The sequence below is a fragment of the Nycticebus coucang genome, chromosome X (genome assembly GCF_027406575.1).
Source record: "Nycticebus coucang isolate mNycCou1 chromosome X, mNycCou1.pri, whole genome shotgun sequence".
Classification (NCBI taxonomy): domain Eukaryota; kingdom Metazoa; phylum Chordata; class Mammalia; order Primates; family Lorisidae; genus Nycticebus; species Nycticebus coucang.
This window is the reverse complement of record NC_069804.1, coordinates 164,997,085-165,118,980: the sequence shown is the minus strand read 5'-3', so window position 1 is coordinate 165,118,980 and position 121,896 is coordinate 164,997,085. Positions and strand designations below refer to the sequence as shown.

At 38.9% G+C, this 121,896-nt stretch overlaps 1 protein-coding gene across 7 annotated transcripts; it reads right to left on the bottom strand.

Moving 5' to 3' along the window:
- Positions 1-19,919: 19,919 nt before the first annotated feature.
- On the bottom strand, positions 19,920-83,940 carry LOC128577147 (integrator complex subunit 6-like). 7 transcript variants are annotated; one of them, XM_053579206.1, is made up of 19 exons: positions 83,875-83,940; positions 83,453-83,538; positions 83,238-83,315; positions 59,919-60,068; positions 59,031-59,120; positions 58,617-58,800; positions 58,233-58,361; positions 55,718-55,881; positions 52,678-52,830; positions 48,183-48,315; positions 34,664-34,758; positions 33,537-33,647; positions 31,078-31,296; positions 30,115-30,238; positions 28,418-28,560; positions 25,236-25,470; positions 22,336-22,680; positions 21,272-21,365; positions 19,920-20,905 (listed from the first exon to the last, which is right to left on the bottom strand). In XM_053579206.1, exons 2-19 carry the CDS (start codon positions 83,522-83,524, stop codon positions 20,797-20,799), a joined length of 2,628 nt encoding a protein of 875 aa, XP_053435181.1. In that variant the 5' UTR covers positions 83,525-83,538; positions 83,875-83,940; the 3' UTR covers positions 19,920-20,796. The 7 variants fall into 7 exon arrangements, 6 of the variants coding, with proteins under 6 accessions (XP_053435181.1, XP_053435180.1, XP_053435183.1 ...); XM_053579205.1 differs by having other exon boundaries at positions 83,453-83,923; XM_053579208.1 differs by having other exon boundaries at positions 25,368-25,470; positions 83,453-83,923.
- Positions 83,941-121,896: the final 37,956 nt, after the last annotated feature.

Below are 121,896 nucleotides of genomic sequence, written 5' to 3'. Positions count from 1 at the left end.
ATTCCTTTTATTGTCTTTATCATCCATATTTTAAATTCCCTTTCTGTAAAGTCAACTAATTCTTTATAGGTGGAGTCTTCTGCTGTAGCTGCCTCATGGTCCCTTGGGGGAGTCCTCTGTATTGGCTTTTCATGTTGCCTGAATTTTTCTGTTGGTTCCTCCTCCTGTGTCCTTTCTTCTTGTTCACCTCCTTGTCCTCTTTTTTACTTCTTGCTGTCTTCTTTGTTTCAAACAGAAGTGCTTGCTCTTGATGACAGCATGTTGCTAAATGTCTCCAGACACCAGGTGGTGCTGCGGTTTTTCTTAGGAGAGAGAGCTCGGCCATTCAACTCTATGGTCCTTATTCCTAACTTAGTTGTCTTTGGTGATTGCCTGTTTTCTCAGCATTCAGACTCTGCCAGGTTTGGGGTCTTAATGCTCAAAAGAATGCTTCAAGGGCAGGTCTCACAGTGCCCCCTGACTCCATTACCCGTGGGGTACAGATGTCCCTCAGCCCGTCCCAAGAGTGGAGTTCTGATCCCGGCTGGCAGAATTAAGACGGCCATGCTTTAGGCCCCTGCTATGACCTTCTCATGACCTCCCCACAATGGCAGCCCCCTGGCCACTGAGACCTTCTCAGTATGGCTGCCTCACCAGCCACCAAATCTTTGGCAAATCCGCTACAATCAGCATTCAAATCTGGTTGCTGTATACTGTTTGAGTCTGCCAAGTCTTCCAAGCTTTCCACTCAATGTGCAGCTTCCCTCAACAACTGAAAACTTTGGAAAGGTTGCCTCCTGTCCCTGAACTCTGTGGGAGGTCAGCTGATCTCAGCCATTTCCGATCACTTGCCTAATTCATCAGATCTCCACCACTCTAGCTCATATACTGTATCCAGTTCATTGCCTCCTCACTGTGTTCCCTGAGCTATGACTCTGGCACCCTGTGCCAGTTACCACTGGTTTTCTCTTTTACCTCAGTCATTCTAGGACAGCTCACCTGAATAATCCTTCTGGTCCCCCATCTTTCTCTGCCTCTCTCCCACCTTCTCGATTCCATTAACTCTCAATTATTAGCTAGTACATGTGGTGTTTTTCCATTTCTGAGATACTCCACTTAGGATAATAGTTTCCAGTTCCATCCAAGTTGCTGCAAAAGACTTTAGTTAATCCCTTTTTATGGCTGAGTAGTACTCCACGGTGTGTATGTGTATACACATATCACATTTTCTTCATCCACTCATTTATTGGTGGACATTTAGATTGATTCCACAGCTCTGCAATTGTGAATTGTGCTGTGATAAACATTTGACTGCAGGTGTCTTTTTGATAATATGACTTCTTGTCCTTTGGATAGATACCCAGTAGTTGGATTGCTGGATCAATCTGCTTTTTCTTAGATGAAGGACTCTGGAGTTCCCTGGGTCATTTAAATTTGTTTTCAGTTCTTACCGCTACCTTCTCTGCTTCCTCAGTCATCACTTCCTGAAAACATCAATGAACATATTCCATTTATGACAAAAATCCAACAATCACAAAATTGCAAATTATCTACACATGTGCATACAACCAAAAATGCGAATTGTTAATCTGAGTTTAAATTGTGGGCCAAGATTTACCATATCCCAATAAACTCTGTACTCAGGAAATGCCACTAAGTAAAAAAACAAAGGAAGTTAACAAACAAGGTGTTGTCCAAAGCCAAAGATTAGGTATAGCCAAAATTAATCAGAATCCTTGGGGGATAGGCAGGTCTTATCAACCAAAAATGGATAAAAATATGATTACCTCTTTGAACAAGTATAAACCAATCTGTGTCAACTCCTGTTGGGAGAAAGAATTTATTTTCTTTGTCTTCATTTTAGGAGATCAAAGTAAATCTGATAACAGTATCTGACAAATGCATTAAAAGAAAGGAAAACTACAAGCCAAGGTTTCTCCTAAACTTTGACATAAAAATATTAAACAAAGGTTGGAAGATATAAAATGCAATAATACTTAAAAAGGATATATATGTAAGTCATGGTGGAGTATATTGCAGGAAGGCAAGATCGATTTAACATTCAAGAATCATTTACCACTTTGCACTAGACTGTTTATTGCAGCTCAATTTACAATCACGAAATTGTGAAAACAACCTAAATTCCCACCAATCCAGGAATGGATTAATAAGCTGTTGTATATGTATACCATGGAATGCTATTCAGCCACTAAAAAGGATGGTGACTTTACATCTTTTGTATTAACTTGGATGGAATTGAAATACATTCTTATTAGTAAAGCATCACAAGAATGGAGAAGCAAAAATCCAATGTACTCAATTCTGATATGAGGACAATTGATGCTAGTACGTGGTGGGAGAAGGGGAATGGGGGAACAGAGAAAGGGAAGGAGGGAGGAGGGAGGGAGGACCACCATGTGTGCCACACTTCTTGGGGACATGACACTATTATTAGAGAGACTTTACCCAGCAAATGCAATTAGTGTAATCTGGCTCTTTGTATCCTCAATGATACCCCAACAATAAAAAAAAATTATTTACCACATTAACAACACTAAATACAGAAATAAAAGACCTATATTATTACTTTATAGATGGCTCAATGTTTGAAACCTATTCATGATTAAAAAAAAACACTGCCAGCAACTTAGACATCAACTTCCTTGATCTGATAAAGTGTATCTAACCCCCCAAAAGAGAAAATGTCCTACTCAATAATGAAATATAAAGCATTTCCCCCCAGAATTTGGAAATAAGAGGCTATCCAGTATTCATTCAACAATTTACTAGTAGTTATAAAAAGGGCAGCAGCACCAGGAAAATATAATAGGTATAAAATTTGGAAAGAAAAATAAAACTGTCATTTTTCGTAGATGACACTGTTCTGCAAATAGAATATGAAAAAGAATATGAAGTCATTAGAGTTAATAAGTAAATTTAGTGAAGTTGGTAGATATAATAAAACCACTTGTACTGCTATATAATAGCAACAAATAATTAGAATATGAATTTTTAAATATTGAAAATAGCATCAAAAACATCAAATACTTAGGAATAAATCTGATGAAGATGTGCTAGAGTACTGCATGAAAATTATAAAACATCACTGAGAACCCTTAATGAATCCCCAACAATAAAAACAAAACAAAACAAAACAAAAAAAACATCACTGAGAGAAATTAAAGACCTCCGTAAATGGAGAGACATGAATTGGAAGACTTGTTATAAGAGTCATTATTATTGGCCAGCACAGTGGCTCATGCCTGTAATCCTAGCACTCTGGGAGGCCGACGCAGGTGGATCACTTGAGCTCATGATTCAAGACCAGCCTGTGAAAAACATGGGACCTCGTTTCTACTAAAAATAGAAAAACTGAGGCAAGAGGATCACTTGAGCTCAAGAGTTGGAGGTTGCTGTGAGCTATGATGCCACTGCACTCTACCCAGGGCAACAGCTTGAGACTCTGTCTCAAAAAAGAAAAAGAAAATGAAAAAGAAAAAAAAAAAAAAAGAAAGAGTCATTATTGTCAATTCTCCCAGAATGATTATAGCACTCTTCTTTAAAATTCCACTATGTTAAAACAAAGTTTGTGAAAATTGGCAAGCTGATAATAAAAAAGCATATGGAAATTAAATGTTTGGAAAAGCCAAGACTTTAAGAAAAATTGAGAAGTTGGTAGACACACTAGCAAATATGAGATTTACTATAAAAGCAATTAAAACAGTGCAATGATAGGCAAATACAACAATGGAAGAGGACAGAGAGTCCAGAAACAAATCTAACAAATCTGAAAATACAAAATAGCTAGTTTTATTAAATAAGGTCTTGCAAATCATTGTGGAAAGGACAGTATTTTTTTGGGGGGGTGGATAACAAAGAGTTTATTTAGGAAGAACAAAGAGGAAGTTTAGAGCATTTCCAAAGAGAGTTGGAAATGGGTCCCTCTCATGGAAAAGAAAAGGTGAGAGAGGGACATGCAAAGACCTGCAGGGATATCAATACTGTCTCCATTTGAAATTGGTTGCAAGTCTTTCATTGGCCTCTCTACAAGTCCAGGCAGTATTATTCTTTTCTATTGGTCATTGACGGTCTCTTTCTATTGGTTATTGGTTACCTAGGTTACTTCATGCCCACATTTTTAAGGGCCCTTCAGACTTCCTGGTTCAGCAGTCCAGCCTTTCCTACAATCTTCCTTGAATCCTCTTTCTTAGTGTCCTTTCTCATTCCTCCCTGAGTAGATATGGTCATGAAATCTTGAAGGGAAAATGGACAATGACCACTCTTAGTTACTTCCTGCTGTCAAAAAGAGGCGTTGGCCTACCTATTAGGGACCCTCCTCAGGTTCCCTAACCTAAAAGGGCTTGGGGGTTGGAAGTTTATGGCCACTTGGTCAAAAGGCTCCATCAGTATTTGCTGAACACTTGCATCAGTATCATCTTAACGTGGAACTGCTGGAGTTGTCTGGAATACACAAACTTAAAACGTGAACAGGCAGAGTCCAAACATTAAGAAAAGGATGATTATAATTATAGGCCCAAGAAAAGTACATAGAAAGGACAGTACCTTTACAGTCAAGGATAAACCTTGACTCTGACTTCATCCCATTGCACAAAACTTTATTAGAGATGGATAGACAATCTAGTAAAAAAAAATTAGAATATTATCTTATGGCTTTAGGGTAGGCAAAAATGTTTTTAATAAAGATGAAAAAGTACTGACCAGAAGTACTGACCAAAAATTACTGACTAGTCCCAGGGCATCGGGAGGCTGAGGTGGGGATTACTTGAAACCATGAGTTTGACAGCAGCCTTGGCAACATAGTGAGACCATATCTCTCTCTAAAAAATAAAAAAAAAAATTGTTGAGGCTGGAAGATTTCTTGAGCCCAGAAGTTGGAGGCTGCAGTGAGCTATACAATTGTACCACTGCTCTCCAGATGGGTGATAGAGTGAGACCCTGTCTTTAAAAGAAAAAAAAAAACAGGCTGAGAGGCACCTGTGGCTCAAGGAGTAGGGTGCTGGCCCCATATACCAGAGGTGGTGGGTTCAAACCCAGCCCCTGCCAAAAATTGCGAAACAAAAAAAGAAAGAAAGAAAAAGAAAAAAAACAGGGCGGTGCCCTTAGCCCAGTGGGTAGGGAGCCGGCCACATACACCAAGGCTGGGGGGTTTGAAACTGGCCTGGGCCAGCTAAAACAACAATGATAACTGAAACAAAAAAAGTAGCTGGGCATTGTGGTGGGCACCTGTAGCCCCAGCTACTTGGAAGGCTGAGGCAAGAGAATTGCTTAAGCCCAAGAGATTGAGTTTGCTGTGAGCTGCGATGCCTCGGAACTCTACCCAGGGTGACAGCTTGAGACTCTTGTCTCAAAAAAAAGAAAATAAAAGAAAAGAAAAAAAAAAGACAAACGTAAGAATCAAGGCACTAACTATAAATAATGGGTTATCGAATTAGACATAATTAAATTTAAAAACTTCTGTCTATAGAAAAGACACTATTCAGAGAGCAAAAAGGTGGATTTATAGAAGATACTCAAAATTACATATATATATATTTTTTTCCAAAAATGAATGTAATATATAGAGAATCATGAATCAATTTTTTTTTTTTTTTTTGCTGTTTTTGGCCAGGGCTGGATTTGAACCTGCCACCTCTGGCATATGGGGCCTGTGCCCTACTCCTTTGAGCCACAGGCACTGTGCCATGAATCAATTTTTTAAAAATACAAACATACCAATAAAATTTGAGGAAGAAATCCTGAAAATGAACTTTGCAAAAGACATGCTCAAATGGCCAATAAACACATAAAATATACCCAGACTCTGACTTTACTCCATTTCACAAAAATTTATTATGAATGAATGGAAGATCTAGAAGAAAACTTTGTATACAAAGTATGTATGTGTGTGTATGTATGTATGTTATATAACCTGGAATATATGTAAACTACAAATCAATTTTTAAAATCAAGCATCCTTAAATGAATAAAAAATAATAAAATGAAAATTAAAAAATTAATAAAAATTAAAAAATTATTTTTTTTTAAATTAAAAAATATAAGCATATTAATACAATTTTGGGAAAAGCCTGGAAAGTAATTTCATAGAAGACATACCCCAATGGCCCATAAACACATTAAAAAGATACTCAACCTCATTAATCAGTAGAGGAATGCAAGTATATACATAATGAGAGATCATTACACACCCACCAGAGTGGCTGAAATTAAAGACTATACAGCAGGTGTTTGTATGTGGCACAACTGGAACTTCCACGAATTGTTGGACCTAGAATCACATACAGATGCTCAAAGCCTTAGCTGAAAGGTTACACAGAGTATCCAGGAAAGAGCTCCCTCAAGGCTGAGAAAGAGCATCCCAGTAACCCTATCCCCCAAAGTCTGTGAGAGTACCCAACTAAGACATTCCCCAAAGGCTGAAAAAGACCACACAAGGAGAAGCCACCTGTTAAGTCAGAGACACAGCTCCAAAGAAGAGTCCCCATGGGTGGCTGGGGAAGAAGACTCAAGAAAAAGCAGCCACCCCTACATAACTGAGATGGAGTGCTGGAGACCACATCCTGTACTAGGGCTAAGAAGCACACTAAGGAAAGAATCCCCCTCTTTGCAAAGATCCAAACTTTGGGGAATAGTCCCAACTGCTTCAGATCTCAGACGGAGTCCTGAAAAAGAGAACAAACAGCCAGTGCAGAGAAAGAGCACCCAAGGTACAGCCTCTTCCTCCATGACTGAGATAGAGCTCCCAGAGTCCGACCCTAAGCTTAAGAGTAGCCACAGAAGAGCACCCATCCCCCTCCCAGTGCGATAGAGCACAGAAGCAGAAATATCCCTGAGCCCTAAGAAAGACCACCTAGTAAGAATCCCTGCCAAGGATCAACAGAATGAAAGGAAAGCCATCAAATCACAGCTGAGATGGAGAATCCAAGGAAAAATGCTCCCCCAGCGCTGACATAAGCACGCAAGGAAGAGTGACAGCTGAGAGAAAGTGCACAAGGGAGAGTAACACCACAGGGCAGAGACAGTGCATTTGAGAAAGAGCCACCACCCCAGAACAGATAGAAAGCACCCAAGGAAGAATTCCCCCTAGAGCTTAGAGCGCCAAGAAACACTGCCACCCCAGGACCGAGATAAGCAACCGAGTCTCCTAGTGCCGAGGTAATTACACCAGGAAAAGTTCCTCACACTACTTAGAGCACCCAAGGAAGCCCATCCCCCAACATAGCTGAGATACAGTGCCCAAGGAAAAGTCCTTCCCCAGTGCTGAGATAAGCAGTCAGGAGGGTTTCATCATAGAACTGAAATAGAACATCGAAGGGACAGTACCAGAAACTGGGCTGAGAATATCTAGGAAGAGAGACATCCTCAGGGGCCACATTAGGGCACCCAGGAAAAAATATCCCCCAATACAACCCTGAAGTCTTGACCTTGTTTAACACCTCACAAAATAATAGTAAAGTTGGCGTTGTGCACCATCACTGGTGGAACTGCCTAGAAATCTGCCCTCTGGGAGTAGTGGGAAATGCACCCTCTAGAGCACTGATTTCCTTTTTTTTTTTGGCCGGGGCTAGGTTTGAACCTGCCACCTGCGGCATATGGGACTGGCGCCCTACTCCTTGAGCCACAGGAGCCACCCTAGAGCACTGATTTTCAACCTGCGTGCCACAGCACACTCATGTGCCATGAGAGGCTCTTAGGTGTGCTGTGAACATTTTTAAAGATCATAAATTAAGTTATTTTCAACAGAAGTTCAAAGCACAGTAAGGTACCTATCAAAAGTTAAAACCTGTTTAAATTGATTAAACGAGTATATCATTGTGATGATAAATAAATGTTTTATTGTTCTAATAAATACACACCAGCTTATTTCTAAAGTGGATGGGGTGTAGTCTTGAAAAATAAGGTTTCACGACAAGTCCATAGATGGCAAGATTTGAGAAGGATTTGCCACTGAATACCAATATATGTTGGAATCATCTGAAGTGAGTGAAGCCAGGTGACTCAGCTATCTCTGAGTCTCAGGTAGTAAGGAGGTGTAGCTGGTACTGAGCATGTCAAACAGTTCTGTCTAGATTCGAAATAGTGAAGTCATTGAACACAATTACCTTGAAAATCCTAGCTTTGAAAAATTTCCAAGTGTGTTTAATTAATATCTATATTTCTTTTTTAAAGTATGAGTTGTTTACTTACTTATTTTTATTACTTGTATTATTTTTGACATGGCATTTAAAATTTTTATTAGTGTTCAATGAAAATTCTTTTAATAAAGAAACAAAAATTAGAGGATGATGCTACTAAATTAAAAACAATTAGTCAGTCTAACTGGGCAAGGTGACTCACTCCTATAATCCTAGAACTCTGGGAGGCTGAGGCGGGTGGATTGCCTGAGCTCACAGGTTCGAGACCAGTGACACCTCATCTCTAAAAATAGCCAGGTGTTGTGGTGGGCACCTGTAGTCCCAGCTACTTGGGAGGCTGAGGCAAGAGAATCGCTTAAGCCCAAGAGTTTGAGGTTGCAGTCAGCTGTGATGCCACGGCACTCTACCAAGGGGGACAAAGTAAGACTCTGTTTAAAAAAAAAACAAAACAATTAGTCATCGATATAATGAAGATTATTTATCATTAATTTTCAAATGTAGTAAAGGAAATCAACCACGTCTCACAAGCATAATTTGTGGCAAAACATTAGCAAATGAAGCCATGAGTTCCTAGCAAATTAAAGAGAAATTTACAATCCAGACACTGTCCACTTGTCTGAAAAGCCAGAGGAATATGTCAAACGACTTGCACTCAGTAATACTAAACAAGCAAAAATATGGACCGAATATGTAATGATATCAGACAAAGCACAAGAATTTAGTTACGCAGTGTCAGAAATTGTAGCTAGGAAAATGAAATCTCATACAATTGCAGAATCCATTATTTTACTGGCCTGCTGTGCAATTTTTTTTTTTATTACATTGCCAATAGCATTTAATGTACATTTTTTAAATCATCAGAAAACTAATATATATTCCATCCAAATGTTCTCATAGACAGTAGGTACAATTGTAAAAACAATGTTTGGAGAAGAACACTAAAAGGAAATTTTTAAAATTCCGCTTTCAGATAATAAAATTTCTCAGCATGTTAAGGATTTATCTGAAAATATAGAATTTCATGTAATATCTCACCCCAAGAAGTAAACATGTTTGCAATTCAGTTGGATGAATCAACTGATATCAGTGGTAAATCCCAACTTTTAGCATTCAGTAGAGTTGTCTATAAAGAAGAAATCAAAGAATAGTTTTTATTTTGTTGACCTCTCCAAATAACAACAAAGGGCCAAGATCTTTTTGATTTGATTGATAATTACTTTAATTCTAATAACTTGTCTTGGGACTCCTGTATAAGTATTTGTATGGATGGAGCCCCCCTCTATGTCCAGAGATGTAAAAGGATTTGTTACACTTATGCAAAAAATTATTATTATTATTATTATTATTCTTGAGACAGAGTCTCACTCAGTCATCCTGATGTTGAGTGCTGTAGTGTCATAGCTCACAGCAACCTCAAACTCTTGGGCTCAAGCAATTCTCTTGCCTCAGCCTCCTGAGTGGTGAGGACTACAGGCACCCCCCCCCCAACATCAGGCTATTTATTTTAGAGAGGAGTCTCCTTCTTGCTCTGGCTGATTGTGAACTCCTGAGATCAAGCAATCCACCAGGCTCCGCCTCCCAGAGTGTTAGGATTACAGGCATGAGTCACAGCACCTGGCTGCCAAAAATTATTTTACACCACCCAAATTATCTTTACACACTGTTTTCTACACAGGGAAGTGCTAGCATCAAAATCATGAATGCCTGAATTATAAAAGATCCTAGATGACACTATTTTTTTTTTTTGAAGACAGAGTCTATGTCGCCCTCAGTAGAGTGCCTTGGTGTCCCAGCTCACAGCAACCTCAGACTCTTGGGCTTAAGCGGTTTTCTTGCCTCAGCCTCCCAAGTAGCTGGGACTACAGGCGCCTGCCACATGCCTGGCTATTTTTTGGTTGCAGTTGTCATTGTTGTTTAGCTGGTCTGGGCCGGGTGTGAACCCGCCAGCCTCGGTGTGTGTGGCTGGAGCTGTAACCACTGTGCTACGGGCACCGAGCCTTTTTTTTTTTTTTTCTGAGACCGAGTCCCACTTTGTCCCCCTTGGTAGAATGCCGGGACGTACGTGATAGTTCACAGCAACGTCAAACTCTTGGACTAAAGCGATTCTCTTGCTTCAGCCTCTCGAGTAGCTGGGACTACAGGCACCTGCCACAATGCTTGGCTATTTATAGAGACAGGGATCTCGCTTTTGATCAGGCTGGCCTTGAACCCATGATCTCAGTCAATCCACCTGCCTGGGCTTCCAAGAGTGCTGGGATTACAGGCTTGAGCCACCGCGCCCGCTAAGTATTTTAATTGTTACTTTTTATTCAAGTTGTAATTGTTTTTTAACGTAATAGTGCATTTTGTGTTAATAAATAAATCAAAAATGACATATTCTTTTCTTTACTCTTTTTATTTTGGTCAACATAATTTAAGTGTGCTGTGGGAGTTTAACTACAGGTTCAAGTGTGCTGTCAGATAATAAAGGTTGAAAAAGGGAATAATGTATAAGGGGGACGGGCATCTCACCAGAAACGCTCTAATATGTCACTGCCCAAGGGGATGTTAGGGAAGCTGCTGGCTCCGAGTGCCGCTGGCCACCGTGCCCTGCCCCGACTGGGCACTGGGGAGCCGCGTGTGGCGTCAGAGCCCCGCGTGGAGCATCCTGGTGCCTGCAGCCCACCAGACCAGGCCAGGCAGCAGTTTTCCCTTTCGGTGTCTCTGGCGCCCTCTACAGACAATCCTCGGTGACAACTGCCACAGCAAAAGTGATGGAAGGAACTCACCACCTTTCCACAGGGCAGGACAAAAGGGCGAGTTGACAGTTGACAGGGGCGGTATAACCCGCACACCGGCACGTTAAAGGAGGAAAGTCACGTGGTCGTCCCAATCAATGAGAAAAATGCGTGTTAAAATACAACATCCCCCAAAATAAAAAGATAATGCAACACCCACTCTTGAGGGAAAATTAAAAGGATTTAAGAAAGGTCTCTGTCGGAAATCCACAGCACACATTATTCCCACAGGGAGCAACATTAAAAGCATTCTCTGTCCAATGATAACAGGACAGGGTTGCCCACTGTCATCGCTTCTGTCCAACGCTGCACCGCAGAGGTTGCTGGCTTGCACCTAAAGTGGTAGAGGGGGCTGTTCACACACAGCCAGCTCTCACAGTTGAACTGAGCACAAGCTCTGAGAATGGTGCTTTTCAGGGGGTTTGGGGGCATGCCAAATAGTGACAATTGTCTGGAAATAGGGATTCCAGGGAGTTCCAACCAGTAATCGCCTCCAGTGGCTGATGGCTGGCGCTCAGAGCCACCACTGTGGTGAGGTTGTTGGTTTCGAGGTGACCTCGGAGCTGAGGACAGGAGCCTGGGAATAGGGAAAAGTTAAACACCACAGAGAAAGCTGTTCTTACTCTGTAATTTAGCCTTTTTCTTTTTTTGAATAGACATTCTCCAGAACGTTGTATGTTTTGGTTAAGTTTCAGAGTTCTGAAAATGTTGATATTGACAATATTTGCCCCAGTTTTATAGACCAGTGGATTTTCACAGGGCTTTCCTCATGATTCCAGAGCTGTCTTTTCCTATGTGTTACATTTGAAACTAAGTATAAATCCAACAAACAAGATAAGTAATTATATATATTTACATATATATATATATATATATAGAGAGAGAGAGAGAGAGAGAGAGACATTTTCACTATGTCGCCCTTGGTAAAGTGCTGTGGTGTCACAGCTCACAGCAACTTCAAACTCTTGGGCTGAAGTGATTGTCTTGCCTCAGCCTCCCAAGTAGCTGGGACTACAGGCGCCCACCACAATGCCTGGCTATTTTTTTGTAGTTGTCATTGTTGCATTGTTGTTTAGCAGCAAACCCGCCAGCCCTGGTATATGCAGCTGGCGCCCTAACCACTGAGCATAGAAGCCAAGCATATATATATATATATATATATATATATATATTTTTTTTTTTTTTTGTAAGAAAGGTGGTGTCTGCGTATTGTTCACCTCCTCTGTGGGTAAACCAGTGCTGAGGCATCGCCTCTTCAGTCAACTGCTTATGGTGTACTCCCCAACGGGACATAGGTACAGACTGAGTGGATGTATTTGCTTTATTGCCATGTAACAGATTGCTTCACACTTAATGGCTTAGAGCAACACCCACTTACTATTTATTATCTCACAGTTTTGGGCCAGTCTTAACTTGGTTTTTTACTTTGAGTCTTTCTTAAAAGGCTAAAATGAAAAATTGGGGCAAGTTGCATTCTAATTTGGAAATCCTGAGGTGGAATTTGGAGTGGAGTTCCAAATTCATTCAGATTGTTGGCAGAATCCAATTCCTTGCCTTGTAGGAGTCCTTGATTCTTGGTGTCTGTGAGCTGGGGCCCACTCTCAACTCAGTGAGGCCACTAGCAGAACTTTTCATGTGGCCCCCATCCCATCTTCAAGCCAGCAGCAGTACATGAAATTCTTCTTGTGTTTCATAACTATCTTGTCATCTTGTGCTACCAGTTGGAGAAAAAGTTCTGCTTTTAAAGGGCTCAAATGTGTAGGCTGGGCCCATCCACAGAATCGCCTAGGTTAACAGATGGTATATTTAATTGCATCTGCAAAGTCAGTTTTGTCATATTATGTAACATAATCAAGGCGTGTAGTTCATGAGGACCATTTTAGGATTGTGCTCAACACAGGGGGTAAAGTTATGTAGCAGGAGTAGGATCCATGGCATTTTGGCCACTCCTTCATGGAACTTACTTTCACCTTGAGAACATGCTTGAGTCCGGTCTTGTGTATACCACTTCCTTTGGCTAATGGGGTGCTTCTGTGCATACATACCACTATGACATGGTGAATCAGAAAACAACCAGGTTAGGATGGGCAGTTCGTGTGGCATGGTAATGTGTTGTCCTATGGCCAACAGTTCAATCTCTACTTAGTAATTCAAATGTTTCCCAAAATGATCTGAATGGCCTGTCTCTAGGAAATTAGTGCCAGTTCAAAGCTGGGTTCTGCAATAAATTCAATCATTTCTCTTTCTCAGTGTACCATCACCGTAGTAAAGGGCTTCAAGCCACTTTAAGTGAGAATGTGAGAATAATTAACAGTATAAACCTTTTCAGTGTAGAAGGATCCTTCTTTGAGAAATCTCTCCTTCATACATAAGGGATTTGGATCTTTACCTAAATCAAGTCTGAGGTTTGATTTCTTCAGGGACCCTTAATGATAATGGGGATAAGGAGGGTATGTAGAGATGCAGAAGATCCTATGGAGCACCTCTCAGTACTTAGTACTCCTGTGTCCAGTGATTAATGTCAATGGAAACTACAGCACCTGTTCACCCAGGACCACTAACGGCCAGGAACCTCAGGAATGAAGAACCAGCACTAGTGGAGGTGCTTGCTGAAGACAAAGGGAGTATGGAAGGAGTAATGCAAGAAGGGACCACATGACCATGTGGAGAAACAAGGACTATAATAATGAGGAATGTTACTTCTTTATGTTGATATGAATTCATTCAAATATAAATTAACCAACCAAATATTTTCGGTTTTGAACCCTCTCATTCCCTCAACTGGCAACATAAAATGTTACCAGGAGTTAACTTTATTTCTAAGTATTTAAAATACAGCATATGAAAGGCAGGGTGTAAATCAGGTAGCAGAAGAATGAACAAGACCTTAAAGACAAAAATTGGATTTGGTTTTCTCTTTAAGAAAAAGTTTAACGCATTAGAATTTGTAAGCAGAAAACTTGTTTCATGTTAGAGAGATAAATAACTTTGCTATTGCCTTTATAGTATGGCTAAAGGAGATGTGCATAGGTATCAAGATGAGAAGAGATACCTTTGTCAGGTGTCACGGGGAGATTCTTCAGAGTGCAGAAAGCAGAGGATGAGGAAGAGCAGTCACTTTGTAGCTTACATCCATTGTTGCTGATCTGCTGATTCACCTTGTAGCAAGAAGCAGAAGCTAGGCATGCAATTCTTCTACCTTCACTGGCTTCTCCTTCAATTTCTATAACATTTGGACATGGTGTTTGTATTTTGCTCCAATAGACAGGGCCCTAGATGCTACTGAACATATCCTTGTCACCAAGGTTAGAGGCTACAAGAATGAAGACATGTTTATCTGTCCTTATGGGGTTCTAGATTTGTGGGTTTTAGCCCATTTTTCTCCCTATCTCAGTGGAGGTGTTTGTAGCCTTATACAGACTTCTTAACTGCATTCCACAATTATATAAAGGTCAATTGTCTGTAACAACAGAAACAGCAACAACAAACATAAATTCCTTAATTTTTCTGCTTCTTTAGTTGAACTCTGATAAAGGCAAGAAGATGACTAGTTTAGTTTATAAAGCTTTATTATGACAGCTGCTTCTAAATTTTGCCAGTTTCCCCCTTGCTGAAATCAACATAATAATACAGAGAGAGATTGGCACTTTTTGGAATTCTACCTTTTATAATCCCCTTTTTATTCAGGTCAACATTTCTGAATCAAGCATAAGAAATACAATTATTTATGGTAAGTGCTTAAAAAATCATCATTATATTTTGTGACTTTCTATGTCAGGAATTTGAACGGGGCTGGGATGGGCACCAACTGATATCGCTCAGCAGAATGCAGCTGGCAGCCGACCTGCTCTGGAGAACTTTGTTGTTGTAATAAAATCACACAACCTATAATGTATCACTCTCCATTTTCTCCCTCCCTAGCCCCTTGCAACCAATAACACTCTCTGTAGATTTTCCAATTGTTGGCATTTCATAAAAATGGAATCATAGTATGTGCCCTGTTCTCTGTCTGCTTTCATTTACCATAATGTTTTCAATGTTCACTATGGTATAATATGTTATCATTAGTTTGTTCCCTTTTATGGCTGAGTACTACTCCATGATATGTATACAGCAAAACCTCTATAAATTGAGGGACTGTAACAAACTGGTCAACATACAGGGGTGGTCAACATAAGAACTAGGCCTGCTGTACTGATTACGTCCATGTGGTGCATGGAAGGTCTATGAAAATTAGGTCAAGTTAAGGAGGTGGTTAATGTGGGGAGGTGGCCACATACGAAGCTTCTACCGTGTATCACACCCTCCTCACTCATGTATAGATGGACATTTGCACAGTTTTCACCTTTTTCTGTTGTGAATAGTGCTGCTGTGAATAATTATATACAAGCTTTTGAACACCTGTTTTTCATTCAATTTTTTGAGGGTACCTACCTAAGAATGGAATTACTGAGTAGTCCAATGTTTAATTTTTTGAACAAATGTTTTCCACAGTAGGCTTCACCATTTACTTTCTCAATAGTGGTGTATGAGGTTTTTACTTTCTCCACATCCTCATCAAGACTTGTTATTTTCCATTTTAAAAAATTATGGCCATCCTAGTAGACATGAATTGCTATCGCATTATGATTTTGATTTGTGTAATGAATGATGATGTTGACCATTTTTTCATGTACTTGTTGGTCAGATGTATATCTTTAATGAAGAAATGTCTATTCAACTTACTTGCCCATTATTTATCTTTTTGTTGTTGAGTTGAGTTTCTTTATATTATGGATACTAGACCCTCATAGACTCAAAGTAAAAGGGTAGAAAAAAAATTCCATAAAGATGGAAACCAAGGCTTGGCCCCCCTAGCACAGTGGTTATTGCACTGGCCACATACATTGAGGCAGGCGGGTTCGAACACGGCCTGGGCCTGCTAAACAACAATGACAACTAAACAATAGCTGGGCATTGTGACGGGCACCTGTAGTTCCAGCTACTTGGGAGGCTGAAGCAAGAGAATCGCTTAAGCCCAGGAGTTTGAGGTTGCTGTGAGCTGTGATGCCATGGCACTCTACTAAGGGCGACACAGTGAGACTCTGTCTCAAAAAAAAAAAAAAAAAAAAGGAAATAAAAAATGAGCAGGAACAGCTATTCTTATATCAGATTAAACAAACTTTAAGTCAACAATGGTTAAAAAAAGACAAAAGTAGTCATTTTATAATGATAAAGACAGCAATTCGACAAGAAGATATAAAAATCTTAAATACAAGGTGTCCATAAAGTTTGCATGCAATTTAAAATACCAACTATTTTACATGCACCTAATACAAGACCTCCTAGATTCATAAAACAAGTTCTAAATAAAAAATAAACAGCAACATCATAGTAGCCAGGGACTGCAACATTACATTGACAGAAATGGACAGATTACAGAGGCAGAAAATGAACAAGGGAACACCAGATCTAAATGGGATGGTAGCATAAATAGACCTAATAGACATTTACAGAATATTCTATCCCAAAACTGAAGAATCACATTCTTGTCAGTACATGAGGCATTTTTCAAGATAGATCACGTCAGGTCACAAAAAAGTCTCAGCAAATTGAAAATCATATCATGTATCTTCTCAGACCACAGTAGAATAAAACTACAAATCAACACCAAGAGGAATTCTCAAAACTACACAAATGCATGGAAATTAAAAAACCTGCTGCTGAATCATCCTTGGGTCAATGAAAATTTTTCAAATTGAATGACAAAGGTAACATAAGATCCCAAAATCTCTGGGATACAAAAAAAGTAGTATGAAGAGGGAAGTATATAGCAATAAATGCATATATCAAAAAGATAGAAAGATCACTAATTAACAACCTAATGTACATACTTCAAGGAACTAGCAAAAAAACAAAAACAAAAATAAAAACCAAACTAAACTGAAAGCTAGTACTAAAAAAAAAAAAAAAAAAATCCAGAAATAACAAAGAGTGGAACAGTACTAAATGGAAAGGAAATCAAAAAAGTAAAAATGAAAAATATATATATAAGGGATCAATGAAGCAAAAAGTTTTTGCCTTCAATACTGAGAGGCATAAAAAAAGGTTGGTTCTTTAAATAAACAAGTCAACAGACCACTAACTACATTAACTAGAAATCAAAGAGAAAGGACTCAAGTAAGCTCAATCAGAAATGAAAAACTTCTATGCACACAAACTAAAAAGTCTAGAGGAAATGGATAATTTTGGGAAACGCATAACCTTCTAAGGTTGAATCATAAAGAAATAGAAATCCTGAACAGACCAATAATAACAAGATTGAAACAGTAATAAAAAAATCCCCAGACAAAAAAATGCTCTAGATCAGTTGGATTCACAGCTGAATTCCACCAGATCTATGAAGAACTGGTGCCAACCCTATTGAAACTATCCATATAGCATTGAGAAGGAGGGAATCTTCCCTAACTCATTCTATGAAGCCAGTATCACCTTGATACTAAAGACAGGAAAAAGACACAACAAAAAAAGAAAACTACAGAACAATATCCTTATAAAAATAGATGCAAAAACATTCAACAAAATACTAGCAAGCCAAATTTAATAACACATTGAAAAGATAATTCCCACTTCCATCCAGGTTAATACGAAGGATGTAAAGTCTCCATTTTTGGAAGTGGAAGACATTATTCTTAGTAAAGCATCACAAGAATGGAGAAGCATGAATCCTATGTACTCAATTTTGATATGAGGACAATTAATGACAATTAAGGTTATGGGGGGGAAGCAGAAAGAGGGACGGAGGGAGGGGGGTGGGGCCTTGGTGTGTGTCGCATTTTATGGGGGCAAGACATGATTGCAGGAGGGACTTTACCTAACAGTTGCAATCAGTGTAACCTGGCTTATTGTACCCTCAATTGAATCCCCAACAATAAAAAAAAAAAAGAAAAGATAATTCCCCATGATCAAGCAGGTTCCATCCTAGCTATGCAAGGATGATTTAATTCTGTAAAGCAATAAATGTGATTCACCACATAAACAGAAATAAAGACAATATGATCATCTCAATAGATACAGAAAAAATATTTGATAAAATCTGTACCTGCTTATGATAAAAAAATGCTCAATAAACTAGGTATAGAAGGAACATAGTTCAAAATAATAAAAGCTATATATGGCAAACTCATTGCCAATATCATACTGAATGGGGAAAAGCTGAAAATACCTCCACTAAGAACTGGAACAAGACAAGGGTTCCCACTGTCACCACTTCTATTCAACATAGGACTGGAAGTACTAGCCAGAGCAATCAGGCAAGACAAAGAAATAAAGGGTTTAAAAATAGGGAAAGAGGAGGTCAAACTATTTTACATTTATAAAACCTAAAGATTCCACCCAAAGACTCCTAGAATTGGTAACTAAATTCAGTAAAGTTTCAGGTTACAAAATTAATGTATGCAAATTGGTAGCATTTCCATGGACTAATAACAGTCAAGCTGACAGACAAATCAAGGATTCAACACTATTTACAACAGCTGCAAAGAAAATAAAATACCTAGAAATAATACTTAACTGAGGAGGTGAAAGATCTCTAAAAGAAGAATTACTAAACACTAATGAAAGAAATGATTGATGACACAAACAAATGGAAAAATATCCACACTCATGTACTGGAAGAATCAACATTGTTAAAATGTCCATACTGCCTAAAGTAATTTATAGATTCAACACAATTCCCATTAAAATAGGCAATGTCAATTCTCATAGATATAGAAAAAATCTTATACTTTTTATGGAGCCAAGAAAGAGCCTGCATAGCCAAAACAATCCTAAACAAAGAATAAATATGGAGGCATCACATAATCTGACTTCAAATTCTACAACAAGGGTACAGTAACCAAAACAGTGTAGTACTGGTACAAAGGTAGAGATAGAAACCAATGGAACTAAATTGGTTTCTAGAACCTAGATAATAAAGCCATATAGTTATGACCAGCTGATTTTCGATAAAACAGACAACAATGCACACTCGGGAAAAGACACCCATTTATTAATGGTGTTGGGAAAACTAGATAGCCACATGCAGAAGAATGAAATAGGATCCCTATCTCTCACCATATGCAGACATGAATTTAAGATGGATTAAGGACTTACATGTAAGGCCTGAAACGATACAAATTATAGATGAAAACAGGAAAAATTCTTCTGGGCATTGGCCTAGGCAAAGAATTTATGACTATGAACCCAAAAACAAATACAGCAACAAGACAAATAAATGGGACTTTATTATTTTTTTGAGACATAATTTCACTATGTCACCCTTGGTAGAGTGCTGTGGCATCATAGCTCACAGCAAACTCTAACTCTTGGGCTTAAGCAATTCTCTTGCCTCAGTCTCCCAAGTAGCTGGGACTACAGGCGCCCTCCACAATGCCTGGCTATTTTGTTGTTGTTGTCATTGTTGTTTAGCAGGCCCTGGCTGGGTTCGAACCCACCAGCTCCAGTGCATTTGGTCGGCCCCCTAACTACTGAGCTACAGGCATCAAGCTGGGACTTAATTAAATTAACTAAAAAGTTTCTGCACAGCAAAGGAACTAATCAACAGAGTAAACAGACAACCTACAGAATGGGAGAAAATATTTGCATAGTATACATCCAGCAAATGGCTAATATCCAGAATCTACAAAGAATTCAAACAAATCTGCAAGAAAAAAAGAGGTAACTATCAAAAAGTGGGCAAAATGCACAAAAGTCTCCTATCATGTTTCAGTGACTTTTCCACTGATTTCAGCATTCACTTGGTTCCAGTAAACCTCCAACTGTATTCTAGATTTCAAATAAACTTGATTCTGCCAGTTTTTTTCCCAGTGTTTTCTGAAAGGGACCAGCCAGCCCCCAGAGTTCTGTGAGTGATGTTTTGAAGTTTAAAATCCTTACTTTATGGTTAATTTGTTTAATAGTGTGTTCTTTTTTTCCTGAAAAGAATAACAAATCACAAGAAACATATAGCTAGAAATTTCTCTAGCATTAATGAACTTTCAAAAATCAATAAAATGATTTATTTTATATATGCCAAGTCAAAATCTCTTTGTACACTTAAATTTCTGCAAAGTAATACAAACATAACAATACTGCTCCATATAAACTTTTGTATAAACATTAAAGGAAATATACACATTATTTTTTCTTTTAGTATTTCCAAAGCACAGAATGCCTAAGTCCTCCTGAAGACTTTCTTTCATCACATGCAAGGACAAATATCAGAGGTTGGGGCAGCCTCTAGTGCACATTGTAATGTCTCTAGACAAAATAAAAGAGAGTAGGAGGTAGATTGTTTGGTGACTCTCCCTGCCTCTTCTCACAGAGAAATAAGTTACTCAAATAGCAGCTTCTTACTCTTTGATTCAAACTATCCTGAATATTGCATGGTTTAAAAGGCACAACTAGGAATTGTTGAAAATTTTGTCCGGCACACACAAGAATACCACTTCAGTTCTATACAACTATTCTTTCTAAAGAATAAGAGCACCAAGTAGCGCTCCACTCACAGGTAGCCCCTAGTCACTCCGAAAATGCCTGGAATGGCAAAGTTCAATGAGTGAACCCTTATGATCTTGGGTAGGGCAATGGTGTTTATGGAATATAGCCTGCTAAATTAATAACATCACCTTCTTCAATTGGGAAAAGAAATAACAAAATAAAAAATGAATACTTTCAAAGAAGTTCTTTAGGCAAAAGCTTAGCTATTAGTGCCAGATAATCCTTAAAGAAAAAAGCTTCCATGCTTTCTCTGACAGTAGCATCTGGAAGGCAATTCCCTTGACTCAAACATTCTAGGAGGCTTCAACAATATCCTGTTCCATCCTACAGGACAGAAAACTTGCCATTTTTTCACATGGGTCTTTGCATTAACATGATGATCTGCCATTGATGTGATTTATGTTGTTCAGAAGGTGGTGGGAATCTATTTTTTCTAGTACCTTCTCAAGGTACTGAATTAAGACTCGTCTTTTAAACCTGAAAATAAAGAGACATTTTATTAACCAAGAGATGCTTAAAGCATGTATGATGTGTAAGGCACTGTGCTGGATACAAAGTGAAGTTCACGGTCTACACGGGAATGTAAAATTTGTCCTCATGGAAAGATACGGTTTAGTAGAAACCAATAGAGCCAACTGAGTATCCAAGCCTACCTCAGAATATGGTAAGCCTAGAAGGATGAATGAGTTGAATTCATAATATTCAGAAAGTATTAATCAGAATACTTTTGGAGATAGCCTGAACTATGATTGAGGGCCAGGATTTGTGAAAAGTAAGGCAGAGCCTATTCCTCTCTGTGCCCTGCATTAAGACCAAAATGGAAAAGTTCCTGTTTATACCCACCTTGCAGCTTCCTTGATGGTAAATTCAACAAACTGTTTCTTCATCTCCAGAGGTCCTTGCACTTCTTCAAGCAAAATGAAAATTCTTTCATACTCTGAAGACATTAACAAAAAGTTCAGTATTTTTAGAAACAAAAATTTAGGAAATAAAATTCAACTGTAGTACATCCTCAGTAATCATTCTTCATGGGTACAGAGTTAGATGTAGTTTGTATTTTTTTTTTGCAGTTTTTGGCTGGGGCTGGGCTTGAATCCGCCACCTCCGGCAGAGCCACAGGTGTCGCCCAACGTAGTTTGTATTTTAAACACACAAATCAAAATATTTGCACACATCTACTAAGGTCAGTCTTATCAACAGTAACCAAATGCAGTAGGCTGTACAATGGCTGTCCAAAGATGTCCATTGCCTAATCCCTGGAATCTCTGAATATGTTTCCTTGTATGGCAAAAGAGACTTTGCCCTGCAGATATACTTAAGTAAAGGCTCTTGAGATGGGGAGATTATACAGGTTTATGCCATGTAATTACAAGTGTCCTCATAAGATGGAACAGAGTTAAGGTCAGAGAGAAAAAAATTGTAAAGACAGGAGTGGGTCAGAGGAGAAACACTAATGCTGCTGATGTGAATAGGAAGGAAGGGACCAGGGGCCAAGGAATACAGGGGGCTTTTAGAAGCTGGAAAAAGCAAGGAGAAAGATTCCCTCTAGAGCCTACAGAAGGAGTGCTGGCCTGCCACCACTTTCATTTTAGCCTAGCAAAAAAATAATTTCAGATTTGTACCTTCCAGAACTGTAAGATAATAAATCTGTGTTGTTTTAAGCTACAAATTTTATAACTTGTTACAGCAGCAAAAAGAAACTATTATAAGGGGGGAAAAGAGAAAAGGTATATTGTAAAAGGGTGTGTTGTATCTTTTTACTTAAAATAAGAGAAATTGCTTTAAATTATGTGTGAACCTGATACTGCCCTAAAATGCACCATAAGAGGTAGCTTGAATCTATTCTGAATAATAGAATAAGAGGGACTTTCTGTTGCATTATGGATAGATGTTCTTTCACTACTTACTTCGCCCAAACTTTCGGACTTCCTTCATTAACTGATGTTTTATATCAGCATTGATTCCTTGTGCCATAGCAGGAGTTATCTGCAATGTATTTGGCATAGTTTGTTCATCTACAGACAGACTGCAGTTTTTAGCTCCTCTTCCAAGTGCATTATTACCAGGTTTGTGAATCAGCCCATCTTTGCTGAGACTAGTGAAGTCATCAGAGAGAGAATCTAACTGGTCGGGTGGAATACCATCTCCTGACATATTGATAAGCTCCAGTGGAGGAGATTTTGACAGGAAGCCATCAGATGGGGATTGACCATTTTCTATCTTGTCGTGGATGTCATGAATGACAGTAGCATCTGGAAACCAAATTAAGAAATTGAGCTGTGAGGTAGGTACGTTATGTCAACCCTACAGGTATATCCTCCTCCATGCTCCTCGGCTTCTAGGAACTCATTTATTTCATAAAGCAGGAGGATATACCAGGTAGAGATCTGAGATTCCCTCAAATTCAGCTCAAGAAAAATAATACAACAAACCCACCATTTCCCCCTCATAACACTATGAAAACATATGGAAACCAAGTAAGACAGTAAATCTAATAAACACACCTTCACAGATCCCCGGTACTCATGGTATAAGGTCAGCTTGTGGTGCTTTATAAGTTGAAAAGCAGCAAGTCTCAACTGATGTCAAAACTTTTATAATTTACATATAAATGAAATTTCCTGCCATGCTGTACTGTGCTGGAAATCAGATTTAGTGAGCCCCCTCAACCTGCCTCCTCTCTACTTCAAACATTCTGAGAAAACAGAGGCAGCCACTAGGGCTGAACACGATCTCCACCCCATCACCAAAAACCCCTGCCTGTACAATCCTCCCCATCCTTCCCTTCTGTTTCAGAAAACTGACTTTCTTTTTACTCCAAGTCTGACCTTCTGTGTCATTTATTCATCCTCTGTGCCAGGCACCATGCCAGGAACCAGGATCAGCAGTGACCAGCACAGAAGAGACTTCCCTGCCCTGTGGCACTTACACCTCATGGGGAAGTCAGGCAGGAAGTGCACAGTGAGCAAGGGAAAGCAGCAGGGCTGGTCTGGGCTTAGGGAAGGGACCCACAGGCCAGTGGGGGAGCAGCAGACGAAGCCTAGGGGCCTGGCAGGGCCATCTGAAGAGGTTCCTTGGGTAGGGTCTGGAGGTGGAGGGAGGGAGTACTCTAGGCTGTGGGTAGGGCAGGGTCAAGGACTGAAGTAGGGAGGGGCCAGGCACCATGGAGTGAAGGACAGAGGCAGAGGGAGCCAAGAGCAGCCCCATGGGATACGTATTAGAAAAGTATGGCAGGGGCCAGGTGGGGCAGAGCCTTGTAGACCAGAGTCGGGAGTTCAGTGTCTATGCTGAGTGTTTAGGAAGGTTGAAGACGGGTTTTTAGGAAGGAGATGGCATGATGTGACTCTTGTGCCAACACGATCACTCTGACTGCAGGATTAGAGTGTAGGTTAGATAAGGGAGAGAAATGAAATCAAACTGATGAAATAAGAAGCTATTGTAATAGTTTGGTGAGAGATCATAGCAGAGTGGAATACAAAGATAGAGAGATATGGTGGGATTTAGGGATTATACTAAATGTCAAGTTTCCTGGACTTGGTAAATGTAACCAAATGAGAGAAGAATAAAAAAATCATGATGACTCTAAGGTCTGTCACCTGAATCCCTGGGTGTGCAGGAGCCAGTGCTCTACTTCTCATGAGAGCGATCTGTACCCCATTCTTCCTGACTCTGGCTCAGTGACCACAGGGTGTTAGCTTGACATTGATAACATTAGCACGATAATATTAGCATTATTTACAGTAGGGAAATCTGCAAACGTTACAGTTCAGAGCTTCTCTACCCTCCCAACCTCTCTCAAGTGTTATAACTTTATTGCCACATTGCTGGATCACGTCACTAAGTGCAATGAGGAAGGCAATGAGTGGAGCTGTTGTGGCAAGGGTCAAGGTCAATTTTGAAAGACATGAAACCTACTGTGTTTGATATGCCATTAGACACCTAACAGAGAGGCCATGTCCATAGTTAAATCTGAGTATGGGGTTAAGGAGCAAGTTATAGTTTAGAAGTACAAATCGATATTGGAGTTGGTGAAATAGAAATCAAACTAAAAGCCCCAAGACTTCACAGGATCATCTAGGGAGAGAGTGCAGTAAAAAGCAGGTCCCAGAATTGAGTTTTGAGGCTCTACAATATTTAGAGGTGGAAAAGAAAGGGAGAAACCAGAAAGAGGATGCAAAGGAGTTGTTTGTAAAGCGAGGGAAAAAGCCCTAGCAGCTTATGACGTCTGGGAACCCAAGGTTTCCACCACGAGTGTGTCAAACGCTGCTGAGAAGGAATGGCAACGTAAGGCAGCGCTGGGAACCTTGATGAGAACTGTTTCAGGGGGGTCGCGGAGACAGACACCAGACTGCACCGGGTCAGAGCAGGAGCAGGACAGAGAACAAGTACACAGCCACCTCCTGCTGAGCCCCTTTGTCCCCACTGCCTCAGAAACCTGCTTTATCCACCTCCCTCTTGCAGCTGCTCCAAGTGGTTGGAGCAAACACACGTACATCTCTCCATTTCTTGAATAATTACTGTGTTATTTCCTTACTAAGTACTGTATTAATTACTGTTAATTACTATGTTAATTAACATGTGTTAATTACTATGTAATTATGGATCTTTCCCCTCTCATACAGATTGAGATCCCTGAAACAAGGGCTCTGCTCTGCATGGGACCTATTGTACCTATCACATAGTTTAGTAATAATTTACTTAATGAACAAAAACTGAACAGAAAAGAAAGGAATAGAAAGGAAAATAAGATTGTTTAGTGTCTTAGTCCTCTAGGAGCCAGAAGGAAATCACAACCACTACTCTATACCTGTATGTACAAGGGTGGGTTTTATGAGGTTTGGATAAGATGAGAACCACGAGGCTGAGGGTGGTCCCTTTCCGCCCACGTGGTTAGTTACAGTAGGTGGTGTTTGTGGTTTCCTCAACAGCAGGGACATACTCCGCCTTCTTTTAGATGACATAGGACTGTTGGGTTCTCCAGGACGTTTCACTTTGTTTTGTGGCCCTGCTACAAACTCATCTGCTTCATCAATCATCATTCCCTAGAAAAGATCAATGACATTCCATGAAAGACAAAAATTCAACTATTACGAAACTACAAGCACTCTTTTTTTTTTTTTTGAGAGAGAGTTTTACTATGTCACCCTCGGAAGGGTGCCATGGTATCACAGCTCACAGCAGCCTCGAACTCTTGGGTTTAAGCAATTCTCTTGCCTCAGCCTCCTGAGTAGCTGGGACTACAGGTGCCTGCCACAACGCCCGGCTATTTTTTTTTTTTTGTTGTTGTTGTTGTTATAGTTGTTTAGCTGGCCCAGGCCGGGTTTGAACCTGCCACCTTTGGTGTATGTGGTTGGCATCCTAACCACTGTGCTACAGGCGCTGAGCCTGCAAGCATTCTTAATATGCCTATATAATCAATCATGCATTAGATCACTAATGCAAATCTCAATCATGGGCCAAAGATTGACCACATCCCATACCAACTCTATTCTTAGAAAACGCAATTCAATTTTCATCCAGTCTAAGTGCAACAAGGAGGAAACTAACATACAGGTGTTGTCCAAGGCCAGACATACTATGATAATGATTGACCAGAAAGCTTAAGAATGGGCAGCTCTAATAAATCAGAATAGGTAAACCCAGTTACCTTTTTGAAGAACTACAAACTATTTTGCATCAACCCTTGGTAGAGAAAATAATTTCCTTTCCTTGGTGCCTTTGTGCTTTAAATTCATCATTAAGAAACACTGATTATCACTGTACAGAATGCTGCATGTAGATGATGAAAGACAGGTAGATGGAAAATGTCATTCTTCCAACTGCAACCTCACAAGGGTTCAGATATGTTCAACTTGATGCTGGACAGGAAGTGGGGAGGCTTTTCACTATTTTATTTTATTTTTTTGAGACAGAGAGTCACATTTGTCACCCTTGGTAGAGTGCTGTGGTGTCATAGCTCAAAGTACCCTCAAACTCTGGGGCTCAAGCAATCCTCCTGCCTCAGCCTCCCAAATAGCTGGGACTATAGGTGGCCACCACAACACCTGGCTATTTTTAGAGATGGGGGTCTCGCTCTTACTCAGGCTGGCCTCAAACTCCTGAGCTCAAGCAATTTGCCCGCCTCAGCCTCCCAGAGTGCTAGGATTACAGGTGTGAACCACTGCACCTGGCCAGCTTTTCACTCTTCGGGGTATGTAAAATATGAGAGCCAGCAGGACAGAAGGTTAACTAAAAGCTGTTCTCATCTAAGGATAACTGAAGAATATATGTCCACATCCTTTGACTAAAATCAGGATAAATGACATTTCCCAAGGAGTTTTTTACCCATAAGCAGTACGGACAGGGGAAAACATTTCATTGAGCATTTACTCACATGCCTGGTAATATTTTAAACAGCATAGATATACCAACTCACTTATTATCATGCAGCGTTCTATTAATTAGGTGTAATTATTATCCCTAGTGTTACAAATGAGGAAACCAAGAAAGATAAAGAAAACCTCCAAATAATTGAGGATTGGGGTGAGGTGAAATACCTTGAATCTAGTTTGGTTATAGAAGAGATTATTGCATGTTCTGAGCCTTAACACCAGTGGTCTCTTCCATGAATGCAGATATAGTCCCATCTATTTTCATGCTTTTACAGTAAAGTCAGTATCTCTCTTTCACACATGTACACACACACAAACAGACACATGCTCCACATTTATTTAATTATAAAGATGAGGTCTTGTTATGTTGTCCAGGCTGGTCTCAAAGTCCTAGGCTCTAGTGATCCTCCTCCCTTTGTGTCCCCCAAGTAGCTGGGAATATTGATGTGCATACCATGCCTGGCTCAGGCCCCACATTTAGCTCTAGTAGGACACTTCAAGTAAGGCAACATCACGCAGTACTGCATATTTCTTTTCTTTCTTTTTTTTTTGAGACAGAATCTTAAGCTGTCACCCTGGGTAGAGTGCCGTGGTGTCACAGCTCACAGCAACCTCAAACCCTTGGGCTTAAGCAATTCTCTTGCCACAGCCTCCCAAGGAGCTAGGTAGGATTATAGGTGCCTGCCACAACGCCTGGCTATTTTTTGTTGCAGTTGTCATTGTTGTTTAGCTGGCCTGGAACCCACCAGCTTCAGTGTGTGCAGCTGGCACTGTAACCACTTGTGCTATGGGTGCCAAGCCAGTACTGCATATTTCAAGGGGAATACCCATCATTGTCTAGATTGAGCACTACAGATATGAATCATAGAAACAGAAAAAATAAATAGCAATCTCAATATTTAAAAAACTAATTATGTGTTGGCTTGGTGCCCGTATCTCAGTGGTTAGGGCGCTGGCCACATACACTGGGGCTGGCAGGTGCGAACCTGGCCCAGGCCTGCTAAACAACAATGACAACTGCAACAAAATAATAGCTGGGCATTGTGGTGGGCTCCTGTAGTCCCAGTTACTTGGGAGGGTGAGGCAGGAGAATCGCTTAAGTTTGAGGTTCCCGTGAGCTGTGACACTGTGGCACTCTACTGAGGATGATGTAGTGAGACTCTTTCTCAAAAATAAATAAATAAATAAAAATAAAAAATAAAAAACTAGTATGTGGTGGTGGAAATGAATATACATTGGAGCCAGAAAGAAGTGGGTTGAAATCCTGGCTTTTTATCAGCTAAGTCACAGAATAAGCCTTTGACCACTGTGAGCCTTGATTTCTTCTTATTAAAGGGCAGAGAATAATGTTCACCTTGCAGAAAGGTTGTGAGCATTAAATGAGATTATTTAAAATTCTAGTTCCTACTAGATACTCAAAATGATAGCTATGATTTTATTCATCCAAAACACTCTGGCATCAGAATATTCCTTCTTTCCACCCACAAAGAGCTCTGTGGCATATTTTATCTTTTGTATCATATTTCATCTTTTAAGAAAACAAAAGAAAAGTCTCTGAAAGAAAAGGATTATAGTAACAATATCATAACTTAGGCAGACATAGAAATAGGTATACTACCTTCTTATCTTGTTTAAATGGATTTCCAAAAGTATGCAGTCTTTTTGGTTGATCTGGATCGATCTCTCGCAGGGGAGAAGGCAGCATCTTCAGATACTCCTGATAGTTACCCATTTGTGCAACTGGAACACTGTGAAGGGAATCTGCAAAATCACCAGAAAAGAAATTATTAATGCTATACAGCTGAAGTGTGAGATCCTTTGGAGAGGAGATAATCATAATTTGGTTTAATAATGTGTATTATCTTTAGATATTTAGAGTCTTGGTCTTTATATTTTAGAGTCTTTATATTTAGAGTCTTGGTATCAAAGACTCTAAAATCTCGAATTCTTCTTGGGGGTGGGACACAATTATAGGAGGGACTTTACCTGGCAAATACAAACAGTATAACCTGGTTCTTTGTATCCTCAATGATTCCCCAACATTAAAAATAAATAAATAAATACATACATAAAATCTTGAATCTTGTATTGTAGGATCTAGCATCATCTCTCTTCATCCCAATCATCCACTTAGTCCACCAATACTACTGCCTACAGGCTCATATCACTAGAATCACAACAACCCGTTACCTTCAAACCAGATTTGAGAGAGAATGGGATGATCTCCCATATACCACCATACAACTAAAAACACCATATATTGTCTGCATTTTGAAGAGCTGAGGCTCTGTGGTGTTCTCTTAGCATCCAGTGACCCTTGGTTTGTGGGTCTTAACATCTGAGAATTTAATTAAACCTGTAGGTTTGCTTCCTAGAAAACCCCCCATATATGCAAAACTTTGTGCATAATTTCAGGGGGTTGGCTATGCTAAAATGTCCTCATTTTAGTGGACAAGTGATCCTGCTGAAAATTAACAAAATGGAGTAAAGGGAAAGTCACAACTATCTTGGGTGATATCAGATTTTTTACTTTCATGTAAATGAGGTATACTTTATTGAATTCATCACAGTAGGCTGGGTGGGATATAGTGCTTGGGTGGGCAGGCTCAGAAATCTGACGGACCTAGGTTCTGCCATTTTCTGACCAGACAAATCTGAACAAACTACTACATTTTCCCATGTATTCACGGACTTTTTGCACAAATATTTGAGAGAAAAGTAAGGGTGCACATTATACATGGGCAGTACTAATTCCATATCTATTCAAATATTTTTAATTCTTTTAATTATGCTAATGCTTTAAAAGTCTAACTCTTTCTTGTACCTTTATATGTTAAAAAATGAATGCTAAAATTCCTTTATAATACAAAAGACAACTACCTAAATATAAACAAATAAAAATTTGTATTTTATAAAGGTCTTTTTTTTTCCTGTAAATTTGGACCGAAAATGTGGGTGTGCATTACACAGAGGAATGCATTATACACTGCAAAATATTGTATTAAAATGCTCACTCTTGGTTTCCATGTCCATAAAATGACCATACAAACAGTATTTATCTCCTGGGGCTGTTTGAAGTTTATAAGAGCTAAAGCACAGCAAGTTTATTGTATGTGCTGGGTTACTGCACTATTGGCCTTAAAATTGAGAAAAATAAACTTTTCCTGGGTAGATGTAGGCATTTAATGAAAACAGGCATTCTGAACATTAAAGTACTACAAAATAACCTACTCATTATGCAACAAACATTTTTGTGTAAGTCATGCCAGGGATTTTCCTAATCAATGAAAAGTACTTCATCATTCATTAATTTACCTTCATCTTGTCCAACAATAAACTTGTGCATTTTCAGCAGATTGGATCTCATTCTGGTCAACTGGTCTAAAAGACCTCTACGTGGAATATCATAAGCATTTCTGTATGTCTGAGGTTTTAAATCCTATTTGAAATGAAACATAATTTCATTAACTCCTAAGACTTTTAATACAGCAAGGTAATACTTAATCCTCTTAAAATCTTACTGAAGAAAGCTATACTCAATACAACTAACCAGAGTAGAATTTCCCCAGTGGAAAATTTTCATTTGTGTTCTGAATTCTACAACATCTACAAAGTATTAAAGTTACTGGGAATATCCCTTTTCAAGTATGTCATTTACAATACCAAATCTGAATATTTATACCTGTGGCAGCCTTGCAAGACCATTGCTTATAATCCTCAGACAGCCATAGAGATGAGCTGCGGGGATCTCCCTTCAGGAAATGGATGGCTGATCCTGCAAGGTGTGCAGTGAGCGCAGAGCCTCCCACGGCAGTGCCTTAGGGATCTGCCGCAACACTGAGCCGAGGCCGTGCTCTTCCCAGGCTGCCCATGGGCAGTGACTGAGAATGGCAGGAGCGTTAGCAACTGGCCATCTCTGCCCAACATGGCCCTTTTCTATGGAAAATTTTGGTGCCAGAGGTCCCTGTTGGGTTGGTCAAGACTTTCTCCAAGCTTCACCAATGTCTGAGCCTCTTCACACCTAGTCCTCCTTTCTTTTCTCCCTCCTCTCACAGGTGCTACATCAGCTTTGTGGCCTGAAGGCTCCCCTGCCGACTCCAGCTCCCTCTTACACATTTAATTCCATGTTGGCATATGCTGAGAGGGCACTGTTAAACTGGTCGATGAATAAATACTAACTCCAAATAGGATCGTTATTATTTCAAAACTAAAGGAATGTGAAAGACATAAATGTATCACATACATTTAAACAAATACAAGCTATTTGTCACAATTTACCTTGTTTAACAGCCCTACTTGGAAACCAGCAAATTCTTTGGTGTTCAATTCTGTCAGTCTTGGTATAGTCTCTCCTGTGATTTCTTTCAATAGTTTTCTAAAATTTTTATTGTGAATCAAGGACACACCACCTCCAGAATGATTTTTCACTTTGATTCCAATTTCCTGGGGAGGTTTCTTCCCCACTGATGCTAGTATGCGTTCTGATTCTAGTTTGGTCTAAAATGAAAGTATATAGCATGTTATAAAAATATCTATATTATCACTCTCAGTTTTACTACTTAAGAAAGATAATACTTTTAAGAACCCCACAGAATAATTTTCAATTGCAAATCACAGAAAAATGAATAATTAAACATTTTCCTGTGTGTCTCTGTATTACCACAGCAAACAGAGAAGGGGGGTTGGAAAGACAAATAACTCAATATTTTTTTCTCTTGTCTAGTGTCAAAATTATGATCTAATCATTGAGAGAATAAAAACTATGGATAAGAATTTAATTCATAGATGTGAATGAAAAAAGTCTACCCTGTTACTATCAAATTTACTCTATGTGAACATATTCATTCCAGACTCAGGTATAAAAGCTTAAGACTCTATATTACAGACATGTAAATTAATGCTAAAATTCAGATCACATAGATTGGGATTTTATCTAAAAAAAAGTTTATAATATAAGTCTATCCAAAAATGTCTTAGAAAGTAATGCTTAATTTAACAGATAGTACCAAATAAATATACTTTAAAAAAATCCTCTTAATAGACATTATTATATCATATTGGTTATTACTTCTTGAGTGTATTACAGCAATATCATTTGGCATATTTTGTGTTTTATATACATCTGAGATGGTTCAAGAAACACTGGTGACATAGTTATTAAATTAGTAATCACATTAGTGATTAGAGATGCTAAAGATTAATAATGGTCTTTTCTTTTTCTCCAAAAGATGGAATTCCACCAATGTCCAGTAAACCCCCCAAATTTTGGATTTCTTATGGTTTGGTCAGAGGTATTTATTAATTTTTTTACTTGTGGGAGTTAAGTCTATGTTTATGATCTCTAAAAATATTCTAAAGTCAGAAAACATAAGGTAAGAGTAAATGAAGGTCTGTTTCCTTAAATGGTCTTAAAAGCCTATTCATAAAATTATACAAGTAATGTGCCCCCAAAGGTCCCAGAACCTGTATTAATTTCACCTCTGTTCACTATTCTTCCTCTGGTTACACCCTGCTGTCACAGCCTTAAAGGCCCAAGGTAAACATCAAATAAAAACCAATAGATCAATAGATAGATAAATAAATAAATAACCAAACCAAAACATTTACAACAACAACAAAAAATCTATTAGCAAAGAGGAAAGGGGGTTAGGGGGACACTTGGTAGATGAGAAAATCTCAGTTTGCCTTTTGCATTTATGAGCTCACTGGACTGGCAGGAGCTGGTAAGCTCCTGACTGTACTCAAGTTGTTGCCAGTTCCTAGCAAGGTGGGTCAGCATCCCAGTTGTGGAGTCCCTTCAGTCCTATAATGAAATCTAACTCTTGGCTTCCTATTCTCCATTTTCTAACAGCTAAACTTCCTAATATATCCAACTTGAAGCATTGTAATCATTGCAAATGCTACTACTGTTCCCTACCTGGGAATACATTTGTGCATAAGATAGTTAAAATTGTGGCATTAATTTGTCATAGAACAGAACACATTCATATGGCAGTAAAGCTCTAACTCAGTAGTTCTCAAACATTGCCATCCTACAAGAATGGTCTAGGTAGAGGTGAGAAGTATGATAAGGAGGGGTGAGTGGAGGATGAGGTACTAATAGAGGGGCAGGCAAGGGACAAGGTGAATGATGGTAAATGAGGGACAGATGGAGGGCGAGAAGAGAGGAGGCTCAGCTCCTCTCTTCAGGTCCCCTTGGGGCCTATCACCCTCCAGTTTGAGGAAAACTAGTCTCATCTCCCCACTCTCCAGGGAAAATCATGTGGCTGTTATCCAAGGGCTAGCATGTGAGTGTAAGTCCTTCACGTTCCTTGAAAACTAATTTCAGGCAAGCCATTTAATCACACCACGCCTCAGTGTACTGACCTAAAAAGGGGAATGCTCTCGCCCAACGTGATCTGAGGAGAAACTAGGTTGAGGATAGACAAAAAAATGTGACCCATGAGGGAATTCTATTAAGCCTCTGCCCCTCTTAGGCCACAAAATATCAACCAGCTTGTGGGTAGGACAAACTGGCAGGCAAAAGGAGAAATGGCACAGCATCAAATGATACTGACAGACCCTTAACTACAGTTTAATGGTGAAGCTAGAAGCCATAGAGAATCACATTATTACTAATTCATAAAGTGTAGAGATATATACACATTTAATCTGAAAAATTACAATTATACTAAAGAATAAGGAAATGCACTTCTGAGGGCAAAGGATTTTTGTTTGTTTGTTTTTACCAATACTACCTGTTGGCTGAGTTTTTTAAGGTAAGAGATAACACTGTAACTAAGTCCACAATCTAAATTATCTGATATCAGATTTGGAGCTCCCATCATCCTTAGTGCTTTCTTTAATGGCTATAAGGAAACAAAATACACAACAGTAAGAATAGAATAAATCTTAAAATACTCAAAGTTCAGTTATAAGGGGCAAAGGGATATGATTCATTTCTTAGAAGTCAAGGTGCTGCACATAAAACCAAACATGGAACATTAAAAAGTGGCAATGAAAATAGCAGAGAAGTAAGGAGCAGAAAGTAAAAAAATCAGAAGAAAGTGGGACAAGAAGAGCAAGTAACAGCAAATTCAAACAGGTAAATTGCTTTCAGTCTTATTTCCCAATCATAAAATCATTTCACATTGCATTTTATTGCGTACCCCATTCCTGCCATGGTAAATATGAACACACCCCAATTTCTCCTCCCAGTGACACACACTGCATCATTTAAGATGCTGCCTTTTCACCTCTAGAAACTTGGCTTAATATTTACCACATCAAGCTCTGAAATGATTTTGATGATCTCAATTTAGATTGTATTACCAGTTCAAAATCATCATGAATACTTTCCTCTAATTATAAAAACCAAAATGAGGCCAAGTATTTTTTTTTTACTCTTTTTGGATCCCACCCACCACAGGTGCCCCACTTCATGCTGTGTCTAGGACACACTTAACAGCCAATAAGCAACTATAATGTCTTCAGATTTTTTTTTTCCAAAAGGAAACTCCATATTGAGAATTTCTAGAGTTAAAAAGGGAAGTTGATGTAATATATGAATATAGAACTATTTATTCTTAAATTCCAAAATTATAATTTCACAAGGTTACTTTTAATTAGAGAAACACAGATGTGTTTTATAAAAATAACCACGGCAGTTAAAGGAAATAAAATGGAGAAAACAGCTCTTTTTTTGTGCCGCCATGACATCTCCAAACTCTTACACATGGTTTGAGAGGGCAGTGATGACACAAATATCTGTAAAATAAAACATAACTATCTTATTGCAAGGGTAAAGATTTTGATTCATTGACGTTTCTTGTGACAAGAATTATCATTAATATATATACATATATATATATACATAAATACATACTAATAAATAGTATGGAGGCAGAGTTTTTAAGTAGCTGTCAAAAGCCTGTCGCCACTTCAGATTTGGCTTAAGCTTGTGAACTTTAAACAAGTCATCTGTAACAGAAAAACAAGTAAAATATTATATTATTCCATTCCTGAATTCCAAGATCTAAACAAGTAACACACATTTAGAAATCTTAGACTTTTCATTACAGTAGATGAACTTTTTCATTGAAGTTTATTTGATTACCTTTTTTGGTGGTTACAGTATTTACCAAAATTATACATAGTATTTCTCTAGAAAATTGAATAAATTCTCAAGTTAGCTGCCCCTCTTCTGTTTGCAATGCTACATGAAATAAGACATTAAAACATCAATTCTGATCTACTTGAAATATTTTCCTAATCTCTTACGTATTGATAACTTAACTGTAGTAATTTTCAATCAAGATGGAATCCATTGCCAATGGTTGATGGAATAACATTTCTTTCATTTTAACATAGAAGGTATTATACTTTTTGCTGAAAGGTCAAGATAAGAGACTTTACAAAGTATATGAGAACAAAGGCTAAGCCACAAATCACTAGGCAATGATGGGCAAACTCTATTTTGGATTCTCCTTAATCAGCCCATACTTTGGCCATATTTCCACCCCTCTTCATTTTTTTTGATTTCTGTGGTGAATAATTCTAAGCCAAACTTTAGGCCATTCAGATATTAGTTAACAATTGAGTGATAGTAAAAGCAAGAAGAGATGTTAGATTAAAGTTTAAAATTCTGTACAACTCAACGTGTTTCCTGAATACCATGCACAGCAATATAACTAAAAATATTTACTTCAAAGAGACATTCCCTATCTTTTCACACCTAATTTTAATTATTTTAATAACCTAAATACATTATATATACTGCATGAAAATGTCCTATGCATCTCATTATTTCAAGTAATTGAAAATCACTTGACAAACATCAACATGAACCTGCCATTCATACGGTAAAAATGCTATACCAAAGATACCATAAATTAATCCTCTATTTTCTTTTGTCAGATTTGATTCGTTCTTATTTAAAAAATGCTTTACTTCCAGGGACAAAACCACCCTATGCCACACATGCATAATTTCTCTACAAATTGTTTTCCTTTGAAATTTTGAGTTACTTTCGTAAAGAAAAGTGACTACATATTTCCTTCTTTTACTGCTATAATAAATGATTCACTCCTGCTGAAATGAATTTAAATGCATTTACAAAGTTATAAATGTAATTCTTTTGTTAAAGATCTGAAGAGATTTCTGGCTCATTGTAGCAAGCAGGTCTTTTAAAGACCATTCATATCTTGACAAAAGGAAAGACAGACTGCAGACATAGCCTGTTATACTGCCTTAACCATTGAGTCTGTTGAGAATTAGGCAGATTTTAAAAACCAACTGACAAATTAAATACTGGAGAGACTTTTCTATAAATGGATTAGATAATCTGAGTCAATAATACCCTCTGTATTTCTAACAATGCAAAGAGCAAGGACCCCATCCTGGAGCTGATTCAGTATAATTATTTCTTAACAGATTTTTTAAAATGGGGATCAGGAGAAGAAAGAAAATCTTCCACATCCTAGCGAGTGCTTAAGGTGACACTGCTTAAGTTACTACACCTCTGTAGCTCAAAAAATGATTCCTATGCCATTAGATGTCTATTCACACGGAGTGTCTACGATAGTACAGTAAAGATGTCATAAACAATCAACTCATCAATTTTTGAGAGAAGAGGATATGAGAATGAAAATGAAATTATATGATGTTTCAAACACCCCTCCCCCCAAACTATGCTGCTTTCTTTTTTAGTTCCTTTCTCTCCATTTTCTTCTTCAAAGAGAAGGAAGACCTGGGTTTGAGTTCAAGCTCAGCCACATCCTTAGCTCAGTAAGTTTAGAGAAATCTTATTTCTAAGCCCCCATTTCATCTATAAAGTGGGTTAAATGATAACTGCTTGCTACAGGGCTGTTCTGAGGAGCTAGATTATGTACATCTGAAAACACTGCATAAAATGAAAAACAAACCAGTGTAAGCTGTGAAGCGTTAGGTACACAGTGACTGATATACATCAAGCTATCCTGCTTTCTTTTGGGTAAATATTTAGTAGTGGGATTGCAGGATCAAGTGTTAAATCTACTTTTAGTCAAAAGAAAAAAGACTTTATTTTTTGTAACGGAATCTCATTCTGTTGCCCAGGCTAGAGTGCCACGGCATCAGCCTAGTTCAGAGCAACCTCAGACTCTTGGGTTTAAGTAATCCTCCTGCCTCAGTCTCCCAAGTAGCTAGGACTACAGATACCAGCCACAACACCCAGCTTATTTTTCTATTTTTAGTAGAGACAGGGTCTCACTGTTGCTTGGGCTGGTCTCAAACTCCTGAGCTCAAGTGATTCTCCTGCTTCGGCCTCCCAGTGTGCTAGGATTACAAGCCTGAGCCTCCACACTGGCTCGGCTGAAAATAAAACATTTCATCATAAACACATTTGAATTCAAATGTTTATAGCAGCACAATTCACAATCAAAAAGATGTGGAAACAACCCAAGTGTCTTTCAGTATATGAAAGGATTAATACATTATGGTATACATATATACCGTGGAATATTATTCAGCCATAAAAAGATGGAGATTTTGTATCTTTTCTAACAACCTGGATGGAATTGGAGACCATTCCAAGTATCTTAAGCAAAGTATCACAAGAATGAAAAAATAAACACCACATGTACTCAGGACTAAACTGGAACTAGTAGATTAACACTTACATGCTCACATAAGAGGAAAAAACTCAATGAAATTCAAGTACGGGGGAGTGAGAGAAGGGATGTGCAAATTCCCATCCAAAGGGTACATTGCACACATCCTGGGTGAAGGACACACCTACAACTTGGACTTTAACCCTAAAAAAAGCAAACTATATAACCTAATCATATATACTCCTATATTAATCTGAAATTTAAAAAAAGAATTAATTGTGGAAGGGCGGGAAAAAATTATCCTGCTTCTATTCTCTATTTTCATACCTCTCCCTTTCTTCCTTCTGATCATAACTGCTCTTACTATGGAGCTGAATTTTATTTTTTACACAAGTCTTTAGTTCTTAATTTTTTTTTTAAAGTGAATAGAATGTGGCACATTTAAGAAAAGGGGAAAAAAGAAAAGTTGTTACAAATGTTATAATATCTGCAGTTACTGGTAGTTATCAGCCTTAAATAGAGAAAATAATTTCCCATTTCCTGATTGACAGAGCTCTTTTGTTGACTACAACAATCTGATGACCTCCCTCTTGACATGATTCTTCTGGTAGCTCATTGATACAATTAAGTCTCATTTATCTATCCCAAAAAATAAGATATTATATTTTCATGTAAGTTTTAGCAGTTAAATTAACTTTTATTAACTACTTTGACAGAAATCTTATATTAATAAAGAGAAAATGGAGTCATGATTATGGACATTCATCCTATGTAGTAATATAGTGAACTGTCTCAGGTTTATGAAGTATGCATGATTTAACTTGCTTTTTTACTAACTATTCCTGCCCACTAAAACTGCAACACCATATAATAGCCTTATAGTATATTCTTAGTGTGGAATATCCTTCTAGAGTTACTAAGGTAATATAGATACTAACAATGACAATAGTAATAATCACAATTACTGAGTCCTTACTATTTGCCAGGCAAGTTCTAAATAATTTAATTCTATTAACTCATTTAATTTCAACTAAATTCCTTTGAGTTAGATTATTATCATTATCCCCATTTCCCAATGAAGAAACTGAAGCACAGAGAAATTAAGGATCTTGCCCAAGGTTACAAAACTAGCAAGTAGCAGAGGCTTAGTTCATACCTGGGCAGCTATGCCCTATAAGCCTATACTCTTAACTATTATGGATGTTACACTACCCAGAGAATGAAGTTATGGTGGAAATGTTGAGTTTGTATCTATTTCAGAACCTCAATAGAAAATGCAAAGTTTGAGATTCAGGGGCATAGAGACCTCCAGCCTCAATGGGTGTCAAAAACAATATCCTCCTCAGAAGATGGACATTAAAAAAAGCCTGGAGATGGATATTTGAAGCCAGGGAACAGAATGGGTAGTAAGTCAAGAGTAGAGTGGTCCTCCACTGGACGTGTGGGATTAGGGAAGGGGAAGGAGTCAAAGGGGCCTCTAGGGTTTATGGTTTGGCATGTCTGCAGAGAGATACTAATGCCACTAACTAAATTGTGGAGAGAAGAGGAAGAGCTAAGAAATTCTGCCTGGCTTGAAGTCACACTTGCAACATCCAGAAAGCTGTTGGGCAATCAGAATCATTAGGTCACCATGCTCCAGGCAGGGGTGGATTCTCAGTGTTATAGGCTAAGGAGGTCCAGGGCCAGATAGATGCCACGCCTGTTTCACTGGTGACAGAAAGCATTTCTGACAGAAAGAGAAGTTGGTATTTGAGGAATAGAATGAGTGGAAACAGACTAAAAGATCACCAGAGTGTCAGAATTTGACCTGGCATAGTAAGTACTACAGAGTCTGGAGATGGGCATCATGTGGCACTTAGGCACAGAAAGTTTTAGGTAAAGGAAGAACTGAATACTTAATCACACTATGCTTCTTGACCTCCAGTACCTGTAAGACTAGCAAACGCCAAGATTAGAGGGTGGGTCTTACTATTGTAAAGTGCTATACATCTTAATTTCTGGGGGAAGACCAGCTACTCTAGTTAGAGACATTTTCATGTAATAATTTGGAAGACAGGCTGAGTTTAGATCAAAGACGAGACCCTAGAGTTCAGTCCATAACAGTTCTAAAGGACTTTCGTCACTGCTCTGTAGTACTGGGGCCACCTCCACCCATGTGGTGTCAGTGAAGGTCAAGTGGAAAAGAGTAATGAAGCATTCCTATTTCTCCCAATAAGGAAGGATCTAGAACTCCCACCCACACACATAGTAATAACAAGGGACATCCTCTCTTTGAGTATCAATAAAAACCAAGTAGGGAACCTGGAGTTCTACCCTCACTAGCGTTAATGAGGCAGCATTAATCTCTGTCTGGGATGTGTGAGAGGAAGTAAGCTTAAATAGAAGGCTTAAATAAGATCCAAAAAATAGACATAGAAAATAAGAAGTGAAAGATATAATGAAGAATCAAATGAAAATTTCAGAAATGGAAAGTACAAAAACCAAAATAAAAATATTCATGGATGGGATCCACAACATACTGTAGGAAACAGAGGAAATAATCAGTCAGGTAGAAAATAAAACACTGAAAATTATCCAGCTTGAATAATAAACAGAAAATAGATTGGAAAACATGTAAAGAACCTCGGGAATCTGTGAGACTATAAGAAAAGATCTAACACTCATGTCATTGAAGAAGAAAGAAGGTAGGGCTACAAGACTAGTCAAGGTAATAATGGCTGAAAACTTCACAAATTTTGAAAGATACATAAACCCACAATTACTTATGGGTACAATGTATATTATTTGGGTGATGATGGATACACAAAATGCCCAGACTTCACTACTGTACAGTTCATCCATATAACAAAAAAAACCACTTGTACCCACTAAATCTATTGAAATAAAAACAACTAAAAGAAGCGCCTGTAGTCCTAGCTACTTGGGAGGCTGAGGCAAGAGAATCACCTAAGCCCAGAAGCTGGAGATTGCTGTGAGCTGTGTGACGCCATAGCACTCTACTGAGGGCGATAAAGTGAGACTCTGTCTCAAAAAAAAAACAAAAAAAAAAACTAAAAGAGAGACATGAACCTAAGATTCAAGATTTAGCTGAGTGAAGCCCTAAAGGAATAAATCCAGTAGTAGTTAAACTACTGAAAAGAAACCTAAAGCCAGAAATAGCAGAAAAAGCAGAGAAAGATAACACCTCTCCTATAGGGGACGAAACAGTTAGAAAGACAGTAGATTTGTTATTAGTAACCAAAAAGATCAGAAGGATGTGACAGAGCATATTTCAAGTGTTAAAATAAAGACTATCTATCAACCCAGAATCCCATGCTCAACAAAAAAGTCTTTCAGGAATGAAGGGGAAATCGAGACATTCTCAGATGAAGGGAAACTAATAAAATGTGTCACTAGCAGACCTATCCTAAAAAAAATGGTTAAAGGAAGTTCTCTAAACATAAATGAAATAATAAAAGAACAAATCTTGGAATATCAGGAAGGAAGAAAGAATACGATAAGCCCAAATATGGGTTAATACAACAGACTTTCCTTCTCCTCTTGGATTTTCTAAATCATATTTGACAGCCAAAGCAAAAGTTATAATACAGCCTCATGTGTTTCTAAATGTATATAAAACAGTTCAGATAATTTTACTATAAATGGAGGAGGAAAAAGGGGTATGAAGAGAGATAAGATTTCTGTATTTCACTCAAATAAAATAATGACGATGGGTAGACTGTAATAAGTTATGCATATATATCACACCTGGAGCAATACTAAAAAAACTATCCAAACAGATACACTCAAAAACACTATAGATAAATGAAGATGAAATCCTCAAAAATGTTAAAGCAATCCAAAAGCCAGGAAAATAAAAACAGAGAAAATAAAGAGGAAAAAAGTGTCATACTTAAGCCCTAAGGCAAACGTATATATCTATATATACATCTATATTAAATGTAGATGTTTAAATATACCAATTAAAAAATAGTGGCAGAATAGATTAAAAATATGACCCAAAATTGTGCTGTCCACAAGCAATTCACTTAAACATAACAGTTACAGGCATGTTAAAACTAAAATGAGGGGAAAAGCTACATCATGCAAACATCAAAGAAAAGCAGGAGCTTACATACTGATATCAGAAAAGGTAGATTTAAGAGCAAAGAAAATTAGGAATGATTTAACAATTATATAATACCCCACCCAACAATAGAAGATCCTACATTGAGAACAAGCAGCAATGGAATATATACCAAGACAGTCATCATTTTCTGTCATAAAACAAATGTTAACGTATTTATAATGAATATCATATACAAAATGTGTCCTCTACCCACAGTGGAATTCAACCTAGAAACCAGTGACAGAAAGTTAACAGGTAAATTTCAAAATACTTGGAAATCAAATAATACACTTCTAAATAATCTATGGATAAAAGAAAAGATATATTAAAGTGAATGAAAATGAAATACAATATTTAAAATTTGTGAGAAAAAGCAACTAAATTAGTGTTGAGACAGAAATGTATGTCATTATTTACTTACATTTACATTAGAAAAGAGAAATAGTCTCAAACAAAAAGCTAAGGTCCTATTCCAAAAAATCAAAAAACAAAAAAAGCAAACAAACCCAAAGCAGGGAGAAGAAATGACATATCCATAATAATAAATGAATCAATGAAATTGAAAAAAGAAAAACAACTGCTAAAATTAATGAAACAGCTGGGTTTTTTTTCTCAAGATTAATAAAAGTGACAAACCTCTAGGCTGACAAAGAAAAGAGAAGACATAAGACCCATATTATCAATATCAGGAATGACATAGAGCTTACATACATCAAAAGGATAGTAAGGAATCACTAAGAAAAACTCTAAGACACACAATTTGATAACTAAGATTAAAAACACATCCTCCAAAGCACAAATAGCCACAATTAACTCAATGAAATATACAATCTGAATAATTCTATAACTGAAAGAAATTGAATTAATATTTTTTTAACTCCCAAAAGGAAGGTCTAGATCCAGGTAGTTTCACTTAAGAATTCTATAAAGCTTTTAAAGAATAATTAACATCAATTATATACAATCTCTTCCAGAAAACAGGAGAAACACTTCTCAATTCATTTCATGAAGCTAGTATTAACTTAATACTTAAACTAAAGACAATACAAAAAAGGAGAAAAATACAGATCAATTATTTTTCATGAATACAAACACAAAAATACTCAACAAATTATTAGCACACAGAAGTCACTAATATATAAAAAGAATTATACACCATGACCAAATGAAGTGAGGTTGATTTCAGGGATGTAATGCTGGTTCAATACATGCAATTACTCTAAGATCCAGCAATTAGACACTCAGCGCAGAGAAATGAAGACCTGTCCTCATACACCGAAACCTGTACACAAAAATGTTACAGAGAATTTATTCAAGATAGCCAAAAAGCAAAAATAACACAATGTCCTTCCATAGGTGAATGGCTAAAGAAACTATCATTTATTCATGCCATGGTTTACAACCCAGCAGTAAAGAGGAAGAAACTACTGATATACATGACAACGCTGGATGAATCTCTGGAGCACAATGCTGAGTGAAAAAAAAAAAAGCCAATCCCAAAAGGTTACATATTGAATGATTCCATTTATCTAACATTCTTGATATGACAAAATTATAGAAATACAGATTAGTGGTTGCTGGGGGTATGGAGGGGATGACAGGAGGGAGGTGTGTATTGCCAGAAAAGGGCCACATGAGGGATCCCTGTGATGATGAAAATGTTCTGTAACTTCGTTGTATCAATGTCAATGTCATGGCTGTGATATTATACTATAGTATTCCAAAATATCATTTGGGAAAACTGGGTAATGAGTACACGAGATCATTCTGTATTCTCTCTTTTTTAAAAAATGGTTATTTTAGAAATTGTATTAAAAGAAACTTCTCCAAGGAAGACAGATGAATGGCCAACAAACACATCAAAAAATGCTTATCATTGGGCGGCGCCTGTGGTTCAAAGGAGTAGTGCGCCAGCCCCATATGCCGGAGGTGGCGGGTTCAAACCCAGCCCCGGCCAAAAACTGAAAAAAAAAAAAAAAAAAAAAAAGTGCTCATAATTCCTAATAATCAGAGAAATGCAAATCAAAAGCCACCTTCAGATATCACTTAACCCCAGTGATATTAGCCCACATTGCAAAGTCCCAAAGCTGCAGATGCTGGCATGGTTGTAGAGAAAGGGGAACACTTTTATACTATTGGTGGGATTGCAAACTAATACGGCCCTTTTGGAAAGAAGTGTGGAGAATCCTCAAAGAGCTAAAAGTAGAATCACATTCAATCCCACGATCCCATTACTAGGTATTTATTCAGAAGAAAAAAAATCATTTTACCATAATGATATTTACACTAGAATGTTTCTCGCAGCTCAATTCACAATTGCCAAGATGTAGAATCACCCCAAGTGTCCATAAATACATGAATGGATTAATAAACTGGTATATGTATAACATGGAATACTGTTCAGACATAAAAAAAGATGGAGACTTTACATTTTTTGTATTAACCTGGATGGAGTTGAAGAAGATTCTCCTTAGTAAAGTTATCACAAGAATGGAAAAGCAAGTATCCAATGTACTTGATACTGATAGGAGACCAATAGAGAAACAACTACATGCCTACATGAGAAAAAAAAAAAATTCAGGCGGGGGGAGGGGAGAGATGGGAAAGGGGAAAGTAAGGGGGGAGGGGGATTGGTAAACTTTTACCTAATGGGTACAATTGAAGGGTATACAGCACAAGCCCCTGGGTGAAGGGCTCAACTACAACTTGAGCTTTGCCTAACAAATGCAAACAATGTAACCTAACTAATTGTACCCTCATGTTAATCTGAAATAAAATAAAAAAAACATAATATTTACCATTTTAATTTTATTTTTTTTTTTGAGACAGAGTCTCACTATGTTGCCCTTGGTAGGGTGCTCTGGCGTCACAGCTTACAGCAACCTCAAACTCTTGGGCTTAAGTGATTCTTTTGCCTTAGTCTCCCAAGTAGCTGGGACTACAGGCAAGCGCCACAATGCCTGGTCATTTCTTGTTGTTGTTGCAGTTGTCATTGTCATTTTAGCTGGCCCAGGCCTCGGTGTATGTGGCTGGTGCCCTACCCACTGAGCTGCGGACACCACCCAACCATTTAAATTTTTTAAGTGTAAAGTTTAGTAGTGTTAACTATTTTCACATTGCTGTGCAACAGACCTCCAGAATATTTTCATCTTACAAAACTAAAACTCTATACCCATTGAACAACTCCACTAGCCCCTGTTTCTATGAGTTTGATTAGTTTTAATACCACACGTAAGTGGAATACAATATTTGTCTTTTTGTGATGGGCTTAATTCACTTGTCTTAGAACAATGTCCTCCAGCTTCTTCCTTCCATATTGTAGCATGTGACAGAATTTTTTTCTTTCTCGAGGCCAAATAATATTCCATTGCATGTATATGCCATATTTTCTTTATCCATTCATCCTACCAGCAGTGCACAAGGATGCCAATTTTTCCATATCCTCACCACACTTCTTATTTTCTGGTTGTTTATCATTTATTTATTTATTTAGACAGAGTCTCAAGCTGTCCCCCTGGGTAGAGTGCTGTGGTGTCACAGCTCACAGCAACCTCAAACTTGTGGGCTCAAGCAATCTCCTCTTGCCTCAGTTTTTATTAGAGATGCAGTCTCACTTTTTGCTCAGACAGGTCTTGAACTCCTGAGCTCAAGCAATCCACCCACCTCGGCCTCCCAGAGTGCTAGGATTACAGGCATGAGCCACTGCACCCCAGCCTATTTTCTATTTTTTTTTTGATAGTGACCATCATAATGGGTGTAAGGTGTTATCTCATTCTAGTTTTGATTTACATTTCTCTAATAATTAGTGATATTGAGAATATTTGGTATGCTTATTGGCTATTTGCATATCTTCTTTGGAGAAATGTCTATTCAAGAACTTTGCCCATTTTTTATTGCGTTGTTTTGTTGTTGAGTTCAGGTGCTCTTTATATATTACAGATATTAATTCTTTAACAGATATGATTAGTAAATATTTTCTCCCATTCCATAGCTTATCTTTTACTGTTATGTCTTTTCATTCCTTTTCAGTATGTAATTTGCATGTAGTATTTAGACTCAGTATGTAATCTGCATGTAGTATTTAGACTCTGTCTAAATAAATAAATAAATGATAAACTAAAATTCTTATATATATATATTTTTTTAATTGTTGGGGATTCATTGAGGGTACAAAGAACCAGGTTACATTGATTGCAATTGATAGATAAAGACCCTCTTATAATTGTGTCCCACCCCCAAAAAGTGTACCACACCGCATGATGCCCCACCCCCTCCCTACTTCCCTTTCTCTGCTCTCCCCTTCCCCCACCCCCACCATGTACTAGAGGTCATTAATTGTCCTCATATCAGAATTGAGTACATAGGATTCTTGCTTCTTCATTCTTATGAAGCTTTACTAAGAATAATGTGTTTCACTTCCATCTAGGTTAATACAAAAGATGTAAAGTCTCCATCATTTTTAGTGGCTGAATAGTATTCCATGGTATACATATACCACAGCTTGTTAATCCATTCCTGGGTTGGTAGGCATTTAGGCTGTTTCCACATTTTGGCGATTATAAATTGAGTTCCAATGAACAGTCTAGTGCAAGTATTCTTATGCTAAAAGGATTTGTTTTCTTCTGGTTAGATGCCCAGTAATGGATTGCAGAATCAAATGGGAGGTCTAGCTTGAGGTCTTTGATGATTCTCCATACTTCCTTCCAGAAAGGAAGGAAGTATTAGTTTGCAGTCTCCCCAGCAGTGTAAAAGTGTTACCTTCTCTCCACATCCACACCAGCATTCGCAGTTTTGAGATTTTGTGATGTGGGTTATTCTCACTGGGGTTGGACGATATCCCAGGGTGGTTTGGATTTGCATTTCTCTGATAATTAGGGACGATGAGCATTTTTTCATATGTTTGTTAGCCATTTGTCTATCTTAGTTAGAGAAGGTTCTATTCATCTCTCTTGCCCAGTGATATAAGGGATTGTTGGCTCTTTTTATGTTGGTTAATTTGAGTTCTCTGTAGATCCTAGTTATTAAGCTTTTGTGCATTGTTACAATGTCTATACTTCCCAAAGAAATCTACAGATTCAATGCCATCCCTATTAAAATACCAACATTACACTTTCAAGACTTGGAAGAAATAATTATTTGTTTTTTATGGAACAAGATAAAACCCCATATAGCCAAGGCAATTCTTAGTAATAAAGACAAAGCCAGGGGCATCAACCTGCCAGACTTTAGGCTGTACTACAAGGCCATACTGATCAAAACAGCATGGTATTGGCGCAAAAATAGAGACATAGACATCTGGAACCAAATAGAAAACCAGGAGATGAAGCTAACATCTTACAGTCACCTAATCTTTGACAAACCAAACAAGAACATCCACTGGGAGAAAGAATCCCTAGTCAATAAATGGTGCTAGGAAAACTGGATATCCAGATGTAAAAGACTGAACCTAGACCCGCACCTTTCCCCACTCACAAAAATTGATTCAAGATGGATGAAAGACCTAAATCTAAGGCACAAAACAATAAAAATCCTCGAAGAAAGTGTGGGGAAAAACACTGGAAGCTATCGGCCTGGGGAAGGACTTTATGAGGAAGACTTCTGTGGCAATTGCAACAACAACAAAAATAAATAAATGGGATTTAATTAAACTGAAAAGCTTCTGTACTGCTAAGGAGACAACAAGCACTAAAATTCTTATGCTTCTAACAATATTAGAAATTGGCAAGCATTTGATACTTTTTGCAACAATTAACAAACCTCCCCAGATAAAAACACTTACAATTTTACAACTAGAAAGATACCATTCAGTATTGTATGTAGGGCTCTAAATAGGTAAGACTCTGCAAATGAGAAAAAAACAAATCTCTGCACACATTTTCAGTAGTATCTGAGTAACAGCTTCTTGAGTTGTTCCTCGTAGAATTTTGCCATGGAAACCACACCTTCTACAACCACAGTTATTCCAGAATTTACTCTTGCATGCACCTATTTCCTTAACTCAATGCTCTGCTTAAAACAGATGCTTCAAGAGCATTTAACCTTCTGGGTAGAAAGGAGTACAAGCCAATACCCCTATGGAAGCTCTATTTTCTGAAAAAAACCATCCGATTCCTAGAATGTTAACCCCAATTAATGGTACTTTTTGCAAAAATTTGTCTACAAAAAACTCAAGTGCACTTCAAATTTGGGGGTAGGGAGATGTGGATTGAAGCTTGTAACCTAAACAGTGGTGCAAGAACCACACATCAAAAATCAAGTATCTTTTCTTCTGTTTGATGCAAAAAACAATAAAAAGAAAACAAAACAGAAAACAGTAGGCCAATTATACACTTTCAAATTGGCTTTTAGACTTTCACCTATCCTGATATCAATATTCTTTGACTACATTTAAAATGCTTTAGTCCATTACCTAGTTTTCATTTTGTCTTTTTTTTTTTTTTTCTTCTCGGTAAAGTGCTGTGGCATCACAGCTCACAGCAACCTCTAGCTCTTGGGCTTAGGCAATTCTCTTGCCTCAGCCTCCCGAGTAGCTGGGACTATAGGTGCCCGCCACAATGCCCAGCTATTTTTTTGTTGCAGTTTGGCTGGGGCTGGGTTCAAACCTGCCACCCTCAGTATATGGGGCTAGCGTCCTACTCACTGAGCCACATGCACTGCCCCATTTTGTCATATTTTAAAGATGATTAAATGGCACATATTTTACTTACCTAAAAGAGGAAGTAAAACTGGATAGTTGTAAGGCATCACAAAGAGGTTTACACAAGTTAAAGTCGTACTGGCTTTTAAATAACCAAATGGATATCCAAGCTCATTGTATTTGCCACTGCTAGTAACAAACACCTGATAAGAATGTGAAGCGTTGACAATAAGAATTTTACATCAAGCCAAACTCACAGCAACATTCCATAGCAGCATCTATGGCACAATGTTGTAATTTAAAAATAGGAATTGTACTTTTTACTCTATCATCATGTCAAAATAGAAAATATGAATGTCCAGACTGTAATTCTATAAATTACATTAAGTGAAACTATACAGTGCAACAACCATACAGAGACCAGGGGCCACATCAAAAATACCAAAACATTCAGTTGTTTAATAGAATAAAAAATAAGGCTGAAATACCACTAAGTAATACCAGCCATTAAAACAAATTAACTTTTTCTTTTTTGAGACAGACTTTCACTCCATTGGCCAGACTATAGTGTCATGGCCTCAGCCTAGCTCACAGCAACCTCTAACTCCTGGGTTCAAGTGATCCTCCTGCCTCAGCCTCCTGAATAGCTGGGTCTACAGGTATGAGCCACCACACCTGACTTATTTTTCTATTTTTCTTAGTCCATTATCTAGTTTTCATTTTGTCATATTTTAAAGATGATTAAGTGGCACATATTTTACTTACCTAAAAGAGGAAGTTACTTACTGGGTAACTTGGGAAGTTACTTACTTACCTAAAGTAGAGAAGGGTCTCATTTTGCTCAGGCTGGCCTCAAACTCCTAAACTCAAGTGATCCTCCCTCCTTGGCCTCCCATGTAGTGCCTGACTGACTCCATTTTGTACTGGCTGACTCCATCTTGTACATAGTTTAAAACTTTGCAGACCCCCACTGCCCTTCCCCTCACATATTGTTATAGGCCCCTGAGCACGTACACCCTGCAGAAACAGAAAGATAAGTTTAGAGTCGAAGGACCTTGAAAACCCCCACCTCCTATCTAACACTTGCTCTTCTTCAAGGCCTTTTGTGACCACTTACCCCCTCCCTATGTAGACTCTAATTTTGTAACTTTTGCTTCTGTAATAGCTCCAGTCTTAGAAAACCCCTTTCCAACTGAAAGCACAAGTTAAAAACCCTGCTCCTCTGCCTCTCTGGGCTGATTTTTTTAATGAGTATGAACCCTCTCTCAGTGCCGGATAAATAAAAGGGCCCTAAAACTTAATTAGACTCAATGTGCTGGCATAATTCTCTATAATTCCACTCAAATTTGGGTATAACAACCAGACTGCTAGCATTACAGGCATGAGGCACTGCTCCCAGCAACAAATAAACTTCTTTTTTTTTTTTTTTTTGAGACAGAGTCTCACTTTGTTGTCCTCAGTAGAGTGCTGTGGCATCACAGCTCATGGCAACCTCAAACTCTTGGGCTCAAGTGATTCTCTTGCCTCAGCCTCCCAAGAAGCTGGGAACTACAGGTGCTCACCACAACACCCAGCTACTTTTAGACACAGGTTCTCACTGTGGCTCAGGCTGGTCTCCAACTCCTGAGCTCAGACAATCCACCTGCCTTAGCCTCCCAGAGTGCTAGGATTAAGGTGTGAGCCACCACGTCTGGCCTTAACAAATTAACTTATTAAAAGAAGTTAAGAAGTGGTGACTAGAATACAGACTTTTAGGAAAATGGAACATGGTTCCATGCCTAAAGCACAAAACTACAAAAAACAAAGCCCACTTAAAGGATTATGTAAACAGTCCTCACATATACTGATTTTTTTTTTTGAGACACAGTCTCAAGCTGTTGCCCTGGGTGGAGTGCCATGGTGTCACAGCTCACAGCAACCTCAGACTCTTGGGCTTAAGTGATTTTCTTGTCTCAGCCTCCCAAGTAGCTGGGACTACAGGCGCCCGCCACAACGCCCGGCTATTTTTTTGTTGTTGTTGCAGTTGTCATTGTTGCTTTAGCTGGCCCGGGCCTAGTTCAAACCTGCCAGCCTCAGTGTATGTGGCTGGCGCCCTACCCACTGAGCTACGGATGCACCCCCCCTCATATATATTATTAAGTCTCTGCTCTATTTCCTTTTGTGGCCCTATTCCCTACCCATTTGTTCCTTTTCTTTCAATATTTACTGAGCAACCTATTATAAGCCAGGCACTAGTGCTAATTATTTTGGGGCACCAAGAAGATGTTTTGTTTCAATTTGGAAGCCATTTTCTCTTGTAAGTTATACAAGTAGTACAAACATTCAGTAAGATTAAGCCGTTTATCTCTATCTTCTTATTCCTTTTTGAGATTCTTGATTTGATATATATACTGTTAGCCCCCATACACTTGATATGCTGTGTCAGAGTCCTTCAGCTACCATGTTTTCTCTGTGTTCCATGTTCAGACTCTTTGGTCCAAATTAGGACACCAGTATCACCAGTACCAGGACACCAGATCAGGACACTAGATTTTTACTTTTCCAAAATCCTTTGGCAGGATCACTTACGATAAAAAGTCATACCCTGGTGCTGAACAGAATTCATTTACCTTGCTAGTTTTTGGTACCAACAATACCACCTACCAAGTCACTAAATACTTGTTACATTTAGTTACCACTGAAAATAAATATTTCCTATGTAATTCATGATTCCACAAAACACGAATTCTGCTAAAAATATGACTCTACTACATTTTGTACCATAATTTAAACCCTAATAAAAACAGATAAATATAATAAAACATGCTAGATTTTTTTCTCTTCATTGAAGAAATGCTTTTAAACTTATAAGTTCAAATTTCATATTTATTTTAAGTTATCAATTTATTATTCACATCTCTACCTTTCTGGCACTTTCTGAGCAAATTATAAGTACAGTAGAACCTCTATCATTGACTGCCTCCCCACATGGACCACCTCCTTAAGCTGACTTAGTTTTCATAGACTGGACATGCACCACATGTACCAAAGCCAAGTTCTTATGTTTACCACCTCCATATGTTGAACAGTTTGTTATAGTCCCTTGGGTGGTCAATTTACAGAGGTTCTACTGTATATAGTTCAATAAATGTTCACAAAGTGAAAATACATGTGTAAATAGCACCCACTTTAAGAAACACGATATCAGGCCAGATGCAGTGGCTCATACCTGTAATCCTAGCTCTTTGGGAGGCTGAGACAAGAGCACTGCTTGAGCTAAGGAGTTTGAGACCAGCCTGAGCAAGAACGAGACCCTATCTCTACTAAAGATAGAAAAACTAGTTGGGTGTTGTGGCAGGTGCCTATAGTCCCAGCTACTCAGAAGGCTGAGGCAGGAAAATGGTTTGAGTCCAGGAGTTTGAGGTTGCTATAAGCTAGTTACTCTAGCTTGGGGCAACAGAGTGAAATTATGTCTTCAAAACAAACAAACAAACAAACAAACAAAAAAGTAAAGAAACACATCACCAGAAAAAACCCCCTTGTGTCTCCTCTCACTATTCTGCACCCCCAAAAATAAATCTCTGTCTTGACTTCTAAAAAAGTTAGTTTTACCTCTCTTTGAACGTATATAAAATGGAATATATGTGATCTTTTGTGTCTGTCTTCTATTGTTGAGTGTTATGTTTGTGCGATTATTCTGTTTCTTGTGTTTTTACATCCTTGCTTTAAGCCTGCTCCTTTTTTTATGTCTGGTTTTAGCATCTTGTGAGAATTCAAGTAGTTTGCAGACATTGAATTATTGTAGCAATAATCTCACATTTTAAGATAAAACAGATGGCAGTCTCCAAGTGTTCTTAGTGTAAATAGAGCCTAACTACTACTGATTGCTACACGGTCCTAGAGTTTAGAAATAGAACAAACATCTTTGCAGTGTAGGTCTTTTTTGTTGCATCTAAATAAAAAGGCTATGACTGCCATGTCTGGATTTTTACAAATTAATCTCATAGGTGACTCCATTAACCAATCAGTGAGTCCTTCTGGCTGAAGAGCAGCACTTAGAAGAGCCAGTGTATATCTCTGTGCATTTATCTCATCCAAGTAGTAAAATCCACACTACACACACCAATGTGATTTGTATTACAGAAACAAGTACACTAATTCAGATATTAGTTTCAGAGCTTATGGTTCTTTGCCCAAACTATTCTGTACTTCCAATGTGTCAAGTTCAAACTAAGGGCTAAGAACTTTGCTTCATCTGCAAAAGCCATACCTGAATAAAACTACATTCTTTAGGTTAGGGATTTTTAACCTGGGGTCAATGGACAGGCTTGGAGGGATCTCTTAAATCTTCAAATACATAGTTTCATCAGACTTTATTGCCTTATATGGCAATATACAGTAGACTAATGCTTCATATCACTCTGAAATTATTTGCTTGGCTCTGTTGCTTATTTGATAGCATTTGTGAGACATATTATTAACAGAGTCCATCTAATTATTTGCAGGTTAACCTTTGAAACCTCTTAAAACAATTTCCAGATCCCAAAGTGGTTAGAGACATTTGGCTAATAGTTAAGGATAAGTACCTGCCAGCAGGTATGGGGAGACTTTCGTTCCAAGATGTACTGAGTTAAGGGTGAAGGCTCAAGTTCATATTTGTCAAAGGGAAGTTTGTCAATTACCATTGGCTCACAATCTACACAGGAGAACCTTACAATAGGATGAGATGTCCGTGGAGGCTGAAAAAGAAAAAAAAATATGGTTAGGTATCAAGCAAGCTTATGTTTTTGACAATTTTGCAAGCCCTTTTGGACTCTGTAAACCATCAGTGAGATACAGACTAGTGCTTTGAGAAAGGGGTTTACTAGATCTCAAGGAGTCACCAATGGCTTTCATGAGAGAGGGAACTCAGATTCTTTCCCTCTATCATCTACTTGGTACTGGAAGAGGACAAGTAAATTACAAAACTCATAACAAGAGTTTCAGTGGGCTGGGTGCAGTGGTTCACACCCATAATCCTAGCACTCTGGGAGGTTGAGGCAGGAGTATCTCCTGAGCTCAAGAGTTTGAGACCAGGCTGAGCACAACTGAGACCCCGTCTCTACTAAATACAAAAAAATTAGCCAGACATTGTGGAAGGTGCCTGTAGTCCCACCTACTTGGGAGGTGAGGCAGAAAGATCTCTTGAGCCCAGGAGTTTGAGGTTGCTGTGAGCTAGGCTGAGGCCACGGCACTCCAGCTTGGGCAACTAACTGAGTGAGACTCTGTCTCCAAAAATAAGTAAGTATATAAATGAATAAATAAATAAATAAAATAGAGTTTCAGTGAAGTTAAAAAAAAAAACTTTGAATATGTTTAAGAAGTCATTATAATCTATAGGATGAACCCTGAATTTCTAATCTATTTTGCAACCTTCAGGAATTGCCTATCTTTCATTTCTTTAGACCAACCATGAGGTTATAAATAGTTCATATACTGCGGGGGAAAAGAAATTCATGCAACTTTCAAATGAAGTTAACAACAGAGCTCAAGCCACTAACAAGCAAGATGACAAACTGTAAAGGCCTGGAACAGGCAAGATAGAGACCGATAATGAGCCAACCACAATCGCAGGGCCAGATGGATTTTTATAGCACTGCTAACACCCACACGCTTGCCTTGAATAGCTGGAGCTAAGGATGCTTTTGTCTGGGCTGCAAAGGCCTATATACCTGGGTTACCAGAGCAGATTAGTTGAGGAGTCATTTTATTAACATGGGTAGCTTGTGTTAATGGAGAGCACTAAAGAGAGAAAGGGGGACAGCAAGGGCAATAGGAGAGACAGGGAGATAGGACAAGTCCCAGGGACAAGGGTGAAAAGTAGGTCAGCCTATTCTTGCTGAGAGATCTGTAAGGCTAATAATGAGTATGATAAAATATCTTTGCTTCCTTTATAAAAAGTAGAAACAAACTCATTTGCCTTTATAATTCACAAACTTATAAGATGTTTGGGGTTGAGAAAAATAGCCCTCAAATGAGCTTTGTAAGATGGAGAAATGATAACATGAGCTATGTGTAGATTACTTGGAATTTCCCTTTTCCTAGTTTTTTTGTAATTTCAGTTCTAATTAGTCTTGTGAAATATTTCTAACTTCTTGGAATTGAACATGTAAAAAAGTAATAAATGTACGAGTAAAGCCCCTTCACTAGCAATAATGAAATAAATTCACTATAAAACCTATATATAATCTGTGGTTGGAAGGGGCTGAGATTTGACAGGTGTGCCACCTTGGAGCCCTGTGGGGAGGAGTGGGACATCTACCCTCACCCACAGAAGGGGCTGATGGGCTCCTTAGTTTTACATTCAGGCCTTTCATGGCCACTCCTGAAAAAAATGTAGGGGGCTAAAAACAGTAATCTGGTGTCACTGCACTATAGCCTGGGCATCAGAGCGAGACTCTGTCTCAAAAAACAAACAAAAAAACAATACTCTAGGAGAAAATGCAGTTCACTTTCAGAAATTTCTAAAACTTAGAATACAAATTAGCAAAAACAGGAAGGTGTTTAAACTAGGGAAGAAATGATCTATTTGCACAACCTTCCTCCTCAGCCCACACAAGAGAAATTACTCAGAATTTCTTACAGTGGGAAGGAGAGGAAGAAGTGGAACCCAAATAAAAGTGGGTTTCAGGGCCGGGTGCAATGGCTCACACCTGTAATCCCAGCCCTCTGGGAGGCTGAGGCGGGTGGATCACCTGAGCTCACAAGTTGGAGATCAGCCTGAGCAAGAGTGAGACCCTACCTCTAAAAATAGCTGGGCGTTGTGGTGGGTGCCCGTAATCCCAGCTACTGGGGAGGCTGAGGCAAGAGAATCGCTTAAGCCCAAGAGTTTGAGGTTGCTGTGAACTATGATGCCATGGCTCTCTACCAGGGGTGACAAAGTGAGACTCTGTCTCGAAAAATTTTTTTTTAAAAAGTAGGTTTCATACAGTCTACCTTATCACTAGGCACTGTCTTCCCACAAAAAAGGCCAACTGATCTGGTATTAGGAGCAAGTATAATCTTAAACCCTCTTCTACCAAATGCAGTGATCAAAAAGACAAGTCTTTGCTTAGAGAGCATTAAAAAAATATTATTGAAAGGTACATTGCTACGAAGTCCACTGATTACAAAAAAAGATGAAAGTAGGAAGAAGGAGAATTTTGAGTATGTTCTGAACATGTTCCTAAAGCCATTTAAGGTCTGAACTAGATATGAGCCTCCTGAGGCTGTGCATGAAGATCAATGCCAGTATTCTTTAGATTTTGTGTTTATTACATAAAAGAAGTCAGTTGCTCTGACATGAAACTCAAGTCACAAATCACAATAGCATCAGAAATTACAATGTTTTAACATCCAAAGGGGGAGTTTGAGTGGCAAAGGCAACTGAAAGAAAGAATGAAAAGTGCCAGAAAATGAAGCATGTCCTCACTTGGTTTTACATGGCAGACGCAAGTTAGATTTTCAGTAAGAGACAGAAGGCAAAGGAGGGAAGACCTTCTTGTCTGTGGCTTGGCTTAAAAGCCTCAAAGCTATATAAAAGGTTCACTGTAATCAGCAAATTGAAAATCTAGAATGATGTTTACCTTTTTGTTTTATGACACTTACTAGTGAAGGTAAATTCTGATCTGGCCAGAAAGATTCTGGAATTGGCCAATGTCCAACAGGAACACCAGTTTTAGAGTTAGGTCGTACATAAATGAGTTTATGACAACTATGCCATGGTTGAGCAGCAAATGAATTGCTTGGCCTAGATGAATCCATAAGTCCATCTAAAAGTTAAACAAAAGACAAACTAAGGCAAGAATTTATTTTTATAGCTCTTTATCTTCTTATACAAATTTTCCAAGTGAAAGCAAAGTCCAAAATGAAATAGAAACAATGATTCATGAAAAAGAGGGAAAAATGACTACTAGGATTTCTAAATGTTCTCTTTAGCAACTCTTTTCATCGAATCCATCCCTTCTAATCCAACACCTCCTACCATCTTAACCTGCTATGAGGATATGTAGTTATGTGAAAAACTGTTGTAAAACTACTTTTAAATTTTCTGACACTTGGACACATAAATTAAACACACCAAAACACTACAGTTATTTTTTAAGAATTCAATTGCTGAATTGGGCACATGAAGTTGTTCATTTTCGTGTGTAATTTTTACATTTGGGGAATTTGGCATAATAGATCATAAATTCAAAGTAGATGGAAAAAAATATTCCTTATTAAAGAGTTAGACCCAATGACCACAAAGGCAAAATAAAAACTATACAAATTCATTTAAAGATAGAAGAAATGCTGGCAATAAAATCTATATATATGGTTGTGCGGGAGTAGGGAGTACAAAGCAAATATATCAAGTTTATTATGTTTTAATTCACTATGGTTTCCCCATCCACCATTAAAATTCCATGGAAACTGGACATTGTATGATGTTGAATTACATATCTTTGAGTTCACTTTAATGATATAAACTAGCATATTTCATTTGCCCTCCCCCAAGAAAAAACAGAGCAGGGCAGAGTTACATAACTTTTTATGCAATGATTTGTTAGTCTAAATAATATTTGTAAAAGATATGTTTTAATGATTTGAGTCTCATTTTTCTTAAATTACAGGTCATTTGATTTACTTATTTAAGCCTTACTTTAAACAAGTAATTACTTTAGACCACATTTACTGGGTCTTTTAAGCTCTAGGGAAAACATGTAATGGCTTTGGAGGGCCCCCTGAAGTTGAGCTCACAATTCCCAGAAAGTACATTTTTCTGAGAAAAGGCTTCTTAGCTTTCATCAGAATCTGAAAAGTTAAGAACTCTGAACTGGGGATAAAAAGAAAAGGGGAACTGGAGATAGAAAATCTGAGCTATTTACATGATACCAAATCCCAGTAGGATTTCAACTTGAAAGTTTCCAGTTTATGCTAAGGTAGTGAGCACAAAATTATGGACTAAGCAGTCGATAGCTAGCAATATAACACGCCCTTCCTATAAAATTAATTTAAATAGGCTGTGGGGCCTCAGTCTTCTATAGCAGGTATTCTTAAGGTGGGATTCCAAGAAACCCCTGAAATTATATATAAAATTGTATGTGTGGCCTATGTCCATTTTTTTAGGGTCAGAGGTCTACATTTTTCTAACAGCTTCCCAAAGGGATCGGGAAACTAAAGAGCAAAAGAATAACAACATAAAAGGTCAGGAACCATGGGATCTGCAGCTTCAGATAGAAATGTGTTGCTTTCTGCCCTGTGCACTTGGCTCCTTTGTCCTTGGTCAAGGCAATGAAAATGTATGGATGAGATCAGACAAGCACTGTGGTAATAACAGAGTCTATCTATATACATGCACATATGAGAGGAAGTAATAACCTAAAACAAAACTCCAAGTAGTTTTAATAACCTAGAACAAAACTCTAAACTCTTAGAATGCATTATCATGGTCCTGTTTAGTTTCCTGATCCCTTTGAAATCCATGTGCATTCATTCAAGTGGTTGCAAAAGTCCATTCACAAAATATCTGGAGATTCACTATGGTTTAACTTCTTCTATTCAAAAGTAACTCTGTTTCTATCTATTTTTAGATGTTGAACTTTCTGTAAAATCTCATTTAGAGATAAAAGATTCTGTAGCTACAAAGTAACCAGGAAAGTACTAGTACAGCATCTTACAGAACACAGCACTGGATAAACACTCACAATTTCTTGTGGATGGGCAGTAACTGACACAGATTTCATAAAGATAGTTCAGCATATTTGGCACTTGGCAAGACCAAAAGCAGATTGCTACTTAAGTGGCACACGATACTGAATCTCCAGATATTTTGTGAATAGAGAAGGAAATGAGTCAGTGTCATCCCAAGACTGGGACCAAGGAATATAAATTCCTTGGGCCAGGAAAAGCAGAAAGCTTCCTAGGAATGTTGGACATGAAATTAAAGTTGTTAAGTTTGGCCACCTGACACATATACATAGGCAATGAACGTATGGCAGTGGCTCAAAGAGATGTTTGTAACCACTCAAATGCATGTAGACAGTGAGGTCTGTGTCTATTACAATTTGTTTCATGTCTTCTCAATCTCAGATCATTCTCCTATACAACATTTTAGGGTTAAAAAAATTTTCTACTATACCTTCTCCAACAGGAAGTGGATCTGGTCCCGTTTTTTCAAAATTAATAACTACACCACTCTGAACTTTTTGAACTAGAGATTCTAAACATTGATTCAACATTCTTTGTGTTCTCACACAGTAGGAGCGACCTATACCAGAAGGAAAAACAAATAGCACAAGTTTGAACAAAGAAAATACCATTTCATAATATAAGCAATTACAATCCTAAAATTACCTTCAAATAATCAGAACTACATTGGCAGCAAGTATCATACCAATGATGAACTTAAGCAACAGAGTTAAAAGATGGTGAAGGAAAACAAGCAAAGACCAGATATGGCATTTAATGAAAACTACTCTGCTGCCCTGAATTTTTCCTTTGAAGTATGAAATATTGCCAATACCTCCCGTGACTTCACACATCTGTGTGATGGCAGATTCATCAGTTGGTACGCTCCCTAGCTGCTCTGGTTCCGTAGATGCTATGCCAGGTAATCGCAACACCAGGGCAAATAACCGTTGATCCCAACGAAAAGGTTCTTTGGTTAGCTCACTTCCAGGCAGAGGGGAATTTAAAGGAAGATGAAGCTGATGAGGCAAAATTTGAAAAGGTTCATCATAATCACCCATAAAAAAAACAAATAAATAACAAGTAAAAGGGTTCACTTTTCTTCCATGTAACTCTACAAAAATAAGCAATCTTTCAGGGATTACCAAAATGGGAGATTTGACCAAATTTATGCTTAACTGGAACTGCCTCCCACAGAAATAGCTGCATGTTCTCTGCCATTTGAACAAAATTAAAAAAAAAATCTCACCTCTTCTTGAACACCAGCAGTACTTGTTAACTTGTTTCCATCTGTGATGGTAATTAAAATAGATGGTTCTAAAAAAAATGGATTTCTCCCCTAAAATACATGTAAAAAGCATTAGAGCCATGTACAGTAACAAAATTGTATTTCAACTTTTACATTTGCCTTGCCAATGATCTCTCAGGTATATGACAAAATTTGTCTGGATAAATAAGAAGGAAAAAAATTAGGGAACAAATGGTGGGAATCAAAATAACAATCCCTGAAGAGGTAACATTCAGCATCAACTGAGAAATTCTTACAATTCAGGAACTCCCCAAACTAGTGACATTAACATACCTCTCTCCCTGCTTTCCAAGTAATCCTGAAATAGTGATAGCTAAGAGATTATAAGGGGGGTATCATCCACACTCATGATTCCATTCACCTGAGTCAAGATCCTGGCACAGGTAGGATAATTAGTCTCTGCAGCCTGAAGAGCAACTCTGGGTACTGTGAACAGAGGTTTTAGGAGAGGAAAGGACAGTGTAGCAGCACCCAATGCTCTCCTGCCTTTCCTCTTATCCTAGAGCTTTTTCATCGAATTGGGAGGGGCAGGGGAGTTAGAACACTGAACGTTTTCCTCTAATTGTCTTCTTCTAATACTTCTCAGCAATTTATTCATCCCATTGTCAGATATCTGATGATCTGATGGTAGGCAATTTTAACTATTTTATAATCAAGACACATACAAGAAACAAAAAAGAGGATGTTTTTTAAGTATGTGAAAAGGCATATGAATCTCTTTTGGGAGGTTATGAAAAATAGCAGAAAACTTAGTAACCATGCTCAATTTTAAATTCTTACCCCAAGTCACCAAAATAAATTAGCTGTACTCACTTAATTTTTTTTTACCTGTCCATAATTGTCTATTCCAGATATTAATCTATTGAGATTTAACAAATCAAATGAGGATCTTAGAGCCTGACCAAGAGTAGTCAGTCCAGAAGCCTGAAGATTTTTTAGTTCGCTCATGAATGTTGCGTGATTTTCCTTCCAACCAGCCTGAAAACCAAACATTTACAAAAGAAATTCCCGATTATACAATGAACAAATGTAAAGTGCAAACAACCACTAAATAGCAAGTATCCAACCTCTAAAAAATCGATTGTTCTTTAACCTAATTCTATTCTATATCTTGACTGATCAAGTAGAATTAAAGCAAACAGCTTCTGCCACCTTTAATGATCAGAGCAAAGAACTCAACACAGTAGTCTATTAAGGCTGGAAGGCTTTGGCTCAAGAGGTCCAGTTTTCTATTTGAGCTCAACCAAACCTACCAAAATACCTCAGGTATTTTATTTAGCTTGTCACTGATGATGAGTGTGGATAAGGATGAGAGGACGTTTAGAAACTTTCTAAATGCATTATCCTCAGTAGAGACAATTAACTATATTGAGTGATCTACATGAATTTTTCTAATCAAAATTCTTCCATACAAGCAGTATTTTCACATTTAAACAAGAGTAAAGGAGGATTTATACAAACAGAGCTGCACTTGTTTGCAAATAACCCTTCTGGCATCTTTAAACATTCAGAAAGCCTAAAATCTACCGTTAAGTTTAGGAAAAAAAAAAGAAACAAAACATTTTTGTAAAGAAGCAGTATCCTCTAGGCACCCCCAGCAGCTATGAACAGCAGCAAAAAAAACAAAGACCCAAGGTCAACAGACAACATGCTGTGATTGATTGGTTTGTAGAGTAGAAGGAAGAAAAGGGTTGTGCTGACTGGCCAGGGAAGGCTATAAAAATAAAGCAGCACAAAATGCCAAGAAGAGAAGCCAAAAGAAGAAGATGGCAGCTCACAGTAAGTCACAGAGGAATGGACCAGCAAGGGAGGGAGCAGATTGCACAGCCTGGCAACACAGTGGAACATCCAACCACCTGAGCCTTGGCAATCATGAAGGCAGCTGTGTGATATGCTGAACGCTGAAGTTATGCCAACCAGACCAGTGCCGCTGGAGGTAGAAAGCAAGAGCAAACAATACAGATGAATTTCATGTTCAACTAAGGGCATAATGCTCATTATCCATATGGCTACAGAAAATACTCTCTTCTAGTTTTATAGTCTCCCAAAGCAAGTTGGATTGGCAGAATGCTTGAGAAGTAGAAAGGGGGGCAGACTACTGCCTATGGATCCTATCAAGAAATATGTATCACGTTGAGCAAACCTGTTGGCTTCTTAGGAATTAAGTTTTATTATATGAAAAGGAGGAGAATTAGATAAGCAGGGAAACTGTGTAAGGTTGAGGTTGCCAATGATACCATTCTGGGGGAGAGTGTCATTCACACTGTAATTTATGAGAATGGTACCCCCTTAGGGTTAAACAGTTCACAACCATGATCACACAAGGTGAAGGAAGTCTTGGTTAAGATTCATTCTTTGTCCAATAGTCAAGGATCCTGTGAAATTAAAGATGTGCTTAGCCTGTTTTTTGTTTTAATAATCCTATAGGTTGGGGGATCTAGATGTAAAAGCTTTCCACATGCTCCTTTGGCCAAACTGTATATTTGACTTGTAGCACCTAGGGGGAAGTAAAGAGAATACCTTTTTACGGCCCAAGAAAATCCTACTGTACCAAACAAACTAGACTTTAGTGAAAAGACAGAATTAGGATTCAAAATGTCTTGTCAAATATCTAGAACTATCAGTAGGTGATTATAAATCACATTGAACTTGGAAATTAGATTCCTTCTTTAGGGTAGAAAAGTAGGAAAAAGACCACGTGAATTCTTTATTTATTCAACACATTTTTACTGACCAATTATGCTATATCGGGTGGGATGCTACATGCTGGGGATATGGAGAGAAATTAGCCCTTTGGGGGGTTCTTGCCACAACGGAAAAAGGAATGTACTTATGGAGACAGAAGAACAAGTGACAACAGAGTGAGAGAAGGCTTCTCACAGAAGATGTGACATCTGATAAAGGCTGATGGGATAAAGAGAAGATCGTGAGGGACTCACTGATGTGAGGGATAGAGTGGACAGACTAAGGTAAGGGAACAGAGTTCACGAAGGGATAGGACTTACTAGAGAAACATAGTAATCTGATTATCAATGCCCTGGGCACATAGCAGGAGGCAAGAGTAGTGAGATAAGTGGGGCTCTAACCATAAACTGCCTTGTACACCATGCTCCATAGTTTGAATGTTATCTGTCAGCCTTGGGAAGAACTCAAAAGTTTTTAATTCCAGGAGTGGCAGGATTATATCTGTGTTTTAGCAAGGTCATTCTGCTAGCAGTTGAAGAATAAATTGTGGGGTGGAGGGGAGGCTGAAGCTAGAGGAAGCAGGAAAACTGGTTTGGAGACTGTTGCAAGATCTTATGAGAAGTGATGAAAGCCTGGCAGTGGCAACGGAGAGGAGGTTGCAGAAGTGTTTCAGAGGTGGAGTCCTAGAGATTTAGTAGCTAGATTTATGCATTAGGGCAAGGCAGAAAAGGATTATGCATTAATTAGGTTGAAGTTTCTGGCTTTGGCAAAGTTGTGAATGATGGGGTTTTTTACCCCAAAGCCACTATATAAAGCTGACTTTTTTTGGAGTTATTTCATTTAGCAATCTTCTTTTCACACTGTAAACTTATGGTTGGTTATATGTATATTAAATGCTGATCTCCTAAAAGATCACATGGTAGTGCAAGGTATGACTAAAGCAAAATTAGTGCACTACTTGATTTGGGAAAGGGCTGAGATAAGATATGGGTACTACTTTACAACACATCATTACTTAAAACAGTGGTTGTCAACCTTCCTAATGCTGTGACCCTTTAATACAGTTCCTCATGTTGTGGTGATCCCCAACCATAAAATTATTTTCGTTGCTACTTCATAACTATAATTTTGCTACTGTTAGGAATCATAATGTAAACATCTGATATGCAGGATGGTCTTAGGCGACCCCCGTGAAAGGGTCGAGCGACCCCCAAAGAGGTCGTGACCCACAGGCTGAGAACTGCTGACTTAAAATGATGTGTCTTATGGCAGGCACCTGTAGTTCCAGCTACTTGGGAGGCTGAGGCAGGAGGATCTCTTGAGCCCAAGAGTTTGAGGTTGCTGTGAGCTATGATGAAGTCACAGCATTCTATCCAGGGCAAAAGAATGAGGCTATCTCAAAAAAAAAATAATGTGTCTTTATTAGTAGTAGTCTTATTCATCAATCTGTCTGAATATAAGTAATTACTCTTAAATTTTTATAACATACGTTAAAAGCATTTTACCAGGTGGCACCTGTGGCTCAGTGAGTAGGGTACCAGGCCCATACACCGAGGGTGGCAGATTTGAACCCAGCCCCAGCCAAACTACAACAAAAAATAGCTGGGCATTGTGGCGAGCACCTGTAGTCCCAGCTACTTGGGAGGCTGAGGTAAGAGAATCATCTAAGCCCAAGAGCTGGAGGTTGCTGTAAGCTGTGACGCCACGCACTCAACCGAGGGCAACAAAGTGAGACTCTGTCTCTAAAAAAAATTTAAAAAGTAAAATAAAAAATAAAAATAAAAGCATTTTACCAATAGTTTCTACATCTTAAACTTTGGCATTCTGTTTTTAGGTCAATTCCTACTGTTTGCAATGAACTGGATAATATGAGAACTTTGTAATGTCACTCCTTTCTCAGTACTACAAAGTGTGAGGGCCATGTTAACTACTAAGAGCAATTAAATCATTGGTAGTGACCCAGTCCCTGTATCAAGAGAAGAACTAAATGTCCCTATGTCCACTTCTGAAAATGCTAAAGGAAAAAGGGCCCACAAATTTATTGAATATTTAGAGAATCTTATTAATGTGACAAATTTATACTCTCCACTCATTGATTAATAGCTATTTTTTTTTTTTTTGTAAATGAATTCAGGACAACTGATTTGCCTTCCTAATGTGTTTTTTTCTTTCAAGTTACTTTACTCAAAGGATATCCTACTCTTGGTAAAACCTGTACTTCTGGTAACTTCCATATGTTCTTACAACTTAATAGCTTACGAAGCACTTTCACACTTCACTTTGGCTAAAGACAATTTCTATTGAGTTTTAACAAACAAGGAAGAAGTGAGACTTAGGTAGATCTTGTTTATGGAGGAGAGAGGGGTGGCAAGTCACAGTCCACAATTGCTCTGATACAGTACCCCTTAGCTGCATGTGGCTACTGAGCACTTGAAATGTGGCTAGTTTGAACTGCAGGGTTCACTGATGTCAGTGTAGAATACACTTGGGATTTTGAGGACACAGAACAAAAAAAAGCAAAGTATCTCATTATTTATTTTTATGTTGATTACATGTTGAAATGTTTTTGATTTTTGATATTTTTGCTTAAATAAAATATATCAGCAAAATTAATTTTACCCATTTTTTTTTTTTTTTTTTTACTTTTTAATGTGGCCATTAGAAAACTTTAAATTATGGATCTGGCTGACATTATATTTCAATTGAATACTGATATTCTAGAGAGATCTGAAAGGTCAGGCAAGAGGACTTGGCCTCGATTCAGCAGACACTCAAGGAGTTATAGATTCCAAAGCAAGGGGGAAAAGGACAAAAGTTCAGGAAGAGCAGTCTGGTGGTGACATATAGGACAGAATGGAGGAAGGTGAAGCTAAAGTCAGAAAAAATCAAAAACTAGGAGGCTTGAACAATAATCCAGGCCTGTAGGAATCAGGTCATGGATTAGGATAGGAATGGAGAAGAAATAGTTAAATGAGAAAAGTTTGAAACCAACAAGACAGGACTTGGTGACAAAACATGGGACTAAAGGAGAGAATGGAGGTTTAGAACAAAGGAATAACCTGAATGGATAAAATCCTAAACTAAGAGTTTATCATCTTCACAGGTCAAGTTTTTAAAGTCTCACAGAGGTGATGATGAAAAATGATAGCTAATATTTATCAGTGCCTGTATGTTAGGAACTCACCTGTGCTAAGGATAGCATCTTGCATACATACTTCTCATCTGAGCCTCCTAACCACCCTCTAGGCAGGTGCTGTTATTATGTCCATTTTGTACATAAGGACACTGAGGCTTAGGGGAGCTAAGGAACTTGCCCAGCTCAAACAACTAGAAAATGGAATAGCCAGCCAGGATTTGAACCCAGGGCGCCTAACTTCAGAGCCCAGCAATTTACACTACTACCCTAGAGACTCTTTCATACATTTTTGTATACAAGTATACCTCATTTTATTATGCTTTGCTTTATTGTGCCTCACAGATATTATGTTCCTCACTAATTGAAGACTTGTGGCAATCCTGCATTATTTGTGCCATTTTTCCAACAGCACGTGCTCACTTTGTGTTTCCGTATCACATTTTGGTAATTCTCATAATACTTCAAACTTTTCCCTTCCTGTTATATCTGTTATGGTGATCTGTAATCAGAGATCTTCATTGTTACCATTGTAATTGTTTTGGGGTGCCACAAACCATGCCCACCCAAACATGTATAAGACTTTTTTTTTTCGACACAGAAAGACTTAATAAATGCTCGGTGTGCTCTGACTGCTCCATCAACCAGCATTTTCTCCTCAGTCCTCCCTATTTGCTGAGATATAATATCTAAATCAGACCAGTTATTAACCCTACATTAGCCTCAAAGCGTTTAAGTGGAAAGAAAAAGTCACAGGTCTCTCACTTTACATCAAAAGATTAGCGAAGAAGGCATGCCAAAAGCCGAGACAGGCTGAAAGTGAGGCCTCCAAAGAGTTAGCTAAATTGTGAATACAAAGGAAAAATTTTTGAAGGAAATGAAAAGTGCTATTCCAGTTAACACATGAATGATACGAAAGCACAACAGCCTTACTGCTGGATGGATAAAGTTTGAGAGGTCTGGATAGAAGATCAAACCCACCACAACATTCCCTTATGCCAAAGCTTAATTCAGAGCAAGGTCCCTGACTCTCTTCAATTCTATGCAACACCTCTGCAGCTGACAGAGGTGATAAAGCTGCAGAAGAAGGGTTTGAAGCTAGCAGAGGTTGATTCATGAGATTTAAAGAAGGAAGTTCCTCACCATAACATAAACATGGAAGGTGAAGCAGCAAGTAGCGATACAGCAGCTGCAAGCTACCCAGAACACCTGGCTAAAATCATGACTACACTATACCACAGATTTTCAATGTAGATGAAATGGTCTTCTATTGGAAGAAGATGCCACCCAGGACTTTTCATAACTAGAGATAAGTCAATGCCTGGCTTCAAAGCCTCAAAGAAACAGGCTGACTCTCTTGGTAGAGTCTAATGCACTGATTGACTTAAGTTGAAGCTAATGTTCATTTGCCATTTCTATAACAAAGTCCTAGGGCCCTTAGAATGACTGAATCTTTTCAAACAGGAAAAAGAATCCTTTTATATTAGGGATTGTCACAAGCCAGACTCTCTTGCACAGCAGTGGGAGACCTTCTCAAGGGGGAGGCTCCACTTGCTGTGTCCCCGACTTGATGCCGAGCCACTGCACTGAGCCATGTTAGGCATGCACATCCTTCAGCCTATTTGGACATTCCCCTGAACAGTAGTCTAGTTCAGTCCAAGTCTTAGCTTTTTAGCAAGCCCTTCACAATGAATAAAAAGCTTCGTTGACATTCAGAGAGACAATACATGTTGCTTTCCTGTTCCTTGATGAGACTTTTCATTGTTTATTTAAAGGAAATAAAACCAGCCTCATAATATTTGCCCTTCAGAAGCCCATGTTAGAGGGCTACCTGGAACGTGGGCTCTTCTAGGTGGTTACAAACTAGATGATTAATGGATTTGAACATTTTCCCAGATGTCACAAGTTAAAGCCAAAGACTAAATTTAACAGGGCCATGAGTTCTCTTGCTAAAAGATAAATTATTGTCCTTTTTCCATCTTCTCTCCATAAGTTTAGGGAAAACTTGCTCTGCAACAACCCAGACAATTTGTGTAAATCAATTCCAACAGTATTTCTTTTTTTTTTTTTTTGCAGTTTTTGGCCAGGGCCGGGTTTGAACCCACCACCTTGGGTATATGAGGCAGGTGCCCTACTCACTGAGTCACAGGCACCGCCCCATTTGTGTAATTTAAAACTGTTTAATGTCAAGAATTTTCTTCTCACAATTAAAATAGACTACAATTCTAATAAAAGACAAGGTTTACTTGGCCTCTTAGGCAACAGGACACTGTGACAACTTAAAATGTTAAAATATCTTTTAAAAATTATGTTTATAGCTAGCACACCTGTAAGAAGGTTGTTAAAATTATGCAGTACATATTAGTAAGATGTTTTCTCATTATAAGAATGGAATTGTCTTACTTCTTGCGCTTCCTTTTAAACCCCCTTCTTGTGTAATATTTTCTGACCCTGTCTGACACATTTTTTTCCCTGAATACTCTAGTAATTTGGCCTGATTTCACTATTTTGTGCTTTTCCTACTTGGCTCAAAGTACTGATATGTTTCAAGGCTCAAATGAGGCCTTTTATTATTTTGTGCCCTATATGTACTACTGTAGCTATTTCTTATAAAATTAACTTGTTTTAAGAATATTCAGTTCTCTGAGGCAGTGCCTGTGGCCCAGTGAGTAGAGTACTGGCCCTATATACTGAGGACGGTGGGTTCAAACCTGGTCCTGGCCAAACTGCAACAAAAAATAGCCGGGTGTTGTAGCGGGTGCCTGTGGTCCCAGCTACTCGGGAGGCTGAGGCAAGAGAATCGCCTAAGCCCAAAAGCTGGAGGTTGCTGTGAGCTGTGACGCCACAGCACTCTACTGAGGGCAACAAAGTGAAACTCTGTCTCAAAAAAATAAAAAAAGAAAATTTAGTTCTCTGGGATTCCCTTTGGTCAAAGGTACTCCCCTAAGGGCTTTTCTTAGTGTCCTGAACTTGTTAAAATGTGCAAAACCCATTTTATTTGATTAAACCAGTTATTTCACTGAGAACTCTGAATGGTATTATTCTGTGGTGCGCTCTACCAATTTTCATCCATATACTTAAGGAAATACTACTAGTCAAGACCACATAAAAGAAGTCTATCTAGCTTACTTAAATCTTCTACTCTCTAAAAACAGTTCTTAAGAAATTGCCCTGCTAATATATTGCAGAGACCTATTAATCTGACAGTCTGCAGCCTGCTAAATTGTTTTTTAGCTGACAGTTAAATACTTGCATGACCACATATTTTAAGTAAAGAAATGATTTATGAGTTGATTCCACTGACAAACAGTACTTGGTATATTTTGCATAATACCAAGTATAAGTTTTTAAGTGTATAAACAAATCATAAGGCTACATCTGGAAAATTTACAAATTATATTTATTAAGTTTTCAATTCTTAGCCCCAGGAAACTGGGATAAAATTGTGAGGCAGCACACCTTTCAAAGTTCACAGGAAAGCATGATAAGATCAAGAAATCTGATCTTTGCCAGTGGATGGTAACATGTAGAAACCAATAACTTCAGAAGGATTTTTCCTCTGTCTGAATGTCAACTGCGCTGCTTCTAAAGCAGAAACATCTTAAAACTTACCAAAATTAGTCAGATATAAACATTAGAAGTTTTCTTTCCCAGTCTCGGACCATTTCAACGGCAGCTATCAACCCATTATCAGAAAAAAATGCTATTGTGCAGATCACATGTTCAGTTGTTTAGATTTGGGTTTCTAATAAGAGACATTTTGTGGACACATACACATAATAAAAATTAACATAGGTGACCTTAGAAAAAGCACACAAGAGGAGAAGACTAAGCCACCCAAACACTGCAGAAAGAATCAAAAATAAGGTGGCAGAATGGCCCTGTATTACTTTCTAAAGATTAGACAGCACCTTTTCCCTCCAGACTAATTATTTCTTAAAAATTCTTCCAAAAAAATTTTATGAGCTGTTTTTTACATAGTGAAAAGTAATATGCATTCGTTGTTGAAAATCCCAAAGTTAGTCTGTTCACCAAACCTTCACTTCCACTCTAAGAAACCACTCATAAGATTTTTGTCCTGAACGTTAAACTTGTTAGCAGCAATCAAGACAGAGTGACATTTACCAATTGAACCACTAAATGTTCAATGGAGCACATTAAGCATATCTAGAAACTGTCTTCTAAAATTTAAAGTAATTCTGAAATCTCCCTGAATTCCAAGTCTCAATTATTCTACTTCCTGCTTTTCTGTTATACAACTCTCTCCTGTACTTTTTCCAAAGGAGCCCTGGAAATAATCTAGTTTAATCCCTTCATTTGACACCATAAAAGGTTAAGTGACTTTCCTGGGGTCATGTGTGTAATTAGTAGCAGACTCTGGTTAAGAACCCGGATCTCCAGCTTTCCAGTCCAACATTCTTTACAGAGCTGCTGAAGTGACAATGACATAATTCGCTGTATTACACGATAGCTGATGGTGGGATGTACCAGACAGGATGTACTGTGACCACTTTTAAAAATCTAATTCTTATAAAAGTACGTAGCAATAGTCTAAATCTACTTCTAACATACAGCTCAAAAGCACCACTGCGAAATGGAGTTTGCACTGTCTATTACATATATATAAGCTTGCATGAGAAATGGAGAGCTTACTCTGCACAGCGTCAGCATTCTCATTCAAGAATAAAACAGGAAAGAGCCCTGACTTTCTGATGCCATGGCTATATTAAAGTCTATTCTCCCTAGAATCCTATTGTCCACTGTCTAGTTCTGCTGGCTGTCCTCGGCACAGTCAGAAATGCAAAGAAAGACGGGGGCTTCTTATTAAACAGCAGCGCCTCTAGGCAACTTCAGGCCACTTTAAATCAAACCATCTCGGTCTAGTTCAGGCTAATCACCCACTAAAGGTCATACTCCAGTTCCCTCTCCCTTGCCTACGGCAACTTCTCATCATTATAATACCATTTTAAAGCACCTTCTGTCACATCCTCCCCCATGAGTCACACCCTTAATGGACCCATTTCACTTCTCTTCCTCTCCTCCCCCAGATCTCCAGTTTTCCAAGCTCTGTATCTCCTCTTCCTTTGGTTAAGGGCTGGTGTCAGGAAAAAAGAGACACACTCAGAGAGTGGAAGAAATAGATCTGGCTGAAGGCTGAAGGGTAGGGCTCTTGTGGGAGGGAAATGATGGGAAATACATTTATACACGCATGTGGAACAGATTTTAGAGAGCCCTGAATGGCAGGCTGGGCGATTTATTTATTTATTTATTTATTTATTTTTTTATTGACAGAGTCTATGTTGCCCTTGGTGGAGTGCCATGGCGTCACAACTCAGAGCAGCAACCTCAAACTCTTGAGCTTAAGCAATTCTCTTGCCTCAGCCTCCCATGTAGCAGGGACTACAGGCGCCCACCACAATGTCCAGCTATTATTTTGTTGCAGTTGTCATTGTTGTTTAGCAGGCTGGGCCGCGTTCGAACCCACCAGCCTCAGTGTATGTGGCTGGTGCCCTACTCACTGAGCTACGGGTGCCGAGCTGGGCTGGGCAATTTAGACTTGCCCTATAGGCAGGAGGAGTCTTTGTAGGCTAGTGGGGAGGGTGAATGATGCCATGAAGCCAGCTTCTTAAGAAAGCAGCTGGTGTGAGTGGGGTATTTGGGAGGTACTTGGGAGGCCAGTTAGGTTTATACAGTGGTCAAAACATAAAAACATGAGGACCTAGATTAAAGTGATGGCAGTTGAAATTGAGTTGAAGGAACACATGTAAGAGACCTTTCAAAGGGATGATAGATGGGCCATAGAAGATGGAAGGAAGAGGGGAGGGGAGGGAGGAGGGGAGGGAGGAGGTGAGATCGAGGAAGGGTGAATGGTGGGATCACACCTATGGTGTACAATGCAAGGGTACTTGTCTGATTTATTAAGTATAGAGTATGAATACCTTAGCACAATAATTAAGTAAACGAGATAAGGTTTATATTAACCAGTGTGATGTAAATGCTCCTAATTCTATATGAAATCAGCACATTGTACCCCATACATGCATTAATGTATACATGATCTATGCATTTATGATTTAATAAAAAAATACAAATGTTATTATATATGTAAAAAAAGAAGATGGAAAGAAATAAAGCCACATAATGCTAGCTTTCGATCCTGGGTAACTAAAGGTTGGGGAGTATGGGAGGTGATAGCAGGATAGACAATGGAGATGTCCTGTAGTCAGTTGACATGTCTGGGAGAGAAGCTGAAGATGGTTGAGATGGAGTATTTAAAATCATGAATGACATCTCACCTAAGGAAAGAATTTGGAAGATAGAGAAAGAATTGTCAGACAGAGGGGTGGGGAAGCAGAATAGGGAAGGTGGTAAATTTCTGGAAGGAAGATACAGTTTTGAACGTACTCAAGGACAGACAGGGTAAACATTAGTAAATATGCCCAAGTAACTCTATAGTAAATCCCAGGACCTTAATAAGTGATATTTACTTTTTTTAATAGTATTAGTGAACAAACAAAATGTTGTGCGTTTTTTGTTCAATAGCATTCAAGTCCAGAGTTTGGTTCTTGGTACTAAGTTCACTGAACTATTTGAACTACAGGGCAGGATATAAATAATGAAAGAACAACTTATATTAATGAATAGTACAGTCAGGTGAATATAGTTTAAGATACAGAACTCTACTTTCTCTATGAACATTTGGCACATCACCACGAAAGTCTTCATGTAACATTTCTCTGGTTAAAAGCTGTCTGGCGGGGGCGGCATCTGTGGCTCAAAGGAGTAGGGTGCCGGCCCCATATGCCAGAGGTGGCGGGTTCAAACTCAGCCCTGGACAAAAACTGCAAAAAAAAAAAAAAAAAAGCTGTCTGGCAGGCAGCGGCCATAGCTCAGTGTGTAGGGCGCTGGCCGCATACACCCAGGCTGGCGGGTTCGAACCCGGCTGGGGGCCAGCTAAAACAACAATGACAACTGCAACAACAAAAACAAAATAGCCAGGCATTGTGATGGGTGCCTGTAGCTGCAGCTACTTGGGAGACTGAGGCAAGAGAATCGCTTAAGCTCAAGAGTTTGAGGTTGCTGTGAGCTGTGATGCCACAGCACTCTACCAAGGGCAACATAGTGAGACTCTGTCTCAAATAAATAAATAAATAAAAACTGTCTGGCTATGACAGGGGTGTTGCTTGAGGGGAATGGGAGAACTGGATGAAATGAGGACCCCACCAACAGGGGCCCCTCAGGCTGATACAAACAACTCTACAAAAGCCATTATGGTGCACTTAAAAAAAAAAACAAAACAAAACAAAAAAAACTTCTGCCTCCTTCCTGATTTTTGGATTAGAAGAAACTAAGTAGCTACTGCAAAGTACATTGAAAGTCTTGTTTTTCCCCACAGGAAAAGACATTTATCAGAAGACTGGTAAAGTGAAGAAGGCATATTAGTTTCTAGTAAACATTACAAAGCCAAGGACTACCCTGTTGCTTCTGCAAGCCTATCACACTTCCTACAGGGCCCGCTCAGCCTAGACTACCAGTCCACACCCTCTGGTCTCCAACATACACATACTTTCTCAACCCCCATCAAATGAGAGTCTCAACAAGTCCTCATCTGTTTTGAGTAGGGGCGTAGCTATCACACATCAAAGACAGAAGTGTTTTATAAACAAATGTACCATAATAGTCACACAGAAATAGTCAGAGAAATAATGAAAAAAAATGATCCTAGCAATAATAATGTTCATTCATTGAATGTTTGTTTGAATAGCAAGCACTATTGTATTAAAAGCAGCTATAAATAACAGCATTATAGTGAGTACATGTGGTGTTTGTTTTTCCATCCTTTAGATACTTCACTTAGGATAATGGTCTCCAGTTCTATCCAAATTGTTGCAAAAAGCATTAAGTCGTCCTTCTTCATGGCTGAATAGTACTCCACGGTATACATACACTACATTTTGTTAATGTACTCATGGATTAATGGGCATTTGGGTTGATTCCTAATGTTTGCAATTGTGAATACTATCTGGGCGAGGGCACACTTATAACCATGACTCAAGCATTATGAAACTGATCCATGTAATCAAAAATATTTATGTCCCTGCAATACTTTAAAATAAAAAAATAACATTATAATTATGTCTAAAAAATGACTTCAGGACATACAGCACAATCAGAAAATACCAGCGAGAAATTATCAAAAGGAATGTTCTACTACAATTGATAGGAAAAGTGAAGTGGTTAATTACTTACCACTCTACAATAGAGACAGACCTTGGTTACTATCCAACTGTGTTACTAATCTCTCTGGGCTCAGTTTCCTTATCTCCATGTTAAATGGGAATGATAATAGTACCTAGTAAGAGGTACAGGCTGACTAGGAAGATTAAATAAACACTTTATATTCATTGGCACATTGCCCTGTACACAGTATTACTCAATAAATGTCAGCTTCCATTATTACAAAGCTATTATATGATTGTTCATTATTACAAGGAAGCAGATATAAGTCAAATCATAACTAAAATTTAGGGATATGCTATTAGAAACAGATACCTCTCACTATAAGATAGGATTTAAGACGATGCCAAACTAGGGCTACAAAATGGACCTATCACTTATACATCCTATTCTCATCAGCATATCTGTATTTCCATCTAAGCTCAAAACTAGACATTGATATTTGTTCCTTAAATGGGAGCCATTATAGTCATAAAAAATAACACGATCAGTCATTCCTGTAACACCTACTCAAGAGGACTGAGCTTACTACCATATTTTGCCATGTGTAACATAAGCTTTTTTGTCCAAATTTTTGAGGGTAGCATAAGGATGCACATTTTACATGGGGAATATGGCTCAGTAGTGGGGGAGCCCAGTGGGCTGGCTTCCTAGGCCACTGTGCCTTCCTGCCTGGGTCTGCTGGGTGCACAGGCTTCCAGTCAAGGAGACCTGGGATCCAGTGGGAGTGGGCCTGAGTGGCCTCTGCTGACCCCTCTGATAGGGGAGGGGATGGGGATGGGGCTAGAGAGGTGGGCCACAGCTGTGTGGGTGAGAGTCAAGGCCCAGCCACACAGAGAAGACTGGGAGACTCGCACAGGCACCAGGGACCTGCCTGGCTGTGTGCCCTGCTGGCTGAGTGGCCTCAGAAGCTTCTACCCACCAGCCACATGCGTGGCCATCTTGGCTGCACCCCCTACATGTCAGGGAAAGAAGAGCTCCCAGGAGAGAAGGAAGGAGCAACTTTCACAGAGCAGGTGGCTGCAGAGAGGGCACAATATGCACGTTTACCAGGAAAGTGTTAGCCCTCCCTAGACATGTCTCTCCCTGCTGAGAGCCAGCAGCTTTCTCAAGGGGAATTTTCCTAAACATTCGGCTACTGCAAATGTGGGTGTGCTATTTTACCCAGCAAAATACAGTACTTCCAGAAATAAGAATCCTGGGAGCCCTCTGGTCACATGGACCTTCCCCTTCTGCTCCTTTAAATGATACTGATTGATTTGTCATGATAAGACAAGGGATCTGCTAAGGAACATTAAAAACAGTGATACAAACTGTCCTTTGTTTCTTAGTTTTACACTATGGCAAGCTGGAGAATTTATTCTTTATCCTACATTTCCCAAAGAATGCTGTTCTCGGGAATTCTTGGGCAAAGTAGCTACGTAAATCTAATAAAGGACATGTTATTTATTTCTAATAACACCAAAAGCATGAAGCATTTAGTACCACTGACGAGTACGTGTTATAAACGGGATTCTGAACTTTCGTAGTTACATTAGCTCACATATATCGTACTTAGCCCAGGAAAAAACTTCTAACCCAACCAGTTGGATCACCAACTACCTCCAAAAGTCTAAGCAACCAAACTGGCTTCCAATACAAATAAGAAATAAGATGCTTTCATAGTTTGCCCCGAGGCCAAGGGCTATCAAGCCATCAGCTATGAACTACATGATAACCTTTTCTGCATAAATCAGTCCTTTGTGGTAATGTTCATTTTTAAACAGAACTTCCAGAGAAAGGTTCCTCCTTCAGAAACAATTTATAGAACATAAATATCATAAAGTATCTTTTTTAAATTTTTTATTAAGTCTTTTGTACATAGATCATAAATACATTTATGCTATTTTCAATGTGTTGATTCTTTGTACAAATTGGAGTGCTTACATCATACTAATCAGCATAGCTTTCACCTCATTTACCCAATTATAGCATTAGGACATTTGTGTTCTACACATGATAGATCTAACTTGTATTTGCAATGAATGTGTTCCACACGTGTGGTCCCCCTACTATCTCCTACTATCCCTCCCATCCTATCTTCTCCCCTCTCCCTCCTTCATCCTAGGCTAAAGTTGTGTTTCATTTTTCATATGCAAGTGTGAGTGATTATACATTGGTTTCACAGTAGTACTGAGTACATTGGATACTTTTTTTTCCCATTCCTGAGATACTTTACTAAGAAGAATATTTTCCAGAATAAAGTATCTTAAAAAATTTATATACCAATACTGACATCTATAAGAAATATAGTACAAGCACGTGTGGCATTTTAAATGTTCGAGTAGCCACACTAAAAAGGTTAAAAGACACAAGTGAGATTAGTATTATAATTTATTTAACCCAATATACCCAAAATATTCTATTTTACACTGGTCAGTACAACATCCACTTAAGGACTAGCCACCTTTCAACTGCTCAGTTCTACATGTGGCTAGTGGATACCGTGCCGAGTAGTGTCAATGTAACCAATCTATAAATATGAATAACTGGCATATGTGAAGGGCCATGCCTACCTCCACTACCACCTCAGCTCCTCACCCTTTCTGCTGGAGCCTTCTTGGTGTCACTACCCCTTACTAGAACCACCAGTCCACAGGGAGTTATGAGGAAGAAGTGGGGAAGGATGTGTTTTTAACAAATCAAGATGGAAACCCAAACCCATTTCCCAGTAGAAACAATAATAAACAAAATAGTTCAATGGCTAAGCGACATTAAGGGTTAAAAAGGCTTTCCTGGGGAGGAAGGTCTGGGAACCTAATCACCACTTCCACATTGCATCCAGGAAGTAATGTGTTCCAAGCTCACAATACACATATAAAGGGACTGCCTGGATCTCTCATTTACACTCTTTTGGTGAAAGGGAACAGGGAGGAGACCATTTTTACATAGACTTTTTTTTATTTAAGGAATTAAACTAGTAGGTTCCTTTCTTCCCATCCCCCACCCCACACGGGGGTGCTTTAATCCTGCCCTTCTCTAGAAAGCATATTACTCCCTGAAAATGTGAACTGCTGTCATGTTTGGTCACTGTGAAACTGAGAACCCTGTGTTCTGAGCAGTTCTAATTTTCTTCCTGAAGCAAAGGAAAACTGAAAAAGAAAATATTTGCCCTTCCCTTACCTGTGCCCTCCCCTCTGCCATACCCCCACCCCCACCCAATCCCAGCCCCATGGCCAAAAGCTCTCAAGGAGCAAGCAATAATGTAGACCTAGGCAACTTGAACTCTGCTTCTGGGTCTCCCTTGCCCTTCATTCTCTCCTCCCCCCAGCCCACCTCAACTGTAATAACCAAACAAGCAAACAGACAAGCCTCACACTATTTCTCTTCAAATCCACCTAACATCTTCATCCCAGGAGAAATATACAAACTGTAACTTGTAGGCCTCAAAGTCCTTTTGTAAGCCAGTCTTAACTAGTTATAATTATCTTGACCAGATAAATAAAATTCTCAGAGTCCTGTGCATCCTGCCTCTCTCACCTATAGTCCTTTGGTTAAGAGTCTACTGCTATGGACACTTCCCATCCCTTAACTCACCTCCAGTCACCCTTTTCCAATGACTATCCTCAAAACTGTTGATGACTAGGACCTTGCCTTTTACTATTTTAGCCCCACCCACTTAGGCCAGGTCTTTCCTGTCATCACTTTAGGCCCCTATGACAGCCTGTTGCAGGGGCAGAGCTCAGTAAACATGGTAAATGGTTGAGCACCCACAGCTCAGTGGTTAGGGCGCCAACCACATACACTGAGGCTGGTGGGTTCAAACCCGGCCTGGGCCAGCTAAAGAACAATGACAACTGCAACAAAAAAACAGCCAGGTGTTGTGGCGGGCACCTGTAGTCCCAGCTTCTTGGTAGGCTGAGGCAAGAGAATTGCTTAAGTCCAAGAGTTTGAGGTTGCTGTGAGCTGTGACGCCACAGCATTCTGACGGTGACATAGTGAGACTCTGTCTCAAAAGGTAAATAAATAAATAAATAAACATGGTAAATAACTGTCTAGACTGCTATAGTGGCAATCCATGGTCAGGCTTATCTTTTGGAAATACTATTTGATCATATCACTACAATGGTGATAAAAATCAGACCAGAAGTTACCTGCAGAGGAGAGAGGGATTGAAGGAAGATGCAAGAGGCATTTTCCCAGATTGACGGAAATGTTCTACATCTTGGCCTGGAGTAGTGGTTACAAGTATGCATAAATATAAAAATGCATCAAGTCATTAGGATTCATGTATTTTACTGTATGTAAGTTATACTTCATTAGACAAAAGGAAGAAAGGGGAGGAGTATAATTTATCTTGTAAAAAATACAATCCCACAATATTATAAATCCAAACCTACATGAAAAAGCTAGCTATAATAAACATTAAATATATCAAATTGTTAGTGATTTCCCTCTGGGGAAGACTAGTGGAAACTGGGGAGGCTGTGTTGCCTGCACACTAACATACTGCTTGAAATCTTTTTTTCCATTTATTGAGTGTCCATTAAAATGTAGGGCAATCTCTTAAGTACTAGGGGTACAAATATACAGAAGTTCAAATATGTGCCCTTAAAGCACTCACATTAGGGAGGCCAGTGTGAACCCTAATACTCACCATGTAACATACTAAATACTATATGCTAACAGATAAGGTGTGGACAAAGTCTTAAGGGGTCACTGAAGGAGTTATTATACTGCTTACAGTAAGATGACCTTTGAGAATGTAGAAAGAAGAGCTGAGGTATGTCAGGCTAACTAGTGTGTCCCATGCAGAGGGAACACATGCAGTGGCACAGAAGCAATAGGCACCTTGTGTTTGGAAAAGACGCTGGAGCCTGAGGTCTGTGAGAAGAGAAGGGAATAGAGAGACATGATTGGAAAGTAAGATAGGGCCAGGTCCTGAAGGGCCTTGGAGCCTAGGGCAAGGAGTTGCTTTTATTCTGAAATGTAATGGGGAGCCACTGAATTATTTTTCCTTGGAGAATACCATTTTATTTTATTTAAAGAATGATAAATCTGGTGGCAATTTGGGGGAAGAACCAGTGGAAAGCAAGGCTAGAAGTAGGGAGACCAATTGCATGGCCGCTGCAACAATGGCCCAGGAGAGAAGTGATGAAGGCTGAAATGAGGAGCAAGTAAGATGAATGGATACAAGAGAGGTGGGGGATACAGAATAGACAGGCTTCCACAATTTTGTCAGTGTCCCCTTGTCATCTTCCAGCAGCTACCTAGATTGAAGATTGTACTTACTCCATTGTCCAGAAACCTAGTCTTCCATCATTAACTCTCCCCTTTTTGATTTCAAAATAACTATTATCCTATGCCTCAAATGGCCAGTAAAAGGAAGATGAAAAAGGATGCAAGGTCACGGAAGAAACAATTCAGCATAAACGTCAATGCATTGCCTTTGTGGCATTTTGAGTTTTAAAACCATCTTCTATTATCTAGGACTGCTCTCACAGGAAATACAAAAGTACTTCCACAGGTTCCCAACAGCAATGAAAGTCTCCCCTAAAAGTCACTCCTTTCCAAACAAGGTCCATAAAATATATGCATGGGCACATGAAAAAGTTATGCCTTAATTAAAATTCCAATAAATGTCTAACCCATATTGCTGAAAAAGCTTAAGTTTACTTTCAAAATCTGTAAGCCAAAATTCTGCCTTTATCTGATATGTAGTGCATGTGCATAAAGGCATGCAGATACCAGTAAGCCAAGCTAGCCACAGGATGTGCAAAAGCAACACTCAAGGGAAAATTTTGCTCTTTCAAATGTACGTTTTCCAATTACAGGCTTAGAGTATTTCTTTGAAACATTATCTCTTCCTATTTATAAAAAAACTTCTGACCAGTATTTACACATGTGGTTCAACAATTTCTAGAAGAAGTGATTCCATTTTATGCGAAAAGTAATTTCCTTAATAAAAAGAAATAATTTTAAGAAAGTAGCTTCAACATAAAACTATTTTGAAAATTTGTATTAGTATATATCCCAATCTAATGGCTTACTTTCTTTCAAGTTAATGCTAGGGACAGCCTACCTCTTCTACTCACTGAATCAAAGGAAATTATGATTCACAGCAAAACAAAACATACAAGAAGCAAAACCTCAGCCAAGACTAATAAGTATTATACACACACAACACACACACACACAAATCTCAAAACACAGGACACTTTTAAAAACCATATGCTAGTGTTATAAGGATACATTGAAAATTTTAAAATATATATATTTTTTTGTAGAGACAGAGTCTCACTTTACCGCCTTCAGTAGAGTGCCATGACGTCACAGGACTCACAGCAACCTCTAGCTCTTAGGCTTCAGCGATTCTCCTGCCTCAGCCTCCCGAGCAGCTGGGACTACAGGCGCCCGCCACAACACCCGGCTATTTTTTGGTCGCAGTTCAGCAGGGGCTGGGTTTGAACCCGCCCCCCTCGGTATATGGGGCCGGTGCCCTACTCACTGAGCCACAGGCGCCACCCACACAGGGTTTAATCCTAGCTATGTACATGAAAGGTATCATTGTATAAATGTAGTGTTGTATAAAACTTGTCTACAAAGCAACACTTAAAACAGATGTACCACATGTTTGTATTTCACAAGTATAAAACTTGTCTACGAAGCAACACTTAAAACAGATGTAGCATGTAACATTTGCATTTCACACGCTTTTCATATGGTATTCAAATCAAAATCAATTCCACACATGTAAAACTGAATTGCAGGTAATAGGTATGACTAATTATAAAAGAGCACACATCTATGTACTAAGGGGCATTCAGTAAAAAGTTCTTATTTGCCAAAAATACTACATTCGCATAATCAACAGTATACATTAGTAAAAAATTCCAGTCACAGTAACTTTTCACGACAAGATTTATTGTTAGAGCTTGTAAGTGGATATACTGGGAATAGTTGCATGCCTATTAAGGAAAAAACCCCTCCCAACCAAACGTACAACTTATGCTTGTTACAACACCAACAGAAATGAAACTTCTAGTAGAAAATAAAATTCATTCTACAGTGTTTAGACTTGGTTATAACCAAGACCTCAGAAGTAAGCAGTTATTTTGAGAATAGCTAAATGCTGGCTGTCCAACCTCAGAGAAACTGAAAAAAATACATTCACATTATTCTGCAGAATAAGCTGCCAATAAAAACCTATTCAACATCACTTTGCTGAAAGGACCCCAGCCTCCTAATGAGAACGAAGTTTTTAAGTAGGAATGAAGCTGCCTGCTGACAATCAAAGAAAGACCTATTTGATAATCAGTGTGACAGAAAACAGACATTTATGGCTCCCAGCTATTAGCAAGTGAAAGGCTAGACTCAATTTTAAGAAAAAAATCACCAGATGTTCTAAAATTTCAGATCTTCTAAGCTGGCTAGATCCTAAAGCAAAAGAACAAATAGTTACCACATGGTGAGAGGGCTGGGGGTGGGTGGGCAGGATGGAGTGACTGAAAAAGACTCAGAAAATGCTACTAATATATGGTATATCAGCACTAATTCAGGTATAGAAAACAAAATGACAAAAAATATTAAGCTCATTAACCTTTTCCTAGAACATATACTTATCATCAAGAGTAAAATGAAAAACCTGAATAACCTTGGAAAAGCACAGGCTAAGAAGATAACCAACGATTAATAACTCAAAATATTATACAAACTGTCTTCTTCATATGTAACCTAAGTAAGAAAAAAAATCAGCCTCCATTTGAAAGAATTTTTTTCCTTTAGGAAAAAATATAGTATATGAGATAGCAGGATCAGAAAAGCTAAAAGATGAAATTTCCACTAAAAACAAAATCCAACTTTTCTCCCGTTCCATGGAACAATCCAGAGCCTTTAAAATATCATTGAATAAGTGACACAACCACTAAAAATTTTAAGTATGAAGACTACGTGGTGAACCAGAATAATCCATGAGATAAAATGGGTGGAAAAAGCAGAATAAAAATTAATTTGTACACTGTGATTACAATGCTAGATGAAAAGATGTAAAGATAGTTGTTAAGCATGGGATGAATAGTCAATGTTAATTTAGTATACATTTAAAAATAGCTGAAAGAGTGGAATTGGAATGTTCCTAATACAGGAAATGATAAATGCTTGAGGTAATGGGTAGTCCCATTATGTTGATGTTATCATTACATATTGTATGCTTGTATCAAAGCATCACACATACCCCATAAATATAGACACCTATTATGTACCTGTAACATTTAAAAATAAAAAAATTAATAAAATTGTGGGATGAAACTTTTTTCATTTTCAAAGATTCTGTAAATACTGCTATGTGAGTTTTATACATCAAAAGCTATTTTTAAATTATTTCTTGGCATTTAGAAAAAAATGGTACATAAGCTGTTCCTTTAAAGAAAAAAAAGCACACTGCTTTGTAGTTCATCCTTTCTTCTACTTCAGATTAAGGAGCATATCTTCAAATGGGCGCAGTACAAATGGTGGTTTCTTATCTGTATTAGTAGTCAAAGGGTGCAGACATTCAGACTTAGGATGTGTAAACATCTGCTTTTCTATGTAGAAACAAATGGGACTGACTTTTTTAAAAAAGCGATGGCATTTTCAAAGATGTCTATTTGCTCAATTTTTCTAAATGGACAAATCAAAAGCACTGAAACAAGAACAGTTTTAAGGAGAACCCACTAATCCAACAGTTAATCAAAGCTACCTGCACTAAAGTCTCCCTTTGGTTTCCTTGTATCTGAAGGAACACTCTCTTTGGTCAACTATTCAGTTTGGTAGGTATTAAAACCTCACTCTACCGAAAGAGATCACAACACATCCTGACAGTGCCTCTCCGAGAAGCTAATTCTGAGGGCTGAAAAATAAGTCTAGCAAAACAAATCAAGGGTTATGGTAATTTTTTAATTTCAATATGCAAGCAGGACTCATAAGCAGGTTGATTTAGCAGCTTAAGGTCTGTTTTATCTGACCTCTGCAGGCAAACCAGTTCTTTATCTCCTCACCATGGAACATAAAGTACCCACAAAGGCTAAGTCCTCCCTACTTTTTTCCTATAGATGAGAATCGAATCATCGAAATTGACAATTATAAATGATCACAGATGAGTCCACCCTTTCTTTCTTGGGACTGCACAAATCGCTACGTGGCTAACACGAATCTAATATATGATGCAAATAGGTAGGGCAGGTCTCTAAAAAGCTCTGGCCCTGGCGGGTTCGGACTCTGCATTTCCCCCTCACCCGCCACGCTGTTGCTTCGCTCTGGAATCTCCAATGAAACACTAACAGTCGCTAAGGTAACTGAGAGCTGGCTGAACCTGATCAACTCTGGGGGCAGAAAAGACTTTCTCTCGCCCCGGGCTTGTGAGGCTGGCACCGCTGACAGATTTCCGATTGGGCGGGGGCGGGTTAGAGGCCAGAGAGTGCAAAAGCAGTTGTCTAGTCTTGGGAGGCTTGGTGGCAGGCTCTGCCACGCTCTCAGCAGGAAAGGGAGGGGAGAAGGAGGAAGAGGGGGAGAAGAGCCAGAGCCCCGGGAGGAAGACAGGGAGGGGCGGGAGGAGGGGCTGAAGGAGGAGCCGCGGCTCCAGGAAAGCCCGCGCGCCAGGCCCACAGCACCTCTGGGCGGAGTCGCAGGCCCCGCCCGTCTCCTGAGTCGCAGCCGCGCGTGGAGCGCCTCGAAGGGGCGGGCCCGCTCCGCAGCCTCCCTCCGGGTTTCGGGCCCTCCTTCTCCTCTCCACCCTCCCCTCCCTCCTTTCCATCTCAGCAGCGCCCTCAGTCTCCCTCTCGCTGGCTCATACAAAAGCAAAATGTCCGCCATCTTCCAAGGCGGCTGCGGTCGTCGCGCCACGAGCTCGGCCCTCCTGCGGTTTCTCCCCGGGGCCGCCCCTCCCCCGTCCCCTCTCACCGACCCCAGGCGCGGCAGCTCCCAGGAAGCCGCAGACAGCACCACTCCGCCCGCCCTCTGCCCCCACCCCGCCCGCACGCCCAGCCGAGCGACGCCGGACCGCTTCAGGTGGGGACGAGGGGGCAAGCACTCCCCGCTGACTTGCTCCCGTTTTCCGCCTCCCCACAGCCCCTTACCTTGATGCAATATGGGGGTTCGTCGTAGGTGACCAGCATGTACCTGTCTCCGCGGCTGGCCGGGTCCCGGGCGCGCAGCTGCGGGACAAGGGATGACGGAGGGGGTCGCGTAGGAAAAGTGGGGGGAGGGCAAGACGAACGTTACAGAAGCACCTAAATCCACCCCCCGCAATCCCTTGGGAGATCTCCCCATCTCTCCCTTCCCCTCCCTTTACCTTCAAGAATAACTCCACAGCGCCTTTGGCAATATCCAAATAGGAGGTGCCCAGGTCAGTGCGCTGGTTCATAGAGGCGGACGTGTCTATGAGGAACAGCAGGATGGGCATCTTCCCCCGCACCCCTGGTTCCACTCCCCACTCTCCTGGCCCTCTTGCCCTCACTGCCACGTACGGCCACCCGAACCCTCAACTCTGGCAGAGCCAGGGGGCAGGGAGCAAGAGGAAGACGGGGAGATGGGACGGGACGGATGGGACTGCTCCTGGCCTCTTTCTGCAGCCCCACCTCCTCTCCCTCCAAGGGAACTTGAAAGTCTGTGCGAGTGTAGCCCTCGGGGCCCTCCCCCTTTCTCTCTTCTGCTGCCACCACTACTGCCGCCGCTGCTGCCAGGACTACTGCCTAAGCATCCGCCTGCGCTCACCAGAGCGCTAGCCCCAGACTGAGCGCCGTCTCCGTTCACCGACACACAACTTCTGTCTGCTCACCTACCATCGGCACCACGTGACCAGAACCCAAGCCATTGGCTGCCAATTATGTGGTATTTGCATATTCATTAGATGACACCACAAGGGGAGGGACTCGGGCGATTCCTGGGAGTTGAAGTTTGAACTGCGGGGGGGGGGGCGGGGGGCGGGGAAGGAAATGTTAAGGACCCACGCTAGAATTGTTCCAGTGGTTTGGATGAATTTTCTCTTGTTCTTAAAAGATCGTGATTCGAAAGGAACAGTGAGTGAGAGCAACAGTTGTACAGAAGTACAGAAGCAGATGCTTGTACAGGCTGTACAGAAAAACGCTTTGCTATAACTGCAATCGATCGATCCTGCTAGTGGCTAAAACCAAAATATTTCAGAAGCAGCATACTTCTTTCCTGGCAAGATTTATTCGCATTTCTTCAGATCCCTTCCCCGTCTTGATCGTCTTTGTGAGTTGGTTGCTGGCCTTGCGTTCCATGTGTATCACCTACTTAAAAAGGAAACTAAAGCTTAAACACAGTTGCCTAAACTGGCCTTTTGTATGCACAGGCTTCTTCAGTTTCACTGAGCTCTTTGAAGCATCGGTCTGCCTGTGATAATTCCACCACTGTTGTGTCTGCAAGGTCTTTCCACAAGAGATGTTTGCCAGCGTAAATTCTGATTCAATTCACATTTATTGAGCACCTATTAAATGTCAGGCACCAATGGTAGCCTTATTTGATCTTTGATTTAATTATGGTAAGTGGTATTATATTAAATTTTCAGTAAAGGAAACTGCAGCTTTTTGAGGTTAGGGTAACAATGAGAGAGGCTCTCAGGTCTGGCTCTGTGGAGAGGCTCAATAAGTGGCCAACCATTCTTGGTTGACAACTTAATATGATAACATTGTAAAATATGGAAGTGTGCATTTCTGGCAGCATACTATGCACAGTGTGAATTCCTGGGCTTCAGTAAGTTTGAGTTGACAATTTCATTGATGATAGATATACATATATGTATATATATGCACACACACATACGGTGTGTACAATCCTTTCTATATTCTATGTGCATGTATACAGAGAGTGCCAAAAACAAGTATACGGATTTGTTTTTTAAGACAGTCTCATTCTGTTACCCAGGCTGCAGTGCCATGATATCAGCCTAGCTCACAGCAACCTCAAACTCCTGGGTTCAAGTGGTCCTCCTGCCTCAGCCTCCTGAGTAACTGGAACTACAGGTGCCTGCCACAATGCCTAGCTACTTTTCCTATCTTTAGTAGAGATTCTAGCTCAGGATGGTCTTGAACTCCTGAGCTCAAGTGATCCTCCCACCTCAGCCTCCCACAGTGCTCATGTATACACATTTTAAGAAAAGAAAGAATTCAAATTATAATACTCATTTTTGATTTCTGCAATTACAAGAATACAAGATAACAAACATTATCAGTATATACTGAGTATTACAATTTTAACACAGTTTTTTCTTTCTTAAAATGTGTGCACATTTTTGGCATACTCTGTATTTTCTATGTATTATGTATATACTATTTGTATTATGTGTACTTATTTAATAACATTCAGAGAAATAAGATTTCAAAAGAGGTCATATGGCGGTATATGGATCAGGGACAAATAAGTGCAATGGATACCATGGTCCAGTGATCTAGAAATTCAGAAGGTTTCATGCATGAAGCACAAAAGGGAAAGGGAGGGAATCTGGATTGGAAGGAATGGTACGAACAAAAATTCATCCAGAGGTAGTATTAATATCATTATGTATGTGCATTTCAAGCAGTCTGGTGGAACGAAGGGAAATAATAAGGAAAAAGGATTAAAAAAACACTAGAAGCCCCCATTTCCATTTTTTTTTTTTTGAGACAGAGTCTCACTTTGTCACCCTCTGCTGCCAAGACTACTGCCTAAGCATCCGCCTGAACTCTAGAGTGCTTTGGCATCTTAGCTCACAGCAACCTCAAACTCTTGGGCTCAAGTGATTCTCTTGCCTCAGCCACCCGTATAGCTGGAACTACAGGCACCTGCTGCAACGCCTGGCTAGTTTTTTCTGTTTGTTTTTAAAGACTGGGTCTTGCTCTGGCTCAGGCTGGTCTCCAACCTATGAGCTCGGTCCATCCACCTGCCCCCACCTCCCAGAGTGCTAGGATTACAGGCGTGAGCCATCACCACCCCTATTTTCATTCTTATACAGCCCCCCATCTCCATTCTTGAGAAGGGCAATGAAGGAAGGTGTAAAAAGTATAGGATTGGTGGGGGCTGGGGTGTTAGTTTTCTATTGCTGTATAACAAATTATCACAAATTCAGCAGCTTAAAACAGCACACACATTTATTATCTCATAGTTTTCAGGAGTATGGGTTTAGCGGGATTCTCTAATTTCATCAAGGTGAACTCAAGGTATTGGCCAGGTTGTGTCTTCATTTGGAGGCTCAAGTGGGAAAGAATTGGTTTTTAAGCTCATTCTGGTTGTTGGTTGAATTCATTTCCTTGTGGCTGTATGCTAGCTGGAGGCTGAAGAACCCCTCCAATCCACTCGTTGATTGGGTTCCCTGCCCCTTGGCCCTCTCCATCATCTGTTCACAATATGGCTGTCTCTTCAGGGCCAGTAGAGAAATCTTTCACTCTTAAGATGGAGCCTTATATAACATAATTGTGATAGTGACTTCTATTACTTTCGCCATATTCTATTGATTAAAAGCAAGTCACAGGTCCCAACCATACTCTAGGAAAAGAGATTATATAGGACATAACATCAAGAAGTGAAGGTCATGGGTCTAAAAATTCTGCCTAATATTATTGGTGGATGAGATTATTACCTCAAAACAAACTTTGCCTAGTTTATACATTTTATTAAAGTTAATACCAAGTAATAATATATCATTTTCAGCCTGCCAAATAAATTGGGTTGATTTGTTGCTTGGATATCCTTTGGTTGAAGAATTACAAGATTTCTTTTCTGAATATATTTATGTTCATTCTTTATGAGGTTTTTGTTTCTAGTCCTTATCTTAAGCATTGTTATTGTTATTAAATTTTAAGCCTCTTTAATTTTGTGAAGGCAAAAAATGAAAACCTAATAAACACATGTATATGTAAAAAGAAAAAGAAAAAAAGATTTCCTATTAGGAGTATATATATATATATGGATATATATAGGATATTATAAAATATTTTATATATTTGTATTTTTTTTTGAGACAGAGTCTTACTCTGTTGCCCAGGGTAGGGTAGAGTGCCTTGGCATCATAGCGCACAGCAACCTCAGACTCCTGGGCTCAAGCAATCCTCTTGTCTTAGCCTCCTGAGTAGCTGGGACTACAGGCACCCATCGCAACACCTGGCTAGATTTTCTATTTTTAGTAGAGACGGGGGTCTCACTCTTGCTTAGACTGGTCTGGAATTCCTGAGCTCAAACAATCCACCGCCTCAGCCTCTCAGAGTGCTAGGATTACAGGTGTGAGCCACTGCACTCTAAGTGTTTATATTTTGTTTATATATGTGAATAAGGACATTGAGCCACAATAGCTCCAGTTCACAAATGGTATTTTAAAATGACATAAAGAAACTCCTTTATATTTTCCTCCCAACTTTTCTATGACTGTGCCTTTCTTTTATAATCAGAAAAGAGGCTATGTTAAAAATTACACAAAAATTATTTTTTAAAGTCCCTCTGAGGTGAATATTACTGAAACAGTTTTCAAAAATAACTTATGAGCATTATCAAAATACAAATACTTTCAGGCACACAGTGCTCCAATGGTTGGGGACATGCATATATCACAAGGTGGCCCTCTGGGGAAAAGATATTCTCTCATGCATGTGAATGTATTTTTAGTATTTATTTTTTTTTGTAACAAGGCATGTTATTGATTCTTCTTGTCATAAGCTCAATTGGAATTGAAATGATATAAACATAGAATCTGAAAAATATCCATGTCTCAAAAGTGACAATATACAAAAAAATAGCCATTTAGTGGATTTATGGGCTTATTCGGATTAAACTAAACCCCAAGCTGTCACCAGGAAGCCTTTCTTATTCACTTCCTGGAGGAAGTGAAGGGAAGTTGCTTTGTCTGTTCTTCCTGGAGGAAAGTAAACTCTGTAATACAGTAGAATGTGTGTATTATTGTGTATCTTTAGTGCACACCAACACTGAAATCTTCCACGCCCTCTCTATAGCTTTCTCTGTTACAGAACATCAGCCCCCTTATATTACAGGTTATTTGTGCCTTGGATTTGTTTCTCCAAGAATGTAAACTCCTTGAGAATAGGCAGAGCCTATAAACAATGCCTGGTGCAAAGTACTTGCTCAGTAAATGGTTGTTGAAAGAACTCATCAAACATGCTATGGTTTTCAGTCTTTTCATTGTCTTTCCAGATGCTTGGGTGTTATCCTGTAGCGTGTTTCCTAGGGTTACCTTGTTGCCCCCTGCTTGCAATCCTCTGACCTGAGAAGGGTGGAAGACCTAGGTCCCTGTTCCTATGATCCTGTGAAGCCTTTTGGATTTGTTCCCCTAGTAGGCCCCTTTAGGCCAGGCCCTAGAACTGACACTGCCAGCTCCAGCCCCAAACCCTGGCAACTTCCCTTTTGTTCTACTCATACTTCCTTATGAAGTGGCTCTTTTATAGGCTGCAGCTCACTGCTTGTCTCCCTCAGTCAAATCTTCTTCCCAACTGCTCCCAAATTTTAGGCTTTTTTTTTTTTTTTTTCCTACCAGGCCTCTGGCCAGTTAATGCAGCTTTTTTTCCATTGCAGCTCTGTGACTTGCACGAATCATCCTGGCTTCATTCCAGTTTTCTCATGATTTTTGAACTTGTGAGCTCTTGAAGATAGTTTCCTATTTCCTTTTCATGTCTGTGCTCTTCATCTGCTTTTCTTTCACTAGTATCAATTCACTTTAATCACTCCTCATACTCCCCCATTCCAGGCCTTTCTATCTCATGTTTGGGGTTCCCAGATATCTCTTAGGAAGGAATTCCTACCAAGTACTATTCTCCTAGCCTTCATTCCCTTCACACAAATGCTAGTAGACTTAGTGTCAGGTTCACATTTTAGGAAGCTGGCCATAATGTGGTCCCCCACCATATAGCAGACACTTTGGTTCAGGACAGTGCTGCTTCTCATTCTCCAAAGATTCATTACCTCTTGCCTTTCAGCAGACCCTAATCACGACATCTTGACACAAAGACATTATTTCATTGATTACTACCCCCTCCTAAATCCCTCTTTTCATGGTTCAGAGGGGAGTAAACTCTCCTGTCGTGTTTTCCTACCACCTTCTCCCTCTGCAAGCCCATGCAATCTGGTTTTTCTCCCCAACGCGCCAGGGAAAATGCTCAGAGGTCTCCAGTGGCCTGCTCTTGGCCAAGTTCAATGGTCTGTTCTACATTTTCCTTTATTGACTGACAAGCTATTTGTCACTTGCCTTCCTGAGCTCCCACTCCCATCTACCTTGCCTTTCAGCACCTGCCATTTCTCTGGCCTGTCTTCCTACCACTTAGACCATTTGCGTTCACCTCTACTGACTCTTAAACTTCATCTCTATCTTGCTCTGTGACTACTTCTTTTCCTCTCACTGCTGACACAAAGGATTGTGCTATTTCCACCCTTGTTATTCATTTAGTCATTCTTTCTTTTATTCAAATACTTCTTGGATAGGCTTTCCGTATGACAGTCTATGAGGGTAAATTGAAGAACAAGGGGGACAACATACTACAGTGGTTAAGAGCTTGGAGTTGGTGATTCAAATCCCCCTGGTTAAGTTATTTAACCTTTCTCTGACTCAGCTTTATCATCTGTATAACTGTAATAATAATTGTACCTCAAAGTATTGTAATGAAGATTAAATGAATTAATAAAGACCTTACAGAAGTGCTTAGCACAAAGTAAGCTCTGTATAAGTATTGAATAAAAGCAAGAACAGATATAGTTCATGACCATTTAGTGCTTACATTCCAGTGGGGAAAATAATTGAAAGAGCAGATGTGATATTACATTAGATGCTATAAGAGAGGAAGTAACAGGGTGTTATGAAAGCGCTGAGAAGGAGTATATGTTCTACAGAGAATGGAGAAGTTGGCAGGGGCACACAGAGAAGGTATCCTGAAAGATTTGACTTTGAAGTTGTTATTTGTGGGAACATAGGAATTAGCCTGATGAAGGAGGCTGATGCGGGTTGAGGAATGGTACAGGGAAAGAGAGTTACCTAAGCAGGGAATGGTGAGGTGGGTGAGATGATGTGAAAGACTGGAAAAGGTCCCTTGGGGGAAAAAAGAAAGTTCTATGTGGCTGGAGTATAGGGGATCTGAGGTGAGGAAGCAGAGATGAACTTGGAGAGGTGAGTAGGAACCAGGTCATGCAGGGCCTAAGGAGCCCTGTAAGGAGTTAAATTTTATCCTGGAGGCAACGAGGAACCATTGAAGGATTCTCAGCAGCCTGTGTTTTGCTAATATCCTATCTTCAGGACAGAGACTGTGTTATTTTTGTACTCTGGGTGGGCTGAATTATAGTGGTGACAAGGGGGTGGAGGGAAGTGTCCAGTATGCTTGGGAAGGAGAATAACAGGTCCTCACCATTGACTGGATGCAGAGTATGGAGAAAAGGGAAGAGTCAAAGGCGACCAATATTCTAGCCTGATCAAGAGAGAAATAGGGCCAGTAGCTGACACAGGGACAAAGGAAGAGATGCATAGTGGGGACAAAAACTGTTCAACAAATATTTATTAAGCATCTACTATGTGCTGAGCACTGTTTCAGGAGGTGGGTACACATCAGTGAACAAGACATGTCAAAATGCCCTTGGGACAGATGATAAATAAACGTGTAATTATCTGGTATGTCAGCTGGTAGTAAATGATGTAGAAAAAAATAAAGTAGGGTAAACGGTCAGTCTGCTGCAGGGGGACAAAGTAAGTTTGAGTTGCTTGTGGGCCACTTAAGTAGAAATAGCTAGGAAACAAGCTGGCTAAGTGTAAAATAAGCCTCAGAGTGGGGAGAAGCTGCCCACGCAGATTTTGGGAAATACACTAGAGCTGTGAATGCTTCACTTATTTAGCACTAAATATGTACAATACAAGGGGCTTGGCACTTTATATACCTTATCTCAGAGCACCTGGTCTATTACTTTTCTAACCAGGTAAAGGTGAGGAAACTGAAACCCTGGTCAGCTGCCTGAACCCTGAGCCCAAGCCCTCCTTCCCCAGCTGCAGGAACAATACCAGAAGGAGAGGGGATATGCTGGGTGCTTGCAAGCCCAGACACTCATTAGAAGCCCAGCATGGAGCCTGTTCTCCAGCAGAGAAGCATGGGGAAGCAGGGAGCTGTTCTGCAGGGCAGCAGGGTGCAGAGAGGCTAGTGAGAGGAGGGTGTGAGTGTGTCAACTGGGCCTGGAGACTGCTCTCCCTCCTTCTTCAACAGACTGGCCTTGGATAACCCATCCTCTGTAATCATATGGGATCTGGGTTTGCTGTGTGCTACCCATCGACACCTGTTGTTCTACCCACGCTCAGAAAACCGTCTTTCTGAAACCTGATGGGAGAAAGGCTGCTGAGGGCTGGTTACAATGGTAAGATGCCCTAAGAACTGAGATGAGGTCCAGGCATATGTTGATCAAGGGCAGCCAAGGGCCCAGCACAAAGCCCAGTACAATCCATCTTAGTTGCTCCCTTCTGCCTGAGACCCAGGAACAGCAAGTTGTATGTATGGACATTTATAGACTGGGGTTACTCTGAGAGGTGGAGTAGGCTAAATATAAAAATAGCTGATGATGAAACTTGGCCCAGGGAAGTTCCCACACAGGCTCCCCAGCGGGTTTGGCCACTTGGGTAACACCCTCTCACAAGTCAGGTTATAGGAGCCTCTGGGCTGCGGCCCTGGAATCTTGGTCTTTCCCCTTCACATTTTCCATGGGGTTCTCCTTCTGCCTCACCACTGTGGGGCTACTGCTGCATTCCCCCTATGACACAGAAGTGTCAGGTCTTCACAGGCAAGGACATCACTCTGCTGTGTGTCACCCCAGGGGTACACATGACACATGGAGAGAGATCCTAAGCACTTCCAACCTCAGCCTTTCCCACCTCAGTAACCTAGAGGCTTCTGTCCCTCTCCTCCCCCACATCCACCAGGCATCAAGTACTGTGGAGTTTCAGATATCACTCTAATTTGTCTCCTCACTGCTTTTCTCTTGGCTGGGTCCTCTGCATTTTATTTAGCCCATAGCACTGACATTCCTTTAGTTCCTTTTTAACTTCTGGGGAGGATTAGTGTTGTGAAAAATTCTTAAACAGCTTTTACACCAAGACATTTCCATTAATAAAAAAGGAAACATTTTGATTCCTGCCAAAGCATAGATTTCATCATTCGTACCTCTTCTCCTTAAGGCTATTTTTTAAAAAAATGACAACATATAAACCATGTTAGAACATGTCCTTTCAAATGTAGCAATAGTAAAATTGTATTTTTACTTAGGTGTAGTGAGAACCCCTACAGTTAATTTGTGATATATCACTTAATTTGTCCCAAATATTAATATATTGCTCATTTTCCATTTTCCTCCTACTACATGGAGATGGAACAGCTCTTGACAGCGCAGCTGGCTGGCCTTGCCTGGCCACAGAAATCACTTACTTGGTATTCAGTTCATCAGATATTTATTTAGGTCTGCTTGCCTTGGCACTGTGCTAAATGCCTGGGATAAAAAGACAAACAGTACATGGTTCCTGCCTCTGTGGGCTTCTACTCCAGTATAGAAACAGACACTTTCAATACAGTGTAGAAAACGCAGAGAGACAGAAAGAGAGAGCGAGTGAGCTACAAGATTCTATGTGAGCACAGAAGGGTAGGACTTCACTGGCCAGTTATCAAGGAAAGCTTCCTGGAGGAGGTAGTATGTGAACTCTACCTGAGATGAAGAAGAGTTAGTGATGAAAACGAGTCTCTCTTGGGCTGGGCGAGGTGGCTCATGCCTGTAATCCCAGCACTCTGGGAGGCCAAGGCGAGTGGACTGCCTGAGCTCATAGGTTCGAAACAGCCTGAGCAAGAGCACGACACTGTCTCTAAAAAAAAAAAAAAAAATTGTCGGGTATCGTGACGGGCTCCTGTAGTCCCAGCTACTTGGGAGGCTGAGGCAAGAGAATTGCTTGAGCCCAAGAGTCTGGGGTTGCTGTGAGCTATGATGACACGGTACTCTACTGAGGGTGACAAAGTGAGACTCTGTCTCAAACAAAAAAAAGAAAGAAAGAAAGAGAGCAGGAGAAAGAGAGAGGAAGGAAGGAAGAAAGGAGAAATGGAAGGAAGGAAGGAAGGGAGGGAGAGTCTCCCAGGGCAAAGGAGGCAGGGTCTGAGGTTTGAAACAGATTAATGTGTGTGGTGGCCCCCACCAAGGCCTGTCCAGGTCCCCTTTACTGGCCTATCCACCCTGCCCACAGGAGCAGTGATTGTGGGCTGCCTCCCCTTCTCTGAAAAATTGTCCTCAGGAGTGGGAACTACCTTGGCCAGAGGTTAGACATATTGGCAACATGCCACTTCTCTTACCTCAACCTGTAGCCAATGACTGCTTGACACAGCTGCCTTGCCTCAGAATGGGGTCACCTTTGTAGTATCATTTCTGCTTCCCAGCTTTAGGGACCCAGCCAACGTTTGACTCCAAATGAATCCACATTCTTGTTTAGCTCCATCCCCTGCCCTATCCTGCTTCTCTCATTCCTTTCTTCCTGAAAGCTCTTCCCCTAGTAAATTACAAGGAACCAAATTGATGCCTCAGGCTCTGTCTCTAGAGAACCTGACCTAAGACATGAACTTCCAGACATCTGGCATATCTTGTATTTTAGGTGTGAGTTAAGGAAGACTAAACCTAAGAATTAGGCACAAGCCAGATTCTAGAGAACTCTACATGCCATATTAAAGACTTTTGAGTATTTTAAATTTTTTATATTGAGTCTTTTAAAGACAAAAGCCTCCTTCCTCAAATCATGTTCCACACCTTCAATAATATAGCTTCCCTACCTTTAGTAACTTATTCATTGAGGTTAAAGTATTAAGGGTTACTGGAGTCTTTATCCCTCCATCCCTCTTAGCAAATCTCTCTGAAAGCAATAATCCATTGACTCATGAATAGTGTAATTCACCTTTGGGTATGATGCAGTGTAACAGATTTATTATTTCACAAATGGCCACGTCTATACATATATGCCATCCCCACATACTTTTACAATGTGACTAACACTCTTCCCATTGGGAGGTGGGATCTGTGTTCCCCACCCTTGACTGTGGGGATCAGGACTTGTAACTGCACTGGCTAGTGGTGTACAGTGGTGGCTATGCGGCACCATAGCCAAGGCAAGCTCCTCAAAGGCAATATGGCTTCCACTTGGATCTCTCTCTCCCCACCAACCTCTGAGAGAATGAATGTGTGTGTGTGTGCGTGAGAGAGAGTGTGTGGATGCTCTCTTTTGGAACCAAGCCACCATATCATGAGGAAGCCAGGCCACATGAAGAGGCCACATGTTGGTGTTCTGGCCGACAGTCCTAGCTAGGCCCCCCAGAGTCTCTAGTCTGACATCACTCGTTAGACATGTGAGTGAAAGAGTCATCAGATGATTCCAGCTCTCAGCCTTTGGCACAGACTTCATGCAGCAGAAACAAGTTTTCTCTGCTGAGCTTAAGTCTAAATTCCTGACCCCAAGAAACCCCATAGAAATAATAAATGATTATTGCTGTTTTAAGTGATTACATCTAGGGGTGACTTATTTGTAGCAGTACGTAATAAATAATATATCTATCTAGACTTTGAAGTCATGCTCTCTCCCTCAAAAATGGCTCCTTTGTCTTCCCTACCCAGGTTAATGTCATCTTGCAAGTTCTTTCAGTGACTGAGCTTTTTTTAACTCGCCCTTATCTCTCCACTTACATATAATTAGTTGTCAGGTCCTATGGATTTTCCTTTCTGCTGTGTCTCTGTCATCTCTCCTATCCCTTGGTACTTGCCTTTTTCCAGATTAAACTAAAGACCAACTCTAATCGTTTTCACACTCCTGCTCTAAAACTGTCAACTCTCACAAAAACACAACTTCCAGATGGAATTTATATATACATATTCTAAATATATAAAATCCAAAATATATGTATTTTTAGAAACAATGTTTTGCTTGTTCATTGCAACAAATTTAGATTTGTTATAATATAGATGTGTACAAGAAAAAGCAAATGTTTCACTCATCAGAGGTAATTACTGTGAACATTTGGTATGTTCCATTTTAGACATTTTTCTAGGTGTGAGTGTGTGTGTACTCTAGGTATGAATGTGTATGCATGTGCAGTGCACATACAAAACTACATATTATATGCATATGTACAATAGATACAGTTTAGAAACATTTCTACAAAACTAGGATCATAGCACACATAGTGTTCTGTAATTTAGCTTTTTTTCCCCCTAATATTATTTCCTAGATATATTTTCAGGATAGCACATGCAGATCCACTTTGTTCATTTCAACACACCATTATTTAACCATTTCCTTTATGAAAAACATTTTGTCGTTTCTACCTTTTGCTACCATACAGTGCTGCAATAAATATTGTTGTGCATATGTTTTCATATCCTTATAACATTTTTATAGGTTTAAAGTCCTAGAAGTGCAATCACTGGATCATAGGGTGTGGACTTAAATGCTATGCAGCTTGGACTGATTTTTATCCTCACAACAGTGTGTAAATGCCCACTTTCCCACACTCTAGCCAAAAATAGGGTACTATTAGTCATTTTTATTTTTTTCAATATGCTTGTGGGCAAAAATGCTACTGCATTGTTATTTTGTTTTTTCAGTTAGTGCAATTGAACAGTTTTTCATAAGTTTATAGGCCACATGTATTTCACTTCTTACAAACAGGCTCATATCCTTTATCTATTCTCCAATTGAATTTTGAAATTTTCTTAACATTTTCTACAAGGTTTTTATAGCCTGAGACCTCTATCACATGTTGTAGCTATTTAATCCTATCTGTTAATACATGTTTTAACTTTGTTCGTGGCGTCAGTTAAAAGTGTTAATGTTTCTGGTGTTGAGTTTGATTGGCATATTCTTTAGTTTCTGGGTTTCTTGTAGTTTAAGAAGCTCTCCTTAATTCATGCTTATAAATGTGCTCTAAATTTTCTCCTAGCACATTCATGGTTTTAGAATCTTTGTTTTCAAAGTAAAAAGCACAACAGCAACAAAATGGATCACAGTCGAAGTCTTCCAAGAGGGTACTAATTACATAAATTATAGTATACAGTCAGCCCTTTGTATTCTGCACATTCTGAATGTGCAGATTCAACCAACTACAGATGAAAAATATTTTTAAAAAATAACAGTAAGGCAATAACAAAATAATACAAATTTTAAAATAATACAGTACAACAATTATTCACATCACACCTAACATTGTATCAAGTGTTGTAATAAGTAATCTAGAGGTGGGAGAATGTGCATAGGCAATATGCAAATGCAGCCATTTATAGAAGAGACTTGAGCATCCTCAGATTTTGGTATCCACAGGGGTTCTAGAACCAATCCACTGCAAACACTGAGGAATGGTTATGGTTTAACACATTAAGTAAAACAACCCCAGAAGGTATAATCTGATTCCACTTTTGAATATATGCATGAAATGTCTGGAAGTATATACCCCACAAATTGTTTGAATTTTTAAAAAGATACTGTCAGAAAGGAGATTTTCCATTTTGAAAAACTTTGCATAAATGATGTAAATGTTAGAAATGTGCTACATGTGCGCCTCCTGGGTGAACGAAACAACTACAACTTGAACTTTACCTTACAAGTGCTAACAATGTAACCTACTCGTGTATACACTCATATTAATCTCAAATCAAAATAAAATAAAATAAAAACATGATACTTAAATAAAAGAACTCAAGTTAGAATACAAAAAAATAAAGAAATGGGTTGCATATGGACAAAAGGAAAAAGGAAAAAGATGTAGGAAACAATGAGAAAGCAGTTAGAAATTACAGTTGACACAAATTCACATCTGTTAACTGTGGGAACAGACTACAGAGGCATAAATAGACTTTAATATCAAATGGACTTTGCAAATACACAGACCATTTCCCAATGTTTAACACAGCTCAAATATAAGAACACTTTGACAAACGTGTGGTAAATTAAAATTCTGATAAATTAACTCTAGTCTAATAAACTGCCAAAACAATAGGACATTTGAGAAATTAAAGAGAGAAAAAGCCTTCCGTGACTCCCCATCACCTAAGGCTGTTTCCCAAACTAGCTTGAACATAAAAATCACTCCAGGTATTTTTTAAAAGAACGGATTGTAGCCACCACCCTTGACCTACATCTGATTACAATCAAAATTCTAAATTCTCACTGGAGGGGTCAGGGACTCTGTAGTTTTAGCAGGCTCTCAGGTGATTCTTCTAATCAGACAAGTGTAGGAAACACTGACCTACAGAAAAAAGTGCAAACTCTTTACCTGGAAACATTTAAAAATCTTGGTCACTCCTGACAGCATCTGCAACTTCTTGTGAGGTATAATGCTGCATTGTTCCAGTTACCAGAATATGTATTAGATATAACCTTGGAGGAATTTTTTATTGTAATAGACTTCACATATCATACTATTTATTTATTTATTTATATTTTTTTTGCAGTTTTTGGTCGGGGCTGGGTTTGAACCAGCCACCTCCAGCATATGGGGCCAGCGCCCTACTCCTTTGCGCCACAGGCACCGCCCTATACAATTTATTTTTTAAAGAGTACATTCAGTGGTGTTTAGTATGTTCACTACATTTATATAACCATCACAACTCTCTAATTCCAGAACATTTTTTTCACCCCCGAAAGGAAACCCCGTAGCTCAGTGGTTCTCAACCTTCCTAATGTCTCCTAATGCCCTGACCCTTTAATACAGTTCCACATGTTGTGGTGACCCCCAACCATAAAATGATTTTCGTTGCTACTTCATAACTGTAATTTTGCTACTGTAATGAATCATAATGTAAATATCTGATATGAAGGATGTATTTTCATTGTTACAAAGTGGTCGCGACCCACAGGTTAAGAACTGCTGCCATAGCTATTAGTAGTCACTCCCTGACTCCCCTGTCTTAGCCTATTTTCTGTTGCTTATAACAGAATCCCAGAAACTGGGTAATTCATAAAAAAGGAATTTATGGAGGGTGAGAAGTTCTTGGTTGAGGGGCTGTATTTGGTGAGAGCTTTATTGTTGGTCCAGACTCTCTGAAGAGTCCTGAGGTGACCCAGGATGTTGCGTGGGGAGGGGACTCAGCATGCTAGCTCAGGTTTGTTTTCTTTTTCTTATGAAGCCATCACTTCCACCCCCATGATAGCCCATTATTCAATTAACCATTTAATCCATTAATCCATGAATGGATTGGTTAATCATGACACAGTCAGCTCTGAAAGTTTCCACCTCTCAATACATATTGGGGTTAAGTTTCAACATGAGTTTTAGAGGGGACATTCAAACCATAGCACCCACACAAGCCCACCGATCCTAATAACCACTAATCTAAGTTCTAGCTCTATGGGTTTGCATATGCTATGCATTTTATATGAATGGAACCATATTGTATGTAGCTTTTTGTGATTGGCTTCTTTCACTTTACATAAGGCTTTCAAGGTTATTTTCACTTTTATCTATTATGAACAATTATGCTATGAAGATTTATGTCTGGGAATTTTTTAAATCTACAAAATTTCTAGGTCTCATTCCATATAATAGAATCAAAATATCTGGGTGGTGGGGGATAGGTTAGTGCTGGAAATTCTTTTTTTGTAACAACAACAAAAAATTATCAAATGATTCTGTAAGTAGCCAGAGCTGAGAATCATTGGCGTAGACAGATGTCCTTTTATTTATTTCTTTCTTTTTTTGAGACAGAGTCTCACTTAGTCACCCTGGTGTTGAGTGCAATGGTGTCATAGCTCACAGCAAACTCAGACTCCTGGGCTTAAGCCATCCTTCTTACCTCAGCCTCCCGAGTGGCTGGGACTATAGGTGCCTGCCACAACACCTGGGTCGTTTTTTCTTGTTTCAATAGAGACAGGGTCTTGCTCTTGCTCAGGCTGGTCTCTAATTTCTGGGCTCAAGCAATCCACCCACCTTGGCCTCCCAGGGTGCTAGCATTATATTTGTGAGCCATAGCACCCGCCCTGGGCTTAATGTCTTAAGGCAGTGGTCTTAAAATGTGATCCCTGAACCAGCAGCATTGGCTAGGGCTTGTTAGAAATGCAAATTCCCAAGCCCTACCCACATTTACTCAATCAGAATATCTGGGAGATGAGCCCGGAAATCTATGTTTTAACAAGCCCTCCAGGCATTTCTGATGCACACTTGTTTGAGAACCATTGTGAATCATACTACCATCTTAAAACTCCCAACTTCTGAATTTCAGAATACATCTGGGGACTTCCATTTCCAAAAAGATGGAGTGGATGTACTTCCTTCCCACTCTTCCTCCCACTAAGTACAGCTAAAAACTCTGAACTTTAAAAGATAATTTGAAAAACATAAGAAAACACTGGAAGGTGGAGAGAAGGTAGAAATGGGGTAGGGAACCTTGAGCCCCAAGGCACTATGTGGTGGTGAGTTCCCTCAGTTTTCTTTTTGCCTCATAGATCCTAGACTGGATGCTGGAGAAGCTGGTAACACAAAATGCCAAAAGGTGCAGAGAGAAAAGCCCCAAGGAAAGAATTTTCTCTCCAGCTAAAGACAAGGAAAGGAGAAATCTAGCAAGAGAGAAAATTTTTAAATAGTAACTGCTTTATTCCATCTAAACCCCACAGAAAATACTATGGCTCTAGCCCACCCCTGCCAGTAAAGTTCTAGTGGGGAGCTTAGACTTCCACACAGGAAGGGCTATAATAAGGTGTTCCAGTGCACCTGCTAGGGTGGTGATAGAGGAGTCCTCATAGAGAGTCAAAACTTTACCCACTGCCCAGTGAAAAACAGTCCACTGCACATTCCCATACTCCCTCTGTGTCAGTGAAGCCACGCGAGGAGCTGTAACAAGGCACTCCAACTCCTCCCAGCCAGGCAGGGATCAGAGACCATTTGAGGATTCAGAACTACCAACCCTTAATAGCAGTAATGAGGAGCCCCCTACCAGATGTCAATGGAGGCCAAGTGAAGAGGCTGGACTTCTACTTCCCTCTCTTTATAAGAAGGCAATGCCTCTTCTCCCTCTGCTAAAACAGTACCAGAGGGAACACTTCTGCACTGCTGGTGGGAATGCAAATTAATACATTCCTTTTTGGAAAGATATATGGAGAACACTCAGAGATCTAAAAATAGATCTGCCATTCAATCCTGTAATTCCTCTGCTGGGCATATACCCAGAAGACCAAAAATCACAACATAACAAAGATATTTGTACCAGAATGTTTATTGCAGCCCAATTCGTAATAGCTAAGTCATGGAAAAAGCCCAAGTGCCCATCAATCCACGAATGGATTAATAAATTGTGGTATATGTATACCATGGAATACTATGCAGCCTTAAAGAAAGATGGAGACTTTACCTCTTTCATGTTTACATGGATGGAGCTGGAACATATTCTTCTTAGTAAAGTATCCCAAGAATGGAAGAAAAAGTACCCAATGTACTCAGCCCTACTATGAAACTAATTTGAGACTCTCACATGAAAGCTATAACCCAGCTACAACTTAACAATAGGGGGAAGTGGGAAAGGGGGGGTGGGTAGAGGGAGGGGGATCGGTGGGATCACACCTGTGGTGCATCTTACAGGGGTATTTGCGAAACTTGGTAAAAGTAGAATGTAAATGCTTTGGCACAGTAACTGAGATAACGCCAGAAAGGCTATGTTAACCACTGTGATAAAAATGTGTCAAATGGTTTATGAAGTGAGTGTATGATGCCCCATGATCATATCAATGTATACAGTTATGATTTAATAAAAAAATAAATAAATAAATAAATAAAAATAAAACAGTACCAGAGGAAACCAGTGAAAATCAAAGGTTTAAATAAGAGCCAGAGCCTCAGACATAATGTAAAAATGTCAGATTTTAATAAAAAAAATCACTTGTTATGCAAAGAACCAGGAAGATCTCTAACAATGAAGAAAGGCAATCAGTAAATGCCAACTACCAATATTGATAGATGTATTACAATCAGCTGAAAAAGATTTTAAAGGCATCATAAAAGTCTTCAAGGAGCAGTTACAGACATTTGAAACACATAATAGAAAATCTCAGGAAAAAAGAAACATAACAAAGAAGCAAATGGAAATTTTAGAATTGAAAAATGCAAAAAAAAAAAAACCTAAAATATTTGATGGACAGTCTAACAACAGAATTAGGGTGGAGGAAAAAATCATTGGAGCTGAAAATAGAGCAATAAGGATTTCCCAGTTTAGGCCAGGCGTGGTGGCTCACATCTCTAATCCTACCACTCTGGGAGGCTGAGGCAGATGAATTGTCTGAACTCAGGAGTTCCAAACCAGCCTGAGCAAGAGTGAGATCCATGTCTAAAAATAGCCAGGAGTTGTGGCAGGTACCGATAGTCCTGGCTGCTCAGAAGGCTGAGGCAAGAGGATCACTTGAGCCCAAGAGTTTGAGGCTGCTGTGATCTAAGATGCCAGAGCACTTTACCAAGTGTGACAAAGTGTGACTCTGTCTCAAAAAGAAAAAGAAGAAAAAAGATTTTCCAGTGTAACAGAATGTATATAGACAGGGAAAAAATGAACACTGCCTCAAAAACATGTGAGACTATAATGAAAGAGGTAACATTCATGTTGACTGTCTTCTTAGTCCCAAAAGAAGAGGAGGGAGAAGTTGAAAAAGTATTCAAAACATAATAGGTGAAATTTCCAAAATTTGGCAAAAAAAAAGGGTGGCACCTGTGGCTCAGTGAGTGGGGCGCCGGCCCCATATACCGAGGGTGGCGGGTTCAAACCCAGCCCCGGCTGAACTGCAACCAAAAAATAGCCGGGCGTTGTGGCGGGAGCCTGTAATCCCAGCTGCTCGGGAGGCTGAGGCAGGAGAATTGCGGAAGCCCAAGAGCTAGAGGTTGCTGTGAGTCCTGTGACATCATGGCACTCTACTGAAGGCTGTAAAGTGAGACTCTGTCTCTACAAAAAAAAAAAAAAAAAAAAAAAAACAGAATCAAGAAGCTGAGAAAACCCCAAATCAAAAAGAAAATTTGAAATCATAAAGAGATTAGTGACCTCTTACAGATGGGGGAACAACTGGAGTAACAGTGGTTTTCTCATCAAAAACCATTGAAGACAGAAGTAAGTGACCTTTTCAAGTGTTAAAAGAAAATAACTGCTAATCCCCAATTCTATATCCAGCAAAAACACCCTACAAGAACAAAGATGAAATCAAGACATTCTCAACATGAAGATTAAGAGCACGTGATGCTGGTGAGAAAAAAATGGTTCAAGACTACCTAGTGCCTGTAGCTCAGTGGGTAGGGCGCTGGCCACATACACTGAGGCTGGGGGGTTCAAACCCAGCCGGGGCCTGCTAAAACAACAATGACAACTGCAACAACAACAACAAAAATAGCCGGGCATTGTGGCGGGGGCCTGTAGTCCCAGCTACTTGGGAGGCTGAGGCAAGAGAATCGCCTATGCCCAAGAGTTGGAGGTTGCTCTGAGCTGTGACACCACGGCACTCTACCCAGGGTGACAGCTTGAGACTCTGTCTCAAAAAAAAAAAAAATGGTTCAAGAACTCCTATAAATAGACAAATAATAATAAAAGGAGTCCCAGATTATTAGGAAGGAAGAAAGAATAACAGCATAAATAAAAAATAAAGGTGAATACAATAGACTTTTTTTTTTTTTGGCTGGGGCTGGGTTTGAACCCACCACCTCCAGCATATGGGACCGACGCCCTACTCCTTGAGCCACAGGCGCCGCCCAATACAATAGACTTTTTATCTCCTCTTGAATTTTCTGAGTTATGTCTGATGGTTGAAGCAAAACTGTTACACTACCCTGAACTGAGTGTCAATATGTTTGGGGGAGCTATTCAAGACAACTGTATTATAAATGAAGGAAGGAAAAGGAACATAAAAGGAGGTAAAGTTTCTATACTTTCCCTAAGCTGGCAAAATGATGACACCAGTAGATTGTGGTAAATGACATATGTATGATGTAATACATAGAGCAAACACTAAAAAGCTGTACCAAGAGATACACTAAAACCGTCCTTGGTAAAACAAAATAGAATTCAATAAAAATGTTCAAATAATCTGCAGGAAGGTAGGAACAATAAAACAGAAAATTATCAAGGACAGAGAGGACCATTATATAATGATAAAACAGCCAATCCACTAGGAATCCTAAATGTATATGCACCAAACTCCAGAGCTGAAAAATTTGTGAACCTAAAAGCAATAAAACTGAAAGGGAAAATGGACAGGTCTATAACTGTAAGTGAAACTTCAATAGCCCTCTCTCAACAATTGACAGAACCAGGCAGAACAGCAGCAATGATATGGAAGAACTCGATAACACCATAAACAAAAAGGGTCTAGTCAACATTTATAGAATGCTCCATCCAATAACTACAGAAGGTACATTCTTTATAAGCACCCATGGATGATAATACCAAGATGGAGTATCCTCTGGGCTATAAAGCAAACCTCAACAAGTGTAAAGGAATTGAAAGCATTGAGAGTTTATTCTCTGACCACAATGAGTTCTAACTAGAAATTAATAAGAGAAGGATAACAAGAAATTTTCTAAACATTTGGCAACTACAAAACACACTTCTAAATAGCACATGGATCAAAGAGGAAGCCTTAAGTGAAATAAGAAAATGCATTAACTAAAAACAAAAGTATATCATTCTGAATTAACATGAAAATACAACATATTATAATTGGTGTGGTCCATCTAGAGTTAAAGAGAAAATGTATAGTACTAAATGCTTACATTAGAAAAAACTATCAAATTAATAATTCAAGCTTCTGCCTTAAGGACCTAGAAAAGGAAGAGCAAAATAAAGCCAAAGGAAGGAGAAGGATGGAAATAATAAAGAGCAGAAATCGATGAAATTGAAAATAGAAGGAAAATTTCAGAAATCAATGGGGGGAAAAACCTGGTTCTCTGAAGAGGTTTATAAAATTACAAACCTCTAGCAACACTGAAAAAGAAAAAAAGGGAGATAACATGAGGTACTAATATCAGGAAAGAAACAGGCTATCACTGGGGACTCTGTAGCCATTAAAGGGATGTAAAAGAATACTATAAACTACTTTGCACATAAATTTGAGAACGTAGATAAAAGTCATTAATTCCTTTAAAAGTACAAACTACCCAAACTCACCCAATATGTAATAGACAATTTTCTTTTTTTTTTTTTTTATTGTCCGGCCCTCCAACGGTCTGAGGGACAGTGAACTGGCCCTTGTTTAAAAAGTTTGAGGACCCCTGCTCTAGAACAACCAGATATTCTCATCAGGATAAAGTCTTCATGTAGAGGCCATTAGTTAGGTGGTTTAGAGTATCAGCAAATGTCAAGTATAGTTAGATAAACATATACAATGCCTGCATTATTAAACCATAGTTTGTGGCACCTGGCTCTCTAACTGCTGGTTAGAAATTGTGTTTGATGGGGTGAATCAGTGCAGGGTAAATAAACCAAAACACTTTTATAAAGAGAAATCAATCCAGATTTGCATGATTTTTCAAAAATAACTCTAAGCATTATATGAAAAAGTAGATTGAAACAAATGTTCCCAGATGGAAGAATGTAGCAATAAAAAAAAATAGTCTGGCTTACAGTTTTTGTTACACAAAAGAATGAAATTTAAGCTATATGCTGTCCATAGTGTCAGCTGTATGGGCTGATTTTATCAAAAGTCATCTTGGGATTCAGCAGTTGTTAGGAACACCAGAAATAAGAACGCTATTCTTCAGCACTAGAAACCCATCTTTTGTTTGTAGTGTTGCTGTTGTGGCTCACTGATAGAAGTTACACACCAGCCTTCTGAATCCAGGGCCCTGAGTGCCTCTCAAGGTTGTTGTCAGCTGCTTTCTCTATGCCTTTGCTTTATTGATCTAACGTGTTCCGCTTTGCCTACTGCTCCCACCTAAGATCTGGTTGGATGGCGCTGAATATGGTGAGTGGGAATTTAAAGTATTTACAGTTTGTGTGTGTGGTTGGGTCCTGTCTCCCAACTCTTTTTTTTTTTTTTTTATTGTTGGGGATTCATTGAGGGTACAATAAGCCAGGTTACACTGATTGCAATTGTTAGGTAAAGTCCCTCTTGCAATCATGTCTTGCCCCCAGAAAGTGTGACACACACCAAGGCCCCACCCACCTCCCTCCTTCCCTCTTTCTGTTCCCCCCCATAACCATAATTGTCATTAATTGTCCTCATATCAAAATTGAGTACATAGGATTCATGCTTCTCCATTTTTGTGATGCTTTACTAAGAATAATGTCTTCCACGTCCATCCAGGTGAATATGAAGGATGTAAAGTCTCCATTTTTTTTAATGGCTGAATAGTATTCCATGGTATACATATACCACAGCTTGTTAATCCATTCCTGGGTTGGTGGGCATTTAGGCTGTTTCCACATTTTGGCGATTGTAAATTGAGCTGCAATAAACAGTCTAGTACAAGTGTCCTTATGATAAAAGGATTTCTTTCCTTCTGGGTAGATGCCCAGTAATGGGATTGCAGGATCAAATGGGAGGTCTAGCTTGAGTGCTTTGAGGTTTCTCCATACTTCCTTCCAGAAAGGTTGTACTAGTTTGCAGTCCCACCAGCAGTGTAAAAGTGTTCCCTTCTCTCTACATCCCCGCCAGCATCTGCAGTTTTGAGATTTTGTGATGTGGGCCATTCTTACTGGGGTTAGATGATATCTCAGGGTTGTTTTGATTTGCATTTCTCTAATATATAGAGATGATGAACATTTTTTCATGTGTGTGTTAGCCATTCATCTGTCGTCTTTAGAGAAAGTTCTATTCATGTCTCTTGCCCATTGATATAAGGGATTGTTGGCTTTTTTCATGTGGATTAATTTGAGTTCTCTATAGATCCTAGTTATCAAGCTTTTGTCTGATTGAAAATATGCAAATATCCTTTCCCACTGTGTAGGTTGTCTCTTTGCTTTGGTTATTGTCTCCTTAGCTGTACAGAAGCTTTTCAGTTTAATGAAGTCCCATTTGTTTATTTTTGTTGTTGTTGCAATTGCCATGGCAGTCTTCTTCATGAAGTCTTTCCCCAGCCCAATATCTTCCAGTGTTTTTCCTATGCTTTCTTGGAGGATTTTTATTGTTTCATGCCTTAAGTTTAAGTCCTTTATCCATCTTGAATCAATTTTTGTGAGTGGGGAAAGGTGTGGGTCCAGTTTCAGTCTTTTACATGTAGACATCCAGTTCTCCCAACACCATTTATTGAATATGGAGTCTTTCCCCCAAGGTATGTTCTTGTTTGGTTTATCAAAGATTAGGTGGTTATAAAATGTTAGTTTCATTTCTTGGTTTTCAATTCGATTCCAAGTGTCTATGTCTCTGTTTTTGTGCCAGTACCATGCTGTCTTGAGCACTATGGCTTTGTAGTGCAGACTAAAATCTGGTATGCTGATGCCCCCAGCTTTATTTTTGTTACAGAGAACTGCCTTAGCTATACGGGTTTTTTTCCGGTTCCATACAAAACGCAGAATCATTTTTTCCAAATCTTGAAAGTACGATGTTGGTATTTTGATAGGAATGGCATTGAATAGGTAGATTGCTTTGGGAAGTATAGACATTTTAACAATGTTGATTCTTCCCATCCATGAGCATGGTATGTTCTTCCATTTGTTAATATCCTCTGCTATTTCCTTTCTGAGGATTTCATAGTTTTCTTTATAGAGGTCCTTCACCTCCTTCGTTAGGTATATTCCGAGGTATTTCATTTTCTTTGAAACTGTGGTGAAGGGAGTTGTGTCCTTAATTAGCTTCTCATCTTGACTGTTATTGGTGTACACAAAGGCTACTGACTTGTGGACATTGATTTTATATCCTGAAACATTACTGTCTTTTTTGATGACTTCTAGGAGTCTTGTGGTTGAGTCTTTGGGGTTCTCTAAGTATAAGATCATGTCGTCAGCAAAGAGGGAGAGTTTGACCTCCTCTGCTCCCATTTGGATTCCCTTTATTTCCTTGTCTTGCCTAATTGTATTGGCTAGAACTTCCAGCACTACGTTGAATAGTAAAGGTGACAGAGGACAACCTTGTCTGGTTCCAGTTCTAAGAGGAAAAGCTTTGAGTTTTACTCCATTCAGTAAAATATTGGCTGTGGGTTTGTCATAGATAGCTTCAATCAGTTTTAGAAATGTGCCACCTATGCCTATACTCTTCAGTGTTCTAATTAGAAAAGGATGCTGGATTTTATCAAATGCTTTTTCTGCATCTATTGAGAGGATCATGTGATCTTTATTTTTGCCTCTGTTAATATGGTGGATAATGTTTATAGACTTGCGTATGTTAAACCAGCCTTGCATCCCTGGGATGGTAATAGACAATTTTCTATGAAGGAGATTGTATTTCTAATTTTATATGACAATTCCACACCATAACCAAATGAGATTTATTCCAATGATAAAAGGCTAGTTCAGTATTCAAAATATCAATGAATGTAATCTGCCATATTAATTGGCAAGGAAAAATAAAAATCACATGATCTATTAATTGATGCAAAAAAACCATTGTCAAAATCCAACGCCTATTCATGATTTTTTAAAAACTCTCAACAATAAGAAGAGAGGATAAGGAGCACCTACAAAAACCTTCATCTAACATTATCCTTAATGGAGAAAGAGCAAGTGATTTGTTTTACAAAGATGTAAAAACAATTCGGTGGAGGAAAGATCATTTTTGTCACAAGTGGTAGTAGTGTGATTAGATATATCCATAGGCAAGAACATCAATTTTGGTTTAAACCTTATACCTTTTACATAAATTAACTCCTGACCCTAAAAGCACTATTAATCAAAAAATTGATAAATTGGGCCTCATCAAATAGAAAACCTTTCACTCTATGAAAGATCCTGTGAAGATATAAAAAAAAAAAACTAGCTAATGAGTGGGTGAAAATATTTGCAAGCCGCATCTCTGGAATATACAAAGAATTTTCAAATCTCAATAGCAAAAAAAAAAAAAGCAAACAATTAAATTATAAAATGGACAAAACACATGAACAGACATTTCATAGAGACATTTCGAAGAGGACATACAGATGGAGAATAAGCAAATGAAAAGATGTTTTGTCTTGGTCCTCTTTGTGTTACTCAAGAAGAACACCTGAGACTGGGTAAGTTTATAAAGAACTGAAATATATTTTTTTATTTTATTTTCTATTGACACATAGTTTGTGATTGTACAAACTTCTAGGATACAGTTCTGGCAGCTGGAAAGTCTAAGGCCTGCATTTGGCAAGCACCATCTTACTGCATCATCCCAGGATGGAAGGTGGAAGGGCAAGAGCGAGAGAAAGAGTGAGAAAGGAGGGAAGGTGGCCAAATTCATCCTTTTATCAGGATCCTACTCCTGCAATAACTAACCCATTCTTGCAATAATGGCATTAATCCATTCATGAGGCCAGAGCCCTCACAGCCTGTTCACCTCTTAAAGGTCCCACTTCTCAACACTGTTGCAATGGGATTAAGTTTTCAATACATGAACTTTGAGAGTACATTCAAATTATAGTATGTTTCAGCATCACTAGCCATTAGGGAAATGCAAATCAAAGTAATGATGAAATACCATTATCGTACACCTATCAGAATGGTTAAAATAGAAAAAAAAAATAGTAACAACACCAAATGCTGGTGAGGATGTGGAAAAACTAGGTCACTCATATATTGCTAGTGGGAACATAAAATGGTATAGCCATTGGAAAATAGTTTGACAATTTCTTTAAAACTAAACATGTACTTATCATATGTCCCATGCTAACTTGACATTTATCCCATAGTAAAACCTGGTACTATTGATACCTAGTGTACCAGATCAGGAAGGAGAGATGGTGGGGTGGACCTGCCTTTCTCTCTCCTTATTCCCACCTATCAAAGTTTCTCCCATCCTCAAAAATGTTGGAATAGCATCAGTTTTATATTTTTCTATTTATACTTAAATATCCCTGCCATGACACCTTCCTTACTGTGCCATAATTTTTAGTTATTCATGTACGGCTTTCCTCTCTCCTACTTGGCTATGAAACCCTTGATGTTTCCTTATGTAACTCACCAAATCACCTAAAACAAGGCTTTGGACCCCCAATTGGTGGGAGTGGTCAATCTCTAGGACCCAAGTTCCTCAGACTATAATGTGCCTCAGAGCTGTGGTGGGTGCTTGTTTCAATGCATATTCTTGGATTTCAACTCAGAACTATAGATTCAAAACTTCTGGCTGTAGAATCCTGAAGTCTACATTTAACAAATTCCCTGGTTGATTCAGACACTCAGGATTATGCATTCAAAACCTCTGGCTAGGGTTAAAGTGTTCAGCCAAGAGTAAGGTCTTGTTAAAAACCTGTGTCCTGCGGTATTCTTTCTTAGGCAGCATCTTTATTTTGGCTACACATGAGAATCACCTTGGGAACTTTAAAACTCCGTGTGCCCACACCATACACCAGGACAATTCAATCAGAATCTCTGAGCAAAGGCAGTCCAAGGTATCAGGATTTTTTTTTTTTTGAGACAGAGTCTCAAACTATCACCCTGGGGACAGTGCCATGGCATCACAGATCACAGCAACCTCAAACTCTTGGGCTTAAGCGATTCTCCTGCCTCAGCCTCCAAGTAGCTGGGACTATAGGCACCCACCACAATGCCCAGCTATTTTTTTGTTGCAGTTGCCATTGTTGTTTAGCTGGCCCGGGTCAGATTCGAACCTGCCAGCCTCAGTGTACATGGCTGGTGCCCTATTGACTGAGTTATGGGCACCTCCAGGTATCAGTATTTTTTTTTTTTTTTTGCAGTTTTTTTGGCTAGGGCTGGGTTTGAACCCGCCACCTCCAGCATATGGGGCCAGTGCCGTACTCCTTGGAGCCACAGGTGCTTCCCCAGGTATCAGTATTTTTAAAAGCTCCCCAAACAAGGTTTGGTGCCCGTAGCTCAGTGGTTAGGGCATCAGCCATGTACACCAAGGCTGGCAGTTCGAATCCGACCCCGGCCAGCTAAACAATAATGACAACTGCAACAAAAAAATAGCCAGGCGTTTTGGCAGGCCGCCTCTATGTGGCCCTTGTTAGAGTGCCATCACAGCTCACAGCAACCTCAAATTCTCGGGTTCAAGTGCCACGGCACTCTAACGAGGGCCACATAGTGAAACTCTGTCTCAAAACAAACAAACTCCCCAAACAATTCTATTATGCAGCCATAGTTGGAAACCACAGCAAAAATGAAAAGGGCAACGACCTCATCAAGATTCAGTCTAATGTAGTGAGAAAGCAGAGAGCAGCAAAGTGATCAGGCCAGGGTTGTTCATGTACTTTACTGGTGGTTGCTAGGTAGAGATGCAGTAGGTACAGCCACTGCTACAGATTGAGCCCTGAATTACCACTATAGTCCTGCTGTTATACATGAACTGTGAGAGTACATTCAAAATAAGCAAAGTACCTTGCTTATTTTATTTTGTCTCGCACGCCACTAGAATGTGAACTTGATGAAGGCAGGAACTGTTTATCTTATTCCCAGCTGTCCCTCCAGCACCCAGTGCTAATCAAATATTTGTGGCATGAACCAAAGAATGAATACCCATTTGGGGGCTACTTACCTCAGAAGTGCCTGAGCAACAAATCCCCTTCACTATTCACTGTTGCTCTTCTTTCTTTTTTTAAAAATTCAGATTAATGTGAGAGTACAAACTACTAGGTTACAGTGTTTACATTTGTTAGGTAGAGTCCCTCTTGTAGTTGTGTCCCACACCCAAGAGGTGTGCCATACACGCTAACGTTGTGCTCATTAAGTGGGAACACACCAATCCCCCTCCCTCTTCCCTTCTCTCTTCTCCGTCATTACACCTCCCCCAACTTGAATTGAACTGAGTTTTCTCCTATGAGGGCATGTATTAGATCATCTACTGGCTTCATATTAGTATTGAGTACATTGGATACTTGCTTTTCCATTCTTGTGATACTTTACTAAGAAGAATGTGTTCCACCACCATTAACACAAATGATGTAAAGTCTCCATCTTTTATGGCTGAATAGTATTCCATGTCAAACATATACCACAGTTTGTTAATTCATTCATGGTTTGATGGGCACTTGGGCTAATTCCACATCTTGGCAATTATAAATCGAGCTGCAATAGATAATCTAGTGCAAATGTCCTTATTATAAAATGATTTTATTTCTTCTGGGTAGATGCCTAGTAAGTAATGGGATTGTGGGACCAAATGGAAGGTCTACTTTTACCTCTTTGAGGATTCTCCATACTTCTTTCCAAAGAGGCTGTATTAATTTGTTGCTCTTCTTTCTGTGTCCAGAGCAGTTCCACTAATGTTCCCTTTTCGTTCTTATTAGACCAGTCTTCACAGCATCCTTCAAAATACTCTATCATCAAACTCTTTCAAGCTAGTTAACAGGATGAGTGCATTCATTCAATCACTTACCAAACACTTATTAGTGAATAAGTGCTAGACTCTGGAGAAACAGCATTCTAATAGGGAACATATGCAATAAAAAAGCAAACACATGAATTAATACATAACTGTAAATGATGATACAATCCATGAAAGAAAAGAATATGATGTGCTGTAATGAAGTCTATCAGGAGAACTTAACAGACTGGAGAATCAGGGAAGGGCTTTCTGAGGAAACAGCATTCCAGCACATGTTCAGAATGTGGGAGAGTTCATCAGTTGAAGAGGGCAGGGAAGAGCTTTCTGGGCAAAGGAAAGAGTCTCTGTGAGTGTCCAGAGTTAGGAAAGAGCTTGGAACTTTTGTACTGAAATAAGGCCAAGAGTAGCTAAACCACAATAATATGTGGCAGGGTGGCTGGTGAGGAGGGCAGAAGCAGTTCATTCGGGGTTTTGTAGGACAGAGGAAGGAGCTTGGATCTCTTCCTATATGTGGTAGGAAGCTGTTGGAAAGTTTAAACAGATAAACTCTGACTAACGAAACTGCTGTGCAGAGAAAAGATTGTTACAGGGAAGGATTGGAAGCAAGAAGCCCACATGGGAGGTTCCTAGAGTACTCCAGTGGAGTGATGAAGGTGGGATCTAGTAGATGGATTCGGGATGTTTTTGCTGGACAAATGAATCTTTTCCCCCCAGGTGGTGACAACCTCACTTCAATCATTTCAGTTGGAAAGAAACAAGCATTTTAGATTAAACCAGTGACACCCAGATTCTTTCTAAGCATGATCCCCCCATTGGTTCATTAGCTTTTTCTTAATGAGGTACAGTTTAAGTCAGTTAAAGGCACAGATCGTAAGTGTACAGTGGTATGATTTTTGAAAAATGTATACATCAATATTACCATTATCCAAATAACCCCAGAAAGCTCCCTCGTGTCTTCTTATCTGCCTTCTTATAGTCACTCCCATTCTGAATTATATCACCTTTGGTTACTTCTGCCTGTTCTTTTTTTATTTTTTTTTGAGGCAGAGTCTCAATCTGTCGTCCTGTGTAGAGTGCCATGGCATCATCATAGCTCACAGCAACCTCAAACTCTTGGGCTCAAGCGATCCTCTTGCCTTGGGTTTTCTATTTTTAGTAGAGACGGGGTCTTGCTCTTATTCAGGCTGATCTAAAACTCGTGAGGTCATGCAGTCCACCCTCGTCAGCCTCCCAGAGTGCTAATCTGCCTGTTCTTGAATCGCATATAAATAGAATCATATTGTATATATTCTTTTGCAATTCTCTCAATGTTGTGTATAACAGGAGTCCATTCCTTTCTATTATTGAATAGCATTCCATTGTATGAATATATTACAAATTGTTTATCTATCTTCCTGTTAATTGGCATTTGAATGATTTCCCATTAGTTAACTTCCAGTCTTATTTGTTTCATTAGTAGACTAAGATACAGACTCAGTTCTCTTATTAACATATCCCATCATTTTATACTTCAAACTTCCACTCATTCTTGCATATTTCCCCTTTTATTCACCAATTTACTTTCTTAAAAATTTTAAAACTTTCCTATGGGAATGCTCTTTTGTTTTTACCCAAAACAATTTTAGTTAATGTATTTTACAGAAGTCTTTATATTTTCACTCTAGTTGTGTCTATCTCCAGAAAACAGATGATAAATATCAGACAGATTCTTATCTGTCATACATTTTCTTTCAGAATAATGATTCATAAATGTGCTAGTAATCTAGGTAGGTGATGAGGGCACTGTCTTATTTGTAATTTTAATTTCATACTGAATTTAAATATTTATCAAAACTAGTAAAATTAATTTTTATAACCCTACATTTTTCAAAACAAAAAAATTAGTGAGAAAAGTGGCATTGTTTTACTTTTATTTTGCAAATCCCTTTAATGTCTGTTATAATAAAAGAGAGCTGGATTTTCAAATCTGCTTCTGTGTTTAATCAGTTGCTATATGTTGTTTTGTTGCAGTATATGAAAGAGAATCAGGACTCACATAGATACGTAGTTAGAAAAAAGAAGAATATTTTATAACTTTTGAAGATAACAGTGGTTATTCTTCTTTGATGCTATACCAAAACTCAACAAGTGGTAGTTTCTTTTTTTCTTGTTACAGCTTTATTGAAATACAGAGGGGGCCAAAAAATGTACACATATTTTAAGAAAGGAAAAATCTGTATTAAAATTGTAATACTCAAGTCACGTTTGACTTCTGCAATTACAAGAGACACAAGATATACAAGATAAACATTATTCGTATATACTGAATATTACAATTTAATGAATTTTTTCCCTTTCTTAAAATGCATATACCTTTTTTGGTACTCTCTATATAATTAACATACAATATACTACACATATTAAAGAGTTCAATTTGATGTTTTAATATGTGTATATATGCATGTATGCAATGTATCAGCATAAATATATATAGTTGCTGTGTTACAAATTAGGCCTCAGTTCCTTGTCACATGGGCCTCTCCATAGGGCTATTTGAATGTTCTCATACTATGGCATATGGATTCCCCCAGAGTGAGTGATCCAAGAGAGAGAGCACTAACTAAGCTGTAATTCTCTTCAGGACTGAATCCTGGAAGTGACGCCCAGTCATTAATGCCACATATGATTCATCAGAAGTGAGTCACTAATACCTGTTTTTATTCAACAGGAGGACAAGTAAGCTACATCTATTAAAGGGAGATGTACCAAAGAATCTGTGGACATATTTTTAAAACTGCTATATTCATGAAGTTATTGCTATAATCAAGATAATAAATGTATCCATCATGCACTAAAGTTTCCTCATGCCCCTTTGCAATTGCTGCCTCCTGGCCTTCCCAGCTCACCACTGTTCGAGGCAACCCCTGACATGTTTTCTACCACTATAGATTCACTCACATTTCCTTGCATTTTTGTATAAATTGAATCATGATACATTAGCTGTTTCTTGTTTGTCTTCTTTCAGCTCAGCAGAATTATTTTGAGATTTTATGTATGCTGTGGCATGTATTAATAGTTCCATTTTATTGACAAGTAGTAGTCACATATAAGAACACATAACAATTTGTTTATCCAGTCACCTATTGATGGACATTTGGGTAGCTTCCAGTTTGAGGATATTACAATAAAGTTACAAATAAAGACTTCATGTACAAGTCTTTGTATGGACACATGCTTTAATTTCTCTTGGGCAAATACCTAGGAGTGGAAAGATTAGGTCTTATGGTAGGCGTATGTTTTAAGTTTTTAAGAAATTGCTGGGTGTGGTGGCTCACACCTGTAATCCTAGCACTCTGGGAGATGGGGTGGGTGGATTGCTTAGCTCAGGAGTTTGAGACCAGCCTGAGTAAGAGCAAGACCCTGTCTCTACTAAAAATAGAAAAAAAACTAGTCAGGTGTTGTGGTATATGCCTATAGGCTCAGCTACTTGGGAGGCTGAGGCTAAAGGATTGCTCAAGCCCAAGAGTTTGATGTTGCTGTGAGCTATAACACTATCGCACTCTACCCAGGGCAACACAGTGAGACCTGTTTCAAAAAAAAAAAAAAAGAAAGAAAGAAAGAAAAGAAAAGAAAAAAAGAAAGAAAAAGAAATGGTAGAAATGTTTTCAAAGGAAGTTGTACTATTTTAAATTTCCACCAGCAGTGTATGAGAGTTCCAGGTGGCAGAAGAGAATCGATGATATAGCCAAAGTACTAATAGAAAAAAAATCCCCTGCTAACCACAAATATTATACCCAATAAGGGTATCCTTCAAAAATTAAGGAGAAATAAAATCTTTCCCAGGCAAACAAAAACTATGAGAATTCATCATCTCTAAACTAGTCCTATAAGAAATGTTTAAGTGGGTCTTATATAAAGAGGTGGAAGAATGATATGTATCATCATGAAAAAACATGGGAGTATAAAACACACTGATAGAGAAGATACACAAAGGAGAAAGAGAAAGGAATCAAAACTTATCACTACAGATCATAAAGGTAAACAATAAAAGAGAAAGAAAGGAACAAAAGATATACAAAACAATCAGGAATCAATTAATAAAATGGCAGGAGTATGTCTTCATCTGTCAATAATAAGTTGAATATAAAAGGCTTAACTACTCTTGTGTGTATTAGAAGATAGAGTAGATTGGCTTAATAGATGAAAAAAAAATAAGGTCCACTGTGCTGACTACAAGAAACTCATTTCACCCTTAAAGACACATGTATATTGAAAGTGAAAGAGTGAAAAAAATTTTTTCATGAAAACAGAAACCAAAAGCATGCAGGAGTAGCTGTAGCTGTACTTGTATCAGACAAGGTAGACTTTAAGTCAAAAAGCATAAAAAGAGACAATATCGTTATATAATGATCAAGGTTTCAATTCAGGAAGAGGACAAAACAACTGTAAATACATAGGCATCTAACACCAGAACACCTAGATATGTGGAGCAAATATTATTAGAGCTAAAGACAGAGATAGACTCCAATCCAATAATACTTTGAGCTTTCAACACTGGACAGATAATCTAGACAGAAAATCAACAAAGAAGCATATGTACTTATTGACCAAATGGACTTAACAGACATTTACAAAACATTTTTTTTTTTTCAGACAGACTCTAACTCTGTCCCTCTGGGTAGAGTCATGTGCCATCAGTAGCTCACAGCAACCTTAAACTCTTGGGCATAAGCAATCTTCTTGCCTCAGTAAATATTTTATCCAACAGCTTCAAAATGCACATGAAATATTTTCCTGGATAGACCATCTGTTAGGTCACAAAACAAATCTCAACAAATTTTTAAAAATTGAAATCATATCAATTATCTTCATAGACCACAATGGAATAAAACAAATCAATAACAAGAATAACTTTGGGAACTGTACAAATACATGGAAATTATAACAATATTCTCTTGAACAACATTGGGTTAATGAAGAAATTAAGAAGATTAAATAATTTCTTGAAACAAAAGTAAAAGCAAAACATACCAAAACCCATAGGCTACAGCAAAAGCAGTGCTAAGAGCAAAGTTCACAGTAATAAGCCACCTACATCAAAGACTAGAAATACTGACTAGACATAACCTAGCAATGCATCTTGAGGAACTAGAAAATCAAGAATAAACCAAACCCCAAATTAGTGGAAGGAAAGAAGTAATAAAGATCAGAGCAGAAAGAAAAGCAATAGAGACTTAAAAATATGCAAAGAGTCAATAAAATGAAGAGTTGATTTTTGGAAAGATAAATAAAATTGATAAACTGTTAGGTACACTGACCAGAAAAAAAAGACCCAAACAAACAAACAAACAAACAAATAAAATCAGCAATAAAAAGGCTATACAACTGATATCACAGATACAAAGGATTATTAGAGACCACTAGGAATACTATACACTAACAAATTGGAAAACCTACAGGAAACTGATAAATTCCTGGATGTGTACATCTTACCAAGATTGAGTGCACATAAGTTTACTCATTTTGTTTCCAATAAACTGTCCTTTTATTTAAAAAGCTATACTACAAGGCTATATACACACCAACCAGTGAAATTTAACAGAGAACCCAGAAGTAAATACACATATTTATTGCCAACTGATTTTCAACACAGGTGCCAAGGACATACTTTTGGAGAAGGTCACCTCTTCAATAAATGATGGGAAAATTGGATACCCATATGCAGAAGAATGAAACTAAACCCCTATCTCTCCCTATATACAGAAAACAACTTTAAATGTATTAAAGAATTAAATATAAGACCTCAAACTATAAAATTACTAGAAGAAAGCATAGAGGATACACAAATGAGGATGAGGAGAAAAGGGAACTTTCATAGGCTGTCACTGGAAATATAAGTTAGTGCAATGATTACAGAAAACAGTATGGAGGTTTCTAAAAAGAAAAAAACAAAACTAAAAATAGAACTATCATACTATCCAGCAATCCTATTACTGGGTATTTATCCAAAGGAAAGGAAATCAGTCTATCAAAGGGATACTTCCACTCCATGTTTATTGTAGCACTATTCACAATAACCATGATATGAAATTAACCCATGCGTCAATCAACAGATAAATGGATGAAGAAAATGTTGTATATCCACACAATGGAATACTATTTGGATGTAAACAAGAATGAAATCCTGTCATTTACAACAACATGGATGGAACTGGAGGTCATCATGTTAAGCGAAATAAGCCAGGCACAAAAAGATAAATATTGCATGTTGTCATTCAACACGTGGAAGCTAAAATAGTTGATTTCATGAAAGTAGAGAGTAGAATGATGGTAACTAGAGACTGGGAAAGATAGGGGGATGGGTGAAGAGAGGTTGGTTAATGGATATAAACATACAGTTAGAGAAAATCAATCAGTTGATAGCATAGTGTGGTGAATATAGTTAACAATAATTAATTGTTATAATAATAATTGTGTAATTCAAAATAGCTAGAAGAGACAATTTGAAATAATTCTAGCACAAGGAAATAAATAATAAATGTTTGAGGTGATGTATATCCTAAATACCCTGATTTGATCATTACACATTGTATGTACATATCAAAATATTACATGCATTCCATAAACACAATAATAATGTTTCAAAAAAGATTAAAAATACAAAATAATTGATTGTCTTTTAATTATTGAGTTGTGAGAATTATTTATGTATTTCAGATATAAGTCAATTGTCAAGTATGTGTTTTCTCTATATTTTTCCCCATTCTGTGACTTGTCTTTTCATTTTTATAATGGTATTTTTTTTTTTTTTTTTTTTTTTATTTTGGCCAGGGCTAGGTTTGAACCTGCCACCTCTGGCATATGGGACCAGCGCCCTACTCCTTGAGCCACAGGCGCCGCCCTATAATGGTATCTTTTCATGTGCTTATTAACAATTTGTATATTTTCTTTTTTTTTTTTTTTGTAGAGACAGAGTCTCACTTTATCACCCTTGGTAGAGTGTCGTGGCATCACAGCTCACAGAAACCTCTAGCTCTTGGGCTTAGGTGATTCTCTTGCCTCAGCCTCCCCTGTAGCTGTGACTACAGGTACCCGCCACAACACCCGGCTATTTTTTGTTGCAGTTTGGCCGGGGCCAGGTTTGAACCTGCTACCCTCGGTATATGGGGTCGGCGCCCTACTCACTGAGCCACAGGCACCGCCCCTAGAAGATTACATATTTTTAATTTTTTAATTCATTAATATAGTGAGTTAAATTAATTTTCAAATGTTAAACCAACCTTTCATCCCTGGGATAAATCATACTTGATAGTGATATGTTTGCTTTTAAAAATATTTTGTTGAGACCGAGTATGGTGGCTCACGCCTGTAATACTAGCACTCTGGGAGGCCAAGGCAGGTGGATTGCCTGAGCACACGAGTTTGAGATCAGCCTGAGCCAGAGTGAGACCTGGTCTCTAAAAAAAAAACAGCTGGGTGTTGTGGCAGGTGCCTGTAGTCCCAGCTGCTTGGGAGGCTAAGGCAAGAGAATCGCTTGAGCCCAAGAGTTGGAGGTTGCTGTGAGCTGTGATGCCACGGCATTCTATTGAGGGCAACAAAGTGAGACTCTGTCTGAAAAAATAAATAAATAAAAATAAAAATGAAATTGGCTCAGTGCCTGTGGCTCAAGTGGCTAAGGTGCTAGCCACATACACCTGAGCTGGTGGGTTGGAATCCAGCCCAGGCCTGCCAAACAACAATGATGGCTGCAACCAAAAAATAGCCAGGTGTTGTGGCAGGCACCTGTAGTCCCAGCTACTTGGGAGACAGAGGCAGGAGAATTGCTTGAGTCCAGGAATTGGAGGTTCCTTGAGCTGTGATGCCACGGCACTCTACCCAGGGTGACGGCTTGAGGCTCTGTCTCGAAATAAGTAAATAAATAAAATAAAATAAAATATATCTTGTTGGATTTAATTTTCTGAGATTAAAAAAAATCACATCTCAATTTATTAGGAATATTAGTCTGTAACCAAAGACCTTTTCTTTTCTTGTAATTTCTTTATATAGCTTTGGCATCAAGGAACTGTAGGCCTTAAACAATAAGTAGCAAAGTATTCCTTTGTGTTCAGTGTGTTCAATTTTTTTGGAAGAGTTTATATGGTTTAGTATTTATATAAATATATATTAGAGATAAGGTCTTGTACTGTCACCCTGGCTGGAGTGCAATGGCCTGATCATAGCTCTCTGTCACCTTCAACTCTTGGGCTCAAGCAATCCTCCTGCCTTGGCTTCCTGAGTATCTGGGACTACAGGTGTATACCACCACAAATGACGTTTTTCTTTTAGAAATGGGGTCTGGCTATATTGCCCAGGCTGGTCTTGAACTCCTGACATCAAGCAATCCTCCTGCATTGGCCGCTCAAATTGCTGGAATTACAGATGTGAGACCCTGCACCAACCGGTATTCTTTATATTTAAATTATTGGTAGAATTCATCAGAAAAGTCATTTGGCTTGGTAGTTTCTTAAAGATTAGTTGCAGTATGGAATGCAAAACCATATAAATGAACTTTTTACATTCAGCTTTTAATTCAAACAATTGGAAAAGTGTTCTCCACTGAAACAATCATCATACTTACACCTTATGACTATTTCCCATCTCATCACTATAGAATATAAAATGATTGAGATTTAGTAAATTTAATAATTTTAGCCCTTTCACCAAAAATTCTGAAATGAAACTGCTTATTTTTTACTCTGAGCATATGGAAAATAAAATGATTACTAGTGGTTTACTTCTACTACCCTGACTTATTCTAAGGAGCTGACAGTTTTACCCACCATGGCTTTTTCACCATGAGTGCAAATTTAAACATAGTGAAAAAGACAAATAATATTTTCATATTATTATATTAGTTTGATCTTTTTGACCTCTGAGCATCTCAAGGAATCTTAAGGGTCCACAGACCACACTTTGAAAACCACTGCATTATAGTCTGAGGACAAGCATTCAAATATTTGGCTTAAATTTAATACCCCAATTATATTCCATGGTGTCTGCATCCATAGCTTCTCAATGAATATATAAAATGTTTTTAATGTGAATTCAATTAGAAGACTTTCTCTGTACCCCAAATTAGACCTTAAAGCTAGTAAACCATAACTGGAGAAATAAATGCCTTTAAAATTATGTTAAATCAGCTGGATCTGTATCTCCTAATTGAACTATACCATACCACAATTATTTATGTTTGATTTACAAAAATAAGCTCCGAAGTTTCAAGAAATCAACCTCAACTACTTGCATGTCTCTTTATCTCTTCGACATCTAGGTTCCTTATCTATAAAACGAGGGGTGATCATTACAGGACCTAACTCACAATGCCATAAGTACTAAATGAGATCTTGAATATAAAGCACATAAATGTCAAATAAATATTAGCTATTCTGCCTCATTCTTGTTATAGCCACATTATAATCTGTAGTATGAATGAATCAAAATATACTCTGGCTGTGCCATTATGTTCTGATAGCTGAGAAGATAGGACATGTGATTGGATTAATATAATAATATTGGAGGTGTTCAAAGAGCTATATACTTTCCAATAGATGCCATTCCAGGCTTCAAGCAGGGCAGTGTGTCTCAATCTTGGCTATATGGGGACATTTCAGACTGTATAATACTTTTTTTGTGTATGTGTTTGGTGGGGGGTGTTGTACACTGTAGGATGTTTAGCACCATCTCTAGCCTCTACCTCTTAGACCAGCAGTTCTCAACCTGTGGGTCGCAACCCCTTTGTAATACTGAAAATACATCCTGCATATCAGATATTTACATTACAATTCATAGCAGTAGCAAAATTACAGTTGTGTAGCAGCGAAAATAATTTTATGGTTGGGAGTCACCACAACATGAGGAACTGTATTAAAGGGTTGTGGCATTAGAAGGCATTAGGAAGGTTAAGAACCACTGTATTAGACACTAGGGGTGTCAACCCCAACCACCATCCCCTCCTGCACTGTGACAACCAAAAATGTCTCCAGAGTGGACAAAGTTGCCTCTGACTGAGAATCCCTGAACCAGGCCCTCAAGAAAGATCCTTCTGACTAGACTGAATATTACAGGAACAGTTATATAAGAAAGATCTTTTTGTAGAAAAACTTACCTAAATATCTGTGTTAGAAATTACAATAGCAAAAATAGCAGCTATCGTTTACTAAGTGTTGTTAGGCCCTTTGCAAATATTAATCCTCACAGCAACACTATGCGAATGTAAGGTAAGTATTAATATTCCCATTTTACAGATGAGGAAAACAAAACTCAGAAAGGTTAAGTTACATCCCCAAGAGAGGGGCAGAGCTAGGATTAGTATAATAGACCCCTAAGCTCATGTTCTGAACCAGCATAGTATTAATTTTGTTAGAAATGCAGTTTCCTCAATGGGA

Coding starts and splice junctions, on each gene's coding strand:
- LOC128577147 (XM_053579205.1), bottom strand. CDS start 83,563: ATGCCCATCCTGCTGTTCCTCATAGACACGTCCGCCTCTATGAACCAG. Junction 58,362..58,616: donor GATGTGTGAAGTCACGGGAG/GTATTGGCAATA, acceptor CTTCTGGTATAG/GTCGCTCCTACTGTGTGAGA. Junction 21,366..22,335: donor AGTCCGAAAGTTTGGGCGAA/GTAAGTAGTGAA, acceptor TAATGTCTTCAG/AGTATGAAAGAATTTTCATT.